The 144,179-nt window shown below is 40.1% G+C and overlaps 6 protein-coding genes across 7 annotated transcripts in view; 2 read left to right on the top strand and 4 right to left on the bottom strand.

Moving 5' to 3' along the window:
• Positions 1-361, top strand: part of LOC119898351 — a 2,273-nt gene extending 1,912 nt beyond the window's left edge. Inside the window, exon 7 of the mRNA XM_038712561.1 lies at positions 1-361. This exon is cut by the window's left edge and continues 26 nt beyond it. Within this exon, the coding sequence (XP_038568489.1) occupies positions 1-361 (361 nt within the window).
• A 2,849-nt stretch (positions 362-3,210) lies between these two features.
• On the bottom strand, positions 3,211-11,962 carry LOC119898125. Its single transcript, XM_038712289.1, has 13 exons — positions 11,770-11,962; positions 11,018-11,050; positions 10,864-10,883; positions 10,597-10,727; positions 10,317-10,449; positions 9,784-9,950; positions 9,094-9,247; positions 8,901-8,987; positions 8,508-8,678; positions 6,408-6,470; positions 6,151-6,213; positions 5,708-5,776; positions 3,211-3,478 (listed from the first exon to the last, which is right to left on the bottom strand). The coding sequence occupies exons 1-13, from the start codon at positions 11,895-11,897 to the stop codon at positions 3,297-3,299; spliced, it is 1,401 nt and encodes a 466-aa protein (XP_038568217.1). The 5' UTR covers positions 11,898-11,962; the 3' UTR covers positions 3,211-3,296.
• A 775-nt stretch (positions 11,963-12,737) lies between these two features.
• LOC119898350 (CD5 antigen-like) lies at positions 12,738-31,588 on the bottom strand (the record flags this gene model as incomplete). The annotated part of the gene is made up of 4 exons (XM_038712560.1): positions 12,738-12,879; positions 20,450-20,480; positions 30,883-31,179; positions 31,273-31,588. Coding segments are annotated over 4 exons (786 nt in total), but the record flags the coding sequence as incomplete, so codon positions are not given.
• Positions 31,589-58,316: 26,728 nt separating this feature from the next.
• On the bottom strand, positions 58,317-90,326 carry enpp2 (ectonucleotide pyrophosphatase/phosphodiesterase 2). Of its 2 annotated transcripts, none has more exons than XM_038712286.1 (25): positions 90,175-90,326; positions 89,221-89,326; positions 83,575-83,730; positions 81,913-82,038; positions 80,992-81,052; positions 80,695-80,792; positions 80,456-80,535; positions 79,089-79,208; positions 78,551-78,606; positions 74,243-74,308; positions 73,055-73,127; positions 72,785-72,893; positions 72,490-72,615; positions 71,929-71,960; positions 71,700-71,827; positions 69,067-69,142; positions 68,811-68,898; positions 68,439-68,608; positions 65,109-65,244; positions 64,511-64,650; positions 62,627-62,762; positions 62,176-62,250; positions 61,835-61,967; positions 60,983-61,136; positions 58,317-59,687 (listed from the first exon to the last, which is right to left on the bottom strand). In XM_038712286.1, the coding sequence occupies exons 1-25, from the start codon at positions 90,190-90,192 to the stop codon at positions 59,517-59,519; spliced, it is 2,634 nt and encodes an 877-aa protein (XP_038568214.1). In that variant the 5' UTR covers positions 90,193-90,326; the 3' UTR covers positions 58,317-59,516. The 2 variants fall into 2 exon arrangements, with proteins under 2 accessions (XP_038568214.1, XP_038568215.1); XM_038712287.1 differs by having other exon boundaries at positions 65,109-65,154; positions 90,175-90,325.
• Positions 90,327-93,968: 3,642 nt separating this feature from the next.
• Positions 93,969-120,434, bottom strand: taf2 (TAF2 RNA polymerase II, TATA box binding protein (TBP)-associated factor). The gene is made up of 27 exons (XM_038712284.1): positions 119,885-120,434; positions 119,623-119,677; positions 118,863-119,023; positions 117,717-117,835; positions 117,379-117,520; positions 116,165-116,396; positions 114,234-114,418; positions 113,894-114,007; positions 111,234-111,333; positions 110,409-110,494; positions 110,151-110,286; positions 109,876-110,030; positions 109,291-109,405; positions 108,227-108,336; positions 107,281-107,346; positions 106,825-106,951; positions 105,589-105,714; positions 103,234-103,374; positions 102,571-102,681; positions 102,131-102,324; positions 101,143-101,282; positions 100,711-100,780; positions 100,205-100,314; positions 96,258-96,487; positions 95,481-95,645; positions 95,148-95,250; positions 93,969-95,069 (listed from the first exon to the last, which is right to left on the bottom strand). Exons 1-27 carry the CDS (start codon positions 119,932-119,934, stop codon positions 94,771-94,773), a joined length of 3,642 nt encoding a protein of 1,213 aa, XP_038568212.1. The 5' UTR covers positions 119,935-120,434; the 3' UTR covers positions 93,969-94,770.
• A 13,110-nt stretch (positions 120,435-133,544) lies between these two features.
• The window catches only part of zgc:114181 (uncharacterized protein LOC619255 homolog), an 11,914-nt gene continuing 1,279 nt past the window's right edge, over positions 133,545-144,179 (top strand). The window contains exons 1-11 of the mRNA XM_038712283.1: positions 133,545-133,589; positions 134,163-134,273; positions 135,800-135,943; positions 136,712-136,874; positions 138,570-138,658; positions 139,275-139,472; positions 140,713-140,797; positions 142,840-143,000; positions 143,095-143,259; positions 143,360-143,501; positions 144,136-144,179. The exon at positions 144,136-144,179 is cut by the window's right edge and continues 104 nt beyond it. Coding sequence (XP_038568211.1) covers positions 134,163-134,273; positions 135,800-135,943; positions 136,712-136,874; positions 138,570-138,658; positions 139,275-139,472; positions 140,713-140,797; positions 142,840-143,000; positions 143,095-143,259; positions 143,360-143,501; positions 144,136-144,179 — 1,302 coding nt within the window. The 5' untranslated portion in view covers positions 133,545-133,589. The remainder of the gene's footprint in view (positions 133,590-134,162; positions 134,274-135,799; positions 135,944-136,711; positions 136,875-138,569; positions 138,659-139,274; positions 139,473-140,712; positions 140,798-142,839; positions 143,001-143,094; positions 143,260-143,359; positions 143,502-144,135) is intronic.

Genomic DNA, 144,179 nt, shown 5'->3' with positions numbered 1-144,179 from the left:
TCTAAAAAGGCGAGGGATTGATGCCTTACATATGAAGACTCGGGCAGCTGAGGAAAAGCGCATGCTTTATCAGGAAATGAGAACTGTAATTGAACACCTCCATCAGCAGCATGCCTTTCTGTGCTCTGCCATCAAAGACACAGATCAGCCTGGTGCAAAAGCTGCGCTCACCCAACGTCTCCATCAGCTGGAAAGAAAACGATATCAAGCCACTGTGATGTTTCACCCACATGTACCAGACATTGTTCCTGTAGACAACTCCTACTTGTGTCAGGCCCTCCCCATGTCAAGCATACAGACACTAGTATACAATGATGATGGTGATAATGAGGATGACACTGAGGATGACCATGATAACTAGGAATGTAATCACTGGTATGACAGGACAGGGCCTGTATTTACAAAGTTCACAAAGACGTGTTGTTTTAATAGGTCTGATCTATTTTAAAGCTTAGGTACTATATTTAAGCACATATTGCCACTAGTATATGAGTACAAAATTGTGTGTTTACCATATTGTGATATTACTTATTTATTGTAATGTACAAATGTGGTTATGTGTGAGAGCTTTGTTTTCTTTTTAGTGAGCTCACCAAACCAAATCCCCTTCAACTGAGTTGAAATGACAATAAAGTATGGAATCTTGAATCCTCTGAATCAACTATAAGTTTGTAAAACTAAAAGGGAACATACATGTGTATTGACTCTACAATACACCTTTCTCATAATGAGTTATAGCCATGTTTTCAACCATTGTCATAGCACCTATTCACAGCACACATAAATTAAATAAAAAGAAAAGTAGCCGTAATTTACTTAATAAATGACAGAATAGTTTTACAGTCATAATCCACCAGACAGTGTGCCACCTCCAATACAGTAGGTTCTTCTTACATAACAGTACAGTAGGTTCTTCTCTTCCTCCAATTGACTGCTTAAATTTTATTTTCACATTCTTAGTTCAGTTAATGTACATTACATTTAGTTTTTCTTGCATTTAGTTGCTATGTGGTTGCTATTGACGCTATAACTGAAACCACGCAGCTTGCATGACGTACTTCCGCCCGAAATTATTTTATTCACAGACACTTTTTAAAATAATTAATTCAACATTTGTCCACAGAAAAACCACAACTTGATAACTCAACATTACGATATGTTAATTTTAAGGTTAACACTTTTAACAATACTCCTTCGATTATGAGAAACACGGAAGTGCATTGTGTTGTGGGCGGGATTAAGGGTTATCCTGTTTCGGCTAAAATAGCTTAAATAAATCAACATATTTACATTTTCTTAGCGTAGATCATCTAGATACAGTGTAATCAATAGTTTGGCTGTACTAAATGTTTGATTTATTCAGTAGATATATCTTTTTACAACCCTAATTTGCAAACCAGAAAAACTACAACTGCAGTGCTTATTCGTATCAAGCTGCATTGTGTATCTATAGGGAATTGTAGTTTTTAAAATATTAGTGTTTTTCTTAGAATTGGAGGTTGTAAATAGTTAGTTGAGAGTACAATGAGGAGTCTAGGGGGATTGTAAACACATCTACGTAATCCGATTTTAAATTAAATTAATTTTTATATTTTTAAATAGGTTAAAATTATTTTTAACCATACTTGACATTGTTCCAAATTGTTGACTATATTCACATGATAACTAAGGACAAGGTCTCTCTATAACAGTTGGTCCCATGTCGATAGCCCCTTTTATTGCTTAATTATAAGCCTTCAAACATGCACCAAGGTGACGTTTCAAAGGTCAGTATTTCAAAACAGGGGCCATGTAGAATCTTAATACATACATAATATTACTCTCTAGGTCAAGACCTTTCTAACGATGTATTGGTTTAGCTCTACAACAAAGTTTTAATTTTCTCATTTCACGTACACAAGCCATCCCTGGTGTAGTTTTAGAGAGCACTTTGAAGGCTCAATAGGAGTAGCCTATATGAAGCTTTTTGTTTGTTTGTTTGTTTGTTTGTTTGTTTGTGACTCTGTAAACAGATTTACAACCCTACAACATGAGGAATATCTGGTATACACACACACTGCATTTATGTTTGGGACACACATGGCTTAAATACATAGGCTATCTATTTATGTTAATGCTGTTATGATGGTTAAATACCATTAATGACTAAGACCATCGTCTACATGATGGGTAGTCATCTCCTCTTAGGCTACTTGTAGACTATTATTAGGCCTATTGGTTGTCAAATACAAGAGTAGTCTACATTATACATAGGTCCTTCCACCCAATAGGTGACATTTGCTTGCTGTATCTCTTATCTTTTTTTAAACACAGAATCTAATACTACACATATTTAACTATTCAAAATGTGTATTCATTGCTCAGGCAACTTAAGTTTATAACCAAGTTTCCAAGTAGAAGATGGATGAATGTTTTCCCAGTCCATGTTAGCAAAACTCATGTGCCATTTAAAAAGCATTTTTTAAAGCATGTCATTATTTTTTTGTATTCACCTAAAGAAAGTGTTTGTTTTTTTTTAAAGAAATGTTTGGTTATGTGTTCAAATAATTGATATTTGTGACTAAAATATAATATCATAGTGACCGGCAGTGCTTTGAATTGAAATGTAGTCTATCCATGGCAGACAACTCTAAACAGAAGTGGAACTCCCTTGCATAAACTGACAATAAACTTTATTTCTCAGAATCCAAGGAGAAACAATTAATATCCTTAACACAGATAAAATTATACACTTCACATTTTATCTTAAATGTTAATCATTAAAAGAAAAGCATAACACAGTGAGTGTGAAAATACTTCTGAGGGAACTACGTCATGCGAACTAAGTGGCTTCAGTGATAACAGCATCCATAGCAACCATTATATTTAACTTGCTTAAACCCGGCCCTACTGAACCAATGACGAAACAGATTCATATATAAACAAACAAACACGTAGACTCAATTCAGTACAATAGAACTTTATTGATCCCCACATGGCCCAGTTTAAAAGGGACCACATTGATGGTGCCAACAAACGACAACAATAAATAAAAATGGGGGTGAATGAAAACAAAAAGATCAGTTTTCTTCTTACAAGTGAGGTGTAACCATTACAATAAATTTGGAGCAAGGTTCATCAAGTATATTTTAATGAAAAAGGAGAAAGGGACTTAATACATTTTAAAACGTGCATGTATGTATGTATTTATTATGTGAGTGTGTGTGTATTTGTAGGGATGGGTTGGGGGCCGTCAACACAGTAAAAACAACTCAAAGTAACAGGATACATTTTGGAATGCAGTAAATAGCATAGGTTCAGGGTGTTTGCATGGTGTTTTGACACTGGCAGTGAAGGCACATGTTCTTTTTAAAACCACATGCAGTGTGTGACCATGATTGGCACACTGTGCACTGTGACCATGAACGCCACTTCTTTCTTGCATTCTTATTTTTGTCATCAAAATGGACACGGCAGACACGGCACACATTGTCTCCATCTACCAAAGGAAAAACACAAATATTTTGGAAGTCAAGCCAGTTAGTTGAAATACTCATCACCATATTCAAAGCAACATATAAAAGGCAGCTTATTCATTTGTAACTGTTGCCAAATGCAAATGTTTGTATTGCACATAAATTCATCTCAGATATTGCTGATGCTCAATCATTAGATAAAAGCAGGTCAAGAAAGAAGAGCAATTGCTGGTGTTCTTACCTCCTTTCTCTGTGTTTGTATTTTAAAGAAATGTACTGGACAACATCCTTTCAAGATGTTTTTATACAAAAACGCTGTATGTATTCTGCACGTTCTGCCTGGAATCTACCCCTTGTAGGACTTAAAAGTGAATCTAGTTAAATGCTGTTATATCCTAAATGAAAGGATTGGAGGCTAATTTGTCACAGTTTGTTAGTCTAATGTTTTTATACCCCTTTTAAATTTTTTTGTCTATGCTTCTGTTTCCATATCTGTTCTTATTTTAGTATTGTAATCTGTTGAAACTGCCTGTTTTTATCCAGGCTGCTGCTAGTCTTGTCCAGGTCTATTATGAGGAAGAGCTCATTTGTTATATTTTGTTATTTTGTAACTTAAAGGATAATTCCAGTATTTAACACCTTGAGTCTATTTTGGTTTGTTTTAGATGAACTAGAGTGGTGGACTTAGAAATGTTGACGATGGGTCCTGTCTCGACTTTTTGACTATTTTAGAATCTCCTCTGACCGCTTTAGAGTGGCTGTCTATGGGCATGCACAAACATGTCCTTAAAACAACCCTTAACGTTCGTTTTCAAAACTGTGCAACTCACCGAGTGGTTAGTGGTGTTCGTTGATGTTCCAAAACAAGTAGCGTAGCGAAATACAGTTTCTGTCGTGTTTTATTTGCCAATTTGTAAAATCGCATGATTTCTGTTGAAGGACTCAGTGCTCGTTGATATTACTGCGCTAATATATCAAATATCGAGCAGAAGTTTATACGCGGTTGTGAGGTATCTGAAAAAATAGTTCCACTATAGCAAATAACACGGATTGAAAGCATACATTGCGCCGATATATTTGTTTTCAATCATCAATGAACAACACTAACCACTCGGTGAGTTGCACAGTTTTGAAAATGAACGTTAAGGGTTGTTTTAAGCACATGTTTGTGCATGCCCATAGAAAGCCAGTCTAATGCTGTCAGAGCATTAGATTATTCTAAAATGGTCAAAAAGTCGAGACAGGACCCATCGTCAACATTTCTAAGTCCACCACTCTAGTTCATCCAAAACAAACGACAAAATAAACTCAAGGGGCCCTATCTTGCACCCAGCGCAATTGACTTTGTACACCGACGCATGTATCATTCCTATTTTGCAGCCGCGCAAAGCGGACTTTTCCCTCCACAGACACACGTCGGTTAACTAAGAAATACACTTGCGCTCCCCGGGGCGGTTCAGCGCAAAGAGGAGGCGTGTTCCGGCGCAAACTTTCCCTCATGCTATTTTGCTGTTCTATAAAACAATTGCGCCACTGACCAGAAAAAACCTAGTCTAAAGTCAATGGCGCGTTGCGTGTTGTTCATTATGCTATTTTAAGGGCGCATGCTTGGCCATAATCAATGTAGCGTGTGCACAACGCGCATACACTTTCTCTCATCTAAGCAGCAGTTTTCATTTTTGCAAATCAAACATTATTACGATAGATAGATAGATAATTTATTATAAAAGCATACATCTAGCTTACACATTTACCCAAATAATCATACGCCTGTTTAACCGAAGTTAATTTGGGTGGGTTTCTCCATCCCCAATGTCACTTCTCTGTGTTTTACGGCCCTGACGAGAACGTCAGTCTCCTCAGCTGTGAACCGCTCCTGGCGCGCGCCAGGCAAATCCACCGTTATAATAGGAATCCGCTTTAGAACAAGTGCGCCTGCTCTTAAAGGGAATGTGAGATGACGCTCTGATTGGTTTATTGACTTTACGCCCAAACCACACCTATGAATAATGAAGCTACTTCAGACCAACCCCTTTTAGATTTGCGCCAGGCGCAAATGGCATTTATCCCGCCGGGAAAATAGCAATAGCGCCTGGATCCGCCCACAAAGTTACTTGCGCTTTGACACTTGCGTTTTAGATCGTTAAAATAGGGCCCAAGGTGTTAAATACCGGAATTATCCTTTAAGGCAATATATATGGTATAACAGTCATTTCCTGTTATATAAAAATAACCACAATGTGGAAAGATACCTTTATCTGCAGTCATCACGATGGCTACAGTAGTGGCTGTTTCTGAGGACTCTTCCATCTGCTGTGCACCTAAAGTACATAAAACAAAACAAAATAATAACTTTCTAAATACAAATTTTTAATCTTAATTACAAATTCATAATTCAATTTGTCAGCATTTATACTGTCAATAGTTAACTAGTAAATCATTGATTGAAAAAAAAAAAGACCATTATTTGCATCTGAATCTCAACAGCCAAATCAAAATGTAAAATTATCAGAATACCAATCTTATATATGCTTTTTAATGTCACCTGGATAAATATTGTATCCATAAATTGTAATTTTCAAACAAGTAAGCTTTTCTCTTTGTGTCAAATGTCAATGGATGACTTCTCAGAACAGTAACATTGTAAATGTATTATGTAACATTTGGTAAAATGTATTATGATTACAAGAAATACCATTTTCACACATGGCCTCTAAAATTTCCTCCACCGACTTCGTCTGGATGCCATCCGCTGTGTCTGTTGATTTGAAAAGATTAAACCATTACACAAAGGTGAAAATTTCATCTTTTGATTAATTGTATTATTTCAATAATGTATACAGTAGTCAAATGTGCTGTGTAATCACCACAGTTACATATCTAGTTAACTATGCTTCTTAAGTTTAATGTAATATATTTATTTAAAGATAAAATAAAAACAACTCAGCATACCTTCTGCATCCATGTGCTCTGACATCCCCTCTCCCAAGTCAGTGGGGTTGGATTGTTCTGCATCTGATTGATATTTTTAGAGAAAAAAGAAAGACAGAAAAAACCTTATGTAGCATGAGCTTAACAAATAATTGGCCTTCCTGCAATAGTCCTGGAGGAAAATAATGAATCACACAGCAGTGAATATATCAATGAAGGAATGTAATTCGGAGGAATTATATACATATAATTTAATTAGTGAATAGTTTGATGAGCATGAAAAAGATGAAAACCATTGCCAAGGGCCACAGTCACTAGTCATATTTAACTAAACATCTATAGGATATTCAGGATAATGATAAAGCTGAGAAATAGTGTCACATCCCTTATAAACTGTCAAAGACACATACAGAATCTATAACCTGAATCTGTTTCAATTCAATTTTATTTATATAGCGCCAATTCATAACAAAAGTTCTCTCACAGCACTTTACAAACAGAGTACGGTAGGTCTAGACCATACTCTTTATAATATTGTTAACAAATACCCAATCCAATTCCCACCATGAACAAGCACTACTGTATGTGACGGAGGCAAGGAAAAACTTCTTTATAAAGGGGTCATATGATGGTTCTAAAAATAACATTATTTTGTGTATTTGGTTTAATGCAAGGCATTTATGCGGTTTTAGGTTAAATAAAGCTCATCATTCAGAAAAGCGCTGTGTGCTCTGATTAGCCAGAAATCCAGTGCATTGTGATTGGCCCAAATACCTTAAGCACCTGATGGAAATATCACACTTCTTACCATATCTGGAACATCAGCTCCCAAAGCAAAGCAATATTGAGAGATTATAATGTCAGTCCTACCTTATCAATTAGAGCCGGAATATGATCCGGATGATGCAGATGACTAAGCTAATCGATCAACGTTGCCAGCGCGACTGGACCAGAATGTATCAGATTGGTAAGCATCAGTATTGCATTTGTTATAGTTGAAACGACAAAGACATAGTCTGAGCTCTCCCAGGTGCTAGAAACAGTCATCTGAAAAATGCGCAGCACACAGTCGAATATTTGGGTTGTACTGTTCTGGAACAGTGTTGTAAATAAAGCTTAGCCACTGTTTTCTAACTGTGTCCTCTTTTGGAAAGCCAAACAAAGTAGTTGGGCTTTCGCAACGAAAAACACAGCGTCTTTACGACATGCTGGCGCGGATAAAAGTTATGCCTTCTTTGCGTATACATTTGGGCGGTGTTATGGAACTCTGCCCCCACACACTGACGTAGAGATGAGGGGGTGTGAATGAAACGAAGTGTTTTAGGAAGGTGTGGCTGAGCCTTCACTTTTATAAAGAATATCTCTTTAGGGTTTGAGACTTTGATCTTTGTAACCCTGCAGATCTTATACATGCACAAACAGCTACATAACACTAGCCTGGCTAACGCCAGACCCAATTCTCGTTGAGACTTGGGTCTGGGAACCATATGCACATTTTCTCGTATTTGAGGCGTGGTTTACGGCGTGCTAAGAATGTCTATCAAATGCGCCTGTACGTAGCTCATAGCCAATCATTTCAATTATACCAGATGACGTATGTAGAGCGACAGAAATTAGACAAGGAAGAAGACGATGGGTAAGATATTTTTGTGTAAACAATAACGTTCAGCGACTATTGCCGAATAAAAACAAAATATAAACTATTGCCGAATATAAACAAACTGCTTGTGTGTGTTGCATAGATGTCGTCATCGTCTTGCTGCTCCCTCCCCGTTCTGTGATTGGTTCCCTAAATGAGGCGAATATCTGGACCATGGTATCCATGCTGGGGAAACCCAGACTAACATAACACACTAAAGAGAAAGAAAAACAAGAAATCGCATCAAATGACCCCTTTAAAAGGCAGATACGTCAGAACCATGGCTCAGGGTGGGCGGCCATCTGCCTTGAACGGTTGCGGTGAAGGGACAGAGAGAGATGCAATGCCCCAAAACTATACAAAGACTTACATGTAGGCCAGTATTATTCTTTAGTTAACTTATTTTCCCCACTTTGCATAGAGCCAAATGGTCTGCTAAAACACAAGTGGAGAAAGACACTGGTAATGGTAATGTCACTTACTTATTTCAAATGAAATCTCCTCTGCAGCTTTCAAAATTTCGACCAATTGGTTCCTTCCATAAAAGGAAGGCTTCCTGAGGGTAAGACTTGTGGGCAGTCCAGCTACATTAATGGTCATGCCCTGATTTACCAGGGACTGGTAGGGAAGCCTCCCAGTACCTCCGGCCTCCTCTGAAATACACGGGCACAAACATGCATGCACACGTTACACAATGTTACACAGTTGGACAATTGTGACTCTCCCCTCTAGTTGATAGCCAGTGTACAGGCTGCAAACAGACATTTTGGTAAGGTGTCAACCTAATGGTTGATGGGCACATTAAATAATTTATTCATTTGATAATAATGCCATGGATTCATGAAGGGATTAAAAGTATTTGAACTTATGCTTACTATATTTTTGGTTGAATAGATCTTGCACTTTTCCTACCAGAACACTGACATGTTCTCTGGTACTGGGTGTTGCGGGTGAGGAGCTGGCTACAGATGTAACAACAGACAACAATAATTTCATAAAACTGTATTATGTATATTTGCACTATTACAGGCCTGAGTCCATTTCTGTGGATTTTTATATAACCAATACCTTTGAAATGCAGTGCGAAGTTGTTCACTGTCTCCGTTGTATCAAGGAAATCAGTGGCTCCTTTGCTGCTCAGTTCAAACACCTCTAATGAGGACTTTTGGCGGTCAAATGATAGAATGGCTGTTTCCACACCCAAATCCTCAAGCTTGGACACCTTTACAATAGAAGACGACAACCACAAAAATAGTAAATAGTTGATTAAACACAAAACCTACTTTTAAAAATTCAACACACACTGAAGAAAAAACTCATAACAGGGCTTGGAAATATATGAAAACAGTGTTGTCACATGTGGCAAATAAGTGGTCAAGGACCACCCAGGGTACATTAACTATAAATTAGTTGTTTACATAGAGTCCAAATTCAATAATTTTGACTCATAGCCATTTGTGACTACTAATGCTTCAATTGACCACCTTGATGTGAATAGACTAGCCCAACCAGTAGGAATGTAGTTTGAGAGGTGTTCTTCAAAGTGAGAATATTTGATGTTGATAGCCATGTAAACAACAATCAGCTGGAATATTTATTTGGGATGAATTCATTTGAAATTATGAAAAAAATCTACAAATCAACAATCCAGTTGTCTTTCACAATGTTCTGCTCGCATCACAATTGCTGTCGATCATCCTTCCATCTAATACTAAAATAATACCACAAATGCCTAGCAAATGAAGCCATTTTCCAAACCTCTAACTTCAGCTTCTTAAGGTGCATTTTAATTCGGGCATCCCTCATCTCTGGGCTAAGGTCCTGTGTCTGCCCATGTGCCCTCAGTGCTGCTGCCTCTTGAAAGTATTTATTCTTTTCATCTTCCCCCAATGTGGCCCACCTGCCCTTAATGTCATTCATTGTGCCTGAGGAAAAAATAGATGCACAGAAAACTTAACACTTTAGATTCAGCATCTCTTTTTTAAAGTAAATTCATACAACGACAATCTGTCCAACACACTGGTTTACTTGGGTTGTGAAACCCATTTCTCTGTAACAACTCTGTAAAAACAAGATAACATGTAAAGTAGATGACCTGATGATTCTTTTCAATACACACAGCAGTCTTACGTTGATGAATGCAACTTGCGTGAGTGAAGTACTTGCCAAATACTATCTTGAAAATCTGTTTCATGACCTTTGTAAACCCCTGATGTCAACAGGGCCACTATGTACAAAAACAAACCATTTAGTATAACAATTAAAAGAAGCCGTTCAATTTTGTCTCTCACCTTTGTTTTTGAATATGTCCCTACAAAAAAGATTGTAAGGCGACAGCTCTCTGACGTGAACTTTTGCCTTTGATTGACGGGGTTCAGACAAAGGTTTTGAAATTTGTGATCTTTTGTAATTACCGATCCAGTTCTGAAAAACAAAAACAAAAATAACGATAGAGTATTACACCAATTAAACAGTATTTTAACAAAATACTTCATTTTTACAAGCAGTGCAGCAGAATGATATATTTATTTGACATGTTGTTTGTTAGTGTGGCACTAAAGTAAAACTTACTTCTATGACAGTGGTGTCCAAACCAGTAGCAGATGCAGCACTTGGAATTAATTTTGACCCAACTCGTGTCATTCCATTCGTAAAAAAGGATTTCAGGGTTTCCTTTTGATTCCCATTAATGGGAGTTCTCTCTTGTTGAATAACAACAAAGAAAGAAAAATCTAGTCAGTTATAAATCAGTAATAAAAAAAGACAGTGTTGCAGATCATACCATCGTTCTCAGACACACTTGCCTAATGCTTCTAGATTAGCAACTGCAAGGCTTACCTCTCTGGGCCATCTTCAACCTAAAACATAAACAGAAAAACTTGCACAAGACAGATTTGTGAACGGGCCCTTCTCTCTAAAAAGGCCAAAACCAAATTTTAGATTGTTCAACAAAGAGATAGAGCATGGAAGTAATAAAACAAACTTAGCCTACCACAGAAGTCCTTCAATCCACTGGAAATTGATGCTGTGGGAGACAAAAAAGTTAGGTAAAGATATATTAATGTTACACACACAGGCAGGCAGACAGATAGATAAATAGACTTTTTTTTCAAGTTCAATGTCAAGGACAGCAATAAATGTGACACACACAGACACCACAGTCTATATTTACTTCTAATAGATTCCTAATATTCGTCTTTTGCATGAATGTCATTGTAAGCTACCTCCTGTGGGATCAAATCCATCCAAGCTTTTTTCAAACCCACAAAACTTTATTTTACATTCTAGTCAAGATCCCAAGGTACCCAAACAGCCATAAAATACGTCATGGGTTTAATATTTCACTCATAAGTCAATAGGAGTAAGGTTAGGCCTATGATGGGCGTTAACGAGCATACAATATTATGCAATAAGCCTTACAGTGTGGAAAAAGTAATTTTTACAGGCTAACTTTGCGTTTAACTAGAAACTAAATTTCCCCATTAGCTTCATACGTAAAAACATACTTATTAGCAACGTTAATGCTCAAATAAAGCAAGTAAGTAACGTAATGTTGGGCTAATAACGTAACGTAATAGGGCCTAACGTTAGCCTATATAACGTTAGCCAAAATAATCGCAATACGCTTATCTCATGTCAACACTCATGTCACGCAACATTAAAACACATTTTATGTATTGTTTTCCCTTATTGACTAATTAATTTCGGTTTAAATGCTCGGTTTTATCATTTAAATGTTCTTACCTGAAAATATCAAGCGCGAAATATTGCGACGTCGCTGCGTCATTCAGTAGACCTCCGATTACCGGCGAGCTGGATTCCTCTGGTATTGGATCTGGAGTCTTCTCTTGTATTTGTCGGTGATTAACCATGTGGATGGATGATAACAGCCTTCTGAGCCTACCAGTAGGCGCAGCAGGCCCCTGCTGGCCCTTATATATGAGCTGATAACCACTGATAACGCCCATTCAATCGAGTGATAACATTCGAAGTTCCCCTGTAACAGCCTCCAGAAACCTGACCTACAGTAAACACTAGTCAGCAGCACATCACAAGTCATAAGATACAGCTGCAAATATGGTTACAGTATAATAAACTATACATGTGGTAAACCTTTATATTATGATCATCATTTCAGCAGACACAGCCATATACTCTAAACAGTATTTAGTTTAATACATAATTTGACCAATACGTTGATTACTGTAGTCCTCAAAATTGAATTTGATAGATTAAGTATGTGTATTTGTTCACTCATAATTAAATTGTATGATTTAATGCTTTGCAGTAATTTCTACAATGTTTGATTTTACTGTTCTCTAATCAGCAAATCATTGAAGGGTATTTTTCTCTCTCCTTGTTTTCAGTTAAAAGGAAGAACATAACTGTCTAATTTGAATGTTTAAAAACAAACTGTAATGTCCTTTTTGTGCTTTATAATCATACTGAGTAATCGAATACACATGTGAGCGCAGCCTGGATGAATCTACAACACTGAATTTGGAAATGATTGTTAGGACTCCATCTGTATCACTATAAGGCTAATGGCCAAGAGCTTCTTTGGTGCTGGATTGGGTGACGATGAGGGGCCCGGTTTGGAAAATGTTGTCCCCCTATCCAAAATTCCTAACGGCAGGCCTGTATGCTCTCAGTATACTACTGACTCTGTATTATATCTGCAACTTTTTTCGCAATAAACACCAACAAGTGGACTAACCAAGGCGCTGCGAATCGCGAGCTTCGGTGGGGCAGCGGCTTTCGGCAGAGCGGCGGACCTGCTTGAGCGGGGTGTCGACCAACAGAACCTCGGCCCACCTGTCTGCCCTGTTTTCCACCTGGATGGACGTGATCTGTCTGGTGAGTGTGAACAATCATACTTTCCCAATCAACCTAAGCTGCTAGAGCAAATGAAAACAACATGAACTTTGGTTTGTAGATTGTAAATCATGTAAAGGTGATATATGGGACTCTGTGTAAACCTAAGGGTATCCTGGGTGGACACTTGAACATCTGGAGTATAATATCAAAAGGAGATCAGATCTACTGACGGACTCTAACCTAGACTTCCTAACTCTGAGCGAAACCTGGCTTAATCCTAACATCGCAACCAGTATGATTGATGTTCCTGGCTATGTTTGTTATAGAAAGGACAGATCATCTGGCAGGGGAGGGGGAGTATTGTTTTATGACATATTCTTAAATGTAAGGAAATCAAACTGGACACATCTTTGGAATGTCTAGCCTTAAATATAGCGCTGTCCCCCCAGATGAATTTTAATATTGTAATCCTGTACAATCCTCCATCACATGATGTTTCATTTTATCGTGATTTGGATGAATTGTTTAAACTATTAAATTGTCATTCTGAATGTCTCTTTTTTTGGAGATTTTATATAAATTGGTTAGATAAACATGGCAAACAAAAGCTGAAAATGATAATGTCAAAACATAATTTTCAGCAGATGTTAAAAGGTCCAACTAGAATCACTCGAATGAGTAAAACCATGATTGATTTGATAATGACAAATAGACCTGAAAGAATTACAAGGACGTACAACTTAATAACGGGCCTGTCTGACCTTAATATGACATTTATTGTCAGAAAACTAACAAAGCAGCGTTTACCAGAAAAAAATCGAAAGCAACAATTTGACAACGAATTAAATAATATTGATTGGAGTGATGTTTTATAAACTACGGACGTAGATAATAGTTATGTAGTATTAGTATTAGTATTAGTATTATTAAAGTGTTAGTATTATTATGAGGAAATTATTAAGAAATATACACAAATTGTTAAGTTCACACGAAGAAGAGGATCTTTACCCTGGCTGAATAATGATATTCGCTAGTTAATGAAAAAAAAGAGATCTTGCATTGGAAAATTCACTGTCCACTAAATCAATTACGGACCTCCTAATTTTTTAGGGATTAAGAAATTGACTTGTTAGGGCAAAAACTACATACTTTACACAACTGATAACAGAATCTGAAGGAAATAGTACTACTCTTTGGAAACATCTTAACAGTCTTACTAAAATAAAGCCCAGCCAACAAAAATTAATAATGGAGCTGGAAGTAAATGGAGTGATTATGACTGACAGTACAGAAATCGCAAATGAATTTAATAATTATTTCATTCAATCAGTGGAGGAGCTTGCTCAAAATTTTGAAGCAGTAAAACTATCACAAGCAAATATAACATATTAATAAAATATGACTCTTTGCAGTCCTTTCATATTAAGGAAGTTGACCAAGAGAAAGTTGCTAAAATCATTAAATTAAATAATTCAAAGGCAAAGGATTGGTTTGGGTTGGATATTGCTGCTCTGATTAAACCAATAACACATCTGATAAACCTTTCCATTAGAGTTGGTAAATTTCCACAAACCTGGAAAACAGCGGTCATAACGCCAATTTTTAAGGCTGGTACACCAGACCAAGTAAGCAATTATAGACCAATCTCTACCCTACCAGTTCTCTCAAAGATTGGAAAAAAGCTGTTGCAGAATAACTGGTTGACAACTTTGAAAATAATTTACTTATTTATCCTAAACAATTTGGATTTAGACCGGGGTATTCAACTGAAATGGCCAACTGCTACCTCACTGAAAACATCAAGTCCTCATTAGATAAGGGTAATGTAGAACAGATCTTAAACAGGCCTTTGATACTGTGAACAATAGAGTGATTTTGAACAAACTAAGTACTTTTAACTTTTCTGAGCAAGCAACTGGCTGGTTTGCATCCTATCTCAAATCAAGAGAGCAGTGTGTAAAACTCAATGCAGAATATTCAACCCCCCGAGAATCTACAATGGGAATTCCACAAGGCTTGATTTTGGGGCCTCTGCTCTTCAGCCTATACATAAACAACTTACCCTCTTGTTGTAAAAAAGCTGGATGTCAGATGTATGCTGATGACACAGTTGTCTATGTATCAGCCAACAAGCGAAATGGAGGGAGTATCTCTATGGCAGGGGTATTCAATTAGAATTCACAGAGGTGGACGTTAGAGAAAATTTCCCAAAGCAAAGGTCTTCATAACGGCTAACTTTCGTTATCATTCAGTACCATAACGTATAGTTGTATCAACATGTGTTTTTAGTCAACAAATAATATTTCAGTCTTTTTTCACATCAAACTGGAGGGATAATAAATAATAACTACTCTAATAATAAATTCAAAATTTAAGTAAACTAAAATAAAGTGCCTAATTTTTTCAAAAAATGAAAAGAATGATGAAGTGTAGTCTTAACCAATTTTATAATAAACACTCAACAAATCATAACAAATGAACAGCTGTAATGCCTCCTCTTCTCTTTCATTCCCTCTTACAGAGCTATCACTTTCCTACTTTCTCTTGTTCAGTGAGAAACGTGAGCTGTAGTTTGTCCTGCCAGCTAGCATTGGAGATCTATGAGAGATTCTGGTGTTGAACTGCCCGTGGGAGGAATGTACATTCTTGATTAAAATCCATGTGAAATCTCTTTTCCCTTTCGTCTCCTCAATTTGACTCGACAGATTCGATTGGCTGAGCAGCGTCACATGAGACAATTGGAGCACATGCGATTGGTCTGTGAGTTTCCTGGGCCGCTAAACCAGTACAGTAAATGCTAGAAAAGCGTCTTAAAATAGATACGCTCCGTTCTGTGCAGTAAGGTAGTAAGTCTCAATAATAAATCGGCTGTAGGTCGCGGTCTGGAGAGGAGAGCGGCTGGGTCCGGATCTGGACCGCGGTCCGCCTATTAGTGACCTCTGCTCTATGGCTTAAAAACATCACTTAACTAAAGCTTATAATTAGAATAAATCACGAGGAAATAGAGGAAGTCAATGATTTTAAATTTCTAGGTGTCATTTAGGACCCCGACCTTAAATTTGATAAAGATGTTAAAAAACAATGCAAAACAAAAGACTAATTTGAACTGTTTTAGAATGATTACACAATATATACCCCTCAAGGCAGCAGTTTATGCATGCCATGCTATTCTCCTATCTTTCTTATTGTGTTACTGTATGGAGCCAGGCTTCACAGTCAACTCTTAAACCCATTATATCACTATATGAACAAGCACTGAAAATAATGGAAAAAAACAAATGAAATGGCATCATTGTATAATACTGAAAAAGTATAATTTGCTTAGTTTTGATTATTTCATTAAGTTTTGTTTTACCAAATTGACTTTTAAATCTGTGAATAATCTTGCTCCAGCTGTACTTTGTCCATATGTGACAAAAACAAACGAACATTAAAGCCTTAAACTGAAAAGATATTTGCCTGATTTTCTAAATGTTTGCATCTGCCCAGCTCTGTGACTGTGACAAGCGCCCGACACCAGAGCCGGTCTGCGTAACTGCACACAGCATCATTACTGCTGCCTTCAGCTAGAAGTCATGGCAGCACAAAGAAAAGTCTGTAATATTGAGGCACTTTGCTGCTCCGGCCTCCAGCAACTTTTTTTCTTCTTCCTCAACATTTCTACAGGCTACATTCTGTCCGCGACTGATGTGGACTGTGAGTGATTGACTGGTCTCTTAGTAAACCGCCTCTTTTTATGCTCCGAAATCGCCTGAGCCAGGAAAGCAATGCAAATAAAACTTTACATTAGGAAAGAGGGGGGGACCAAACATAGATTTTAAAATGAATGTATAATGGCTCCTACATGTATCGCAAATCCACACACGTTAATTTCAGCTCCTCTGATAAAGTGCAGCTCATGGACGCTTCAGGTGGAGCAGAGAGGACAGACACTGAGTTACAGCTCGATCATCTTATTCTCTGCTAATGTGCAGGAGAATAAATACCATTAATCCCTCTCTCTCGCGTGTAACGTTAGTTGAGTGAGTGAAGTTAAATTTTTGTTTTTTAAAAATCCTTCTGAGATCTGGGGCTTTTCAAAAGCACCCCTCCATCACTCCCTGCTGGTCCCCCCGCCCCCATCCTGAAAACCTCCAGGTCTTGAGTAAAACACCTTCATACAGTCTCTGGTAAACACTAACACTCCCCCGGTGCTCCGGGCTCCCAGTACGGGCAGAGCTAACAGGACCAGTGGTTAGACAGCTAACTGAGTTAGCAGCTAGTTAGCTGTTAACTAACTCCAGCAACAAGTAAAGTTATCTGTCCATCAGGAAACTCTGGGAATCACAGAGTTGAGGCAGACATCAGAGAGAAAACTAGAATATATTTTAGTCATATTTCTGATATTTCTCCATTAAATATGATCCAGTTTCACCAAAGTCAGTGAATAAAGTTGTTTCTGTGCAGTAATCAGTGGGGCCTAGCCCCAGAGAATGAGTCATCGACATTTAAAAAGGACAAACTCTTAAATATCACCAACAACACCTACAAAAACACATTTTTGTCATTGATGGGTCAGAAACTACCACAGTGGTGACATAGTGCAAAGCAAATCATATAAAGACATTTAAACATGAACTTTGGGAATGGATGATTTTGTTATTGTATGTTTCTCTAAAAATCCACTGAGTAGACAACACATCACTGATACTCTCTCGTCTTCATTTACCTATTTGGCATTGTAATGATGACTGTGAATTGTTTTTATCTTATTTTACCAATAAGGTGGTGTCAATCAGAGCCTCTATTACCCCCACTTCCTCTTACTCAGAGTTTCCTCACCAGCAACAAGAGAGTTTTAACCAGTTTTATCCCATCGACTTGTCTGAGCTTTTAAAAACAGTATCACAAATGAGAGTGTCCTCCAGCCCACTTGATGTAATACCTACAAAATTTTTACTGAAAGTAATAGATTCTGTTGGGCCCCATTTGATCTCTGTTTTCAACAGCTCCCTATCTACTGGTTGTGTCCCTGATTATTTTAAAACGGCTTGTCTGAACCCACTTTTAAAGAAACCTGGTTTAGATCCCTCCCTCCCACATAATTTTAGATTTTAGAAATTATTTGAAAAGTTTCAGTCTGGTTTTAGGAAGTACCACAGCACTGAGACTGCCTTGCTTAAAGTCACCAATGACCTTTTAATGTCTGCTGATGAAGGCATGTGCTCAGTCCTGGTACTCCTGGACCTTAGCGCTGCTTTTGACACCATTGATCACAACATCATGTTAGACAGACTGAGGCACTGGGTGGGGATCTCTGGTACTGCCCTAGAATGGTTTTCATCCTACCTGTCAAATAGGAAGTTTTGTGTGTCTGTAAACAACTATGTCTCCTCATTCTGTCCAGTTAAATATGGTGTGCCTCAGGGGTCGGTCTTAGGACCCATTTTGTTTTCCTTGTATCTGCTTCCCCTTGGACATATTATCCATAAACATGGCATTTCTTTTCATATTTATGCTGATGACACACAAATATACTTGCCCGTCAGATCCACAGACCCTGGAATGCTGAGTTCACTTAACAACTGCCTTTGTGAAGTTAAAAAATGGATGTCAAATAATTTCCTCCAGCTGAACTCAGACAAAACAGAAATCCTGGTCATCGGGTCCCAGCAGATGACAAATCAAATACTGCCATCTGCTGGTTCCCTAGTAAATCACATTAAGCCTGTGGCAAAGAACCTTGGTGTTTGGTTTGATAGTAATTTAAATTTCGAGCAGCACACCACAAAGCTTGTTCAATCATGTTTTTATCAACTTAGAAATATAGCAAAAATTCGATCCATGTTAACTTTTAAGGACACCGAGACCATTTTACACGCCTTCATCTCATCACGCCTGGATTATTGCAACAGCCTTTTCACCTGTTTAACCCAAAAATCTATTGATCGACTCCAGACTTTCCAGAACTCAGCTGCCAGGCTTTTAACCAGAACAAAGAAATATGACCACATTAGTCCTATTTTAGCTTCATTACACTGGCTCCCAGTATGTTTTAGAATTGACTTTAAAATTCTATTGATCACTTTTAAAGCTCTTCATGGCCTCTCGCCTTGTTATATTTCTGACCTTTTAGTCCCATACGCACCAGCACGTACCTTGAGATCCTCGGGCAGAGGTCTGTTGTCTGTTCCAGAGTCTCGACTGAAAACTAAAGGGGACAGAGCGTTTGCTGTCAGGGCCCCGAGGCTCTGGAACAGCCTGCCTGAGGAAATCAGGTCGGCTGAGTCAGTGAACTCTTTTAAGTCCCTTCTTAAAACATACTTTTATAGGAGAGCCTTTCCCGATCTTATTTGACTTTATTTTATCCCTTTTATTTTATTGTATTTTACTAATTTTATATTAATTTTTCATGCTCTTTTTGTATTATTCTTTACACTTGTTAAAGCACTTTATAACTTGTTTTTGAAAAGTGCTCTACAAATAAGGATTATTATTATTATTATTATTGTAGTAATCCAAAAGTAACTCAAAGTAATCAGATTAAATAACTTTTATTTTGTGGTACTCTGATTACGTTACTGATTACATTTCTAAAGTAACCCTCCCAACACTGCCAACAGGTCATTGGTGCCTGTTATGGAGGCAACCAACGACCCTGCTGGTGGAAACCAGTGGCTAAGAAAGCCTTCAAGCTGAAGGAGGAGTCCTTTCAGGCTGGTTGGTGGTTGGCCCCGGGGCCTCCTGAAGCAGCAGACATGTTTCATATATATATATATATCTTGGTGCGTTCAGCTCCTGATTTACTGAGGCAGCAGCTCATCAGACTCCGTCATGGCTGCCAGAGACAGTCTGCTGCCATTCTAGCTGCTGAGTGTGTGTCAACCTGGGTACATTACTGTCAGAGATGATGTCATAGATGATGTCACTGAGGAGCTTACCTGAGCAGGTGAGATCCAGGATGGAGGGAGAGGAATCTGATGATGCTACACACTCCCTCAGAGCAGATCCAGACAGAACACAGTCAGACCTGATCGACCACACAGGTCTGTCTGAGGACTCCTTTCTCTCTCCTACAGAAACAGCAGAGCCACAGTCCAGCTCTCTACAGACAACAGCTGCTATCTTCAGGGTCCAGACAGAGTAATAGTAACTCACTGGTCTCCATTCTCCCTGATGTTTCACCTCCAGTGTTCCTGCACAGCGACTGGCTCCTCCCACCAACCTGACATCATCAGGCTCTGAACAGAAACCAGAGAGTCATCAGTAAAACAATAAAGTGAGTTTCATCAGAACAGAAATGAACCAAATCAAAGCTGCAGCTCCTCTTCTACCTGAGCAGGTGAGTCCAACAGCTTTTCCAGGTGAGCAGGTGTTTCTAGCTGAGCCTGAGCTTCTACAGTCCAGGAGAGCAGACTCATGGCCTCCACACTGGAACTCTTTGGTCCACATCGGAGCCTCCACTTCTCCATAGAGCGCCCCCTGGAGGACTGAAGGAGCCCCACAGCCGAGCTCCCTACAGACCACCTCTGCATCCTGCTGGTCAAAGTCAGCTTCACACACTAAGGACCACCACTGGTTAGACTGGTTAGACTGGTTAGACTTCACCTCCAGTCTGCCTGAGCACAGACTAGTCCCGTCCAGCAGCCTGACAGAGTCTGGAGAGATAATAGAAGATGAAATAGAGATAAAGCACCAGACACAAAAGAAAAATATGTCATGAAACAACAATTCAGTGATTCAAACTGGACTCAGCACAACTCCAACATCAGTTCATCATTAACAACAGAACACATCTTTCTAACAGCACAGACTGCAGCAAGTTCACCAGCACATTTCCATAAAATATGGAGGCAACAAAAGACCCTGCTGGTTTAAACCAGTCGCTAAGAAAGCCGTCAAGCTGAAGGAGGAGTCCTTTCAGGCTGGGTGGTGTTTGGCCCCGGGGCCTCCTGAAGCAGCAGACATGGATGTTTCATATCAGAATCAGATTTATTCGCCAGGTATGTGTCCACATACGAGGAAGTTGACTTTGGATTGTACATTGCTCACAATGTGCTTACTCATACAATAATACTATAACACAATAATCAGACACAGGCTACAGTATAGAGAACACAAATATACACACTATAAACAGAAACCATATCGACACATTGAGACAATAGTGCAATGAGCAGAGTGCAAAGGATGCAGGAGTAAATTATTATTATCATTATGTACATGTCGGAGGTGGATGTGATATACAGCTACATACATGCATACATGTACACAGTGCAAAGGATGCTGGAATAACTAAATATTATGTGCAGGTGTTATTTACTTGAGGTAGGTGGATCTGGTATACAGTATCTACAATATGAAACAGTATGAACAGCTCTGAGATAGAATCAGAATCACAAGGAGCTTTATTTCCAATAAGTGTTTTACACATACCAGGAATTTGCTGTGTTAATAAGGTGCTACACGTAGACAAACATACAGTCAACATAAATAAATGTAGAAATATATAAATATGGAATGGAAGAACAACGTACATGAGCATTATTCTGGGTCTGTGCCGTGCAAAATTAACGCAACGGAAGAGAATATTGTGTACATATAAATATATAAACTGACAACATGAAAATATACAACAACAAAGATCAACAATCAACAACAAATATGTGCGACGTGCCAGCTCGCGACACGAGATGAAACCGTAAATAGAGACATATACAGGGGCGTAGGGGGCGCTGAAATGCTAGGGGGGTTTTGGGGCATGTCCCCCAGATGGGGCATGTCCCCCAGATTTTAAAGAGAAAATAAAGCACTTAAATGCTAATTTCTAATGACTTTTGAAAACAGAATGTGCTTATTAGTGTGGCTGAAAGAGGTTTGAGATGTGCAGTCAGAGAAGATAGACTGGGGAGGGGAGATTATGAAAACTCAGGTGTACAGTCAGAGACGGAGCTTTAGCGATATTGTTGTTCTACATTCATGCCAATAAAGCTGATTTGACTTGAATTGACAGAGAATAATATAACTACAACAAAACTGACTGGATACCATAAAAAGATGTAACAGCTGCTAATTAATGTAGCCACAGCTCAAATGTATTCAGTTATCTTAACGTTACACTTATGAGCTGTGATATTTCCTGTGTCTCACTTTCTGTGACTCTCCCTGCAACACGTTTGTGAACACAGAACTGTCTTCAGTGCAAACTCTGATGACGTGCCGATGGTCCATACAACTTGCCTCTCCTTGCATTCTTTTGCTTAAACTCTCTTTTTTTCCCCCTGCTAGAAGTCAGCAGCTCTTGGATTTTTAAATCACTGGGACTGTCAGATAAAGTAGGCTCTTGCCGTACTTTAAAAACTTTTATGATCTTAGTGCTACACGAGTGCGGCCTATCAATAGCACTAGCCTGTACTGCAGTAACTGGAGTTATAGCTAATGCTAATTAGCAACAAGATGCCTCCCTTCTCCACGGACGACTTCTGCAAACTTCTACAGAAAATGACTGTGCTGGAAACCAAGATCCGCAGGTTAGAAGTGAATGTGGAAGTGAATGGATTATGTGGGAATGACACCGTGAACCCAAAACAGTGGACAAGAGCATGCTAACACGTGGCTAATTAGCGCCAACAAGACTACCAAGAAGCAGGAGGCCTGTGCACTGGGTAATAAATCTGAAAGTGGGAGTCCTCCCTGGAACGCTCTTGGTGCAAAGCCTAACAGTAAATCATTTCCTTGGGAAATGGGAGGACGAGTAACAGGCAGAACCCAGCGCCCTGAGATTTGTGATGCGACTGGCTGGCCAGCATTATCATCCAGACAGAGCGCCTCTTCAACCCCTGCTCTTAGTAGGACACAGCGTGGACAGCTGCGAAAGGGAGAATTAGCAACAAACCTCCCCAACAACCGAGTGTGCAACAGCAGAACAGATTTTGACCACTATTGCAGGACCCTGGATCTCCGTCTGATGACCTGGATAACATCCCGTCCTCACACAGAAAGGTAAGGACTGAGAGTAAAACAGAAAGGTAAGGACTGAGAGTAAATCAGAAAGTAAAAGGCTGCAGGGAAAGCTAACGACTTGGCCTCAAACTCTGATTGTGGGTGACTCTGCTGTAAACGATGTAAGAAGCATGTGCAGTAAGAACACCAAAATACTCCAAGGATACGGTGTCTGACTTGGCAGAAAGAATCCTGCATATCGTGGCTGAACATCCTACTGTGAAAAACATCATACTGCACATTGGGGCCAATGATGACTTTAATAATCTGTTGAACACAGTCAGCTCTTTGAATGCTGAGGTGTTTATCAGTGGCCCTATACCGCCAACCCGAAGAGGATGGCATTGAACACGTGGCTCTCAACGGCATGTACTGTCCATTTAGTGCATTTCATTGAAAACCTTTACTTTCTGTGGGGATTCAACATGTCTACCCCCCCAATCCCCATCTCCAGACACCCTTTCACCCCTCTCCCCCCTGTTGGACTTCACTGATCACATGGAAGACCTGGTTAGAGCTGGGACCAAATTTACTCCCCGCACCTTCCCTCACTCTTCTCCCATTTTCTCCACCCTAAACCCCCTCACCGTCCACCTACACCACTGGTTCTAAGTCCTCCAGGTTTGACACATGTGTCGCAAATATAGCGCACAACCCGCCTCCCTGCTCTGCAATGGCGAAAAAGTCCAGTAAGCTCTGTCTGATATGTGCTGGGTCCAGGCTACAAGGAAAATAGCACTCATGACTCTTCCCAGGACAAGCTGGGGCCCAATGTGCTGGTAGTCTTCTCCATCCCTGTCTTGATAGGTAACAGAAAAATCATGGTGAATGTGTTAAAAAACAGGAAGCACTCAACATATCCTGCAAATTTAGTATTAATTCCTCGTCAGCCGCAGCCTGTCGAATAAAGTGGCCACATAATGTTTTTAACACACTAAAATTAGCTTTGTTAAACGTTAGGTCTTTGGCAGGAAAAACGTTTTAATCAATGATTTTATAATCACTCACAATCTTAATTTCATGTTTTTAACTGAAACTTGGTTGGACCGAGATAACAATGCAGCTGTCCTTATCGAGTCTACCCCTCCCAACTTCAGTTTCATGAGTGAAGCTAGAGTGCATAAGAGAGGAGGTGGAGTTGCCATTTTGTTTAATGACTCCCTCCAATGCAAAAAGAATATGTGGCTCTTCAGCTGAATTCCTCTTCGAGCTATTTTTCTAAATATCTACAGGCCCCCTAAATACTGTGCCACCTTTTTCAATGACTTTGGTGAACTGCAATTGTTGGTGATTTTAACATCCATGTTGACAACCCCTAGGACAGAGGGACTAAAGAACTGTTTTGTGTTCTTGATAATTATGGACTGACTCAACAAATTGACGGAGTCCACGCACAATAAGGGGCACACTTCGGACTTGGTCATCTCCAAGGGTCTGAACATTTCCAAGGTTGTGGTGACTGATGTTGCTCTCTCTGATCATTCCTGTGTTTTTTTTGAGAGCGCTATCTGTGTACACACAAATGTTAAAACAGAGGTGATCACAAAACGGCATATCACTGAAAATACTAGTGAAAAATTTATTGAGGCTTTCTCCTCAACACCCGCACTCTCACGGGTCTCAGTCATTGACCTTGTAGATAATTTCAGTTCTAAAATTACAAATGTTATTGATGCCATTGCACTAGCCAAGGTGAAGGTGGTCTCTGGTAAGAGAAGATCTCCATGGAGAAATGCCACGCTGGTTAGAACTCAAAAAAGAGAGTGTGGAAAGGCTGAACGCAGGTGGCGGAAAACAAATCTCCAGGTTCATTATGACATCTATAAAGAGAGACTTCGCATTTGTAATTTGGAGCTGAGAAATGCAAGGCGGTCCTTCTTCTCTGACGTCATCACCAAAAACACTAATAATGAACGTGCCCTGTTTGCTACTGTCGACAGGCTAACCAACCCTCCTGTGTCTGTAGCCTCTGAACTTCTATCCACCAGGGTCTGCAATGAATTTGCTTCCTTCTTCACAGACAAAATTCAAACAATTAGACAAGCAATCAGTGCCTCCATGCCAGTCACAGGATATGTCTTGTCCCTGTGTCCACTTAAAAACAATTCATATAGCATGAGACAATTTGATTCTATAAACCATAAAAACCTGGAGGACATAATACAACATCTGAAATCCTCCTCATGCTGCCTTGATATTCTGCCAACAGGTTTTTTCAAAAATGTTTCTAAATGCATGGCCTCAGATCTACTACAAATTGTCAGCATGTTTCTCCTCTCAGGTTTTTTCCCACAGGCCTTGAATACTGCAGTCATTAAGCCACTCTTAAAAAAGAGCAATCCAGACAGTTCACTAATGAGCAATTATAGGCCCATATCAAATCTCCCATTTTTAAGTAAAATCATTGAAAAGGCTGTTTTTCAACAGCTTAATGCTTTCTTGGCACTAAATAACTGTTTTGATGTCTTTCAGTCAGGTTGAGACGGCTCTTGTTAAGGTCTTCACTGACATCCATTTAAACACTGAGAGTGGCAGAATTTCAGTCTACAACATATTACTAGACAGACTTGAAAATTGGGTTGGACTAAACAGTACTAAACTGGTTTGAATCCTACTTAAAGGACAGGGACTACTTTGTGTCTATAGGTAATCACACATCTGAGCTGACAAAAATGACATGTGGAGTTCCCCAAGGCTCCATTCTGGGGCCTCTTTTGTTTAACATTTACATGCTTCCACTGGCTCAGATTATGAAAAACAACAAAATATGTTACCATAATTATGCAGATGACACACACATTTACATAACCATTTCACCAGGGGACTATGATCCCATACAGGCGCTGAGTATCTGTATTGAGCAGGTCAACGATTGGATGTGCCAGAATTTTCTTCAATTAAACAAGGATAAAACTGAAGTTATTGTTTTTGGAGCCAGGGAGGAACGATTGAAAGTCAGCGCCCGACTTCAATCTGTAATGTTAAGAACCACAAATCAAGCCAGAAATCTTGGTGTAGTCAGGGACTCAGACCTGATTTTGAGGAGCCACATTAAGACAATTACAAAGTCAGCCTACTATCACCTGAAGAATATATCAAGAATTAAAGGACTTATGTCTCAGCAGGACCTGGAAAAGCTTATCCATGCATTTATCTTCAGTTGACTCGACTACTGTAAGAGTGTCCTTACAGGGCTCCCTAAGAAATCCATCAGACAGCTGCAGCTGATTCAGAACGCTGCTGCTCGAGTCCTCACTAAGACCAAAAAGGTGGATCACATCACTCCAGTTCTGAGGTCTTTACATTGGCTTCCTGTATGTCAAATAATTGACTTAAAAATCCTGCTGTTAGTTTACAAAGCACTAAATGGTTTAGGGCCAAAATACATTTCTGATCTTCTGCTTCGTTACGAACCATCCAGACCTCTCAGGTTGCCTGGGGCAGGTCTGCTTTCTGTCCCCAGAGTCAAAACTAAACCAGGAGAAGCAGTGTTCAGTTATTATGCTCCATATATTTGGAACAAACTCCCAGATAACTGCAGGTCTGCTGAAACAGTCAGTTCTTTTAAATTAAGACTGAAGACTTTTCTTTTTACCATTGCTTTTAATTAAATATTTAAGATTATTCTTTTTATTGATAACTTACACTGCACTGTAACTTTTACTGTCCTGTTTCTTTTCCTTTGTTTTTAGCTTTTTACCATTGCTTTTAATTAAATATTTATGTTGCTTTTAAACTTTTTTATATTTCCCTGTTGCTTTCATGTTTTATGTAACGCACTTTGAATTACCTTGTTGTTGAAATGTGCTATACAAATAAACTTGCCTTGCCCTCATCTCTGCTGTCTGTCTCATGTTCACCATGGCAGAGCTAGTACTGGTGCTGCTGGCCAGCGGCAGGTAGAATACTCAAAATCTTTACTCTTCTTTAAAAAGTACAATTACTCCCAAAAAAGTAAAAGGAAAACTACTACAGTACTACTACTACGCCAGTAAAAGTACATTTCATAATATATTTCATCTGCTGTGCAACAGGTTATTTCCAGGGAAAGCAATCTGTTTTGATGGTTGATTATCTGTAATTTAGCTGTTTAATACATTAATAAATTATTTTTCTTTTTAAATCTCCATGAACTTATTGATAAAGATCACTTTAAAATATCAGCTTGCTGCCCAGCCACGATTGTTTTAATTCAATTCAAACAACTTTATTTATCCCCGTAGGGCAATTCAGTTTTAGCCTACCAGTCGTATCAAACAAGACAAGAAGACAACAATCAATCAAGCATTGAGAAACACTGCCAATGACATCATATTGGATTCGGGCACCAGAACTTTAGCAGCGAATACCCAGGTCACAATACATGGACTAAGCAGGGACCATAGTTCAAGAAGATAAATAAATAAACAGATAATAATACCAAGTAAATAATAAATAGAGAGATTTGCAATGCCTGGCACATGTCTAGTTGCCGCTGTCAGCAGTATTTAAAAGCCTGATGGCAGAAGGAATAAAATAATTTGCATATCTGTTAGTTTTCCTTTTGCCTTACGGACATGCAGGAAACCAAACCTGTTGCTTTGCAGTAGCACAGGCAGCCGGAACAATCTGATTATTTCTAAAGCATCTAGCTAATCTTTAGAACAAAGAATGATTGTGGCAGTAACATGGAGCAGCTCGTTGTTGAAGCAGGTAAAGCTACATACAGAAGAAGCTGTGCGTCATGTGTAAAGCCCACCGGTACTGTTTTATCCACCATATAGCCATAACCAGGCTGATGTCCATCAGAACAAAGTGATGATCTTTCCAACAACAGGATACTGTGAAGATATCACAACAGGGCTGGACGGTGACAAAAAAATCGGCCCTGGCATTTTTGGTCCAGGCAGCCCGCTGAAATCGGTGGGACACCAACACACCATCCTTCCATTGAAGGGCTCAGATTAGGGGAGTGAACACTTGGCCCAGGAGACGTAACATTGTACAAGACTGGGGCCATGACAACAAGACAAGAATCTATTTTAATAGGCCGACCATTTAGGAACAAAAATGTGTTGATGAAATAGTTGATGGTCCTCCCCCTGAAGATTTGGAGCATTAAACACTTAATTTCCTGCATTCTGGAGACAATTTCTATACCGGGGAAGCACAAAGTTCAGGTGGCAGGTGACAATTCAGAATATAAAAATAGAATAGAATAGAAAGCAGTAATCAGTAGCTTCTTATACTTTCTTTTTTGGACAACACAGGTTTCTTCTATATTTCCACTGCAGGCTTACTGTGCAAATAAACCGTTCTCATAGCATTTTAACATTTCTTAGTGCGAGCTGTTTTTCTGAACATTTTTAACAAATGCTTTCAAAAAGTGGTGGCTCCGTGTCCCCAGCGTCCCCAGTGTAATTGAGCCTCCCTCCATACAGGCTGAGCTGCTCCATGCTCACCGCTTCACCTGCTCTCTCTCTCCCTCGGCCCTGTCACTTTGTCACTCCCTATCACCATAGCCTGGCAGGGGCCACGGCTCTCCTTTACTGCTTCAGGTCCCTGTGCTGCTCTACGTTAAAAAAAAAAGAAACATAAAATAATTAAAAAAAATTAAACACAGCTCTTTATATTACGCATGATAATAAGCATAATGGTTATTTAATTTAGTTATATAGGCTACTTTGGAAAATCCGCTGTGACCTGAGACTCCTGACGCTGACTGACCCTGTGACATCACTCGTTACGCTGATGTCTGCCGAAAGAAGATCATATCTGGACGTGTAAAAAGACAACAGAAGAGAGGAGGCATGAAGATAAAGGTACGTAAGGACACAGGCTCCGTTTTCCTTTGCTTGTAGTTTTAGATAATCTGAACTACATTAGCCTTAGTTAGCCGCGCTGGTATCAACAATGCTAACGCTACAGCTTACTAACATGCTAACCGAGATTAGCATCACAATTCTTACAAACTGCATAAACGTATCTTAATATTATACCATAGTGCAGGATTAACTCTTAACTCTTACTCTGAAGGTATGAATGGAAAATTAAAAGTAGATTACTGGCCCACCCACCCACAGAAAATATTGGAGTAAAAGTAGTTTTAATAAAGGAAGGTGAAAAGGTGCCAATGACTTATTTTATTTATTTATTTTGCAAGTGTGCTTTACTTGTAACAAGTTAGTCCCACCCTGCTGCAGGCATCCTTGCTGCTGTCTTCGGGTAGGCTGGAAGTAACAGGAGCACAGAAGAAAAGTCTGTGATATTGAGGCACTTTGCTGCAGCTGCCTCCAGCTAACTCCTTTTTTCTCCCTTAACTTTTCAGCTCCACCTTTGCGTTGTGTCACATGTTTTGTAAATGTATCGCTGTTTTGTAAATTAATCGCTCTGTACTTGTATAGTGCCTTACTAGTCTCTTCGACCACTCAAAGCGCTTTTACACTACATCTGCATTCACCAGTCATACACACTCATACACTGAGCCTAAGTGCTCAAACGGAAACTAACATTCACACACATTCATATACTGGCGGAACAGCCACCGTTGTAATTCGGGGTTCAGTATCTTGCCCAAGGACACTTCGACACTCAACCAGAGGGAACCAGGGATTGAACCGCAGACCTTCCGATTAACGGCCAACCCACGCTACCTCCTGAGCCGTAGCCACCCAATTTTCTATGGGCCTTCATGATTTTTGTCCCTGTTTCAACCGCTTACTTATGTCTGATGTGGAGTGTGTGACTGATTGACTGATTTCCTAGGCAGGAACGGAACTGAACAAGTACTCGGGCACCGAAATAACGGGACCGATCAGACCAGAACCACCACACAGAACAAGCAGAAGCCAGAACCGCCCAGACCAACTCCACAAGACATAAACAGACAGGACCAAATCTAAATGCAAACACACATAGCAAGAAGACTGGATACAAGACAGGACAGAAACCCAAAACATAACAGACCTTAATGACAGATACAGAACTGACAAATAAACCAACTCACAGAGAAACTCAGGACAGGATTGTGACAACCTTGTACGTCAGTCAGTATTTCAAATGTTCTGGCTGATATTGTACAATCAGGGTTCCCCCTCGTTTCACAGAAGCCAGGCTGTGACAAATGAGCCCTTGAAGCGGTCATTACTACTCACTCGTTAAGCTGTATCTGACGAGAGAAGATCATATTTGTCTGGACGTGTAAAAAGAAAACAGAACAGAGGAGGCAAGAAGATAAAGGTACGTAAGGCCACAGGCTCTGTTTTCCTTTGCCTGTAGTTTTAGATAATCTGAACTAAAGGTCTGAACTAAAGGTCTTGAGCTGCGGGCTCGTGCGTGACCACGGCATCACCGACGCAGTCCCTCCTCCTGCATCTAGAGGTGTGTGACAGGCTGTGTTGTGCACTGTACATGTGCGCTGTATATGTGTGATGTATGGCATCAAGTGTGTGCCAACACGTTACACACGGCAGGCGGGAGAATTGTGTTTCTTGTAAGTGCAAAGTGTTGCGCTTTACACACAGCTTCTCTAGAAATTATGAAGAAGCTGCTGTTTCTCACTTCCCCACATTGTGTGAGCCAGCTGTGTGTTAGCCAAACGGCTAACGAGCAGCCTGAGCTTGCTGCAAAGCTGCACATCCTCTCTCCCCTTGCCCCCCTCCATGACATGGTCAGGTGGCTGGCCTGAGCCCACATGTACGTACGTCTCCCCCGCCCTCTTCCCTTGCCAGTTGAGCGGCGCGGCGATGAGACCCTGCCTCCCTCCCCTCACCAGGGGAGTGGCATAACACGGACAGGCTGCAGCTGGCCGGATGGCTTTCATGCAGTCTGGCTTTCATGCAGGGAGGACAAGCAACAGACCCCTCTGATTGTGTGTGAAGGTATCTCACAATGTGGCCCGCCCGTGCGCCATGTGCTATCAGCTCTTACGACTACATTTTGTCAGTTGTAGATCTCTTACTGTATTGATACTTGTATGCTGTTCCTCAAATTTAAGTTACTTTGGATAGAAGGGTCTGCCAAATGAGTAATTTAATGTAATGTAGATGATGTCATTGATGATGTCACTAATGGGCTTACCTGAGCAGGTGAGATCCAGGATGGAGGAAGAGGAACCTGATGTTACACACTCCCTCAGAACAGATCCAGACAGAACACAGTCAGACCAGATCGACCACACAGGTCTGTCTGAGGACTCCTTTCTCTTTCCTACAGAAACAGCAGAGCCACAGTCCAGCTCTCTACAGGCAACAGCTGCTATCTTCAGTGTCCAGACAGAGTAATAGTAACTCACTGGTCTCCATTCTCCCTGATGTTTCAGCTCCAGTGTTCCTGCACAGCGACTGGCTCCTCCCACCAACCTGACATCATCAGGCTCTGAACAGAAACCAGAGAGTCATCAGTAAAACAATAAAGTGAGTTTCATCAGAACAGAAATGAACCAAATCAAAGCTGCAGCTCCTCTTCTACCTGAGCAGGTGAGCCCAACAGCTTTTCCAGGTGAGCAGGTGTTTCTAGCTGAGCCTGAGCTTCTACAGTCCAGGAGAGCAGACTCATGGCCTCCACACTGGAACTCTTTGGTCCACATCGGAGCCTCCACTTCTCCATAGAGCGCCCCCTGGAGGACTGAAGGATCCCCACAGCCGAGCTCCCTACAGACCACCTCTGCATCCTGCTGGTCAAAGTCAGCTTCACACACTGAGGACCACCACTGGTTAGACTGGTTAGACTGGTTAGACTTCACCTCCAGTCTGCCTGAGCACAGACTAGTCCCGTCCAGCAGCCTGATAGAGTCTGGAGAGATAATAGAAGATGAATCAGAGATAAAGACACCAGACACAAAAGAAAAATATGTCATGAATTTCAATTCAGTGATTCAAACTGGACTCAGCACAACTCCAACATCAGTTCATCATTAACAACAGAACACATCTTTCTAACAGCACAGACTGCAGCAAGTTCACCAGCACATTTCCATAAAATACTCTGTCACACTTGTTCTCCACGTTTGAACACTTTCAACATGTTTCCAAACAACAGCACAACATCATCATCTGCACATTTCTCTGCTCTGTTCCTTCTGCTCAGGTACTCCACAATCTTTACTCTCCACACAAAGAAGTTCAACACTTTTCATTCTGTCTTAATGTTCCAAGAAGATCTGTAACCCAGAAGAAAAAGCTGCTTAGAAAATGCTCCAACAGCTCTGACAGGGATAGGGGCTGGACTCTCTCCTTTGAAGGAGCTGCCAGGGTGGAGGACGCCACGTGGGTGTGGAGATACTGACGAGCTCCCGGCTGAGCTCAGCTGCTCAAAGTTGTGGCCGGCAGGTCATTGGTGCCTGTTATGGAGGCAACCAAAGACCCTGCTGGTGGAAACCAGTGGCTAAGAAAGCCGTCAAGCTGAAGGAGGAGTCCTTTCAGGCTGGTTGGTGGTTGGCCCCGGGGTCTCCTGAAGCAGCAGACATGTTTCATATATATATATATCTTGGTGCGTTCAGCTCCTACTGAGGCAGCAGCTCATCAGACTCTGTCATGGCTGCCAGAGACAGTCTGCTGCCATTCTAGCTGCTGAGTGTGTGTCAACCTGGGTACATTACTGTCAGAGATGATGTCATAGATGATGTCACTGATGGGCTTACCTGAACAGGTGAGATCCAGGATGGAGGAAGAGGAAAATGATCTTGTACACTCCTTCAGAAAAGATCTAGACTGAACACAGTCAGAGCTGATCCTCCACACAGGTCTGTATGAGGACTCCTTTCTCTCTTCTACAGAAACAGCAGAGCCACAGTCCAGCTCTCTACAGACAACAGCTGCTGTCTTCAGGGTCCAGTCAGAGTAAGGGTCACTCACTGGTCTCCATTCTACCTGTTTCACCACCAGTGTTCCTGCACAGCGACTGGCTCCTCCCACCAACCTGACATTATCAGGCTCTGAACAGAAACAAGAGAGTCATCAGTAAAGAAGTGAATTCAAGAGATTAAACTAAATCTTGACTGCTGATTCTGCTTCTGTGATTCTTTCCTTCTCTTTTCTTTCTCTCTTTACCTGTTGAGGTGTGATTTTCTTCAGCCTGGAGTCCTGTTATTGGAGCACAGCCGTGGACAGAAAAAACATTCTATCAGCTCAGAAACATCTCAGTGAACTGCCTCTGAACAGAAGCCAGCAGACTGATTTATACAGAGTTAAAGGAAAAGTTCAGCATTCAGTGAAGTATGCTCGCTTAGCTTCACTTTATTCACAGTGCAACATCACAAACTGTGTCTCAATCAGCATCGCCATAGATGGAAATTATTCTACAGCAACAAGAATCAGGTCCCACCCCCTGACTCCCAGCTGAAGAAACGACGTGTTACATGATGATATATGATGCTACTGTTAGATTAAGGGTTCACACCTAAAGGTCCGAGTCCTGAATCCAACCAATGTGAGGTTGATCAGTTCTCCAGCTGGTCCAGTTTGTGTTCACAAAGGCAAAAATCAAACTCTCCAGAAACCGTAAACAGAAGCAGGTGGTGGAAACGCTGTTCGATTATTGCTCATCCAGTCGGCAGGTCAAAAAACAAACCCCTCCAAAGATTGCTGTAGATTTACAGAACTGTATAATTACCATGAATTAAATGACGGTTTCATTACAGTATTTTCATTTACAGTACTTCCATTTACAGGATACTGAGTTTCAATTAGTTCTGCTTAATTTACTTTATACAAAAACACATTTGTGCACCTTTTTTTAAACTACAATCCAATTTCAGTACAGCACTGCAAACCAGATTTCTTTTTTTATCCTTACAATATGCTTTATTATTAATTGTAGAACATTAACTTATTCAAAGTACTAAGAGATATCTGTGTTGATGTGAAGACTTATGGCAGTATAAAAAGCACAGCAGGGAGCTGCAGGACGGTACAGCGAGAACTAAACACAGATCCAAGGGAATTTGTTTTATGACCTGATGCCTACAAACAACAACCAAAGTCATTAGGATCCATCCTCTCGGGATCATCAGTGTCTAAACAAAGTCATCACATCTTTGTACTGGAGGGAGACCTGCCATCATGCCATCAGGCAATCTTGTTCCTAAACAGCTAAGTGGCTTCTGTACAGGGGCAGACTGGCCATCGGGAAGTTCAGGAAGACTCACCAACGGCCGGACCATTTCAGCTGAACGCTGTCTGACCCGGGCCAACCTAATACCTTCAATAGTGAGGGGGGGTACGAGCAGCCCCTCCCAACTTACACTGATCCTCGTTTTTGCTTAAATCTGATTGGTTAAACGACGTCGATCATAGCAGTTTACTTTCAATCAGGTTTGTGTGACAACAGAGATGGTAAATATGGCAGAAAGAAAGAAAGAGGACAGAGAAATGTGTGGTGCCAGAAAAATAAGAATTAAAAAGAACAAAATGTTGGAACAACATGCTCCAAATTCACCTTTCAGTGGTGGAACAGTGACAGGGACAGTGTGCAGGGCTGGGTAGGCAATCATGTTATGCTTAGATAGAATTAGAAAATGGATTATTGTTGCTCATATTTATTACTGATGCTCTTCTCATGCATGTGTAGCTCTACAGTAAAAACAGAGGGTCCAGCACAGGGGAAGCTGAGGCAGGGAGAGTTAAAGGTGAGGGCTGTGATTTTCCTGCACACACACTGCTCTGTTTTATAGTTTTTGATTATATTTTTACAAACATTGAGTATCTGAATGAGCATCTGTAACCATTTTAGCACTCTGACTGACTGAACACATGACATGTTGGTAGTTAGCCCCAAACTGTGACTTGCCTGACCAGGGGCCTCATGTAGAAAAGACTGCGCAGCTTTTATGCTGAAAGATAGAAGAGAGAGAGAAATCTCCACATGTATAAACCAGGCACACACCTTTCCTTTATACATCCCAATGAACTTTAAACTGAGCGCATATGCACGAGCCACATACCCCGCCTTGGCTCCTTCCATAAATGACAATGCAAATAACCAGAAACACGCCAGCGTCACCTCCCAAGGTCCAAATAACAACAGCTGCAGCAGAACAGGTGAAAAAGAGAAGTTTCACTAAGTGCAATATCGAGGTGCTGATCAGTGAAGTGAAGGAGAGGAGAAATATTTAATCTGATGGTTTGAACTCTTTGACCAGCAACAAACGCAAAACGACAAAGTGGCGTTAGTGTTACAGTAACAGTCAGTGCAGCTCAGAGAATCGTACTGGCTGAAATAAAGAAAACATGGTCTGACGTGTTTTCTGATACAGAAATCTTTGTTTGTGAGGTGGAAGTTAGAAAGCACAGATGGTTTAATGCAGCTTGTTCACAAACAAAAGAAGATTCAGAGAGTTTAACAGAATGATATTATTCTAAACAAAGACTTTAGGTAGAAAGGTAAACGTTATATATAATTGATCCCATCAGACACACACCTGTCGGCTCCCGCTGCTAACAGCTGCTGCCAGAAACAGGAACAGTGGTTATAGCTACTTGTATTTGTACCGGGATGGCACGGATCCTTCAGGTTGGTCTGTCTAATGCTGGACCCAGATCAGCACACAGATCCAAGAGCTCTAGGGACAGTGAGAGCTGTCCTGCTTTATTTCAACACATTTTTAATCTGGAAACTCCCAAACAGCGAGGATCAGTCTCTCTTCCAATGATTCATGCTGCCCGTCGCGTACAAAAAGTTCAAGATAATGCAGCATCGGCAGCGAGCGGGCGTGTGGCGAGCACTTCAGCTCACTCTAACAGGGACACTTGCTGCTGAACACAGACTGTTTCTGCTGATACCTGAAAACAGATTTATATCTGTTCACCTTCTGCTCAGAAGGAGCCTGTTCTGATGTTCTCTAACTTTCTCTGATGGAGATAAAAGTGGCAGTGGCAAACAGCTTTGGTTTAATATATGATTTGATTACATACATTAATGTTTAAGTTGAGATTTACAAGAAATATTTTATTGCTACTGTGTAAAGGAAATACTGCTGGGAAAAAGATCATTTGTTTAAAGTGTTTGCAAACCAAATATTATTGCACTTTTGTGTTTATAGCAGTGCATTTAAATTAAAAGTTTTTTTTACTTTTATACTTACTAAAATTATAAAGGCAACCGTTTTGTTTTTGCCCCCATTCATCATGAGCTGAACTCAAAGATCTAAGACTTTCTCTATATACACAAAAGGCCTATTTCTCTCAAATATTGTTCACAAATCTGTCAAAATCTGGGTTAGTGAGCACTTCCTTTGCCGAGATAATCCATCCACCTCACATGTCTGGCATAGCAAGATGCTGATCAGATTGGTGTGCCTTAGGCTGGCCACAATAAAAGGCCACGCCAAAATATGCAGTTTGTAATGTGTATTTTAATTTTGTTCAGTGTGGATACGCAATATGTTCATAAAGCACAAAAGGTCAAGTCAGTTTTTATTTCTTTCACATTATACTGTGACCATTAGATTCCTCCTTTTACCCTAAAACAAGACAAAGAGAAATAAATGCTATTCAGTGATTGGCTGATTAGAGAAATGTAAAATCAAACATTGAAGAAATGATTGCAAGGCATCATTAAATCAAATTATGAGAGAACAAACATACCTCATCTGTCAAACTGATGATTCTCCTCGCTCCGAGGTTCATCACAAACTTTAGAGCCCTTACTCATCATTGCTCCTTGTGATCGGGTTGGTCGGTCTGCATTGTTAGTCACTGACACATTCTTATTTACAAGGCTGTTCTTAGTCTACTTCGCCCAGATCTTCAAATCTACATCCAAAAGAAAGGCACAGGAAGGGATATTGTCTTTGTTCTGAGGACTTATTATTGTTGTCTGTCCCTCATGTCTGGACTGAATTGAAATGACATCATGGGGTACGCTGGTGCCGCATCAGCTGGGCGGAGCAGATTCACGCCGCAGGTTGATGTTATCAGTTCTACATGTTATCAGTTGTTTTTCACTAAATTGATGTGCGGTGTGAGAGCGTGTCAACAGACAGTGGATGTTGTTTCTATGCTCCTTCATGATGGGATAGTGTCAGACCTCAGTACACTTCTTGAGTTTCATGTTTAAATATCAAGTTTAGAATTTAAGAGCTATCAGAACAATGAATGTATAATAATCTGGTCAGAACATGTGTGTTCAGGTACGAGTCTTGAAAGAGTCGATCGTATTTCATGAGCCAGCAGATCGTTGCATATTATGGATCATAAAGTGAAGTTTAGGAGGTTTCATGTGAAGAAGCAGACAAATATAGGACGTATATGAAATATTTGAAGCTGAAGCGCAGAAATAAAATGTGACGCGTGCTGTAAATTCCTCTCCTGATGTTGAACTAAATATTGATCCTGAATCTGTGAGCACGTGACTAAATGTGCATGTGGTTGCCTGGATACACAGTCACTACAAGGCACATGACTCCCACACAACTCCACGTTTTATCTTTTTAATCAGTGATTTTATCATCAGGCTCACACTTAACATCCTGTTTTTAGCTGATCCACAGTTAGAGCAGGGCACTAGCTGATCTTATCCAGTCTACCCCCCACCTTCAGCTCCATGAGTGAGAAGAAAGGAGCGTGAGGTGCCATTTACTTTAATGTTCGTTTGAATCTGTGGTTCTTCAGCTGAATTCCTCTCCTCCAGCAGCTATATTTCTAAATATCTCCAGGCCACCTAAATACTGTGCAGCTGTTTCAGTGTTTTCACCCTAAACAGCCTTTCATATTGATTTTCTCCCAGATCCAATAAAGAGATCTGAATTGAATGAAAAACACATGCTGTTTAAAGTCCTACCTGAGCTCCACAGTAGCTGCAGCAGCAGCAGCACCAACAGGTGATCCATCTCCAGGTAGACCATTTCTCTGGCCATCCGCCTGCTCTCTGCTCTGATCATCATGTGCTGTCCTCGGTGTATATCTGTGTACAGGAAGAGGTGGAGATTTACTGGAACACAGCTCATTTAACTGTCTTAAGTTTCACAGTGTCCTCGTCTGACTGAGTCTCTGTCATAGGATCAGGGTTTTCTGTCGGCCATGTTTCCAGTTTGACCAGTGGATCAGACAGTGGTCACACTTGTAGTGGGACAGCAGTGTGGATTTGTGCATTTTATATTAAATAAATTTTGAGCTACTCCAAATTCCTCTTTTCCTCTCCCAGAGAGGAGTAGGGGGGGTTAAAGATAACTGTCAACAGACTGCTGAAGAGACTCCAACAGAATGGGGGTGGAGGTCACTTTCTGTAAGTGCTATTCCTGAGGAGTTGATCGTAAAACTGGCACCTTTTGATTCCGAAGCTGATAACGCGGTGCCTGACTGTTAAACTGACAAAAGGGACATTAACCAGCGATTAGCATTTCCCTGAACAGCCTATCAGAACTGTCCTTGGAGGGGGGCAGGAAATCATAAACACCCCTCACCCCCCACACCCCCACCCACACACACACACATGTAACCGTGGCAACTGACCTTGCTCTGTGTTTCATTACCCCATCAAAGGGATACCCCTTTACGCCTAAGTGACAAAATCCAGGACCGTCCTGAACTTTGTGTAAACAAAGACTGCAGTCTCCAAAGTACGGAAGCGTCTTGCTGCCATGGCAGAAAGAGAAAAACAGATCAGTATCATGTTATAACATGAAAAGTTTGTTGTTATAACAACATATTTTTCACGTTATAACAAGATATTTTCATGTTATAACAAGATATTTTCACGTTATTATGACATACAAACAAATCACATACTATTTATCACGTTATAATGTGAAACTTTTCACGTTATAACATGATAAGTTTATTGTTATAACACTATATTTTTTTACGTTATTACAACATAAAAACTTATCACATTATTACAAGAACAGTTCCTTGTTATATCAATATATATTTATCTTTAAACTGTTCGTTATAATGTGGGTGGAGGTGGATTTTCCATGATGAACTGACATGACAATGGCCCTCAACACGGATACTCCACTGTTGAAATTTCTACGAAGAGTCCCTCTCACGCATGGAACAAGAATATGTAAGTAACATTTGAGTGTATTTTTTAAGTAGCTCATTAAATGTAAGACCTGTATTTCCTTGCCTTTCTTCCTTGGACCTACCAATATATTATGCATAGCATGTTAGCTAACTTCCATGCTAGACAGCCAGCCGTGGGTAACACAGTCCCGCATGTTAACTTGAACGTTACCCAATATAGCTATTCATCGGCTGCGTACTGTTGAGATTTACTGCATGGCCAGAGTGAAAGTAGGCAGTAGGCAGTTGCAGTGGCATTACAGTGTGCCCCCCGCCGCCGTAGCGGTAACGTTACGTTTAGTTATGTTACCCTCCGCGGTTGGGGTTAACGTTATTACTGAGCCCCTATGGGGTCAGTTGAGAAAAAGGAGCCATGTGTAAAAACCTGCCGGTGTTGTGCCGAATTCTGCCTGCCTGCCAAGAATTTCATGCACCTCGCGGGGGATAACGGTCATTTATGCTGAGAAAAGAGGTGGATGCAAATCTCGGCGGGTAGCCTACAAAATTTGATCTGCCGAATTATGCATCCACCTGTTTAGGTCCTTCTCAGACACTTTGCTGTGCTTATTGATCAAACACCTTTATCGCCACATATATTTACTGAAGGTCAAGGAATGGTACTTCTACTAAATACATACATAAAATATATACTTCGAATAATTTATCACCATTGATGAAGCCCACAAAGAATATTACAGCGTTTAAAAGCATTTTTTCGGAGGTGCATGCAATTCTCGGCAGGCAGGCAAAACTCGGCACAACACCGGCTTCCAAATCTGTGCGCATTCACAATCCGTGCCCATGAATTTTTAAACGGTGCCCACCGGCACACTTTAGTAGCCAGAATCAGCACATTGTAGACAACGTTACACATGCGTCTTGGGTAAACAATATTTTTTATGCACACATCATGTGTAAACAATACAGTTTTCATGTGTCAGCAATATATCAATAATAAATTATGTGAGTATTTTAAATGAATCATTATGATGTCAAATATAGATATAAAACAATTTGGGCTGTGAATGTTATAGATGACTGCAGCTAGGTTCTTATTGTACAGTGACATGTTTGTGCAAGTGCAATTAATAAAACAATTTGCACTTACAAACTGCACCTCTGTTTCTCCTCTTGTGTGTGTGAGTGCATGCATGTGGGTGTGGTTGGAGGATGATCCAGGTGTTTCCAGTCTTGTCCTTGAGTTATAATAATTATGTCTATCTTGACAGATTGATGCCACAGTCATTGACATAATGGATGATGACGCTCTTGCTGGCTACATTCCAGCATATGGAGATCGAATAGCAGCAAGACGGTTCTGTTTGGAAAATAAAGGTACAAGTACAAAAGAATCCAGAAAACATTCCCTGCTTGAAAAACTAAAGAAAAAGATGGGCATTGATGGAAATGATGATAAGAACACTGACCAAGAGAAGACTTTTGTTGCTCCAAAGCGGAAAAGAAATCATGCAACAAACAACAAATGGGCCGGAAACAGACCAGAAAAGTTGAGTTGGGGTGGATTCATGAAGGTAAACAATTAAGAAAACTTTGAGGAGGGGGAACAAGGACCTTTGATGTACCCAAAGAATCAAAAAAAGCTGACATATTACAGTGCGCTAAAGATCTTTTCTTCCCAAACGGGAAAAGTAAATTTGGAAGATTTGAGATATTCAGTCATGACACATTAGACTATCAGGAGGAAGCTGTGTTTGATGAAGATATCACAGTTGGGGAACTGTACACGGAACTTAGAATGGGAGTGTTAAGATTTTACCTGTGCACCAAGAGCCTGACAGATGAGGATGGTGATACATCTGATTTAAACAATGATGAACAATTGAGAGACACACATGAAGAAGATGAACAATTTACTCAAACAGTTGTCATATTGTCACAAGATTTAAAGGATGTTGATGCAGATGCATTATCAGACACATCTGAGGTGATGTTTGGCCCCTTCCTTGGAGAACCCATGGCTAGTCAGATGGAGGACACTTTGATATATCAACCCAGCCTACAGTTTGAAGGAGATGAGCTGGTCATCACGCTTCCCCCAACAAGCACAGCACCCATTACTCCAGACACAACATCTGTTGTTGATGAGTCAAGGAGTTCTACTGCTTCATATGATGTTGTGTGTGTCACAATAAAGCTTCACAGGGTCAATCTTCTGGAGGAGATGATGAACCAGTTCAAGGATCCAGCACTCCTCAAACACCCCCTAAAATACACCTACATAGATGAAAAAGGAGCTGACGCAGATGGTGTCTCAAGGGATGTTTATGCTATATTTTGGACTGAGTATAAGGACCACACAGCTGAAGGGGAGGACCTGAGGGTTCCATCACTTTCTCCTAAATGGCAGGAAGAACAGTGGAAATCTATTGGCCGAATTCTACTCAAGGGATTTCAAGATCATGGATACTTTCTGTGTCGGCTTGCCCCTGTTTTCACAGTGGCACTTATTTTTGGTGAGAAAGAAGTCTCAGATGATATGCTGTTTGAAAGTCTTCTCCTGTACATAAGTCAGTCAGATAGGGATCTGATTACCACTGCCTTAAAAGAAGATCTTTTAGATGAGGACAGGGATGAACTACTTGATCTTTTGGACCGCTTGGATGTAACAGTACTTCCAACTCGAGACAATTTGAAAGGCATCCTTCTAAAAGTGGCACATAAGCAGTTGATCCAAAAACCAAGATATGCAGCAGAAAAAATGTCATTAATTGCTAGCCACTTCCTAAAAGAAGCATTTGTGAGCCCACAGCATGTCCTGCAAATGTATGAAGATAAAAAGCCAACAACAAGGAAGCTTTTGAAGTTGCTGGATGCATCTCCTGCAACGCAAGCAGAGAACCAGAGCTTTTGTTTTCTGCAACAGTACATCAGAGGACTGGATGATGCAGGACTGAGAAGGATGTTAAGGTTTGTCACAGGGTCAGATATTATCTGTGTCAACAAGATTGAGGTCCTGTTCACACCAGTAGATGGACTGGCACGGCGACCAGTAGCGCACACTTGTGGGCCAGCTCTGGAACTGCCATGGACATACACTTCCTACCCAGAACTACGCACTGAAATGGACAGTATACTGGTCGCTAAAAGTTCCTATAAGTTCAGCATAGCTTAGGTCAATTTCATTTTTTCAGGGCCAAGCCTATTAATGAAGAGGGCTGATGAATCCATGATATGTGATGGTTAGATCCATTCAGCACATACACACAAGGTAAAGCATAGTAACATGAAAAAGAAAAGGAGTTGCATTTGGAGTGAATATACATGTATGCCATCAAGGAACTAAAGGATTCCAATACTGAATGTTTCAATGACAAAGCAGAGGGCTTTTTAAAATAAGAAGTTGAGATGTTTTGAACAATAGTAAAATATGTAATCAACAATGCTGCGTTTGCAGTATCGTTTGAGGGTACTGTTAGACCTCATTTCTAAGTTTTAACTGTCAGAGTAATATTTGCTAAGTACGTTGGAAACAATAAAGTACCTGTCTGTGCTTGATAGCTGGACGTGCACGTAATGTTTAGAAATGTAGAAATACACACAGCTTTTTATTATCGTTTGTTCTATACAGGTATGTTCCTTTTTAAAGCCGTGTGAGTGTGCGTGCGTGCCGGTGAGTCGAGGGAGTGAGTGATGGGGTTGATTATGTACTGCTATTGCTTTTTGTTTTCTTAACTTGCTTTTGTCAATCTGTTACTGTTACCTGTTGATGAGTTCCCACAGAAAGCAGCGAGTACAAGATCTGTATCTGTGTGTGTGTGTGAGAGAGAGAGAGAGAGAGAGAGAGAATGAGTGTGTGGGTTGGTGATGGGCGATGATTTGTATTTGTACTGCTGTATTTTTTGTACTTGTTTTTTACGAGTTTTAGTTAGAGTAATTGCACTGACCTTAACAGAAACCTATGGTTTTAGACTTGAGTTTTTGGGTAGACACATCACTTTGTGACGTTGCTGTGCTGCTCTGCATGTTGTTACTACATAAATACAAAAGTAAATGCACAGTTGCACCTTTCAACCTGAATATTCACTTTAGGTCATTTTCTGGCAGATGTTTGTTTCCTCCTATGTTTTATTATTATGTATATCCTTAGGGGGTGGAGCTTGAGCCATTAAAGAATATCAAGAATCAATACCTCTTGCTTTTGTTCTCTATAAATGAAATAATTAAAAAAAGAAGTTACTTGATCTCTGAAATTGTTATTTATTCTTACATAATATTGACATTTGTGATTTGTTTATATTTTAGCAGTTCACAAAAATTGTTAATAAGTGGAGCTGTTGGTAGTTTGAATCTTGTCATTCAAATCAAAACTATAAACTTCAAATTGAATTCACATTGAAAGCACAGAGATTTGGCAAATGTTGTATCAACAGTGAAAAATGTCTCACACTGTTGATAACAAAAATAAAGGGATACAAACCCTTGAGAAATACAAGGAAGAGCCCTTAAGTTGAGAGTGTTTGGTGCTCCTTCTCCTGAAGCAGAAAGTGCAAATCATGGTATTGGTAAACATAACTGAACAAACACACTGTTGCACATTTAGAAATATCTTGGCAAACACTTCCTCCCTCTTCCGTTAACTCATTATATCGAAGTCATAAGTTGTCAAATGTTAAATTAATTGGCAACTATTTTGATAATTGATTTATAATTTTTTGATCACACATGACATTTTTAATTCACTGATTTCTGTTTATGAAATGTGAATATTTTCGGTTTCTTTACTCCTCTATGACAGTAAGCTGAATATATTTGGGTTGAAGACAAAATAAGCCATTTGAAAACATCTTGGGCTATCAATATTTTCTGACATTTTTAGTGACCAAACAACTAATCAATTATTTGAGGTAATGATTGACATATTTATCGATAATGAAAATAATCCTTAGTTGCAGCCCTCCTATTCAGAAGCTCCTCTCATGGCAGGCTAACCACTCCATATCAGCCATTCAGTCTGGGGCCATCACATCAAAACAAAAAATGTTTTTGACACTCCAGAATCACAAATTTATGAGAATCACTTTTGGATCACTATGATATTACCGTATCTTAAAGTACATTAAGGGGAGGTCTTCCAAAATGTAAGCCTATTATATGTCAAATTTGAGGCCAGCATCAGGCACTTGGACATCCTCTTCTTAGACCATTAACAAACACTAGTTTATGTTTTATCTTTGTTTCATTTGTTTGTGGGTCCAAAACAGTCTTCCCCTGATGACACCACATGAACTGCCATGTAGGACTGAATTGAATTGTTGACCTCAGGGACCTTAACCCATTTCAATAGTTTTAATGGCCAAATGTACAGGGTAGGTTAAATATTTTGTTGAAACCACACATTATTTTTACTCTGCACTGTAACATTGTGATTATTTGTTTTGGATATTTAGCTCACAAAAATGTTCAAAAGTAACCACGGGATCAGTTGACATAATGTAGCCCTGCCTTAATCCACTGGTCAGAATTCCTGTTGTAATTTATAAGTATTTCTGAATGTATGCTCTCAAGAAGAGATATAGCTCTATAGCTTCATCTGCAGTGGTGGGTGAGAGTAAGAAGTTCTCTGCCATTATAAGGCAACACAAGCTGAAAACTGTTTCATCGCAAGGATAAGGTCCTCTCTGTTGGCACTCGGGTTTACAAGCCTCCACTGCTTCCTGAGAGACCTCTTTCAGGTGATCTTGTCCTCCAAATAGACGAGGGATGGTATACATGAGAATTGGGCGTCCCCTTGGAGCTACTGCATTTCTGCTGCTGCGGATAATGTGCGTATTCCACAAATGTGCAACTTTCTGCACTTGTTCCTGTAGAAGTAAAATACCAGTGAAAACACAGATCAATGTAACACTTCCTATTTTGAGTCAATATTATACATGCAGACATATGCTCCCTGGACAAAGGGGGTGAGTGGACATTATATCAACAATGTGCTGTGAAAAGTAAGATAACTACTGCTTACATTATTAATGGTGTTAAAAGCTTGTAGCGTCCAAGAGCCATGGCTAAGGGTTATTTTGCATGTTGTGGGACAGTGGAAGTATGTTTTGTTTTTTGTAAATGCATGTCATGTGTTCAACAGTATACATGTGCACTGCTGTGACTAGTCAGTTCTACAGGCTGTCCCTTTAACTGCAGACTTAATTAAGATTCATTAAAATCATTAAGAACTCAGAAATCATGCTGATTGAAATACCTAGTTGTTGCATTAATTAACATTATGAGCTTGCATTAAGTCATGCATGAGATGCTATTCATGCTTGTACATTCCTGATAATTCATTATCTGAATGATCTCCTGCTCTTTAATGCATTAAGTCATAAATGAATCCATGAGAATTCATATGCTTCTGCAGCATTGTGTTGTCAATCAACGAAAGTCTAACCAAGGTGTCATCTGGCTTTTGTAGCACACCTAGACTGTTCTAAAGATGTTAGATAGCTTCTCCATAGTTTGCGGCTGCCTGTCTATATTTTAGTGTAAATTTGGCTTTAAAATGTTGTGTAGGCTTTATAAAAATAGTGATGAAGCAGCAGTCGGTCTGTGTCCCCCCCCCACCACACATACACACACACACACACACACACACACAGCATAAAGAAACAGCAACATAGACCTATCATACCTCGATGGTGTTCAGACAAGTGAATAATACAAGCTGCTTGTCCAAGAAGTCTCCAGAGAAACAGTCATTGATTGATCCAGTATTGGGCATGATGCATTCTCAAAAAGGCCCACCAGCTTTCAATCCTCTGATTGTGATTACTGGACCCAGAAATATAACAGTAACCGACGTGGCGATGATCCGTACTCCATCGTAAAAATCTCTGCATCTCTGCTATTGTGACATTTTCTGTTCCCAAATCTGTACGAATTCTGGCAGCTGTCCCCATCCTTCTTGAAAATCCATCAATCGCTCCATTTATACAAATACCAAATGGCTTTAGTTTGTCGTATGAGTCAACGTGCCACATACAGTGCCTTGCAAAAGTATTCGGCCCCCTTGAACTTTGACCTTTTGCCACATTTCAGGCTTCAAACATAAAGATATAAAACTGTAATTTTTTGTGAAGAATCAACAACAAGTAGGACACAATTATAAAGTGGAATGAAATTTATTGGCTATTTCAAACTTTTAACAAATAAAAAACTGAAAAATTGGGCGTGCAAAATTATTCAGCCCCCTTAAGTTAATACTTTGTAGCGCCACCTTTTGCTGCGATTACAGCTGTAAGTCGCTTGGGGTACGTCACATCAGTTTTGCACATCGAGAGACTGAAATTTTTGCCCATTCCTCCTTGCAAAACAGCTCAAGCTCAGTGAGGTTGGATGGAGAGCATTTGTGAACAGCAGTTTTCAGTTCTTTCCACAGATTCTCGATTGGATTCAGGTCTGGACTTTGACTTGGCCATTCTAACACCTGGATATGTTTATTTGTGAACCATTCCAGTGTAGATTTTGCTTTATGTTCTGGATCATTGTCTTGTTGGAAGACAAATCTCCGTCCCAGTCTCAGGTCTTTTGCAGACTCCATCAGGTTTTCTTCCAGAATGGTCCTGTATTTGGCTCCATCCATCTTCCCATCAATTTAACCATCTTCCCTGTCCCTGCTGAAGAAAAGCAGGCCCAAACCATGATGCTGCCACCACCATGTTTGACAGTGGGGATGGTGTGTTCAAGGTGATGAGCTGTGTTGCCTTTACACCAAACATAACGTTTTGCATTGTTGCCAAAAAGTTCGATTTTGGTTTCATCTGACCAGAGCACCTTCTTCCACATGTTTGGTGTGTCTCCCAGGTGGCTTGTGGCAAACTTTAAACGAGACTTTTTATGGCTATCTTTAAGAAATGGCTTTCTTCTTGCCACTCTTCCATAAAGGCCAGATTTGTGCAGTATACGACTGACTGTTGTCCTATGGACAGAGTCTCCCACCTCAGCTGTAGATCTCTGCAGTTCATCCAGAGTGATCATGGGCCTCTTGGCTGCATCTCTGATCAGTCTTCTCCTTGTATGAGCTGAAAGTTTAGAGGGACGGCCGGGTCTTCGTAGATTTGCAGTGGTCTGATACTCCTTCCATTTCAATATTATCGCTTGCACAGTGCTCCTTGGGATGTTTAAAGCTTGGGAAATCTTTTTGTATCCAAATCCGGCTTTAAACTTCTCCACAACAGTATCTCGGACCTGCCTGGTGTGTTCCTTGTTCTTCATGATGCTCTCTGCGCTATCACAGAGCAGGTGCATTTATACGGAGACTTGATTTCACACAGGTGGATTCTATTTATCATCATTAGTCATTTAGGTCAACATTGGATCATTCAGAGATCCTCACTGAACTTCTGGAGAGAGTTTGCTGCACTGAAAGTAAAAGGGCTGAATAATTCTGCACGCCCAATTTTTCAGTTTTTTATTTGTTAAAAAGGTTTGAAATATCCAATAAATTTCGTTCCACTTCATAATTGTGTCCCACTTGTTGTTGATTCTTCACATAAAATTACAGTTTTATATCTTTATGTTTAAAGCCTTAAATGTGGCAAAAGGTCGAAAAGTTCAAGGGGGCCGAATACTCGCAAGGCACTGTACAATTAGGCCCAGGGTTAACGTATAGGCGTCGCATCAGGCGATTTCTCCGTCTCTGCTCAACACCACGGGGGTCTAGAAACTTTAACAAATGCCTTACTGTCCTTTGGGTCACAACATACCCAGCTTGGATGCAGCAGAGATGGTGTAGCTTGTATCCGTGGAACCTTCCGAGCCCCTCCAGCTGATCAACAAATGATATGTAATGTTTAGTCTTGATGAAAGGGCAGCACCGTTTGATATACTGAACGTTTTATGTATGGAGCATGTAGGGCCACATATGCATTAATTCATTCATTCAAGAAGAGACATGTGGATTCTGTAAACAGCCTGCTTTTATCCTTCAGCCTGTTTGCAGCCAACTTTGTGATTTTTATGTGTTTTCCATTGGTGCCACTTCACTGGCGCACTTTGCCTTGAAGGGACGATGTAGACACTCTGTGGTGTTAAACTGGTTTAAACTGGTGTTAAACTGGTGTAGGGCAGACCCCCAACAGTCAAAGATTTGATGCTTCGATGTCAATCTCACAGTCGAAGCTTGAGCCAAGGATCACGCCATTTTGGCAATATGGAGGTGCTCAACGTCTGATTTTACATTTTCTGTTTAATACTGTAAATAAACATGTAAAAAGAATAAAACTTCCAATAAATGTTTTCAATGTCCGTGAATAAATCCAAAATTGTAACCCTAACCCTGGGTCGTCAGTGCACATGTGTAGGCGTAGGGTGTTTGTGGTGGCGGAAGAGGAACACTTGCAGAAGAGACCAAGCTCTGGCTTCACGGTGTTGTGCTGAGTTGTCCGCACCTCGCGGGATTTCCAGATAATTAATCACCGTTGATGAACACACAAAGAATATTATATCGTTTTTAAATAGCTGACTACTTGTAATAGACCCGCGATGAACTGTGAACTGCATGCAGTTGTCGGCAGCACGGCAAAAACTCTGCACAAGGCTGGTGAATGACAGGCGAGAGAGAGAAAAGGGTCTTCATAAAGCCTCAGTTTAGCTGGAAATTTACAGTGTAAGTTGAATGAATAGAGACTGCAGCTCTGCAGCTTCTCAAGATTAAAGCGGAGCTATAGTGTGTAACCAACCCCCCTCCCCCCCAAATGAACTGGTGTTAAACTGGTTTGAACTGGTCTTAAACTGGTTTAAACTCTGGTCCCTGGTAGCGCAGCATACTGGTTCTGTCCCTGTCTGACCTTCATTTTGTCCTTTAGAGACGATGTCAACACTCTGTGGTCTGTAGATTTCCTTTTTAACGGCATTTCTGTGGAACTGGTGAACTTTACTGATTACAGGCCGGCGTTACCATGCCAACCACAGCAGGCTGAGGTGTTGCTATCAGATTAAAGCGGTCAGTGTCATCTTCTTCTTCCTGCTAGATGTGTCTGAGTTCAGTGTTTCAGTGTGACGTCTCCTTGTTGACTGCAATCTGTGGAAGTGCTGCTTCTCTTTCTATGGCCCTGTCACAATATCCACACTTCCGCCCTTGTGCCCCTCAGTGCGCGTTCTCGCTAAGGGGTGCAAGACCGTAGGGTGTCCTGATCCTCTAATGTTGTTCTCCAGGGGTGATCATCAGTGCACTTAATGCACCACTTTCGTGAGTGTGCATCAGACCTCACTTTGCTATGGGCTATAACCCAGAATCCTTGTAGTGTAGTGACGTTTCGAACAGCTAACCAATGGGAGAGCAAAACGGTTTCTATGGTGCTGGTCTCCGGGAAAATAAGGAAGCCGGCAAGAGCGTAAACAAATTAAGAAGGCATTTCTTTTTAAGTATAAATCGTTTTTGATTAGAATATACCTAATTCTTCTGGTAAGAAACTGGTGGTGAGTTGTGATACATGCTAGCAGGAGTACCGTGAATACCGCAACTGCGGCCAGCGCCATGTTAATTTGGTTTTTTTTTTCAGGAAAATCTTTATTTGGTTCACAACAAGTTAACAAGGTTAGGCATTACAACAGGTAGGCCTATGTGTGAGTATCTTCCATGATTGAACATACAAAACCACCACTATATAAGGTATTACATTCAAGTAAAAATAACATCACAAACATTCTGGAAAATAATTTAAGGAATAACAAATGAAAATATAAATGTAGAGAAAAAAAAAAAGTGCAAAAAGAAAGTATTGGCATATTACTAAAGGCAGTATAAACATTACATTTCTATGGGTAGTTCCTGTAACAAAGTAATTGTAGGTAGATTTATTGTCATTTATAAATTGGATAGACTCACAATACATTCTGAATTCTATTCTAAATAATTCGAATGATGTTCAGGATCTTGAGAACTTGATCTTATGGATGTGGTACTTACCTAATAAGATAAGTAAGTCACCATTTTACAGATTTAAAAATTTTTGTTTTCATGGTGTAGTATTACATCCTTGGCTTCTAGTTTGATTAAATGATTAGTTTGAGTTACAAAGTTATCCAAAATCTTTTCCCTGAATCCCAATGTGTATCGGTATTGACATTCAGAAAATAAGTGCATAATGGTCTTGTCTTCATCTTTGCAGAATTCACATTTTTGATCAATATCTATAAATTTTGACAACATTTGGTTAGTAGGGTATATGTTAGGCGCGATTTTGTAATGCATTTCTTTCACACAAATTTAAATGGAAGTTGTCAGTTGCTAGCGCCATGTTTGCTCTCCTGATCACAGCAGAAGTGACGTAGATAGTGACGTGTGCAAAACTGTTGTCAACTTCGGGCCCTTGCGCACTTACTCCGCTAAGTGCACTTTCAACAAGTGTCCACTTCGAGGAAGACCTTAGGTAGTGTGGATATTGGGACAGGGTCTATCACTGTGACTGTGTCTCACTCACTTCTCTGACCTCATGTTTCCACATCTTTCTGTTTGACTTTAGTCATGAAGCTGCAGGAGGTGTGAAGCTCTGCTACTTTCTTTATTAATACCAGCTCAGATTTTATGGCTCTGTATGCTCCTTTTTAATATCTGCTTCTGAAGCTGTCAATCAACACGTCACTAACTCTGATCTCACTTCCTGTGTGTTGCTATGGCGATCCAAACAGCAGTGTGCTTGTTTCTCCTTCCTGGTTCAGCTTCCTGTTACTTCTTAGTTCTGATGATTTAGTGCAGTTTTCACATTCAAGGAGGAAAACTGACTCTGAGGAAATAGAGAATAGAAAAATAGAAAACGAAAGTCCTGTCTAATAAAAGATGGAAGAAAAACAATCTTCTGGACTAAATAGAAAAGAGGAGGAAATCTCTGGATCTCTGGCTGTAAGAGACGTTTCTGTTGGTGGCGGAAGGTCGCTGATTAAATCTGAGGGCTGCTGTCAGTGTTCTTACACAAAAATAGAAATACAGGTAAACATTGAACTGTTCTGTTCAGATAATACACATATATAAAAAGCAGCGTACAGAGTCTAGAAGTAAGACTGTTCCAGTGGAAACAAGAAGACAAAGTGCAGAGTGCAAATCTGCTGTAGGAAACTCTGAGTGCTGACTTTGTGTACCTGCAGTAGGTGGATATGTACAGTACATGCATGTGTACAGTATATACAGCAGCTTTCTCTCTGACACTGATGTTAAAGCTCAGTGTGGATTTAAACTCTACAGTACATATGAAATACATATAGCGTCAGATTGTTCCTGACTCGCTGTGACTGCTGTCGGGAGAAGCTGCTCCTGTGTCTGGCTGTTTGGCCCTTCAAAGGCCGGTACTGGTAACGCTACTGGAGCACGCTCGCTAACATGTCGCCAACCGCAGGCCCGCTAGCTAAGTAAATGTTCGGGCATTCCAGCCCTCATGGACAGAAGAGTTAGGTTTTGTGTTTCAGAAGGACTTGTGCTGTGTTCTTTAAGTCTTAAATGTTGACTGTTAAACGCCATTTGGAGACCAAATGTTAAAAAATTTCAAGGATGCAGCAGACAGGGGTGAACCCATCAAACATGCCATGTGCAGGTATGGGAAGCAAGCCAACACCTTCAAAGTCTTCACCACTGCCAGGAATCATGCTACCGCAGCAAGTTAGCACACGGCTAAGTGCACTGTGAAAAGAGGAAAGCCACCCAATGATGGAGAAGATATTGAGGAGGCTTCCAGCTGCAGCTCACATGTTGTGTTTGATGGCTGACCAAACAAAGAGACAATAAAATCTAGAATAAAAGACGCGTCAGCCAGAAGTGCTGAACGACCGGCTTGAGTCATTGTTCACAACACGATTTATAGAAAGAAGAAGTCCAGAAGTTTGGACCCGTGTTCCCATTCTTGATCCAACCCGACAGCTTTGATGGACATGAACTGGGGTTATCTCTGATGGACTGGCTGGATCCACAGGACGTGGACATGAAGCTGATGGATCTGCAGAGTTCAACGCTGTGGCTGCAGAGTTTGCGTGAATATAGTTAACAGTTTACGTGAATATCTGTGCCGGAGACGTTTAGCTGTCGCAGGAACAGGGCGTTGACTTTGCTAACGGTCTTTGGATCAACATGTCTCTGTGAGCCTCCCGCGCGCGTTTGACAGCTGACCGCTCTGAAGCTTGTGTTCAGCTTAAACTGAGTAAGTGCGATCCCCAGATAACGGAGCTCAGCAAAGGAGAGCAGGTCCAGGGTTCAGACTGACTGGTAGGCATCCGCTAACTTGTAGCAGGACTTTGCACACAGGGACTCTCTCCTGGTCACTTTTTACATCTTCAGTGTGGAGGTTTTCTCAGCATGGCAGCGTTCTTGTATAACGCTCACATTTCCACAATTGCAACATTTTTGAAATGAGGGAATGTAGTTGCGAGCAGTTTGCTGAAATGGGTTGTTGAATTGAAATCTTTCGAACATGCAAGAGAAAGTATAAAAAAAATGTTTAAAAAAATAGGAGAAAAAAACAACAACAGATGAGCAGCAAACACAGTACCCTTCTTTCCTGTGTTAACATACTTCTAGTAGGAAGAAGTAAAACTTATGTACTCCTACCCCTTTAATTCTTACATTCCTTCAATTAACAATTTTTATATTATTATGTTTTATATACATATATATTTATATACACTATTATAGTGTACACAATATTAAATTGACCACTGACAAGTATTTATTTATCTAAACTCGATTATGTACTTATTCGAACAGCAATAAATACAACAAAAACAAACAAACAAACAAAAACATAAACAAAGGAACACTCCTACTTTTACTACAGTGCTTCTCGATACCTTGTTACCTAATTAATAAACATTTCTTTGAAAAGGAATATGTTTGGGTATTGCTATAAATTGATAAACATAATAATTTCCTTGTCGTTCTAAATCTATTAGTCTTAAAATTTCCCCTTCCCCTTAAATCGTACCCCCCCCCCTCAGAGAACATCTTTTGTACATTACCAGGCAAAAGGCTACTTCTTGCTTTGAACATGAATACTGCAGTTTGAATTAGATCGTGTTATTCGAGCAATTTAGACTTTGAGAAATTGAATATGTGTGATCCCATTGCAATATGACTAGTGGCTGTAGTGAATGTTGATACGTGCTTCCCCAAAACTCTAAACAGTAATTCAAATAAGGTAACAATAGTGAGCAGTACAGGATGTGAAATGATTTAAGATCAAGAATGTGCTCAACTCTTTCTAGGACTGCAATACTTCTGGATAGTGTGCTTTTGATGTGTTTTATGTGAGGCTTCCAGCAAATCTTGTCATCTATGATCACTCCAAGGAATTAATCTTAATGTACCCTTTCTATGTTAACACTCTCTATCTGTATCTGTGCTTGATGATTTGACTTACCGTTTCCGAATGCCATGAATGTAGTTTTACTCAAATTTATTGATAATCTGTTAATGTCAAACCATTGTTTTATTTTTATTTTATATAAGCTGTCCCCTGAACCAAATATGATGGTATCATCTGCAAATAATACAAAATTCAATACTTCAGATACTTTACAAATATCATTGATATATAATAAAAATAACTTTGGTCCCAACACTGACCCCTGGGGGAAACCACAAGCCATGCCCAGAACTGCATGTTTCTTTTTGTCTATGGAGTTCTGTTAGTGCTAGTGACGTTGATCTGTTTTTCCTAAATCCATATTGGCTGTCAGTGAGTAGTTTAATTTTATCGATGAATTTCTCTAATCTGTTGTTAAATAATTTTTCTAAAAATTGTTGAAAATTGTGGCAGTAGAGAGACAGGCCTGTAATTTGTGAAGTGGTGTTTATTTCCAGTTTTGTATAGAGGAATGACTTTTGCCATTTTCATTTTTGTTGGAAATTGACCAGTTAGAAATGATAAATTTCAGATGTTCGTTAGTGGTTTGGCAATCCCTTCTATTACTGTTTGTATATTTTTTATATCTATTCCATCGTGATCAGTGGATGGTTTGTTTTTGCATTCTTCAACAATATCTATTATTTCTTTTTCATCGACTGCTGTCAGAAATATTGAACTGGGATTTCTTTCTATAACATTATATCTACTTTCTAATGTTTGTGAAACCGAGATTTGTTCATCTAAGTTTACAATTCAAAAATTGTATTGAAGTCATTAACCGCATCCTCCATGTTATTAATATTTTTATCATTATCAAGGAAGTAAGGGGGATAAGTAACCTGTCATTTGTCCTGTTATTTAAAATGTTCCACATACCTTTAATATTGTTTTTGTTATTATCTAATAGTTGTGTGTAATATTCTTTCTTACAAGTTCTCATAATACTAGTTAACTTATTATTATATTATTTTCGGTCTCTATAGTTCTATGTTTTATAAATTATCTATAAATCTATCTATCTTTTTACAGGCGTTTTGTAATCCCTTGGAAATCCACGGTCTATCATTTTTTTTTGTTTTCTGCTATATATTTTAATTGGGCAATTTTTATCATATAATAATTTCAATATTCTTAGGAATTCTTCACATGCTTTGTCGACATCTTTTTCATTATCAATAAACTCTCAGTCTTGTGCGAATAGATCAACTTTTAATGCCTCCATTGTTTCTTCTGTCCTGACCCTTTTGGGAATCGGTTTGTTAACATGTCTGTTTAGAGTGTAGTTGCTGTCATAAACTGTAAAAATTGGTAGGTGCTCACTGATATTGTTTATTAGTAATCCACTCACTGTATTGTTATGTATGATATTTCTGAATATATTGTCTGTTAGTGTTGCACAATGAGAAGTAATTTGGCTGGTTCTGGTCATTTTGGGATAGAGGCCAAGACTAAACACGGTGTTGATAAAATCATTTTATGGTTATTTGGGTTTAACAAATCAATATTTACGTCCCCACAGATAAACATGACTTTTTGGCTAGTTTTTGTAAATGTCTCTTCCATCCAGTCCTTAAATGTGTCAATATTAGAACCTGGTGACCTGTATATGCAACTTACAATAAGACTTTTTTTTTTCTATTCTTATTTCTATTGTGACACATTCCAATAAATTATCCACCACCATTGACATTTTTTCCACCACCTTATAATTTAAATCCTTGTCCACATAGTGTCACACCACCCCCACTTTTGTTTACTCTGTTAATAGAAGACATTTCATATCATCCTTTTTCACTTTTCATCCAAGTTTCTGTTATTACAATTATGTTTAACAGAGCAGCTACATGTTAGCTGTAAAAGCTGCCTGAGAGGAACTTAATTCTCCCCATTAAGAGTTTTATCCAGCAGCTAACGGACATGTTGAAACCTGTAGAAGGTAAAAACCTCTGTGTGTGTTTCTGCTTCACTTTCTAGTGTCCTGCTAGCACTACCTCTCTGGAGGACTTTACCTTATAGAATAAACACCTTGAGTATTGTAAATCTTACATTATTAATGTTTTAATCACAGTGGTGATTAAAAACAAAGTGGCTGTTAAAAAAGTTGAGTGGATGTTAGATTTTGTAATCCACCAGCCGCAGTGGCATCCCTGACATATAGCCACCAGAACATGTATATCTTCTGATGCCACGGTTTGTTTTTTCCCACAGCACTTAAGTCAAACGAACAGAAAAACTATTCTGCAATGTTTTGGTGTTTAAAGGCACTGCTTCTGGCCTCTCTATGTCGGTGTTTCAGTGAGGGTGGGGCTCAGCAGCGCAGAAAAACAGGCTGTCATATCGAAGACAGATCACTAGTCAGAGATTATCACTTCAACAAACTCATAAGTGCAACCACATCCGTGGATTCAAGACACAAACTCGTAGATTTTGTGGCTGTGTGGACAGAGTCAGATATTACTGTCATGCTTTGTAAACAAGGTGAAGCGTTGTCCACATAAAAGTAGTCTCCGTCAGACCCACTTATACCGTGTGTTCAGCATCATATGGAGGCTGTCAAGTGATAACCTAAGACTATAAAATATAGTGAATTATGGTTAATTATATGTTAATATAAATCCTTAATCAAAATCATAACGAAAAGATGCAGGTAAAAGTGATGCATAGACAGTATAAAGGATGAAATGGTTACATGTGTGTTTTTACAGGGTATAGATTTGTCCCGCGACCCTGAACACTGAATAAAGTGGTTGAAAATGAGTGAGTGAGATTTTTCAATTAGGACACCTGGTTAAAAACAGACAATTGTAGAAGATGAGGAATAATGAAAAGAACACAAAATATAATTGTCTTGAGTTTGTTAATTAAATTAACAAGATAATTAGAATTCAGATGATTTAGGTGTGTGTGTGTGTGTGTGTGTGTGTGTGTGTGCGAGTGCCATGACTTTTTGCTGGAAGGCTACAGTTTACACGGGACACTTTCCGGGTGTTAATCTTCCACATCTACAAAGCAGCAGCACACACTCAGCATCCTCTTCAGCATCGCCTTCCGAGTTTTGACTGTGATGAAGAATGTGGTTCCTCCATCACTGCCATTAGTGCCAGCATTGGTTTTTACATCACAACAAGTGGTAGCTGGTGGCGAGGCATCTGAGCTGGCGGTGGGCGCGCCATGGTGTAAAACTTCACTGGAGGTTACAAAGCAGCTGATTTCAACTGGTGAGTCCTGGGATGGGCACACTTTCATGTTCACACAGGATGATGCCACATAAGGGTCTGGGTCAGTGTCTCTGGGAAAGTGTCTCATTGTGATGAAGCGGTGTCCTAGAGCTTCAGTGGGGGAGATTCTTGTGACAGAATCCACACTCAGCGTCCGTTTGAGGAAGCTTAAAAATGCCCGCGTGTCCTCATACTCAGTGTCTGCCTTCGGCTTCGGGTGGTCCTTCGTCATATCTTCCATACAGGTGTACTTGTTGGAAATGGCCCTGCTTTGTTGGGTCTCCTGGCCTGTTTCAAGCTTGTATTCAGCTGGTGTATTCAGCCTCCATACCTGTTTTGTGGAGTCCTGGTTCTTGCTGAAAAATTTCTTAGAATGGACCCCAGCATCCAGCAGGTGATCACCAGGCTGACCCTGCATCTGCACAATGATTCTAACCACTTCATATTCACACCTGATAGGATACAGGTGCTGGCCAAGGTACATAAAGGCCATTACACAACCAAGAGACCACATATCTATGGCCTCGTCCACTGGGAGGCCCAGGATGACCTCTGGGGCCCTGTAACCAAGGGCCTGAATGATAGAGCCATGCTTTACAATAGAAACCGGAGAGGCCATACCAAAATCAATCAGTTTCACCCTGAAGGGCTGCAGCTGATGATGAACTAGCATTACATTGTCTGGCTTGATGTCTGCATGCACCAGGCCTATGTTCTTGAGGGCATTCAGAGCCACCAGCATCTGTTGTGAGATGACTCTGATCTCAGACAAACGCAGGGGCCTATTGCGCCTTTCTATCATCAAGTCATGGAGACTTTTGTCCAGCATTTCCAAAACCAGACACATCTGGCCTCTATGCTCAAAGGATTCGAAAAACCTCACCAAGTTACTCTTGTTCAGGTCAAGAACTCTGAGTTTTTTTAAAGCAAATGCCTCTCTTTCACCAGCCCAGGTAAAATGTTTCTTTACAATCTTGACTGCCACATTCTCCATGGTGTCTAATTTTATACAGTGGGCCACTTTCCCAAAGGTGCCCTGTCCCTTCAGATTCTGTACCAGGTAGATATCAGACAGAATGTGGTTCTCATATGCGGGGATATCCTCGTTCTCTGTGTATGATTCTAATGACAACATTTTAAAAGTCAAAATATTTCCTATTGGACCAAGTGTGTGATCACCCACCCCCTCATGTTGTGATTACCTGTGAGTAACCTGTCTTATTACGTCACGACAGGTGATGTGACAGAACGGCACGTCACATTTAGTTAGAACGTTCCAATTGCTGCGTGTGATTCTTTTCGTTTCCTTCTCACTAACAAATGAAAAAATCAAAGCAGTTTTTAAACAACAAAAAGGTCGGACTTGTAGTTTAGGTCACGCGTCATTTATAATACGCTTAGATAGTCTACATCGTCATTTCTGTTAAGCCCAAAATTGCTACTGCGAAGGCTTCTCGCACCACGTAGTCACTCCACAGCTTGAATGTGAAATGAATGATTAATGTCTTCGTATACAGCTTTTCAAAACGGGTTTATACAGAAGAACCATTAACAACTCTGCATTTCCACGTTTTTTTTAAAGCGGGGAAAGCGCTTCAACAACCAGGCTTGCAACTTGGTTACCGTGCGTAAAAACGCAGGATGTTTTCACGTTTCGTTTTTACGCACGGGTCGCATCAGTACCCGAGGCTGCAGTTTCAGGACCCCCGCAGTCCTGTGGCCACAATTCTAGGACCGTAGTTCTTTAAGGGAAATGTTTTAGGTAGAGGACTTTACAAAATAGACATCTTATCTTATACTGTGCATGTCCTGTCCTGGCAACCTTACTCTCTTATTTACCCAGTCTCGCTTTCTACCTTGTTTTAACAAACCTCTTACTATGCGTGACAGCACAGAAACCTGCCAATTAATGTTGTCAGTCTCTCTTAAGTAACTTAATATGCACCACACTTCATTTAGTAAAAACGCTTGTTTATTGTGATGCCATTTACACAAAGCATAAATAGGTCAGTTTCACAGGTGGCGAATTTTTTGGGGGGGGCATTAATAATCATCAACATTGACATCATTGTTATTGTGCACAGAACAAAAAGTCAACATCACAACACACACACAGTCAAACACAAACAAAATATGTCTTGGATTCAACACACACACACACTGTACACACTCACACAAACAACAACATTGCATTATCATTTCATTAAAAAAAAAACACTGTACATAATTAAAAGGAGTTGCAGGCACAGTGTAATGAGGAAATTCATGTCAAACAGAGTGGGTCATGCAGGAAACTGAAAAAAGGCACTCATTGCTCTTTAGCAACCCTATCTTAATACTGAAGTGGACGGATTCTGTTTTCAGCTTTGTAGTGCAATCAAAGATTCTTTTACATCTTTGAAATGTGTATTGTTTTTTTTACACACATGGAATATTGTTCGTTAGAAAAGAATGAAATGTTTTATCTTATCAAGGGTACATCTGTAATATATGTAAATTACGTTATGGAAGACCTGTGTGTAACGTTAAGGCTGCCACAAGATGAAAATTTCAATATTTGGGAATGTGTTGAAACACTATGTGTAGACAGACCCTCAGGGGGCCCCAAAAGACCCCGGTTCACTGTGTGTCACTTGGTTTTTGGTGTTTTGATGAATTTATTTGGAAAGTGCACAACTAAAATACACTGTCAACAAAATATCCCGCATTATTATTTGATCTTGTGGCGCAACATTAAAATGTAGTTTATCTTGTGCTGCCATGGTGCTCTTTCGTAAATAGCAGTAAAGCCCTGTTTAATAAAACAGAATTTAGGTTTCTTTCAGTTTTATATCACTTCATTGAATGTGAACCACAAAACAGTAACGCTGAACGTTTTTGCTTTCCTAATGCTTAACAGAGTAAAGTGGAAACTATCACGGCTAGTGGCTCTGTGGTGTTTAAATTAATGAATAATTGATCCAAATGCTCAGTGAGAAGCCCACAACATGGATGCTGCAGAGTAGCTTCATACGGCAGCCACAGCATCCAGCCAGAGCTAAAGCTGGTGTAGGTCAGTTTAATAGAGATGATCACATCTCTTCCTTGTACCACATACATCCACCACGGTTGAAAAAGATCAGTAACATTAACGTTAAATGAGCCAGCGGAGATCAGATCTCGCTCTCGTAGGTGTGCATGTAGGTCTTGAGCGAGAGGATTTCAGCGTAGCTCCGGGTGGTTCTGCGATACAGGTCCAAGCCCGTCAGGATCTCCACATCTCTTACTCGAGCTGTGTGCATCTTCATCAGGTCCTCCACCCAGCGAGACTCCTCCTCTGAACTCTGCAGGGAAGCAGTGAGGAGCACAGAAGTGTTAGCATGGGTCTGAAATTCCTCCATCACACAAGAAGCCAGAACAGATTTAGCTTTGAAGGAGTAGTTCAACATAGTTTACATTTTCATGAGAGTGAGATGAGAAGATCGATTCCACCCTCACGTCTGTGTGTTAAGTGCGGAGCTGGAGTCAGAACGTAGTTGAACATACCAAGCACACCAATATATATCCATGCCAATACCTCCAAAGCTAATTAACATAGCTGTATCTTGTCTGTTTAATCTGCACACAAACAGAGCTATAAAACCAACTGTTTGTATTTTTGTGTTTTAAGGGTAGTTAAATGCTGGAGCTACTTCTTGGCAAACAACCAAGCACAGTGACTAATTGACTGACATCACAGCGAGGTTGCCAGGTTTGGCACCATTAAATCGGCCCGGTTATTGTGGCCCAGGTGGCCCACCACAATTAGTCGGACACCATCCTTGCTGTCCTCTTAAATATGTGTACCAACTGTAATATTTCCCCCAAACCACTATAAAGCAGAGTAGTAAGTGGATAAGTTATACCAGTGCAAGTGGATCGGGGCACTCATTCGCACTTCTTTACTGACTTACTGGTGATCAGAGGTTGCCATGGAGTACACAACTCATACTTAAGTAAAAGTAATTGTCATAGAAAAATTATTATTACACTGAACAAAATTATAAACGCAACACTTTTGTTTTCGCCCCCATTGCCTCCCATGCTGACTGATCAGCATCTTGATATGTCACACCTGTGAGGTGGATGGATTATCCGACAAAGGAGAAGTGCTCACTAACAGATTTTGACAGATTTGTGAACAATGTTTGAGAGAAACAGGCCTTTTGTGTACATAGAGAAAGATCTTTCACCATTAGGCCACCTAGTTGGCCATGGGACAGTTAGCTGAAGTTGCGACTGCATTAGAGAACTCCAGCTACAGATAACAATGTGAAATAGCTTATGCATTACATTTGTTCATTTAGCTGACGCTTTTACCCAAAGCGACTTACAATTGCTATATATGTCAGAGGTTGCACGCCTCTGGAGCAGGAAGACATCGAACCCAGGTCTCTCACACCAAAGGCATGTATCTTATCTACTGTGCTTTCGCTTGCAATCACCTGTATTTTCAGATTGTTTGTAATCATGTTATGTTCAGGTTGACTTTTCAAGTAGTCAAGAGGCCATACACTGTGTGTTGATCGGGTCTCTATTGGACTGAGCTGAGAGTGTTATTAAAATGTGATGACGCATCGGGAGATGTGCTCTTCCTTACACTGCAGGTCTCGTCGTTGCTGGGTCTGTGTGGCAGGATAAAGGCAGCGCTGCTGAGCGGGCCGCTACACAAGTCTGCAGCCTGTGTGAAGTCTAAGCAGCTGGTCAGGACCACAAAGTAGTGTGTGGGGATGGGTATCGTTCCGCCTACATACCTGCAATTAAGGCCAAACAGAAGAATCAAGGTCAACTTTTTTTATTTGTAACAAATGGACAAACCTTTTCCCTTCCTTTTGTTACTTCTAGTTCTTCTGTAAAGCATTATCTTTATAAACAATGCTCAAAATCTGTAATTAAACTTCATGTGGAAAAGTTATATGGTGATATGTCAATTATTTTCTAATGCTCTGTAGGTGGTTATTCCTCTATGACAAAAACAATAATTGTAATTCACAGGTGTGCTAGCCAGGACTGATAATAAGACATGCAACATTTGACACTAGACTTTATCTTGACAGTTTTAAATGATTTGTCCATCCATCATCAACCACTTATCCTGCGTACAGGGTCACTGCGGGCAATCCCAGCTGACATCGGGCGAAAGGCGGGGTACACCCTGGACAGGTCACCAATCCATCACAGGGCCACACATAGACAAACAACCAGTCACTCTCACCCCTAAGGACATTTTAGGGTCACCAATCAACCTAGGCTTCATGTCTTTGGACGGTGGGAGGAAGGTGGAGCACTTGGAGAGAACCCACGCAGAATGTGCAGACTCCACACAGAAAGGTTTGAACCCGCAACCTCCTTGCTGTGAGGCGACAGCGCTACCCACTGGACCACCATGCTGCCCTTTAAATGATTTTTGTCCTTTTTGTGTGAATAGAAGTGGTAAAATGAATGTTCTTACTGTTTTAGCTTCTCAGCGCTGTCCCTGACACCATCATAGTCGTAGTCAAATATTGGTCCAATGAGCACGTTCACCCCATTTCTCTCAGTGGCATATTTCTTCACCAGCGTTCTCTGGAAGTAACCCCAAATTCCTGCGAGAGAAAGGGGGAAGAGAGTGGGAATACAGAGACAGAGAGGGACGTGACAATGAAACAGTGAAGATGGGTTGGGAGGTGATGAAAGATACAGATAAGCAGTGAACAGATCAGTGAATCTATCACCACTGACTGTCGCATCATACAAGGTTTCACTCCAGTCATCTAGCCCTTGAAGAAAGTTCTACTTTACTGATTGACTCACTCTTGAATGCAGGATACATGGGAACGGTGTTGGTGATGAGGACAGCGTCATACTTTTTGTCTGTGGTTGATAACTCTGTCAATAAGACAAAAAAAAAAGAAACAGGATTACAAACCATTTCTGGAGCACTAATATTCTCAAGACCTGCAAGTAAAATGTTATTAAAGATAGGCATCATGGGAAAATATGAAAATACTGACACTCCCAGCATGAGCACTGATAATAATATGAGACAACAAATCAAAGACTTGTGCTGATTATTTCTTCAGTCAGTTAACACCAGTTTTATTTCTCTCAATGCACTGATTGATCATGTAGTCTCAAAGTGCAACAACACAATGAAGACAAAAGCCCATCATAACAAAAAGTCAAAATTGTGAATGCAAATGAATAAGCTGCAAATTATGTTTATTAGTTTGTTAGAGTGTTTAAGCTGTGGTTGTAAACGTACGTGGTGGGTACAGGAAGGCGTAGGTGATCTGTTTGTCTGCTCTGTAGTTGGTACAGGACTGACTGTAGGCTGGAGGAACTCTGGTATCAGGTCTCACACAGTTGGACAGAGCTTCAGGCAGTGGAGACACTTCTACCTGGAGGACCACACACACACACACACACACACACAGAGGAAATTCAGTTGTTCAGTAGCTGTTTATCTTACCAGACCAGAGCAACTGTATGGTAGGCGAGAAAGACGGTATAGAAGAAGATCAACTCTTTTGCCAGCAGAGGGCGCTTTAAGCACAGAAAGGGCAAAATCAATAAAACACAACTTCATCTGTCAGAAGTCGTTGTTGGGTGAGATTGTTTTAGATATTTCATGCAACGAGTATACACACACAACAAATATATCTGGATTTAAAAAAACAGTAAAGTATTTGTTATTTAATTTATAGTCATGTGACCTAACTTGATATCTGGGAACATTCCCCCCAAAACTGTGTCAACCCAGACATTCATTCTAGTGAATTTATGGGTTTAATTTTGTGGTTGAAATGCAAGAGCATAGGTTCTGTTTCAACACTGGAGGGGACACCTATTAAGTGGGGGGTTTGGTGCTCCTACCCCTGAAAATGATGGGCATTAAACATTATTTTAATATTATTCCCTTCCTGCATTCTGGTGAAAATTGGTGTTCCAATATCTGCCTTTTCTGCATCAGTTTATGGTGGAAATATCTTTTCTGCTCCTGTATCTCATATCTGTTCTCTGACATGTGGAGAAAAATCTCTTATTAATATAATATTAACTATAATACTAACGTCATCATTTATTGAGAATTCTTAATATTTTTACTACCTGCCCTATAACGTGCAGTAGGCTGCGTGATTGCTCTGCTGATACAGTAGGATCCCTTTCAGACCGTCTGACAGAACTGGATGAGACAAGGAGGTGGTAACAGAAACTAACTGAAAACACTTCTGATCATTTAGGGGTCTCACCACAAATACAAACAAATGTTAACTTCAGCACCTCCGGTAAAGTGCAGCTCATAGTCCCAAACAGAACAAGTTTGCACCTCAGTTTTTAACTTTTTTATATTGCAAAACTACCATTTATGTTGCCACCCTGCCATAAACTGGCTGCGATTCACAACACAAGATGCGTCCACTTGATTACTATAAGGGCATACGCTGGTGTCACATCAGCTGGGTGGAGTTGCTTCGCGCCCATCGCTGTTCTGTCCATATGTGCTGCCTATCGATATGTGTCGATAATGTACTACAGTTCTGTGCACGAGCGTTGGTCATGGAGGACGGAGGGAAGGTGAGAAACAACCTGATCTCATGCGTTTGCAGCTTCTAGGATAGGGGCACTTCTTAAAACTCCAAACACATAGTTTAAACACACTCCAAAAACAAGGGACTTTCATTAACCTGAATAATGTTACCTTTAATAGTTTGGTATCTGCCACAAAGACTTGTCGATTACAACTTGAGACCACTTGGCCAAAAGCTGTTAGATGGTTCGGGTATGTCAGTTAAACATATTTGTATTAAATGAAACCAAATAATGCGTGTCGTCACTGTAGTAGTTTATATAACCTCCCAGTCATTTTTTACTTGCAGACTAATTTGTCTTTGGAACAACTTTTTAAAATCTTGCAGCCGTAAAGAAAGAAATACAACGATCAAAAGGTAAAACGAGTTCTTGAGGCTGTCTCTGGCTCATCTGTCTGTTTGGTATTGTTGTTTGAGACTGAAACTTCACAGCGCCATCAGGCATGCCGAGCTCTGAATGAGGTACCTTTGCCGGCTGTTTGATGACAGTTTAAGGTGCACAGTAAATATTCACAACAACGTCCAAATTAGGTCAAAGAGCACAGAATGAACAGTACCTGTCTGCTGACCGTGTATGACGTCCAGAGAGGCATAGAGAGAGCCTCGCTGTAGCCGCTGATGTAATCACTGTGGTGGAGGATGGAGTATTTGGTGCGGAAGAGAACAGCAGGTCGACCGTACGGCAGGTTCCTGCTGTCTGAGAGAGGAAGAGCACAGAGGGACACAGCAGAGGAGATGCAGAAATGTAACAGGACACGTTTACACTGAAGCGGATGTACAGCAACAATCCATGACATTATTGTATGCACAGGCTCATGATGCAGTTTTAATGAGGACATGGTGGATGATTTACTTGTTTTACCTGTGCAACAAGTTAAGTTTACATACTAAATGACCCTTAAACCATAGACATTTTATGTGTACATTCATTATACATAGAGTGAGTTTACTAGATAATGGACAGCTAGATTTAAAATGGCTGCATGACTCCAAATGTTGATTTTATCATTTACAAAAGCACTGTGAGCAAGTGGATTCATGGGGTGTTACAGTAATTTAACTTTAATTATGGCTTTCCCTTATCCCCCAAGGCTGACATACTGTATACAAGACATATTATTTATGACATTTTCAGTAGCATCATGAAAGACTGACCATCAATAGCTTGCCTCAGTCGCTGGTTTAGCTCCTCCACTTTGTTCTGTAAGAGACAGAGCCAGAGTGACTCCAGGTTATAGCCTCGTACAAGGGTCACTTTCAAACCTCTCTGGCCCCTACTTTTTACACGCAACTGCAAAAAGATCGGAGATTGAAACAATCTCTTGCCAGAGATCTACATGGAAATCACAAACACAGCATATATATATAGATAAAGGGACACGCTGCAGAGAAGGGCTGGGTCTAACTCACTTCCAATCCAAGCAATTCGGGAAGTGGATTTCAAAAGTGCTCTGACAATATCTAGATTGAGATGGCTGTGAAATGTGATCGGTAAACCTCGACGGAAAGAGAGATTGCCTTTTTGTTAGCAGAGAGAACTGCAGATTTTGTTGAAATGAATTGACTGACTTGAAGGTGAATTGACTCCAGCTCTGCAGCAGAAAGCAAAGAGGCAACAGGGTTATTTCAGCTTTCAAAAGGGACTGAACAGAAGACACAACAAAGCAATCAGGTATTTAGATACATTTTTACAAGTCAAACAGGCTCCTTCACACACTCCCAGACAGACAGGCACAAGTGATCTCTGCAGATGATTCTTTTTACAGCTCTGCTGCATAAAAAGACAAGTTTAACTGCCCTGCAAAAACAAAACAGAACATTTCAAATAAATGTAACATCTGTATTTGAATCCCCTGAAGACACTGTTGCAAAAGGTTATCTCACAGCTGGCCTTCCCAAACTCAGAGGAGCTACTAGTGAGATACACTCTCACTCGCTACATGGAAGGGAACACCAGCTAATCCCTGTATTTACAGCATTTGAAAACATCAGTTTAAACCACTGAATGCAGAACAAAGGGACGCTGCTAGTAGGGAAATCAGGGATTTCCATTTCAAATTGATTTGTGCATGTCTTCTACCTATTGGCTGGAGATGACTCCTCTTTTTGCGTCATGACTGAGGGGTTTAAAATAAAAGAGTACTAAACGTGAGTAAAGCCACTACATTTTCTAATGAAAAATAAATACAGAAAAAATATCTGTCATTTTGTGGTGAGAGGATCTGCACTGACGCCTCACAAGTGTCATCAAGATACGTTGGGATGGTATCCCTTCACAACTGCATTAGAGATCCAGTCCAGACAATCTCACCTCAAAGTGGAAATAGCTTAATCACTCGTCCCGAGGTACAGCAGGCACAATCCCAGCAAAGTTTGACAAAGCTTGACTACATGAGAAGCATTTGAATTTGTTTCCTTTTTCATTTGACCTGATTTTTCACTTTTCAGCCTACTCCTCAGGGGAGTTCAGGATCAGCTCCAGCAAAAACTCAGCTGTAAACTCTGGCCTTCAGGATCGTTTGTTCCTGAATACCTGGCGTGTACACAATTTCTACTTCTTAGATACTTAAAAAATGATTCAACAAATATAACTAAAGACTCACATGAGCTATAGAGGAAATGAAATGATCCTCATTTACCTCTCTCATCTCATTTCAGTCCAAAGATCGACTCCTTTCTGAGTCAGGCTTTGCACTGAATAGAGAGATGATGTTCTTGTTAAAGTGGGTAGTTTCTTTTAGCTCCCTCATATCTATAATGTGACTCTATCATGGTCCCTGTTAAATAAACAATAAAGTAAAAGACACGCAGAAGTACGATGTTACTGATACTACAAGAACACAGGCAGACTGAGCAGTGCTTCTTTTCAGGAGATGTGAAGTAGTCTCATGGTGAAACACAGTCAAGTGGACGTGAATTGGTTGGCCTCTGGTCAGCAACACAGTCAGGTTAGTCATACTTTGTTGAACTTTGGAAGGGTCCAGTTTGGCCTGGGGAAATCAATTAAGTGCCATATAATTCTTACTTGACTGTGATTACCGAAGAGGGAGCTGTAACATAAGATCAGGACATACAGGAAACTGTTTGAGAACATGCTGACAGGCAGTTTTCCCAACACTTAAGGCAACAGCATTTTATCATTTTATATACGCTGGACGCTAATTAGTGAAAGCTGGGAGCGTTATCATTTTATGCCAGCAACAAAATCTTTCTCACAGAAAAACTGCCTTGTTGCATAGACTCAAAACGTTTTCCGTGCATCATTATCATCATATTCAAGTGATACATTATCATTCCGGGAGATTGGCTTATTCATCGACTTACATCAAAGTGATACGATAGAAACCAAAAGTATCCATGTATCAGCATTAGCCCCCAGCGCTCCACGCCAACAAGTTATACTACATCACTACACTTTTAGTTTTTAATTAGTTTAATCACATTTATTATATATAAATATGATAACATTTTCCTCTGCCATATATATATATAAATAGTTTTTTTAACATTGAACTGCCCTGGTGTGTGAATGTGTCATCTGTTATGTATGACATTTTTCACACCGTCGTCACTAAGAGGACTGACTTTTTACTTCTTGAGTCTGTCCTTCATTATATGTCCTGTAGCTTTATATAGTTAAATCAATGAAATCTTATCAACTTCACAAAGTGAACGTTGTCAAGTGTGCTGTAATATTTACTGAGCACTCATGGCCCAGGAGGGAAAGCACTCTCTGGCAGTTTGAAATAGTGCAGGACTGTGAGCGCCTCAAGAGGACTACATTGCAGTCAGTGACAAGCTACATACCTTGAAAACTCATGTCTGTACTAACGTGTTCATCATCTTAATGTTTTGGTGACCCCCAACTGTTTCTCTAGAATTAACATCAGGAATAAATAGATAGCTTTTCTCCTTATGTTACGGTTCTCCAGTGGGCATCATCTTTTTATTATTCTTACCATGTCATATATTGAGGTTTCAGACTTAACTAGGATGATTCTAGTTTATGTTAAGTCTATCAGTTGTGATAACGTTTTACCCACCAAGGCATTTGCTAAGATCTAGGTTCACAAAGACAAAACGTTGATCTGTGAAGTGTGATGGATTAACATCAAGTCAACAGTAGGGAGGTGGCAGGAAATGAGTGGCCACAGGAATGACATGCAACAAAGGTCCCTGGCAGGACTTGAACCGTGACATTGAGGTTTACGGATGCCACTATAACTCTTAGGCCGTTCTTGTTTTCTCAGGCTTGTTTTAAACCTGTCTGATCTAATTCACTTAATCTACCTGCTATCACCCAACCTCATTTACATGTGTTAGCGTGGAGTGGCCACGGCAAGTGGTGAATCCCAGGATGCTTTTGGTATCACTCTTGTTATCACTAATCTAAGTGAGCTGACAGACAAGCATAAAAACTAGTTTTCCTTTCAGCAGTCTACAGGAGGCTGGGCCCAGGTCTGCCACTGAGTCATCATGGCTGACCTTGTCTTCGCAGCTGCAGCCCAGGTCATCTGCTCCTGCAGGAACAAGACCAGAGATCGCAGGCCTGGAAACCTCCTCTGGCATGGTGGGTCTGTAGGGGGGGCTTCTCAGAAGGTGGTTCAGACTACCATGGGTTCCATTATTGGGAGCTGATTTTAGACCCAGAAGATCTGAGCGTGAGAGAAGTTTCATGTCAGCTAAAAGAATAAGTGGAAATAGTCACACATAAAAGCCCGCTTATGTTGTGACGAATCAACTCATGTATCCAGTACAAACGCATTTTAGCCGGTCCAAGATGACTAGAATCACACACATGCACTTACACCCTGTTACACACCCAAGCACACAAGGAGGACATGAAATATGCCTTACCACACATGACATTATAAAGCTCAATGTTTTCAAAGGCTGGAACTTTAGTCTTGAATTTAAACGAAGGTCCATACCCCAAGAAAATAGTCTGCAAATGAAATGTCAGCATGTCAATTGATTTGTCACAATAAATAACAGTATATCACTATATAGTATGACAATTAAAGCATTATGCTTTAAGAATGGGCATCCTACAGACCCCCAAATATTGTGTATAATATCACTGTATAATCTGTGATTGTACACTTGACAGTACCTGCATGCTGTTGATCTTATTGTCATATCCGTGGTCACCAAAGAAGCCACAGTGCCTCTTCCCTTCAGGAGCTTTCCTATAATGAATAGCATGACTCATAGATAAGTATTTGGTTACTTCTACTTGACCTAAGCATTAAAGTATCTCCACATTGGTAAGAAGTCATAATTCAAAATCAAAAACCTGCATCAGTTGAATATATAGTTCCATTATGTGACTTTTATAGGTATCTTCTGATAATGATTCAACCTAAGTAGATAAATCCTTCATTAAGCGTTTACATTTTTTTACATCGAAATAGGCCTTTTGTGTACATAGAGAAAGTCTTAGATCTTTGAGTTCAGCTCATGATGAATGGGGGCAAAAACATAAGTGTTGCATTTTTAATTTTGTTCAGTGTGGAACTACGGCTCTAACTGGTACCTAAAAATCTGTAGAAATGTTTCTTAAATTTAGGAAGAAAATGTGTCCATGAAATGTGTGTCAGTGCTGGAAATCATGACAAGTAGCGTATGAGGAAAAGAGGAGGAAGAAGGAGAAACAGTACAGAACAATATGTTGTTTTTGACGTGATTTTTGGGTGGATGCCATAAATGACAAATAGCACCTACTAATTATTCCATCAACTTCATGTGTCAAATATCCTGATGCAGTGTGCCAGGAGGTCCACACAGGTTTTAAGGCGTTAAACTGTGGTTTTAAATACAGTTGACCTGTTGTCAGTACTCACTTACTTTAGACCTCAGCCCAGGACAACCACACCTTCACACAACTTAAGCCACAGTCCTCTAATTGAAAAACAGCCACTTTTTATTAAGTGTCCTGTAAAACACTACTTCCAGTTATTCACCTCAGTATGTGAGTGTGTGTGTGTAGGTGTGTGAGTGTATGGTTGTGCATGTCCAGGGGGCTGAAGCCACAAGCATGTCAAAAATGTAGATGACTACCTGATGGGGAAATGATACAAACTCACTGTTTCATTTGGTGTGAACAGTTAGTTGGTTTGGGATTTACATTGACTAATGTGTGTGTACCTGCATGTGTGTTTGACAGTGTGTGTTTGTCAGTGTGTGAGTGTGTGAGAGAGAGAGTGTAAATGCTCTGACACTCTGCTCACATCTCCGGTGCCAGCGATTAGCCCGTCTGTCTATCTGAGCTGCACAGAGCCATCAAAGATCTCTTTCATTTGGCAGCCCTGCATGTGTGTGTGTACTGGTTCACCAACCAAAGCAGCATGACAGCAGGGGGTTACTGACATGAACATGCACACAGACGCACACATGTAGCATCGTTAGCTGAGGTGATTTGTTTTCACGTTCAGTCCTGATGACTTCATGGTTTACTTTGTCACTGAATCACTGCAGTGAGACTTCTCACTGCTCCACACGGGCTCTACATCAAATGGCTGTCAGAGTTCATTTTCAGCAGCTGCACTTTTGAAAAAGATGTGGGTTTTTTTACACGGGTTTGGCTCGGGACAGCACATCTTAAACTTTTTAGCACTACATGTGTTAATGATGCGTTGAGCAGCCCATGTCGATGTGAAATGTGTTGCTAAGTAAAGCAAGATGTTCAGTAAAAAGCTTCGTTGATGTGTGGGCTGAAAATGCCACATCTACACAGACTGTACAGAACATTAGAGCAGAAAATTAAAACTAAGTGAGTTAGATCTTCTTCCCTCTCGTCTGGCTGTCTGGTTTGGATCTAACCCATTTCTCTTGTATTGTTGTTATATTGTTATTTTAAGGACATGTTAGGCTATTTAGAACTGCCTTCTGAGGGGTACAGGGACAGTTTTATGAAAACAATTCAGTTTTCTACCTGTATGTCTACAGGTGTGTCCAAATATACAGCAAAATGTATTCCGTATGATGTGATGCAGGATGGTTTACATGTTCCAGCTATATAAGAAAAATTTCGATGGATGTACTGTTTCTTAGTACTGTCAAAAAAGCATGCATTCCTGTAGTTTTATTCTTATTTCCGTTTGGGACGAATTTGAATCATGCTACATTCACATTCTAGCCGTTCGTGTTTGCACTGTAACCATACATGTAACCTACCATTCAAAAATTATAGAACACCCCCATTTTTCTAGTTTCTATTAAAATATAAGTAGTTCAAGTCCAGTGAAAATCCTGAAATGGTACAAAATTAAGCAGCAAACTGCCAAAGTTAAAAACAATGTTTAGGCCAAAACTGGACAATTTTATAAATTAAGTTTTGTTCATTATTTCATTGTAGGATCAATCAATGACCAACTGGTTTATCTTCTTTTAATAAGAAGATATATATATATATATTATTCAAATAAAGCTTTTGAGGGTGTATTAACAGGCAGTTCCAAGGTGTTTACAGATTGAGACGCCTGTAGAAATTTGTTTTTGTATGAACTTTCAAGGCTTCTTTTACTTCCACTGCTGCAGAATAACTTGAAGTTGTTAACTCATTACTTGATCCCTAAAAATGATATATATGTCTGAAATGATTACTTTTATTTCTCAGTTTTGCTGACCTAAACTTTGTCGTTGCCTTCTTTGGTTATTCTGCTCCACTGGAAGCAAATGTACACATAAGATGTGTAAGTCATATACTGTATATATGTATTTGCTGTTGTAGTGGTGGTACTATACCTGGCAACGTGCCACTTCCTTTCCACCAGCAGGTGAATGTCTTCAATGCGTCGGTTGTTGGCATAGTGCAGTCTCTTAGGCAGGTGCTGCTTCAAGTACGGCTTAAAGTGCTGGTCCGCCTTCTTACACTGGAACAAAGAAACATTGGTATTTTAATTCACACAGTTCATACTTAGGTTATTTAGTTCTATACAAAAGTTCTCCTGTTTTTCATGAAAGCCATACTTACTGTTAGATTTGCAACAACAGCCTTGGGGTCATCTGAAAAAAAGAACAATTGTCAGAGGCATTTAAAACTGTGACGTACAACAAAGTAAAGTGCAACATACTGTTTTGTACATTTTAACAGTTTGCTCTCAGAAAAAAATGAACTTGATGAACTGTTGTAGTAAGAGAACAAGTGAATGTAGACACAGAACAAAATGTCTATAGTACAAGAACAAGATAAAAGAAGGTTAAGTTGTACCACTGCTTTGGTCAGACACGACACACTTGCAACAATTCTTCCAGTGGTAGCCACTGTAGGTACTGTGCATGCTGACCATGATCAGATCAGAGGCTTTTTGTTCTTGCCTACAAATGATTGTGTCATGCTTGATGATGAAGGTCAAACAGAGCCAAAAGCACTGGATATAGCTCTGCAAGTCTGAATGAATAAGAGGACAGAAATCCTAAATAATGCTACAACACCTAGAAACCAAAGAGAAAAAAAAGAAAGGGAGATAGAGAAAAGATCTCAGCAAAGATTCAGCATTATGATCTTTTCTCTTGATCTCTTACTCTCTCTCACATTTAGGGTTGTTGGGGTATCTTGAGCGTATTCTGCCTAGAGACCCAGGGACGAGGATAATGTCATCAACGCTGGTTATGTAGTTACTGAGGAACTCGGTGCGATCACAGTGGGCCTCCTCCATACCTGAGAGCACACAGGAGAGAGTGTGAGGCTGGTGAAACCTATGAAACCATTCAGCAACACCTCTGTATCTGCTGCCAGTGTACCGTTTTAGCAAGTTGCTAACTACTACTAACTTGAATATGTTAAATTTGATACCACAGTGTGTGTTTGTGTCTGTGTGTGTCCGTACCATGGTCTCCCACCAGGATGATGTTGACGCAGCGGTGCAGTTTCATCTGTTTAAGTCCATCCATCAGTTGGCCAACAATTCTGTCAATCATCTTCAGAGGGTTGTTCAACTGGAACACACAAACGGAGTCAAAATCTACTGAGTGTTGTTTTGATGGTACACAATACACCCAGAGAGAAGCTATATGAGAGTGTATGTACATCTTTGTGTCTGATTTGTTGGCTTTTCATGCATACCCACACATCCCTGATGCAGAAACACAGTACTCACTTCTATGCTCATGGGCCCCATTTTATGTCCATACGTGTCGGGTTGCTCAGAGTGCATGGCGTAAACGTAGGGCCTGAAACAAGATACAAGACACACTGGAGATGTGTGTTGTGGTAGTTGCAGTGATAGGAACAATCACTAATAATAATTTATCTTTATAGCACTTTCATAGAACGGTTTGTTTCAATCTTTTTGTCTTGTGACCCCCTACAAAAAAAACCCAGTATTTCCCCTTTATAGTTCTCACATTGTTTTTTTTTTATGTATCAGAACTTAGTTTTTCTCCTTTGCTCGCCCATTATTCATCTCACGACCCCCTTAGATTTATCTTGTGGCCATTTGGAGGGGGGGATCACGGGACTAAACTAGGAACTCCCTAATATGTTAAAACTAGCTCCACCTTAACCTGATACAACAATAAAATTTAATTTACACTTTGATGTCTCAGTATTACCATCTGCTAAAATTTCTAAATCTAGTACAAGCAATTGTAGAAGTGACAACAGTACTAGCAGCCATGACAGAGGTAGTAGTTACCTACTACCTACAATTAATTGTAGTCATGTTAGTAGTAGTAGTAGTAGAGTAGCAATTGTAGTTGTATTAGTAATAGTAGCAGTATTAATAGCACCACCTTGTGTTTCTCGTGGAGTATCAAAACATTCACAGAGCTATGGGCTTTTCTGACAAGATGCAGTAAACGGTTATTCAACAACTTTTTAAAATTGTAGGCCTAATACACCATATGGAATATGTTATCATCAAGTACATTTACCAGTTTAATATTTCCATACTTTATAACATGGTTGTATTTTTTCAACAATTGTACAAAACAAGCAAGGAGATCTAACTTCTGGCTGCCATTTTTGTCTGGATTAGGAAACAAAGTCACTACTTGGGACCATTTTTTTTTTTTTCAGAGGGAGGAGGAGTTTTGGCAGCCACACAAACACTTCAAATAATAATTAAAATTTGGTTTCAAGATTTTAAATTCAATTGCAAAAGAACTTTTGGCTGAGGAAGCTGTCAAATGCAAGCCTACTGGGAATAGATGCACTAAATATGTAGTTGGAATACTCCAAACAATGAACAGCATACTGTGAAACTAATATTTTCATTTAACAAAAACAAGAAGATGAAAGAAAAATGTGAAGCAGACAAAAAAGGAAAATGGAAAAATGGATTTACCTCTCCCCTTCAGGGAGGTGGAGCCACTGCAGCATGGTCAGTATCCGCCTCTCCAATGGGATAGCACTGAATCAGAAACACACACACAATGAAGGGCAACAATGGCTACCTTTTTTTTTTTCCTCCTTCAGCCACTACAAAGGTAGCAATTACTCTTCCTAGGGTTGCTGGTCACATGTAAACACTACATTAAAACAAACAAACAAAAAAAAACAATAAATCAGCGACAACAAAACTATTAATGGTGACAATTTGAATAAAACCATAACTGCAACATTTCCATAAAATTATAAACGCAACACTTTTGTTTTTGCCCCCATTCATCATGAGCTGAACTCAAAGATCTAAGACTTTCTCTATGGACACAAAAGGCCTATTTCTCTCAAATATTGTTCACAGATCTGTCAAAATCTGTGTTAGTGAGCAGTTCTCCTTTGCCGAGATAATCCATCCACCTCACAGGTGTGGCATATCAAGATGCTGATCAGACAGCATGGGTATTGCACAGGTGTGCCTTAGGCTGGCCACAATAAAAGACCACTCAGAAATGTGCAGTTCCATCACACAGCACAATGCCACAGATGTCGCAAGTTTTGAGGGAGTGTGCAATTGGCATGCTGACTGCAGGAATGTCCACCAGAGCTGTTGCCTATGAATTGAATGTTCATTTCTCTACCATAAGCCGTCTCCAAAGAGAATTGTGCCAAATTTCAGAGAATTTGGCGGTACATCCAACCGGACTCACAACCGCAGACCATGTGTAACTACACCAGCCCAGGACCTCCACATCCAGCATCTTCACCTCCAAGATCGTCTGAGACCAGCCACCTGGACAGCTGTTGCAACAGTTGGTTTGTATAACCAAAGAATTTCTGCACAAACTGTCAGGAACCGTCTCAGGGAAGCTCATCTGCATGCTCGTCGTCCTCATCGGGGTCTCAACCTGACTGCAACTTCGCACAGCCATTGAAGAGGAGTGAACCAACGCTCCACAGGCCACAATCAACAACCTGATCAACTCTATGCAAATGAGGTGTCTTGCACTGCGTGAGGCAAATGGTGGTCACACCAGATACTGAGTGGTTTCCGGATCCCCCCAATACAGTGAAACTACACATTTTCGAGAGGCCTTTTATTGTGGCCACCTGTGCAAGAGAAATAGGCCTTTTATGTACATAGAGAAAGTTTTAGATCTTTGAGTTTAGCTCATGATAAATGGGGGCAAAAACAAAAGTGTTGCGTTTATAAATTTGTTCAGTATATGTGAAGATTCTATTGGATATTGGCTCTGCTTACCTACATTAACCTAATGTCAGATTGTGTGTCATTCAAGCCACATGCACTTTTTTCTAATTTCTAATAGAGCCAGTCAGTCCGTCAGTAATGAAACAAAATAAAGATAACACAACCTTGGCTTGCCTCACAAATGGATCACACTGCATCATTATCAAGGCAGCTGTGTCAGCCAGCCAACCAAGTAGGCAGAGGAGAGACAGAGTGTGACCTAGAGTCCCTGGCTGTCACTATTGGCTTTCTTTAGCTTAGTAATTGACCCTAACATAACCTGTGTCATAGTACCACACAGACACAGAGTTACAGTAACAGATTCTGGCACCCTGCTGCCTTCTTGAAGCATTAACGCATTAAACTCCAAACTGTTCTTTTAACTCTCAGAACCTCATGAAGTTGAGGATTATATAGCTTATAGTGAACAAAATGAAAGGCCTCTCACTTTTTAAAGTGTCTGAAAGTCAAAGGCTGTCTGTATGCTGCCTGTGTAGTGATGAGGCCACCAACCAAGCTGCTGGCTGTCAGTCCACAGCTGTCAACCATCAAGCCCAGGACCGAGGCCCTGAATGGGGCTTAATGTATGAGGCTGCGGGGGGCAGCATGAAGGAACAAGGAGGTTTGGTTGCACTGTGTTAACAATTGACAGCAGGTTTCTCTCCATGTTTTCTCCTCCTCTGTAGTTTTGTCTATGTTCACACTTTCAACTAAATTTTCTTTCCTCCCGCTGTCTGTTTTATATACTCTCCTTTCTTTCTTCTTTTCTCGTCTTTCCCTTGTTCTCTGCTTGTGGTTGGAGGTGTGAGGGGGAGACCTCCCAGAAAGCTCAACCCAACACAGACCTTCAACCAGTCAGCCAGTCATTTAGCAACAACCCCTGGTCCCTATTACCATGCCAATCCCAAAGTGGTCCTACAACACTAAACTGTGTCATGTGTTGTATAAAAAGACTTTCTCAGCCACACATAAATGTCAGCACAGACTTTTGCCCTGTCATGTGCACACTCCTGTCTAGCTCTCCTCATCTTCACTTTCTTTCTCACACACCTCTGTCAGTGCCAAGTGCAAAAAAAGCACAGTTAACCACACTCAAGGCCCCCGTGGTTCAATAGAGTGGGACGTCTGTGACCCCGGTTCACAGAGGAATCCTGCCTAGTATAAACAGGCCCATTTGCACAAATTGCTGTAAAAACAGCCCAACGCCATCCCTCTGCTGAGAACTGCCTCCCACTCCATCAAAGGCTTCTCAGTGCTGATAAATATGGGCTCCTTTCTGTTCGACAGGCTATAGGTTTAGTGCAGCGACACGAACGGGCATGTTCTGATGACTTCCACCACCAAATAATTGACAGAATAATCAGTTATAGAACAATGCATCCGCAGTGGTCTTTAAGGCACATTAACATGTTAACATGTTTAATGAAGCTCTGGAGAGTTTACCGTTTTTGTTTGTTTGGGCAGATGACAACAATGTGATGTGGGCTCAGGTGGCACTTCCTCAAGTCTCTGTAATGTGACCAGGTTCCAAGTAATCTGCAGTGCAGCTTTTTTTTGGTGAGGACATAGTCCAAACCACCAACAGCCGAATAACACAAGCTTTCAGAGGTATGAGGACATTGATTACTGATTTCTTTTTGTAAATGAGTCATGGTTTTAAAGCTTCCAATATCCATACAGGTCCCAGTGCTAATTTTTGGTAATTTGTTAAAATGTTCTTAACTGGTACCAGAGTAGATACATTATAACAAAAAGTGCATTTAGCTTATAAAACAAGCTACATCTGACTCCCTGTGAGTTTTATTTACAATCTTTGATTGACTAATCGTGCTAACATGAGCAAATACAAAAATACCAAAGGCAACTATTCCAGAACAGCTCAACCAAAGAAAACTACGTTTGGAAGTACTGTACTATAACTGCATACCTCATTTAATTGTGCCATTCTTCATTTTATATGTGTGACGGACCACCGTCATTACGGTTGAGTATGCGCTGTGACTGCCATACCAACGAGCGTGGCTCTTTGCAGAGATGGGGACTCAAGTTTGAGACTCAGACTGAAGTCGCACACACAGTGACTTCTGACTCGAACTTGAGACTCGTCCTCAAAAGACTTCAGACTCGACTCAGACTCGAGGGACTCGTGAACAATTTTTATTTTTAGGAAACGTCTGATGAGCGTGCTGTTATTATTCCCCTCCCTCTGTTACCTATAACCTGCCTATGTAACACGTAGTATCAGCTGCACGTGAGAGAGGACAACAAACACTGGCAGCTGCTGCGCCATTCATCATAAACTTTGGCTTTAAAACTTCATAAAAACATGGCCCAAACAAAGAAGCACTGAATGCAGAATAGGTTAGTAACCTGAGGGTAGTAAACATCTAACCATCTAACGTTAGCTTGTTTCTTGCTTTAGCTATGACCCACGAGAGGTTTACTCCGACTGTCATTCGTTATGAAAAGATGAATGAGCGTTTGTTTACTTGCCAAACTTGTGGCAGTCGATTAATGTAATCAGTTACGTCCCGCTGGCTGCCAGATGAGAGACTTGAGACTTCACTTGGACTCTAGCTCAGAGACTTGTGAGCATCTTTCGCATTGCGGTCAAGTTGCAAATAAAAAAAAGTTGGAAATAGTGATTTTTCACCTTTGTTGCTGTTTAATCAGGCTATGGGGAACATTTATGCAAGTCTGAAATATCCAAGGAAGGTTAAACTCAAGGGCAACTGGACTTGGTTGAAGATACCAGGTGGACTATGACCTGGGTGACTGAGAACCTTCACATATATATAAGTGTGTTATATTGTGGTTTATCAAAATGAGAGTTTAGGGTGTCCATCATACTTGTACATATCTCTGCTGTTTAATGAACAAAGTATTCTCTGGGTTCTGCCCTGAACTTCTGCCGCCTATTTGAAATTTTCAATAGAAATAAATTGGACATCGTCATATATCATATGTTATTGTCAAATATTCATTTGTATGCAGCCAAAGCGTTAATAAGGGACAAAGACTTACACAGGCCAGAAGAAGGTGGCAGCCTTCACTCCCTGTTTCAGCGCTGTGATCCAGATCTAGGAGACAAACACAGCAGTCTCATTATTTTATCAGTCTGACATAGTTTAGTAGGATACTACTGGAGCGTTACCATGGATACAAACAATAACATGAGTGTGAGAAAATCAAGGTCATGTTGCTTCAGTCTTGTAAGAACTAAAGGTGATCCCAACCCAGCTTTCATTAATCACATATCGACATCTGTTGTTAATCAATGGATAATAATGCCTGTCAGACTTGGTTTGTTAGATCTGAGTGCTGCAATTCCCACTGCAGTTGACTTCAAAAGAAAAGTCTTTCCTGCTTGCGTTGGCCTCTGATCTCTGACCTGCCTTTGAACTTACATTCAAAGCCATACACTGAAGTTATCCATCGTCAGAGCAAATAGAAAAACAGAAGAACATTCTTGTCTGCGCATACAGTCATAGTGGTGATGAACTACAGACGGTCAAAAGAAAGACTACAACAGAGAGAGGAGAAGAGAAGCGACCGTACTTACTGGCTGTCCTCCCCACCAGCGATGACTGAGTTTCTCTCTGCTTCTCAGGGTGAAGGTGGCATCAAACACCGGGTCATACATGGAGTTGCCAATGATTCCATGAGACTCTGGGTAGAGACCCTGAGAGAGATTCAAACTGCGATTATGCCTCGGAGAATAATATTTGTCATTTAATATCTGTGCTTGATTGGTCTTCTTTTCTCTGTATTCCTTAGAAAAATATTTATATTGAATAAAGCTGATGATACACGCAGCAACTTTTAGAGCAATGTTGCCGTCAATGGTAATGATAAAAGATAACTACCGTAATCCCCTTCCCCCGCCAATCCGCCACCCGCCCCGCACTGCCGCGATCCGTTCAAGACATGCCCAGCAACATTGCTCAAAAAGTTGCCCCGTGTATCATCAGCTTAAGAGTGTGTGCTTTACATGCATACTGTGATTGCCCAGCTTCAGTGCTACAGTAATGGTAGCTTTTAATAGGACATTTCTAGTGGCAGACTTTGCATTAAAATTTACTCAAATACTCTTTGATTGTTGTAATTGTACCTTACTTGTCTATTCATTTTATTATGTCAGTGCTGGACTATGGCGATGTATGGCATCCTTTCAAAACTTGAAACTGTTGGATACTGTTTACCACTGAGGTTCTTTTTAAATGACATGGAGGCTGTACACACTGGCTGTAGATGTTATGAATGATTACTCGGACGATCCTTGTTGTTTATCACTTGTGGTAAATATATATGATATTTTATGTAACTCACTACTTATTCCCATCATAAATTGTTATATGTTTTAATCACTGCAACTTTGTTGATTGTGCTGCTGCCTGTCTTGGCCAGGACGCTCTTGGAAAAAAGATTTTTAATCTCAGTGAGTTTTCTTTCTGGTTAAATAAAGGTAAAATAAAATAAAAAATTATTCTTATTAACATTTTTACATTTTGGATTGGAAATGTACTTTCTGCCTCACTGCATTTAATTGACAGCTATAGCTATTTAATGTAAATATTAGCATGTTGTGCTTGCTGATGTATGTAACTTACCAGAATATTTAATTTCAAGGGAACCCTAATGGATTTTAGGCAAATACTACGTTCACTTCATATTGTAAAGACCCTAACTATGAGCAGCGAGGTGACAAAAACTGGTCAGACTCCTTGCTGTAGTTTCAGGTTAAAGTATATTAAAGTAACACTGAAATGCCAACATTACAGCAAAACACCTGTTAATATTAGCCCACTCACATAAGCGTGCTAACCTATTCAGTTACAGCTATACTTGCTATATTTGAGCTAATGTTAGCAGACATTCCTGACGACAACTGACAAGCTGATTGTTGTTGTCAACATCAGTGCTCCTTACCGTAGCCAGTGAGTAGAGGTTGGGGAAAGTTTTGGAAGGGTAAACAGGCCTCATGTATGGAGCATGGGTTCCACATGTTCCTGAAAAGGAAAGCAGGGCAAAGGAAACTCCTCAATTTGCACAGAGACGTCCACAAAGTATCAAATCAGTTGTCTGGTGATGCTCCATAAACAGTCTCCCACTTTGCAGAGGAAAGGACGCAGAGATCGTACAGCTAAACCAAATCTTCCAGGTCTTACTCAGTTTCTCGATGTTGGGTATGACAGTGTTTCCTCTCTTCACGTAAGAAGCTCTAAATCCATCAACTGACAGCATGATGAGCGGAGGGCGAACAAACCTGCGCACACCCACACAAGAGAGGAAAATGCTGTTTTATGAACTCAAACTTGATCAGTCTAGTATACTCCTCGTGTGGCACGTAACAAAGCTTAAAAAGAGAAAACAAATTGGGCGTTGCTGAAATTTAAGGCTTTTGATTAAAATCACTTGATAGATTGATCACTTTATTCTATTTCACTGCTTGGATGTAAACGTACCCAGCAGGACATTCAGCCGTCTTGATCTCCTCACAATCATCTTGAAGCCATGAAGAGTCTCCTGAAGGACATGAGGGAGGGAGAGAGAGAGATTCAATGTATAAACAAGATAAACTAGTGAATGGCTGGTTTGGAACAGCGAGAACAACCAAGTCCTGGTTTCCAAATGAATAGCTAGTACTGTATTTTTGGATTATAGAAAGAAAACAAAGATCGGAGTGGGTGAGAAGCTGACTGTGTTGGCTGTCAGCTGAGCCAGCAGGAGCACACAAGAGATAATCAAGTGCTTTTTACATTTACTATTTTACAAATAATCAAATGTTTAGTGGCCGACTAGAGGCTGTTGTTAGATTTGGACATTGTATGGATTTATTTTAAATACAAGGAGGCATCACAAACGCACACTGAAATGATCTTTCCTGTAATCCATCTTATCTTTTGCCTGTCTGTGTTTTTTGTAATGCACACGCATATTTGTAGGAAGCCGTTTAGAGACCTTGTCTGTCTGCGTATAAATAGCAGATGAATCGTCGATCTCCAGGAGAAGCAGGTGAAACCAGATTTCTCTAATCCCCCACCTGATTCCAGAGACCAGGTTTCGTGATTACATGAACATCATCTTTCCAGAGATTAATTTAGTTACTTAAATGCATGTAAACTCACGGATTGTAAAGAAACATGGGTTGTTAACTGCAGCTTACAAGCCAAGGACAGCGTTTAGTTCAAATTTACTAGCTTATTTGTGTTCGCTATCGAGCAATCTTTAGTTAGTGGAGCACTTTTTCTTGATGGACTTTTGTTTCCAAGCGTGCTCGACTCTGCGAGGAGCAGAATAAGACACACGGGAATGTCCAGAAAATCTACTGATTACAAGCATCTCCAATGCATATCACGGCATACAGGACATTTCAAGTTGCAAACCTTTACACAGTGTCTTGTAGTTGGTACAACAGTCTCCTCTGGCCAGACAGTCATCAGAGCAGTGGCATGCGTGTTGTTCATTTCGAGTCTCCCCACAACGATCTTTACTGCACTCATAACCTCCTTCTGTATACGGGAAAAAGATGTTCGCATAAGAACCAGCAGTGGAAAAAACTGTAGACGTCAACGCCTTTATATATACACAATTAATCTGAAAAATTAGTGCTGAAACCACAAGAGCTGAGGAATGAAAGCTGATCTATTAGTGGAACAATGTTTTGGCTGCATACTTTAAGCTGAGCACTCAGCAGTTTGGGACAAACACTGACACCATTGCACATAGTCTGGTCAAATTCTCAGGATGAGAACACCTCATGAGAGTTGTAGCGTAGTGTAGGATTTGACACTGTCAGGGTCAAGACCTGAGTATAACCATAAAAACAAGTATATCATCATTTTCAGACGCAGGGAGGGTTACAGTGGCGAGGCAGTGGTAAGCCAAATACCACCAGGCTGAAGGAGAGAACATAAAATCAGACCACCGACACTGGAAGAAGCAGGGGGGAAATGTTGACAGACCAACAGAGAGACAGCAATACATGAACAGGGTGAAATAGCAACAAACAAGTCCAGCGAGCATTACAAGTAAAAAAAAAAAAGGTTCAGGCCCACATCAAGGGCCTGCAGAACGAGTCCATGGCTCATTTCCAGCTCATACAAGTAAATTGTACAGCTGGATAATCAGGCTATAAAATTATACCCAGACAGTTGATAAGTTGATTACAAGGCTTAGAAAAAATGTTTTTCAAATGAGAATCAAGCTCACATGTTTAATAAATGTCTGTAGGTTTGAACTGACTGGAACAAACATTTCTTCACTGAACACTATTAAGCACTGTGAGTGATTTTCTAGACAAAACAGAGCAGAAATACAAATTAAGATCCAAATGAATCAGTCTCGCTGAATGACAACATGCTACAAAGTACCAACACAGACACATGTCTTTGGTGTGAGAGACCCGGGTTCGAATCCACTGCGACACACCAATGTGTCCCTGAGCCAGAAACTAGAAAACGGAACATATCCATGAAGTGTTTATCTGCCTCCTCTTCAGCATTTACAGATTTGTTTTAATGGTCATTTATGTTTTACTTGTAACTTATATGTAGACAACAAATTTCTGAAAATGGAGAATAATATTGTAAACAAAGAGCATCCTATCCTTTCTCTGTCTCACACACACAAACACAGCAGAGTCACAGCAACACGTGAGAGTCGCATTACGCCGCTGATTTTCTCTGGACCACCTGATGGATATTAAATGCTGAAAGTCAAAGGATTTCCTCCAGCTTAATGACAAAAAAATTGAGACAGTTTTATTTGGCCTCAGTCCCTTTCCTCTGATATCACACACGCTGCCAAGAATCTGGGAGTCATTGTTGCTTTTCAAATCCCAGCAAAATGTCCATTCTTATTTTTCTTTAAACTGTGCAAATGAGTTTTAAATCAGTATACTTTTTCATTGGCTCAAAATAACAGAACTCATAGTAACACCAATGCAATGTTTGTTTCATCAGCTAAAAAGACTGAGGCCATAAAAACGCTACACAAAAAGGAAAAAACAAGTCAGATGACCAGCAGCAGGGAGGTTGACTGAGTACCTGTCCTAAGGCAGAGCTGATCGAAGTCCGAGCAGCAGCCGTTGTAGGTCTTACACAGGTTGTCACAGCGACAGTTCGGTGGCTCCAACTCAACCAGCTCAAAACACCTGTTCCTGCAGGAGCCGGAGGTCGGCGCGTACTGAGACGCGGGGCGAGCTGGGGACCAAAGAGACAGAGATTCAGACGGTGTGTAGGAAACTCCACTTTTATGTGGGATGAAGCAGCTCTCCACAGCTTTGCACTTCGGTGACCCCAAACACCGCCGAAACACATCTGAAAACTGCACCTGAAGTGATATTTAGCAGTATGCTGTTTTGTGACACAAACACCACAAGATGCAACAGTGGTAAATCTAACTTTGATTTTCACTTCACATCCACTGTGTCCATATCAAACATGAGCTTTCATTTGTAAAAAGTGGAAGTTCATGTTCATCCGTCCCCTCTTCTGTCAGACACTGTGTTGATTAAAGAGCAGAGGAGTAAAACATGAAGACTCTTAAAGACAAAAATGCATTTGCTAAGTTTTTTAGCTGTGTTCCTGCATTACCTATTCTACTGTCTCTCGTCATCTATCCAATATGTTTAAAAATATTTCATGTATTTAAATATTAACATCCCTTGTTTTTCTGTTCTTGTACGATATATTTGATAACTCATTATGAACTCAGCAGTATCTTAGGGCTGAGGCAATAAAACAATAAGAATAATTATTGCGATATAATTTTACTCAATAACAATATAACAAAAGTTCAACACAAGTTTAATTAATTCATTTAACACGTTAAAAAAATAGCAGTTAATCTTTCTAAATAGCACTTAAAATATTTATTTAGTTGAGGAAGAGTAACTGAAAAAGATGTTACTTAATTTTATTCATGCATATTTATTGAAAAAAGATCGTTTTGAATGTTCTACCTCAGATTTGTGAAGTGATCCACTGTTTGGCATCAAGTGTTTCTCACGTTCTGACCATAAATATCAATTTCAAACCACAATTAACCATCTGGTTTCTTCAACTTTCACTCAAGCATTAAACTTAAAATGAGTAAAATGAATGATTTTCTTTAATTTATCGTGATAATTATCGATATAAAATGATGTGAAATTCTTCATCATGATAATATTGTTCACTGCAGTGTATAAAGGAATACCTCTAGTCACTAATTTGTAATTTGAGACAAGCAGCTAATGCCTAATGACCATAATTATCGTACATTATTAAACTCATTGTAGGATGTACGATCAATACTTCTAAATCATAAATCTTAAAGTTTTCCAGCTCAGCTTTTTATGACTCTATTTGCCTATCTGATAGTTTCATTGTATCTTTTGTAAATTATTGGTTAGATGTTTGTGGAAAAATAAAAATTCTCTGTCTAATGTTTCTTTTTAATTTCCCTTCGACATGGATATCTTGATACGTAGGAATGGGATTAGATGGTAATGACGTCACACATTTCCTGTCTGAGGACATGTGGTTGGTTGAAAAATATCTCATAAAATTTAAGGGAGCCGTGATTCCGTGTGCGGCTGCTCCTTGCAAAAACGCATTTGGCTTCGTAAGCATGGTAGCTAGTGGAGAAATATCATGTGTCATACATACATGTTTAGATATCAGCTGGCAAATATGTTCCCTCTCAAAATGTTTACCTGCCCACATATTCTGTTTTACTCGTGTCGATAATGTTATTGTGAATGCTTGACGCACATTGTTATTTCTTTAAATGGCAAACCCTGATTTTGTGGTGCCCAAATACTCCCCTGGTGATGAACTCAACATCTTTCACACGTCGGTCCAAAAGGACATTTTGGCATCTAGCCAGTGGGTGAAATAACAAAATTAGAGAAGCTTCTGTATATTGTACAAAAAACAATGAATGGCTGCACTGTTTGCGTGTCGTTAAAGGAAATTAAAAGTATCAACCTGTACTGACCTGCAGTCATAAGGACCACAAAATTTTTTTTTTGGTTGTATTTCATAATAACTACTAACTGTGACAAGAGGTCTGTAGGCCATGTGCCAAACTCAGCACTTGCTAAACCTTAAAGGCCTCCTCAGTTGTGTGAAGCTGTGGTAATTCTCTCTCACTCTGGGGACTCTCAGGTTCCCTACAACACAATAACACTCTTGTCCACTAAGGACCCAAAGGACAGTGGCCCGGTTTGGATCCTATCCCACCGAGTGAGAACCCCTTGGCTTAACTGAAGACATCCTGGAGAGCTGACAGAGAGAAGGAGTGAACTTATTGCTACATTTCCAACAGCATGCTCCTTGTCCACTAACTCATGAAAAAACAACCTTGCTCAGGGAGAAAACCAAAGGATGCCAACACAAGTTTTTCAGCACGTGTTTGTGTGTTCCTGTGTGGAAATACTGTATGTGCGCGTGTGTGTTTTTGCAAGTACATGTGCATATGTACTCTACTAGGAGGAACCGAGGTGTTGCACTTTAAATGATTTCTGCTGCCCACCTAGCTGGCACAGCAGTGTTGACTAAGAGCTCTGTTGATCACATTTATTCTTGTAAACAGGATTTTTTGTAGAATAATGACTTCTTTTTTTTTGGTGTTAAACTATTGTAAAATCAACTTTCACGCTCACTAGGTCTTTTTCACAGCAGACATTTGACTTGTAGGAAAAGCACAGGTGTTACTAACTACATTAATGACAGCTTCTGTTCAAACAGTGTCTCAGTAGTAAGCTGTGACAGTGAGCCAGCATGCACAACACCAGCACCTTGAATCTGAAGCAGATGAATGAAATTCAGCCATTGTTAATTCAATTTTTTTTTACACCTGTGCTTTGTTGTGACATGTCAGAATGGATTCTGTAAAAACGGCCAATGTTCTGAGCTAAGAAAAGCCCATCCCACTAAAGTCACCCACCTTGTTAAGAACCAGAGTTAGTGCAAGATTTCTTCCTCACCTTGATTTGTGTGCTAATTTTCTTCTGCATTTAGAGCTGCCACTGTAGGCCGATTTATTTTTATAAGGTTTATCTATCTAGTCTAGAGTAAATCCTGTTTTTTTGTTGACCTTTTTTCCCATATTAAATTCGATAAGACTTCCGGTGAGGTTGTATTTTTAAGATTCTTCATTCTACAAATTTCTTAAGCTGAGAGAGCATTAGGGTGAGAGAGATGGTGATCCAGGACTGTGATCAGTACTAGGCCTGTCCATGTTCAGAGATGGAGGAGATGTGAATATACTGTGTTTTTGAAAAATGAGTGAGTAAAGAAATAGCTTTTTTATTTTTATAAATAACATGTAAATGTAATGTTGTTTATCTCGTAAATATTGTATTCTGCAAGAACAATTTTGAAAAATAGGGTTGCAGTCTTGTTTCAATGTGATTTTTGAGTCTCATGAGTAATTAATGGGTTGTAAAGAAACTGTGAACAACTTCCGACACCACTGTGAAGAAGGCAAGATAGCTGAAAACCTTTGGAGAATAAAGCAGTGAAAAAGAGTTGTGCCACGTGCTTTCATGTTCTTGCAAATCCACACTCATGTTTTTGTAATCTTCATTATGCATAAATGTAGCAGAATATAAAGCAACCAAATTCCAGAAAGGATGTCACTATGACAATGTACGGCACAGTTAAGCAAACCTCGACATTCTTTTGCCGACAGTGTTTGAGAATCTGGAGGAGAAAATGAGCTCTTAATATTGACTCAAGGCAGAGCAACACAAACACACTCTCTCTGCTCCAAAAACAACAACAACAAACAAACAAAAAAAAAACTCGGGCTGACCAATCCCAACCTCGCAGCGTCACAGTGATCCGTTGTAACCTTCCACCACCACCACATACTCTGCCTCATTTCGTATGCACTGGCAGACACTTCATATAGAAAATAACCCAGTAAAAAAATTCCTCTGGAGCTGCAGCGTGCAGAGTGCAAAGTTGCTTCTCATCTTATTGCAAGCTGTTAATGTGTAGAGGAGTGATCCTACAGCTGGAGGTGGACATGTGTCACTATGGTTGATTGTGGGGTGACTGATTGCTCTCAAAACTCACAAAAGGTTCAAGATTTACTCTGCTCTAAAAGGAAATCTCCACAGTAGATTTCTGCGTGTGTCTTGGACCTGGAGCGTAGCTTTAGGCATGTCCTACCTACACTTGGCCAAGATACATTAATGCAGGTCCAAAATACACTTCACGTGGCCTGTGCTCAGACACTTTGGCAACTAAAATAAAGTGTGTCACTTTTTCTCAGGTTTGCTTTACTGAACACACTTGTTCACTTGTAGTTGTGTGTCGAACACAGTTCTGAGGAGCTTTCACATAAACTTAATGCACCTTGCCACTGTTCTCATTCATCTGACAGCAGAAAAACTCCACAATACTTGTAGTGTGGTGATATAAGGCTGCAGTTATTATTATTATTGACTGCTGTAATGGGAATTCATAGGGGAATGGGAAACATATTGCATGTAACCCTGGACTCAGGGAGACTCATCTGTGATGTGGCACTGAATCTGTGTAAACGTAACAGTCAAAATATCCCTGTTCTCTGTGTTATCCAGACTTCAGGGACAATGTGTCTCTGTGGGATGATATGATTGACCCGCAATTCCCACCACACTGCTATTTCAGTTAATCTTACACATAAGATGTGTGAAAAAGGTCCATCACAATTTCTCAGGGGCCAGTGTGACATCCTCATATTGCTTGTTTTGACCAACCAGTCGAAAAGCCAAAGATGTTCAATTCAAAAAGCGGCAAAACTTCACATTTGAGAAAGCCACAGCGTGTTTGGCACTTCTGCTTCATAAATGACTTAAAAGATTGATTATCAAAATGATTGTTGACAGTTTCATGTTGCGATGACTGAAAAAATGTTATACAGAAAACTAGAATACAGTTAAATTGCTGTCATGCTGAGACACCACATTTTCTCTACAACTCTAAAGCTGCAACAATTAGGTAACTAATCAATTAAACAGAAAAATAATTGGCAACTATCTACTATCTTTGGTCAAACAAAGCAATATGAAGACATCATCTTTAACTCTGGGAATCCGGGATGGGCTGTCGTCACTATTTGTAGATATTTCACGGACCAAATGATTAACTGATGAATCAAGAAAACAAACTGCAGAATTATAAATATAGAAAATATTCCTTTGTTGCATTTCTGCAGCAAAATTCTGCTTATTTTTCAGACTTCTCTCTAATTTTTGTGCTGGATGGTTACACCTCGTCTCTAGAAATGACTACATTGTTCCAGTCTGTGAAGGGAAAATCACTGTTCAGTATACCTCAGCTCAGGTACGTGCATACTGTGACGAGGAGTAGCAAGCACACGTTTCTTCGTGTTAAAGTGACAAAATGAGAAAATGCATTCCCAGGTAATCTTCTAGCACTTGACACAGTAAAATTTTGTTTTTATTTTACAGACAATCCAGGTTCACAGCTTACTCTTGACACTCTTGTAGGAAACGATTCTCTTGCTGATACTGTCGATAAGGAGGTCAGAGGTCAGGGTCGGTTACAGAATAGTCACTGTGAAGGTGGTGTTGGGGAAGATTCAGTGTCTTTTTCAAGGCCACCTCAGTTGTGTGAATGTTTGCCAGCTCAGAGGTCAAGCAGTTCAAAGATGTTCTCTGTGTTTCCCAGTAACAAGAACTGCGTACTCACAATCTGTCCTGGCTGAAGTCCCGTCCTCTCCAGAGCGTTTGGGCCGGTCGTAGACAAATCCTGAACACACACCAGTACCGCACAGGACTGACAAGATCCAAACAAGCTGAGACAACAACACATCTGATATTAGAAACGCAAACTGCTATAGGTTTATCAAAAGGTCATGAGGTTTATTTTCCATTAGAGCGTCAACACAGGGGGCAGAGAAACAACAGACACTGATTAAACAATATACTTTTTCCATTCCATTTATTAATTTAGCTGGTGCTTTTATCCAAAGCACAATAATTATGAGGCCCTAATTATTCTCATTCAAAGCCTGTCAGGTCTGCCTGGCTATTTCTAGGTAATGTTACAGATATTTTTCTTTTTTAGTTTGTTTTACCTTTGGTGTGATTGTTGCAAAATCCTTTTTTTTAAAAAAGTTTTCTATAATAACGAAACTAAAAGGTCACGTGAGATTGAGTCTTCTTTTGTGCATTGGCTGCTCCAAAAATAAGTTTGTGAAGCATTAAAAACATACATTTGGACACTTGAACAAAACACTAATTCAAAGAGCTGCTCCTTGACTGGGAACTGGTCTAACTCAAGTCCTGCTGATTGCATTTTGTCGATGACTGGTGCGGCGCTTAGTTCAAAGTGAATAGGGACCACCCGCATCCGCATAACAATCACCTTTGATACCTTGACGAATTGCTCGACACTTGGAAATGACACACGAATCTCCGATTGTTCTGCAAATGTTTGGCAGCAGAAAGGGAAGAGGGAAGAGTGGGGTGGTCGGAAAAAAAGCTAAGAACATCAGGGAAATGTCCTTTCAGCCACAGTGAATAACGCACCGAACTACAAAATACACGGTTAAATGCGTAATTACGCACGGATTTACGCACAGCGATATCTATATTCTAAAGTGACCTGCAGCTAAAACTTGTACTTGTACTCTTACCGTACCGGTTTCTGCAGCAACATGTTCCTCTGTCGGGCTGCGCGTAGTCCTGTGCTGTAGGTCGGAGAGGGCGTGATGCTGACTCCCGAAGACGAAGGACCACCGGAGAGGAGGACGGTTGGAGAGAACAGAAGAGAGAAGGGAAGAGAAGGGAACTGAAAGGAGCGGACCGGATTCTTATTGGTGTTTGTTGGAGGAGGGCCCTTACCTTGGCAAGGACTGAGTTGATTGAGAGAACAAGGAATAAAGATGGGAGGAGGAATGATGTATACAGTTCACGTCAGGAGCAGAACACCACCAGCTCTACATAACAGCCAGTTTCCCATTTTTAATATGAAGGGTTGTAACATCCACACTCAATTATCTTTACACCAACCTGGGGAGGCGGCGAGGGGCTCTACACCTAAAATAAAATAAATACTGAAATGTATTTACCCCAGTAAATGTAATGTTCAAAACACATATATACATACATATATTTTACTTTATCTGCCAGGAACACTTTTTTGTAATACTTTATTAACAGCAATATCATTTCACTGCAGCTGGTAGGCCTTGGCTACTATATGAATATGAATTAAGACAATTATTATTATGGTAAATAAAGATAGAACAACAATAAACCAAACATATGAAAGGTTGTTTATTTTTCTTCAGATGAGGGTTTCTTTGCTGCTGTCACTGAGACCTTATGTCCTCAGTTCTGACCCTTAACTGTGTATTCATGAAGGGATTTCTTCAAGGGGTGATAGCAAAGGAGCTATTGAGCCATTATTTCTCCCTTCATGACTTCACATTCACGTCATTGGCGACAGGAAGCAAAATCTGTCACACTTGGTGGGGAACCTTTTGTTTACACATTAACACTAAATCTAAATACATAAGCCTATAGATAAAATATTGTAGAAGACACTTGACGTTGAGGTGAAAGGACTTTTAGTGTTTTCAGGTCAAAATGTGAACTCTTCTGTGTTTCTATTCTTAGGCTTCTACACAATGGGTATAATAAAACCATTTTTATCATCAACTATTGTTTAGATGAGTTTCACATGTGAGCAACCTCTTTGTCTGCATACAAATTCGGTCCTTTCTCTTTTTTTAAGATAAAGTGGGCGGGAATTTTTGTCAGGAAGACAAACTACCCAGACTCCACCTGATGTAATGCTCAGGGCAGTCAGAAGCACTGCAAAGGTATTTCAGATTAACAATGAAACCCTGGTAAGATATCCCAGTAAAGTTAGTCCATCAGAGGTTGCTGAAGATTGATTTGCCCATCACTGCCAGTAGAGTGTTTCAAAAACCATGACATTCAGCTTTCCGTGAGGAGCAGGACAGTCAGCGGGCAGAATCCATCATCACTGCCTCAGACATTTATTTTGGTCTCTCTCCTGTTGAAATCCGCAAACTTACAAACATCTATGCAGTGTAATACAATGTTGTCCCTGTCCACACAAACGAGGCAGAGAAGACGAAAGAAGGGGCAAACTGTTTCTCTGGCTTTCTAAAGAGACACCCATCTAGCTCAATCACGACCCCGGAGGCCACCAGCCTTATACATGCCAATGCCTTCAATAAGCACAGCGCGGACCAGTCCTTCAAGAATTTCAAGGAGGTGATAGCAAGAACACCAGTTTGAGCCACGGTCCATTTGTATCTACAAACCAAACAAAGTGAGAGCCAGAAGAGGCTACAAGCAGGTGGGGTCTCTGACATCTGAGAAGGGAGCCCTGGTCACCCTCTCCTCTGCTGTCTCTGCCACCCCAGGTCATGACCAATTTTCTAAGTCCCGCCCCCACAGGAAGTGCAGGAGGGGCATATCCTAGTAAAGACCATGCCTCCAGCTCCTAGTCAACCACTTTTCCCACCTGTCAACTGATGGGCCGAACTATGGCGAAGAGAATGTGGTTGTAAATTACCCTGTCCTCTATGAACATGTTAAACAGGCAGCAAATGATGTCTTGACTCATGAAAGCTACTGTGGCCTGGCCAAGAGCCTCATATGCTTTTCTAAATAATTTGGGACTCATGTATGATGCACTAGCAGAACTATCGGAACTGTCTCTTCAGCTCTAAAAACAAAGCTGCACAATCATAATGGCACATAAGGCTATTTGTCTAGAGGTAACAGAGGTGTTGTTCAGTTTGCTCCAGGCTTGTGATGCGTTCCGTGACTTTTTCCTCTCCCACTGATCTGCCAGAATACCCGCCTCCTGATTTACAAATGAAGCACTGCAGACACCATCTCCACATTTAAGAGCAGCTTAAGACATTCCTATTTGATAATTCTTATAGCTCTGACTCAAGTGAGTCCTGAACCATCCCTTAGTTATGCTGCTATACGACTAGACTGCCGGGAGATTTCCCATGATGCACTGAGCTCTCCTCTCACCATCTGTATGCATTCTTATCCCATAATACACGTTATAAACTCAACTTCTTCCCTCTCCCATAGACTTGTGCTTTCTCGTACTTCTCTTCTCCCACTTTCTGCAGGTTTTTCTGGCTCCTGAGCTGTGGAGTCTGGATCTGGGGTAGACGGCCGCCTGCTGCTCCCATGTTCCTCCTGCTACATTACCATTATTCCTATCATTATTGGGGGTGGGAATCATCAGAGGCCCCATGATACGATATTATCACGATACTTATGTCACAATATGATATTATTGCAATTTAAAAAATATCGCGATGTATTGCAATTTATTACCTTTTTTCTAACTTCAAATTGTCCCCAAAGGAAAACTCTTTTTCTAGTGGACTGAAAAAGCAACAGATTTTATTATTATTATTATTATTATAGTACCAAAAAGTAAAATTCTCATGAACAATTTATATAATAAAAGATCAACACTTGGTGTCTGTGTATCGCTACAATATTGCCACAGAAAATATTGCGATACTATCGACCCCCCCCCAATCATTATCTGACTTAATATTATTACCACTACCATTCCTTTAAATTGGTTGAAGCAGTTGGCCGCCCACGCTGAGTCTAGGTTCTGCTTTTCCTTGCCTCTGTCGCCAAGTGCTTTCTCATGGTGGGAATTGTTTGTTATCTGTAAATAATACTACAAACAGTACAGTCTAGACCTTCACTATGAAAAGTGCAATTGGATAACTCATGGCAACTGTCAGAAACCCAATCACAATTATCTTTGCAGTTAATGTCAAGGTAACCAATTTAGGTTATTCGGGTTTGCCGCTGTCACGGCTATAGCTATGGCCTCTGCTGTGACGATGGCTTTTGTTGTTGTTATATATGGCGGTGTTGTGGTTAAACTACTGTATTCCTAAACTCCCTGAAGGCCCATGTTCCTGAGTTACTTCTACCGTTTCCTTCAACAATTTTTCATCATGACTTTGTTTGTATCTACTGTAAATTTATGAAACCAATATTATCTCATATTTTTCAATACATTATTATGACCTTTTAATTTTAACACTTAACAGTTTGTAATCCCAACAAGGGGACTCAAAGGTTTCCAGGATAATTCACAAGTATTAAATGGAAATATATGCTGACAGGGACTATTCAAACAATGTCAAGAACCTTTACATGAATATTAAGACTTTGTCTTTTATTGTCTTATTTAAGTATAACAAGATGAATTTAGGACGCTGATTAAATAAGAAAACTGTTTTGAATCACAATCTTGAAACCCATATGGTTATCTAAAAAGGCAGTATTGAATTCTGCATGTTCTTTTCATTGTTTAAAACCACCAAATTAAACCCAAGGAACAGTGCCAGTCCACCCAGCCATAAATGTCTTTGTGGACCTGGATTCAATCAAGTTAAAACATTCATGAATACAAAAGCATCTTTAATCAATGATGACAGTTTGGAAACAAAATGTATTAAAAACACACTAGTATTACTCACGTTTCAATTGTACAGCACAGTGAAATTGCTCCTTTTAATTTCCATCTTTGAGCAAACAGGGAAATGTCATTTGCAGGATGTTAAAGACACCGGAGGCTCGGTCCAGACAGAATGATCAATCCACACCATGATCAATCATGTTTCCCCTCAGAAGCCACTCGCTGGATGTTGGAATTGCGCTATTGGGATGAGGCACACCACAGTGGTGTCTATGTAGGGGGGAAACGTGTGTGAGGTTGGCTAAGACTGTATTTGCCTGTTTGTGGAGAGAGGTGTATGTGGTTGCATGCCTCAGACAGCTTGGAAGCAGTGTTAAATGTCCACAAACTCCTACAGGCTGTGTGTGTGTGTGTGATGTGAAGACACACGGTCGCCACTGGAGGGTTTACCTTAATGACACTGCAATCTCAGTTCAGAATTCAATGTTTCCTTTCTCAAGCCCACGTGCACTGCTGTTTCTGCTGAGGAACTCAGTGCTGCCATTTATCTGAGGATGACAACACTCAACAGCATCCTTTTCTTTCACATGTTGTCCAAATGCGTCTTTGCGTAAGATAATACTACTGAGTAATCAATATTTAGATCAACTAAACATGTTTTGCTTTCCAATTTGTGTCTTCATACTCTCAGTGATGCAAGCCTGCTACTGCAAGATGTGCTGTTTCCAGTTAACCCTGTCTGAAACAACAGCGGCTGGAAAACCAAGCTCCCCTCCAGATGTTTTAGTCAGACAAAGACGGCGAGTGCAGGGACCTGCCGCTGGCCGGGCTGTTGCTGTAGGCGTGGGAGTTGTCCCTCTCTCTGTCCTTCTCCTTGTCCTTGCTTTCGTGTTTGTGCTTATGCTTATGCTTGTGCTTGTGCTTCTTCTTCTTCTTCTTGTGCTCGTGGTGGTGGTGGTGATGGTGGTGGCCATGGTCAGCGCTGTGTTTAGAGGCAAGAGAGGTGTTCTCTTTGGAAAAAGACGGCACTGGCGTGGCGGGCATGGAGAGCATGGACTGTTCGACCGACGGTGGCTCTTTACCTAGAAAGAGGACATATGGGTATTCAGGTTTCTTTTTCGGACCGGTGTAAGACATATTGAACATGTGTGTTTGCTTACCTGGTGTAGAGGGTCTCTCTAAGAGATTGAGATGATGGTGAATGAAGGCCTGACTATCATGAACAGTCTCCATATCGATATCTTCCTCTTCCATTGTGTTGAACTACAACAAACCAGAAGTACACATTAATACCAATAAAGCATCATTATTTCTTATGTCTTTGTAGACAGCACAGACGTTATTGTAAGACAACAGTGCAGATGTCCATAAATAATGAGCCTAAAGTTTCAAAACAGAGAACAAAAGACAAAACAGCAGCAAGCAATGCACCGCAGGAGGTTAGGAACAAAACAGTGAGGTCAAAAGGTCATGATGACAGATGAGTCCGTTACCCTGATCTTGTAGCGCCCTGCTCTTCCATCATCGTCCTGCTGCTGCAGTATCTGTCCTGGCTCTGGAGGAGAGCCCAGCGGGGTCTCGGCCTTCCTCTTAAGGCCCTGAGGGGGCTGGCCCACCCCACACACCCCTAATGAAATGGGATCTGGCTCTTCATCCACCTGGAAGACACAAAGAAACCTGAATGTGTAGTAGTGTGGCTTACTTATTTTTCTTTAAAATAATCTAAAGTTAATAATATTAGGCTTCTGAAACACATTCAAAGGGTGTATATGAAATCAGTGAGGGCCTTTATATTTGAGCTGACAACGAAATGCTTAACATGCTCCCATTTAAGAATTTTACTGTAAATGTTTTTGAGATTGGCAGCAGCTTCCATGGTTTTGTCAGTACTGTCATTTTAGTCTGCACTGCAGTTAGCCTGCTGTCAGAGAGATGTTTTTATAGCAAAAACTGCCAGATTTGTGCTCTTTACAGTGATTCTGGGTACAACGGTGATGCAATGGGAATGAGGTATAGCCAGATACTGTTGGCAGCACTGTAGTTCCCATAATTGCTCAGAAACAACCAAAGATAACACAGTTTTTATGCAGCAGTTGCTATCTGTTTGCCATCTGAATATTTGTATGAAACATTACTAAATCAAAGACATTAAACAGAAGAAAATAAAGACCACCTAGCAGATCGTTGATTACATCACCATTAGTATAGAAACCAATGAGACTCGAGTGGTTGCGTGACGTGATGTCTTTAACTAATGTGACACCACTTACAGCTGTGTAGCTCATGCCGACACCATGGATGCCTATGCTGGCAGGCGTGTCCATAACGGCGCCGACCCCCAGCTCAGGCTTGATGGTGGGGTTGAGGACAGCTTTCTTCTCCTTCAAGTTGAGCACAAGGCCCAGTTCTGGCAGAGGCAAGCAGGAGGGCCTAGTCAAACCAAACAACGTGTAGTAGAGGTTCACGGCATCACAGCGCAGCCGCCAGTCATGGGAGGTACCTGAGAAAGGGATGTGCAAGGTGGAAGGGAGGTATGGGAGGGACACGGGAGGCCAATGGGATAGGGGGAAAAGGCAAAGCTGGTTAGACTTAAATGTGGTAGAAAACATGTAGTAGAGGATCGTCGTGTCACTTTGTAGCTGACCAGTTATCTAATAGCTAGAGAAAAGGAAGGAGAGATGGAAAGCGTCACCTCACAAGATAACAAAACCGCCATCCGTAATGAGTTGGAAAAAGAGGAGGCAGAGAGAGATGGAGAGAGAAAGGAGGAGGGATAAAGTAAAACCTAGCCATTAATTTTGAGCCGCATGTTCTTCAACCGCACATTTTATTTGACATTCACTCAGAGACAACGTGAGCGCAACTAAATACAAGATAATCAGCTCTAATGACACGAGAGCCAAATGCATCAATATATGAGTCATTCGAGTAGCAGTGTGTTGAAAGCTGGAATGAATTCAACACCAAATATTGCTGAAGCTGACAATCCAAAGGCCAGGCGCCTGACATGGAGGGTGGACTGTGGCTTTAGAAGAAGGTTGAAATAAATGACTCTAACAGCAGCAGAACGTACACTGCGTTTGTGTTCTTACAGCGCTGACCTTCAGCCAGTGAAACATCATCCTGCGCGAGCGTGTGTGTGTTTAACACTTGGGCGGCTGTGGGTTATCGGGGGAGAGAAATAAAACAACCAACACATTTTCATAACATAGTATTTAAGATCACCACACTATGTATTTAAACTGGCAGCACAGTCAGGCTGTCCAGCAGCCACCCACACCGACTGACCGACAAACAAAAGTTCACTGGAAATAACGATCATCAATATTTTTGTTCATTGCTTGTAAGTCAATAAATTAAATAACACGTTGCAACGAGAGCCCGATGGTCTTAAGGAATATGGGACTGTGAACATATACTTGGATTTGGGTTTTGAGTTAGTGTGTATTTGGATTGGCAGGCTGAACCGTTATGGCCTGGCTAGCCAGCTGAAAGACACATAGGACCCCCTGGAAGAGAGAAATAATGAAACCTGAGGACACAATAGAAGGCAGAAGCATGTGCGTATATGGTGGAGGCACGGCACCAAGAAGTAGACCTGAACCCTTTTCAGTTCATGACTGCACGAAACGAGCAGATAATAATGAAGAAAAAAATAATAAAGCAAGCAAAATATTTCATGTGAAACCCACCATCACCCAGTGACCTTACAGCAGTCATGTGGAACTGTCTCTCATACAGATGGTGGCTAGTTCTTATTGTGCGTGTTGTTAGAGATCACACCAATGACAATGAACAAGAAGGACAGTAGAGCCAACAGCAAGCCCCCACAAATGGCTCCAACATGGCATCTCTCAAACACACTAAAAAAAACACCCTGCAAGCTGCTGAAATGCTGCAGTAAGTACATTTTTCCAGGGAGCCACGTGTCTGAGAGAACTACTGTTTTATGACCAAGCTAAGATATTATGGTAAATGGACTGTCCTTTATATTCTTCCAACCACTCAAATAACAACATCGCATTCACTCCACTTTACACACCGCTGGTGGAATCTGCCATGCGTGAGACAGAAACTTACACACACACACAGCCATCGGGAGCAATTTGGGGTTCAGTATCTTGCACAAGGACTCTACGACAGACTGAGGAACCGGTGATCAAACCGCCGATCTTCGGCTATCTTCAGTTATACAACGTAAATTTACATTCAAAAGCAAAATGATGTAAGTTTACCTTTAACTGTAGCGGTAAAAATATGCCCTGAAACATTCATTTGATTAAACAATTCATCTATCGACAGACATCCGTTGTCCACAAGAAAATCAATTAATCATAGTCATTTATCAAAGACAAATGCTCTGGTTCCAGCCCCCTCAAATGTGCTGACTTTCGGTTTGATCTCATTGTAAATGTAATATCTTTGTGTTTTGGACCATCTGTTGCACAAAACAAGCTATTTACAGAGGTCACCTTGGGTTTAGAAACATATGATGGGCATCTTTCAGTATTTTCTGAAGAAATAAACCACACATCCACATGGACAACACATGTTGCAGAACATTCAATGGAAATAAATGTGCAGCCACGTATATGGAAGTAAGCAAGTGGAACTGGAGGTAAGACAAGACCGCTCAACAATTTCACTAAGAAATGAAGTAACACAAGTTACACAAGTAACAAGAAAAAGGGCAGAGACGCAGTGAAATGTGCAGATAAATTATACGTCACTACACGATGAACTGCTTGTTGTTATCCTTCGATTAGAACAGAGAAAAGCCAAGGTCTGGAAACCAGCTGATTGAGACACACACGTGTTACATCAGCCATCACCCTTTCACTGTGAGTCCTTTAAAGTTAAATCTAAACCCCTTGGTATTGATTGTAGAGGATTGCAGAGAACATTCAAACTGCGTCAGAGAATTGTGCAAAAGCTGACAGAAGGTTTAGCGTTCTGACAGAAGTGTGTCCAGTCAAACACATGCGGAAAGGGGAGCTAATCTATCTCCACCATTGTCCATCTGAAAGTAAGAACGCAGTCTGTTATCGTTTCATTTCATCAACGAGATGAAAACTCATGTCAGATGGAAAAATATTTCAATTGATGGATTTAAGGGACAGGGCACCGTGCCTGAACATATCCTTAGTGTAAGATGCGCTCCTTCTTACAGTTATCCAAGGAAGGTTAAAATCAAGGGCAACTGCACTTGGTTGAAGATATTTGAAGTTTCCCTTGATTTTGACCTAATCTTCACAGACACTGGGAACAGCAACCATTCAAACTGAAGGGGGATGTAAAAAATTGAGGTCCCTGAAAACTGTAAAAATGTTTAACAAGTTGAAATTGTTTCTACAAACACATTCAGGTCACTGCAGTGTCATTTCTAGCTCAAAAGGGATTTACGTGACCTTTGTGCCAGATGAAACCAAATCACGATGCCGGCTCAACACTGTCTATCGGCCCAACCCTAACTTCCATACATTTTAAACTCCCCTTGCTCTGTAATGTCCTTCTCCTGCTCCATGCCTGCGTTTCATTAGTCGCTCTAAATGCCTGATGACTTCCTCTCGCCGCTTGTCCTCAGGGGAATTCCCACCGCCCTCATGAGTGTTGTTGATGAGGTCGACCCTTTGAGGGCTGAGGGAGTGAGTCAACAACGATGGTGTATATCACCTACTATGCATTTAGTGCAAGAAAATACATCCATGGTTAGGTGGCAGTACATGAAACTCCTGTTGCCTAGTTAGAAAATAGTTGAAATCTCATTGATGGTTTGATATTTTCCTGAAAGATGTCATGAGTATTGTGCAGCTTGTGTGATTTCTTTATTCCCAACATGATCTGTAAACACATGGAAAACTTGTTGTTTCACGAGTGTCACAATGTCACGTGAGAATCTAGCCCTGAGTTGCTACATGGCGTGCTCAGAGCAAATAGCAGAGACACTAAGGGATAAGTCCCACCGTGGAAACGGTGTGGGCAAGTCTCTACCTGTGGACACATTTCTGCTGTTGCAGGGTGTATCCCATCATACTGCCCAACACTAGTGTCTTTTTAATGCAACAGTGTGCCCAGGCTGCCGAGCATAACTTATCTTCATCATTGCACAGCTTTGTTCACCACATTTCCAAAAAAATCTCAACTGCATTTGATTTACAATATTTTATAAAGAGTGTGGGTATGGGTGTGTGTTTCTGTGTGCGTGTGTCCGTCTCACCTGAGTTCATAAGCTTCCAGAGCTGGTCGACCAGAGCTTCATTACACAGAGCTGAGTCTGTCGTCTTGGTGAAAGGTGGATTCTTACAGAGCAAACCCAGGATCTTATGTCTGATTGGACAAGAAACACAGACGAGCAAACAAACAAAGAAGATGAAAATCCATTCTGACATTCTCTTACTCTAACACTCAACCTTTTGAAGATTTTTAATTACACATATCTTGTGTATTTCTTTTTTTTAAATGTTAGAAACATCCTGCTGAGAGTAGGGCAAAATTCCCTGAAAAAAGTCCAGACGTAAACATCAACAGTCATCAGACCAATACTAATCTTTTTTCTAAAACTCTGGCTGCATTGCTGTTTCATGTAATAGTGCAATGTATGACAGAACTGACAACATATTTGGGGAAACAAGATGTAATGATATATAAAAAAAAGTGAGAAAGACAATGCACAATGGGTGCTTATGTGTCCTTGATGCAAATATGTGTTAGGTGTTAGCTGACCTGACATAGTGAGCCGGGTCATTCTGGACCATGTTGAGCAGCCACTGCAGCTCTGCAGAACATCTTTCAACTGAGGAGATCAATTAAAGAAATGAGAGAATAGAAGGACATGTCAAAAATGAAATACATCCTAAAGACATGCAGAGAAAAACAACAACTGGGTTTCTTTCTACAAACATCCAAACATTATGTGTTAATTACACACTTATTGGCATCTTTTTTTTCAGTACAACTTGGAACAGTAAGTGTATGATATACAGTACATCAAGAATGCACAGACAGACAGGTATATCCTCCTTAACTGGGTCCCACAAACATACATCATGGACAGTTACTGCTAATCTCCAGGGACCCGAGAGCTCGATAAGTGAGCTTCACAGGTATGCTAATAACAACAACAACTAGAACATAACATTGTGATAAATGTCCTACCTCTAGTATAGTCCACCAGAGCCTCCAGCGCAGCGATGCGGACGTCAACGAAGTGTCCATACTCAGCGTAGGACTTGAAGAGTGATGCATCACTGGGAATATGACCGTTCTTCTGAAGCTGACGGATTGCTTTTAGACAACTGGAGAGAGGGAGGAGGGTAACAGAGGAGAATGAGGGATATGCCAGTTATATTACAGATATGAAGGTAAAAATACGAAGGCAATAAAAAGTTTATAACTTTCCCAGGACACAGTTTGCTTTGCTTTTCTTTTTGGATACCTTACATATGAATAATACATTCATTAAATATTATGACTCCATCTTTCTTTCCCACAAACGTTATCTGTTACCTCCTTAAGCTGACAGTGGCAGACGGATGAGTTGTGTGTAAACAAAAACTGAGTCAGAAAAATGAAAGCTATGCTACCTTTAGGTGCCTGTCAAAATATATGAGAATTACAAGCTGAGCTGACAAATAATATAAACAAGGGTATAAATACACCAAAGAATAAATTATTTCTTGAATCCCCAAGCAATGTGTATAGGCAGAGGGCATATTGAGGGTGCAATGAGGATATGGAATATCCTCATTGCACCTTCACACATTACTGCATGTAGCACTGTATTATCTACGTTAAATAGACAACAAATCTTCATTTTAATTTCTGGACATTTTAACTTGAGACCAAGACTAATAAGGCTTTCTCGCACAGTTTGATGTCTAACAAAACAGGTATTGTATCCTGTAAAAATGTGTTTCCTCATCTTGATGTCTAATTATTGAGGCAGAATCCATGGCTGGTTGTGGTTGGATGTAAGATCACTATGGTCTCATTATGTGATAGAGTCTAGCAACAGGAAGCAGTATGCCAGCATTTTAAATTATTTTGTTGTAAAACTGAGACGAAGAGCTGCCAAGAGAAACACATGCTGAAGAAGAACATCTGTAAAACATATAAAGACATATAAACACATTCGGCTCCTAACCTGACAGTGATGGTGTTTCTGAAGCTCGGCAGCAGTTTCTCCATGTTGAGGAAACGTGTGATCTCCTCCAAGATGAGACGGACGTCTGCATTTAAATTGTCTACTGTCCGCACCTCGTTGTTGATGCTGATGGCCGGGGTCAGGGAGTTGGTCAGTGCCTCGATCAGATCTGCGCGGTAGTAGTTATCTGAAAACTGAAGACAGACAGGAGGCGGGTGGCGCCAAGGAAAAGAAAGATGGATTAAATGTTTGTTGATGTTCATCATTGGGGCCAAATAATTCTTTGTTTTAGGTTTTTAATATGCCAAAAGATGACTTCTATCCATTAATTGTTCGTGGCGCCATGCAATTACTTGAAAAGGAAAAATCCTGTTTATTTTCTGGATCTATAAAAGTTACTTTGTTGGAGCAATTGTGTGTGTGTGAATGTGCGTCTTTACTTTGTTTTTCCTGTTGTCATTATACTTGATGAGGTCAAGGATGAAGTTGAGGACATCTTTGGGACAGAGGTTCTGGACATCTCTGAGTAACGCCATGGCAACAGGCATCGTCTGACATGGAACACAAACCAGTAATGATGACAGGATTAAGATGGACACACAATTTGATAGCTTAACTAAAGCAAAGCCCAAACTCCAGGAACAACATACCATTAAATATTTGTTTTGGTAACATCAACAAGCATTAACATTTCTGATATGGATCCTTAAATTTGGTTGTTTAGGAATGTTGGCCCAGAATATGTTCTGAGCAGGACATTTTACAGCTGAAAATAAACTTGTCATGGCTCTCTGCTGGATAAAATATGTAATTGCAATACTGTTTACAAATCTGAAAACATGTCTGTGGTATTTCTGTACTCAAGCTTCTTGTTACTTCTCAGGCGACATGTAAGTCAACACTGATTTTTGCGTGATAAGCTAAAATCATCTCAGTTGGCAATGCTGATTTATTTGTTGAGCTCTACTTGTAAGGCTAACACAACAGCCTTTAACAAGAGTTCAAGTTTGTTGCCAGTAACTTGACGGTCAATGAAGCTGTCAGTGATTACGGTACTGAGAGCTAGTGTGTTCCTGCCAGTGAATTTTGTTTGTTTGATGTACCTTCTGTAGAAAGTAACTCTGGAAGTTGATGAAGTTATTGGTTTTCACGATGTTGGGGCAGCTCTTGCAGCAGAACATTCGGGTAAACAGGGACTTCATGGCTGGCGGGCCCTGCCACGTGCTCACCATAGCATTGGCTATCTGCAAGGTTTACACGTACACATTAGAAGACAGTAACACATTTATGCTTTAGTCAGTTCCTTTTGTTTAGTTCTGTTGTCATCACAGTAAAATAACAGCAAATGTAAATACAGAGGATTTCTGCAAAGCATGTGGAGTAAAAATTACGCAGAAGTATGAGCTGCACAGTCACAAGCTATGGTAGTTACCTGAAAATTACTGCACGATACAAAAATGACAAGTCAAGAATGTTGAAACAATGTGCTTTCTGTGGTGAGAACTGAACTTCAAAGCAAAAGGCAAATGTACACATGAGCAGCACATCAGGTTTCCACTGGTATGAAGACCAGTGGCTCCAGTGGTGTTTGGGTTATTAACAGGATATTGGGGGATTTATGTTAATGTGGTAATATGGGGCTACGGGTCACTGACACAGGATGTTGTCATTTGGTAAGGTAAATGAAGGGGGGCCTGCACACCGGAATGTTTTTGTATGTGTGTGTGCACGCATTCACGAACACGTCTGTATTTTTTGCCTGTCAGAGTTTTTCACATGTGCACCCCCCCCCCCTGTATTTCACTTTGTGGTTAACGTGGGTATGTAAGTCTGAGTGCATGTGTTTATGTGCGTGTCAGAGTGCGTATATGTCTCTGTGTATGAGTCTGTAATGTCATTCTGTGTGTGTGTAGAATATACCGAGGCCATTACGATGGAGTCTGTTGGGGGTTCTGTTGCCAAACACAGCAACTTAATGAAAAAAGTGAAGTGCTGCCATTTCAACCACCACTCCGTTTATCATGTTGTGAAAATATTGATTCAGGTGGAACCTGAACGTCGGAAATCCAGTGGGGTTAAAGTTTGAATAGACCAAATCTAGAATTTCCTGCAGCCACAGAATAGGATTATTCAGGCAACTGAGTTTAAGCACAGCCAGGGTTAAACTGGTGGGTGGCCATGCTGGCCTTCCTTTTCCTCCTCTTCCCTCATTTTATTTCATCTACTAATCCATCCACATTACTCTCCTGTCACTCCATCTGCAAAGCTACAGCTCCTCCGTCCTTCCTCGTCGTCCACTATACTTTAATGTTCAGTATGTTACTTTCTAGATTTTTCTTTGATTTCCAGACCAAATTAAACCAGTGAAGATGAAAACCAAATTCAACATGCCTAGATTGTTTTCCCACTGCAGTGCACCACTCCACAGACCAACTAAACCACATTCTGACACCTTTGTTGAGTCTAAGCAAAGAAGCAAAACAACACCAGGCCTTATTCATTTGGAACCACAGTGTCAATCTTTGAGGTCATTTGTTTTAGTGGAGATTAGGCTCATTTATACTTCGGCTAAAAAGTGTGACATGTAAAATCAACAAAGGACAAGTGTTTTGTTTATACTTGAGTGTCAGACGACCATGACGACGTGTTGCATGATTATTTTGAAGGCCTGGAGGAGAAGGTGGTTGCACCTTTTGACAATCTGATCTGTCAGCACCATTGTACATCAATCACGGCAGAACTCATGTTAGTCACGATGTTTTGGAACAACTTCATCCTCCATATTCCAGCCAGTTAGTTTTTGCTCGGTTCCCAATAAAAAGTGAAACGTGTCAGTTGGGTGAGCTGTCACCGGGCCCTGCATGAGGTATCAGGCTGTACGTTCATATATGTGCTGAGCCCACTGACAGGTGACACCAATCTCTAGCCCTGACGTCTGACATGTACTTTTAAATACTACCCTCACTAGTTTTTTTTTAATTATGTCTCTTGGCCTGCCTAACCACAGAACATGCTGTCAAGCTGTGTGTGAGTGTGAGAGTACAGGCCATCTACAGGGCCATCAGGTGGGCGCCCTCTCAATAACTTTGTTTTGTTGAGTTGGGCTCAACAGAACCACCCACAAACCCAACACAGCAGTCAAATCCAAAGTTGTGCCATATGTATAATGGAAAAATCCAGTGTGTAACACTCGTCTCTGTCACCCAAAATGTACCTGCATGATGTTAGAACTCATCTTTGCATCTTGTGGAACTCACTTTTTTAGTATGAATTAGGACTTGAGGGGCTGAGGTGAGGTTACTCAAATTAAGCACGTATCCATGATATAGACTACAGAGTTCATAACAAACGTGATTCTTTGTTTTGTCAAAAATCACTGTTCTAAACCATCACGCTCCAGTGTTGCTGATATACTAACACACACACACACACACACACACACACACACACACACATACCTTGGCCAAGCAGAAGCAGGCCTGCATGCGGACTTTGTAGAAACACTGTTCCTGCTCTAGGATGTCTGTCAGAGCCAGTCTTGAGGCAGGAGTTGGGAACTTTTCCAATGCTGAGATGGCCTCCTCCTAGCAGAGACATAAGGTCAGTGGTGGAATTTAACAAAGAACATTTACTTAAGTACAATCTTGAGGTACTTGTACTTTACTTGCGACTTTTATACTTACTACTCCACTAAATTTATTTGGCAGCTATATTTACTAGTTACTTTTTAGATAAAGATATTTTTTTAAAAAGAAGAAAAAAAAAACAGTGATCAGTATGTAAACTTTGAAGCTGTGCTGTAGATTAAACTACCAAAAATTATATAAAGCATTTAAAATTAGCTCCAGGTCAACCAGCTTTGTCATTAAAGTTCTGTTTACATGTTACTGTATCACTAATAATGGTCCAGTATTATAATAATACAACACTGGCAGGGCCTTTTCTGACAAACAAATACTTTTGATACATTGAGTACATTTTGTTGATAATACTTTTGTACTTGAGAATGCAGTACATTTACTTGTAATTGGTTGGTATCCCTAACTTTACTTAAATAAGTGATTTGAATACTTCTTCCACCTCTGAATAAGCTACATGTTCATCTGATGAACCTCAAACTGGAAGCTGGGGATAGGCTTAAATAACACCGTATCCAGTGCACAATCCACTTATTCAATCTAAATCCCTTTAAGTCCCTTATCAAATCTTATTAGGTTTACCTTTCTACACTTGTAAATATCTAAAAACTAAAACAATACCAACTTAAAGATGTCTTATCAGCACTTTTCGCTGAGACAGAAACACTACAGTTGATAGCTGCAGCCTAATTAATGATCACATCTAAAAACTGAAAATGAGATGACTTTAACCAGCTTCAGTGATAGTCAGCTAAAAGTTAGAAGCTCCTACCAATATGTTTTCAAATGCTCCTGGCTAATAAAAAGATTGAGGGATTTGTTAACATTGGAACACAACAAATCTGGGTATTTTGCAGACTGGGAACTGGTATCTGAAAATGACCTGCTATCGAATCGAAATCTATCCCTATTGGAGTGAGAGTGTGGCGATTCCAAAAAATTGAACAAAAATGAAGAGTAATATGGTTCTCGTGGACGTATAAGAAAACAAGTTAGTTTACAAATGTTCAAAAACAAAGGCCAGTGTGGACAACTGCCCTCTTGTCAATAGCCCACCTGTGCAACTACATCCCTCTCATAGCGCAGCTGATACTGCCACATGAAGTCAGCCTGCTCAAACTCCACCTTCCTCAGAATGGACATGTCTGGGTCAATCCGGATCCAGAGGAGAGGAGAGTCAGCACTGTAGACGTAACAGAAGACAATCACATTAGGGAAGGAAAAGTAAAGTAGCTGTGGAAGCTGGGTCCCAGAGATCTAACAGTCTAACAACATTTTATCTTAACAAGCTGTGCAATCATAAAGATGGGGATGTGAAGGATGAGAAGGTCAAAGCCGACTGTCCGTTTCAGCAAGAATAGTCAAGTTGTTTTACAAAGTATATTACTTACAAGTAATGCAGCTTTAACACCAGGAAAAACAACATTCACATAACTTATTATGTATTAATATAATGGCTGGACAATAACTAAATTCCTAATTAATATGTCAAATAGTGACAGCCTGTCTTACTCCATGGCTGATAAATCCATGTCAACTTCCTCTCCATTCATCAGAGGGATCTTCTTCTTCTTGTTCCTGGGAAAAGAACCGACCAGAAGAGTCAGTGATTAGTTAACTGAAAGGTAGGAGGACTAACATAACGCACATTGTTCTTGTTGACATTTCTGATGCACTAGAACGGTCAAGATGGAACATAGACTCGATGAACTCGATGATCAGGAGGGCCTACAGAGCCTCCAAGACAATGTCAGTCAGTGTTGAGTTTGACATTAACTCAATGATTATGGCAGTGAAATACTCGAGTGTATGGATGAAAACTACTTCCATGATATAACAATACAGTCAACAACAGTCAGTCAGAGGAGGCAACTGAATCACTGTTCCAGTAAAGACAATCAGTGAGAGCCAAACAAGGCAATGAGACAAAAAATGCTGTAGTAAGCATTTGCAGGATTCTGTTGCTGGCCTACTAAAGAAAAAACAAAAAAGTAAATAAATAATAAGTAAAATAAAACAATCATGTTTTTTAAAAAGAAAGAAAGAAAATAAAACTATACTATATATATATGAAAAAACATACACATTACTTAATTTGATTTAGCTGACGCTTTTATCCAAAGCGACTTACAACTACATGTCAGAGGTCGCACTCCTCTGGAGCAACTAGGGGTTAAGTGTCTTACTCAGGGACACATTGGAGGATGGGTCACAGTGGGAATTGAACCCAGGTCTCTCACACCAAAGGCATGTGTCTTATCCACTGCCCCATCACCACCCAATATATATTGTATCAATGTAAGCCTTTGAGAGTAATAATATATCTCTCTGTATTAACATAGGAATAATATAATATGTTATACAATTAATAATATAGTGAAATAGTAAGTGAGCTAAATAAAGTACTGACGAACCACGAGAGAATGACTGAGGGAAGGAGTTCTGCTATAGCACGTACCGTCTGCTCTTGGAATGACAGGGGATGTCATGTTTGAGGCTGTTCTCCTCTATCTGCAGCGTGTGGTTGAAGGATCCATCCAGCTCCTGCACTGTCACCTTGATGGGACCCTGCATGGAAAGAGACATAAGATTATTTAAAAGCCAAAGTAATATTTAAAACATGTAACAATAAGTGTAGCCTCTAACAGACATGGAATCCTTAACATTCATTTATCTGTTTAAGTCACAGCCTTTTCGTTTTAAAAAGGATCTCTGTTGTCGGGAAAAAGTATTAATAGGAAGAACAGCAATGTTTGTGCCACATGGGGTATCCAGCAGAGAGGAATAAAAATGTTTTTTTCCTTTTGCTCTGCACTGTTAAAAAATCCTTGTTGAATACACATTCTGAAACACTTGTTTGAAATTTAACCAGGCAGAGCCCAAATTACTAAAAACTCATACAGGTGTTTCTACCTCAAGGAACTCCTCACCCCACAGACCTCCACACGTGCCCTCCGATCTGCCTCAGCATATCTCCTGAAACCTCCCAGGACAAAGCCCCGTACAATGGGAGATCGGGCTTTCTGCTCCGCTGCTCCCAGTCTGTGGAATACTCAACCTGACTACCTGAGAACACCACAGACTGTGGATGTTTTTAAACGTGGCCTTCAAACCCACCTTTTTAGGAGAGCTCTTGATTGAATTCTTGCCTTTTTCCTTTGCCTTATTGTTTCTGTTTTTATTTGTCATGCTCTCTATGTATTCTTATTTTCAGCACTTACCTGTTTTATCTTGTAGCACTTTGGGATTTGCTTAAATATAAAGTGCATTACAAATTAAATTTATTATTATTATTATTACAAACTTAAAATGGTTACTGATATTCAATGAACTAATCTATTCATTGACTAATCCTGTAAGAAATCTTTGACATGCAGACCATGTTTGTGGCCAGCAGTATAGCTTGATTTTAATTTGAAATTCTTCTTTGAACCTATGCATTTCTGTAAAAAAATAAATAAATAAAACTTCTCCCAACACACCTTCATCTGCTCATTCCACATGCTGCATCTCAATGCTCACCACATATTTCTGCGTTCCAGATGATGTGTAGTCCTGACGGATCTCCAGCTCTAGCACGTTCCTCTTCCTGTTGAAAGCAAAACTGCCAAAGAATTTCACCACAGCACTCTGGTCTCTGAGTATGAAAAGTTAAGACTAAAAACATATGTAGATAACCAAGAAGAGTAGGGGGGAGAGAGAAGGTTTCAGTGATAGGTGCTGGCCAGTTAATAATAATATTGTAATGATGCTTTATGATGCTGAAGTTAGTTTCTGCTCAGTTCAAGAACAAATTGTGAACGAGAGAACATTCTCGATTCAGATTTACATTATACACACAATTGGTTAGGGCTGTTTTTTAGTAATCTGGGCTCTGCCTCATTAAATTTCATACAGGTGTTTCCATTTCTTATGACATAAGCTGAGGCAGTTCCCAAGTCAGTAGAATTGAGCTGCAAGGCGGCAGGAAACCCTGCCAAGAGCTTTATTTTGAAAATGACTTCATGTCTGACATGCATTAGCTTTTAACCTCTATTGCTCCTAACGGCATAATATCATAGAGTGCAACCACTTCATTAATAACCACAAAGAGAGATAAAAGGATACACCCATTGTTTGATGAGGGGGCCTATATCTTTGCCAGAGACATTGGAGATGGATTTGAGGAAGGCGTGAGTAGACAGAAGCATCTGACTCCACATTTGACTCTGGTACTTCTGGGATGAGGCTGTACTGGCCAGGCTTAGAAGCTTGTTGAAAACCTACAGAGGACAGCAGAAAACAAATAATTCAAATGAAGACTAATCCCGGTTCTGTTGTGAACTCAACTCTAACCAAATTTCACAACTACTGCAGCAGAAGACAAGAAAATGCTGATTAACCTGCAGCATGAACTCCATGCTGATCCTGTTTTCTATCAGCCTCATCACCAGGTGGGCCTTACACTGGAACATCTTGTAGTACTCCCAGGACAGAGTGTGGGGGTGCTTGATGGAGAAGTGAAGGTGGGGTGTTGGACTGAAGAAGATAAACATGTGGTCGGTGTGTCAAACAATTATGATCCAGACAATGACAAATGTTAAAACTTAACTAGTGTAACTGATAGGCATAGGGATTCAAACTGAAATCGAATGTATTACTTGTCCTTCTCTTTGCCTCCACTGAAGGTAGGGTGCAACAGAACCCCTCCCATCTTTAGCTCATACTCCACAATCTTGTCCAACTCCTGGAAACAACAGAAAAACACACACACACAGACAAACATTTCAATAATTTCTATTATTACTTTTAATTAATCTGCAGACTATTGTTCAACTGATTAAATGAAGGGCTGCAACTAATGTCGATTATTTCCCCAAGTAGTCATTGTGTCTATAAAATTTCAGTCAACAGCCAAAGGTGCCTGCTATAATTTCACAAAGCCTAAGATGGTGTATTCAAATTTCTTGCTTCAATCAACAAGTCCAAAACAAAAAAATGTTCCGTTTACAATCAGATATAACAAAGAAAAGAATCAAAAATGACTTAAAGATTAAATAATTATGAAAATAGGTGCCAATTAATTTTCTAGCACTCAAATAATAAATGAAGTGACTTATTGCTGCAGCTCTAATGAAATATATATATATTCAATTTACAACGAAACAAGCGGTAAATCTTTTCATTTGAGAAGCTGGACGCACACAATGTCTGGCAATCTTTTTCTATTGTTGCCTGAAAAATTGACTGAATGAAAACAAATTGTCATTGATTAACAACATTTCAGCCAAAACATTTTCTGTCAGTCAACTGATGGATTAACCAACTAATCGTTCCAGCTCTAATCATTTGTAGGAAAACCTAGTGCCACCAATTCTGAGACCACTCCAATCACTGTGGACTAGCTCAGTTACCCCGTAGCATTTTCTAGTATAGGCTGCTATTACCACCTCCTTGCAGAAACTTCTAAGTGTTAAGACTGTTACCTCTTTGATCCAGTGCCGGTACTCATTGACTCCAAAGGTCTTCTTTAAGTAGAGGCCATAGATGTAGCCTGAGATTCCCTTCAACACCCACTCATCAGCCCTTTAGAAGTAACAACATATCATGTCATTGCAGCCAAAGTCTACAAAAAACAAACCAGTACAAAATATTGATGATTTTATCAGAGGTGAGTTCATTCCCTTCATAGTTTATAGTATACACGTCCAACCTTTTCAGAAATCTTTCATGATGAGATTTAGCAAATAATACTAAGTGAATTAAGCTCTGCAATCATTCACACTTTTCAGAGCCTCTTTTTAGCATGTGATTTATGGCAACCAAGAGGTGTGTAGTAATACAGCAATCAGGCCAGAATAAATCACTCTGATCACATTGTTCGCCTCTTTCTCCTTTAGTGTGGTGTGCAGTTAAAGGCAGCTATGAAATCCCTTTTAGTTTGACCTTTTCAATCCCCGTTGCCAACACCGTTTTGTGCTCTTTGAAGGTGGAAATCCGTTTTAAAGCACTTAAGGCCACACTTGTGTTCTGTTTTACCCTTGCTGTATTTCTAGGAAGAAACTTGGCATGGCAAACCCCCCTCTCATAAATCAGCCTAGCATCAGCCTGGATTTATTAGCTTGTAAAAACAGAGACACAATGCGCTGATTCAACTTTGGTGGTTTCACCACTTGATACTGAACTGAATCCAGTCTGGCTTATGTAGTTAAAATTATTTCATGTGCCATAAGCGAAATTATGAAAACAAGCATTTTCCTACAAAGATTCGATCCAGTCTTTGCCTCAATACTCTATGGATGATATTATAATTTATAATTAAGACCTGTGGAACTTTGAATTTACTTTCTTTCATGATCTCAACCTCACAGATGTAATAACATTTTCTTGTACAGTAGCCCCCAAGTTCAGGCTTGGAAAATTGCAAAATACATTAAAACCCAGATAACTAGACAGCAGAGCCTTCAGATGTTATAGGTCCCGTCTATCTTCATGTCAACAGACATTCATTAAGAAGAAAACCTGGATCACCTTCTATTAAACACCACAGGGAACAGGGAAAACAGTAATCCAAGGTCTTGTTTTACTAAAGCTCAAAAACAACTTCACTATTCTTCTAAAGTTTTATAGATTTAGGAAAAAGCGGTTTCTCTTTTTCTTCTGCCTTCTCTATTATTTGTCTGACGGGCTACTGAGCAGCGCCTGTTTTCAGTTACAGGCCCCAGTTAACACCCACTCTGATTAATTGCTAACAGGCAGTGCCATGCGTCGCTAAAATCAAAGAGATCTGACTTTCCGGATGGTTCCTCGTCTTTTCTTACGCAACACCAGCCAGCTCAACAACATCAGCAAAGCAAGGTCTGATGTGTTTAGAGGTCAGTGAGGAGATGAGAGGAGGCAAAGAGGACACGCAAGCATTTCTCTCCGCAGGTATAACAGCAATAGAGAGTGTTAAAGTCCTGGTGATGGGCCTCTTAACACAAGCAAGCCCCTCTGGATTATTCCCTCAGTCTCTCACAAACTCCGACCACACTGGCCAAGTTGCCAAGCAGTGACACAATGATCCATCACGTTGGCGAATACAGGCCAGCGCTGGCTCGACTTCTGACTCGTAGTACCGACAAAACAACTTAGTTCTGTTGTAAATCTCTCATCACCGACCTTATATGAAAGGGTCTGAGGGCTAAATGTTACCACACTTCTCAAAAAGACCAGAATGCAATGGAGAGAATTGCTGGGCTCTATCGAAAGTGGTTTGTACGTTACACGCTTCCAAACAATGATGACACTACTTTTCCATTACGTACAAATCTGGCCTCTAAGGGTTAATCAAAGTTACTCAAAGTCACAATATACTTTAAATAAACTACTTCATACAAAGTGCTGTATGATCACATGTAAAGGAAAAGGTATGTATACCTGTTTTAAATGACCACACACAAAGGCAGCCTTCTGTCAGAGAGAGGCGTAAGATACGTTAAATTGTACAAATGGGGAAAAGAGCACGCACAGTTTCTCCTTGAAGGCATTCGTGATGTTGCACTTGGTTTTATATGTGGAAAGTGACAGAAAGTAATTGTGTGAAGAATGAAAAAAAGAGAGCTTGACATAGACGTTCAAACGCTGCATACGTTTAACAGCTCCAAACACCTGGCCGTCACTGTGTAAAGTGGGTATGATAGTCCGTCTGTTTCAGAAGGTTAAAGGGCGTTTTAGATGCACACTTTGTTCAGCGCATCCTGAGGCCTTTAGACCAGGGCTAGTCTCACAGCTAGTTTGTGCACGCATTATAAAGAAGAAAACCCTTTGCAGATATCTGTAGAATTTAGATTTTAATAAAGCAATTATTTCAATAAGCACCAATCACATTGGCAAATAATTTTTCAAGCAGGAGGTTGTTGGACTGTTGTTCACCACTGCAATGTTTTATTGATGTAACAAGTTCTATACTTCGGTTTTGTTTTATTATTATTATTATTTTAAAGTTTCTTTCCTGGCAGACGCAGAATAATGTTTCGATACACACGCTCTCTCTGACTGACAGTGAGAATAGCCAATTAGAAGAGAGCCTTTAAAAGAGCTCCAAAGGACATATCTGCCAGTGAGGCTGTCTCATACTTGACAGCCTCACTGTGTTGAGTCTCACCATGACATCCTGGAGATGAAACAGCCAAAGAACTGCTGAGCCAAGGCCTGGGCCAGACAGCGGCGTGTCATCGGGGTCTGGTCTATGATCATAGCACTGTGCAGCAGGTTGGTACTGAAAAACAGAGCCAACAACTCAAGTTGAAACAGAATGAGATGAATACAGTGAATAAAAAATAACATGCCTAAATTCTGCAAACATGAAAAGTTAGTGTAAATTATCTTCAAAGGAAATACTGTAAGTTCTCTAAAGCTGGGAATGTCTTGCACACACAATAAACGTATTTGCACCAATGCTATCCCTACCTGAAAAGACAGGGAGTCAGACACACACTCTATACCTGAAGATGCTCATGGAAGCATAGGTGGACACTTCTACATAGGCCTCGTCCACAAACACAGTCTTGAAACACGCGTAAGGGTATCGGCATGTCAGGATCTCCTCATAGAACTCAAAAATCTCATGTAGGTAACTCATGGAGTGTTTCAGCAGTGGCAGCAGCTGTGGCAGGCAGAAATGGGTCACCTGGGAGGGCACAGGACAAAGCACATTGTTATGGGTATTCATTCAGTATTCATTCATCCGCGGCTCCTCCAGGCTGCATGTCAAAGTGTCCTTGGGCAAGATACTGAACCCCGAATTGCCCATAGCTGCTGTTCCACCAGTGTATGAATGTGTGTGAATGTTAGTTTCTGTTTGAGCACTTAGGCTCAGTGAATGAATGTGAGTGAATGGTGAATGCAGATGAAGTGTGAAAGCACTTTAAGTGGTCGAAAATACTAGAAAGGCGCTAAACAAATACGGAGCACTTGCATTCTGAATATTTCAAAATGTCAAGTAAAAATTTAAAATTGTCCATAGAAAAAGGCTCTTACACTGTTTAAAAATATCTCTCTTATAATACTAATGTCTATTCTGTTCTGTCTGATTTGTCCCTTTGTAAGTCTTTACTGCATTTACTACCATTACCTGTACATTACATAGGCGGGATGTTGTACACCACCTCATACCACACTAAACTCATAAAACAAAGTGCTTGCCAGAGTTATTACAGTTATCTGACTACTAATATTTGGGCTGTTTTGTCCTTTTGAGGGGCTCTGCGTACCGAACAAAACCTGAACTTCAATACTGCCACCTTGTGTTTAGGAACATCTAGTGGTCATTAGTAGTAAATACAAGATGGACAAATTACTGCTACATTACAACAGAAATTACTTTGTGTAAAACAATAACTTATTTGCTAAATCTCATAATGTTTTTTAATGGTTCAAAAACATTGTTGAGTTTAATATTTTTCATATGGCTGTAGTTTATAGTGCGGTTAAGCAATTACTCCTGTAAATATTATTATAGCTGAGACTTTCTCCTCTACCTACACGTTTCTGACTGTTATATCAGCAGGTTGGCATCAAATATCTGGTCTCTTTGTGGAAGTTGCTAAATTGTCAGACGTCTTTCAAGGCTGCTAGTCACTTATGAAACTCACTTTGCCTGCATTGGTGGTGTTTCAGTCACACTTTATGGTTGCAACTAATAAACTACTACTAAATAATTCTATTCTGAATTTGTCTGACAAGAATGGGGTGAATTGTCCATCAATATTTCGCAGAACCAAAAAGTCTTCAAATGTTGTTTTTGCCTGCCTGAAATAGTGATTTAAGAAATATAAAAGATCCTCACATTTGAGAAGCTGGAACCAGAGAATGTGTGGCATTCTTGCTTAACTAATAACTTGCATTTATTTTCACATAAAATCACACTTGATCAATAGCATGTGGGTAGCTAGCAGAGCAATATCATAATTGGAGGTGTGTGTTTGGATATCAGTCAGCAAAAACTTTGTTTACATTTCCAAAGAATGTGTTTGAGGTGAATTTGTTTAGATCTTCACTGTCATCCTCTTTCTAATCTAAGACGGCAGGTGAGTGAGGTGCATGTAGAGGCCAACATTTCTACAGCTCTATATATATATATATATATATATATATATATATATAAAATCCAGTCAAATTTCAAGGATCTGATTTAAATCTCTATATATTATAACTAAACCTCATCTACATATTCTGTTCCACTTGCAAATACTTCACATTACAAAAGACACAAAAACTCAGGAATAAGTTTAAAACCCATAATTAAACAGAAAGTCTAAGTGGTGTTAAAATCAGGCGTTTTAGATGGGAATCATGATGTTATACCTTGTTGCTGGTCAAAATATAATTAATATCAAAAACCTCCCAAACTACATGCATCATCATTTAAACCCACCTCATGCATGTAGGGATCTACGAGGATTTCAAAGGGCCCCACAGCCAGGGAGATGTTGGGGGCCGCAGTGGGGATGGGCAGGATATAATGGAAAGTCTTCTTCCTCATATCATGGGTGTAGATGGTCTCCACCAGATCGCCACAGGACACCGCCACCATGGAAGCATCCACAGTGAACTCCAGCTTCCACGTGCAGAGCTCCGAGTAGGAATCTACACAGGGGAACCAGAATCTGGGGGAGGAGACAATCTGATGAGTTGGCTTTAATGATATACTGTGATACCCAGCTGTAAATAGCAGCATAAGAAATGTCCTGAGAGGAGAGGAGAGAAAATACTGAGCTAACAAAGGTTTGAAAATTAAGAAAATCTTTGTTTGCATTTACCCTTTAATTAGCACCCATCTCATTTTGGCAGTAATGAGCCAAATTCAAACAGATGAACAATTTTTCATTGTTTGAGCCTTGTGTAGGAGTGTTACAGTGTTGAACTTGCAGACTACTATAAAGGCAGTGCAACAATGATTGTGTTTTCAGCTGTACAGCCCGCTGTACTTTGTGTCTAGAGAGGTCATTCTTTTTGACAATTTGAGACACAACTGTGACAATGACCAAAACGGTGAGTCTAATCTATCAATGCATATATTATATGCTCATATTCACGTAACTTTTCAGAGTAGTAGCACTACAACACAGAATGACAAGTTAAGAAGGTAGCTAGAGATAACACAAGTAGTCCACTCAGTGAAATACATCATGAATGTGAACAGCACATTCAGTTTAAAACACCAGATATGTCTTTACTTCTATCATATCAAAAGAAATCAAAGATACATAACAGGCAGATTCATCTGGACAGAAAATAGTCACTTGTTTTTACTCCGTCTCTTCCTGGGGGCAGAAATTGGTATTATATATAAATATTATTTAAAAACAGAATTTGATTTGGGCAAATAGTGGCTGAATTAATGCCAGCGGGCTGCGTCTGTTGCAGCTCTACTATGTATCAATCGACCAATATGTTAAATGTCACAAGAAAAATCTCGCAAAGTGTAGCTTTAATGGCATGCCAGGAAATGGACAAAGACACGTGGCAGTACACAACATGGTTTAATTTCCAGCTTTATGTATTCTAACTGGCATTGTGGAACTGAAAAACATTTTGTTACTTGACTGGTTAACTAGTGTTAATCAGGGTTAGTCGTCGTTTCAAGACCTGGACGAGTTCTGGTATCCAAAGGAAAACACATGAGCTCCTCTCTCCGCCATGCTGCCTTCCACATCAGGAACAACAAAGTGGAGACCTCCTTTTGGCTGGTCCAAGGAAAATTCAATGTACACCTTTAAAACTTTCAAATCTGTTGACACAAAACACAGAAACATTGATGTATCAGTCATGACTTCAATAAGAGTAGAAAACGCATCACTTCTGGGGTAATCCACCTCATGTGATGACATCGATTCAAACTATCAGTCTAAAACCACACTAAATCCTCTGCAATATAAATAGTAAACAATGAAATTATCTTGTGTGCCTTTCTATCACTGTCTTACCATCTCCCTGTTTCCAGAGTTCAGAGGGAACTTTGATGACCAGCTCCCCATGTCCTGCATCAGGGTCCACAGCACTCACTGCTGCTGTGTAGGCACTGGAGAAATAGTTGAGGTTCCTCCTGTATACACACACACATACAACATTTACACAAAATGATCATACTGCCTCCTAAAGTAGACAGTCAATTAAATTGATAATAATATTCCCAGCCCTAGTGAAATGTAGACATGAAATGACAGCTACAGGAGTCTAAATTTGAGGAGATACATGAAAAAAAACTTTTTTCTAATTATCCTTTTCTACTTACTAAATACTAGATATGTGTTTCTTACCCTGCACCCCATCATCATAACCAAATATATTTGCAATTTTCTCAGAGCTAATCTAGTAAGCAGGATATCTATAACATTTATTGAGCAGATATCAGTCATGTAGAGTCACAAACTCAATAAAAGTAGATCTTTCAACACAACTGTGATTTGGTAACTTTTCTGGGAATCGTTTATAGATAAAATAACCAGATGGTATGCTGTTTTTTGTTTTTTTTCCTCGGTAATCCAGACTATTAAATACTCAACAAATCAAGACAGTTCATCACACTGATGCAAAAATCCTGTGAAACAAAAACTGTCTTAAGGAAGTCAATTTCATTGATTTGCAACATTGCCAAAATGTCCTAATTCAACCAGAGCTATTAAAGGGAGAGAAACCTCGGTAGAAACAGAAAATAGAAATAGAATAATCTCTAACGGTTTATAAATTTATTGTGTCTCACAGTATATTTCATCACCCAAACCTAATATTGTGAATTTCCAAAGCTGTTGGGAGATTTGGATGGAAAAAACCCTGACTAATCAAAAGACATTATTAACAGTTATTCAAGCATTATTTTGGCTCAAAGTCTTGTTTTGGGTTTGATGCCTTGAAGCTGATGACACAGGCATTTAAATGATTTATTGGTGCTTTAAATGATCAAAAAACTCAAGAGTTAATTGTCTTATTTAATTACTTTTAGCTGATGTATTCATCATTGATTTTTGTTTGTAGACTAACAATTAAAAGCCTACAGAACAAATTACAAGTTACATAACTCCAGATTACAATAAAATGTTTCCCAGACGAGGACAGCGCACTGATATACTCACTGCTTGGACTCATGATGGCAGACCTCCAGCGTGGGGTCATTGTAAATGAACGGGGCTTCGAGTTCATTGACTCGGACCCTGTAGATGCGGCACTGTTTACTGTTAAGCTTGATTCTGTTCAGGTTGACCACTGTAGGGAAGATGGTCAGTTCAACATAGCCCTAAGGGATGCAAAAGAGACAAAGAAGCTGGTGAAAACGGACCAAAATTGTAATTTGAAGCTGAAGTGATTTTCATTGTCTGGATTAAAACCACACGAGCAGCTGCTTACAGGGGTTTGTTCACACAAGTGTCTCGACTGGCTTTATCACAGTTGCAAACTCTTTTCACATCTTTGTGACTTAACGTAAATCTGCAGGGTTGTAACACAGTAACAGGCCTCTGACGTCTGACACAATGAATCATTTGACTAATAATAGTGTTATATGATTTTAATACACTAAGTATTATTTAATGCAATTAGTAATTCTCCTTGATTCAGAGAGTATAACGTGAAAATAGGTGGACAAAAAAAGAGGTAACACTTTTATCAAGGAGCTATCTCTTAATGTCAACTGTGTGACAAGGTGTGCAGTAACTGCATACTTGCTGGGCACCCAGGAGACTAATTATCACTTTGTGGAATCAGATGGGGATCCAAATAACAAATATGATGGTTTGGTATTAGCTGCTTTTGTTTGTCAAACCACAGCAGAATGACACAAAAATAAACTGAAGAACTATTTGTGATTTTTTGTTGTGCTGGAGCTGCTGTACTCACAATGACTGACTTCCTCTGGAAGTTGATGTTGTTGATGCACACCACCTGGTGGGTCGTAAACGCAATGACAGAATAACAATGTCAATATGTGATGTGAATCTAAGCTATGAACTAGTTAGAAATTCCCTCTCATTCAATAAACAGAGACATGTTTTACACTTCTTACTACTTTAAAGCTCACTTTGTTTACTCTCGCACACGACAGTAAACCATTTCATTCATTTCAAGTAAACAAGAACACAATAATACAAAAAATACTTATAATTTAAAGGGGCGCGGACTCTCGAATCCTTTATCCTTTTTCCTGTTCATCCTCGTTTCTTGCTTGTGTTTCTTGACTGAAGTTTCAACATGCCCACGTTACTACTTCGTGAGGTTTCCTTCTCAACGGTCGTGTTTAGCTAACGTTACTTTGCTAAGGTTAGTTCCAGATGCGGCAAGCTCATGCATTTGCCGGACTGCAAGAAGTACAAAAAAAAAAAAAGTACAGCGACACGAACAACAACGTGGTGGAGTCAAAAAGCAGCAACCAGCACTGTAATGTTAACTTTACTCTCCTGCAGTGAGAGCTTTATCTGCGACTGTAGCCCCCGCACACTGCTCTACAGTGTTGTTGTTGCAGCCACACTGGACTTTTCCTTAAATACAAGTCAACCATGACTTGCAGTCGATATTATATACAACTGAACAGGTCCATGTAATGTTTGCTGCAGTCGTAGCGCATCAAAACGTCCGAATATACCCTCTCTATCCCGCTGCTCTTTCTATTATGACCGCGGCTCTAGTGTGTTCCGCCATTTTGTTAGTAACCTTTGAACTCCCGCGTAAAAATTACAACAAATATATTTTTTTATATCAAGAGGAAATCAACATAATGTATATCCCACATATTACAGGTAGCATATAATCGTTTATAAAACAAATATAAATTAATCTACGATTTATATCTAAAAAAAAAAAAATTCAGTACACATCTTTGCTGCGTCAGATCGGGACGTAGCATCGTCACACATGGGGGCGTGGCCACCATGTCGACACATGCGCGAAATCTGCGGGAGCGCGCACAACAGAAGCCAAGGCTCTGGCAGACTCGCGGAATTTGCAGGCGCGTTCCCGCGAAGTCTAGGGGCTGTCCAAACCTTTTTATATACAGTATATGGTCCAAACCTGAATCCAGTCTACATCGGGCCTCACGCGGACTTTTCAGTTAAAAAGATCGTATTATGGATGTGTAAAACAATAACTTAATGAAAAAGTTACTTAAATCACAGGCCAGAAAAAGACAAAAAGGCTTTAGATTTCGAGACACCTCAACTGAGGTTGCTCAACCATGTTTTTTTCACAACTAATATGTCTAGTTGTTGAAATGGATTGTTGTATATAAATATTTTACTGCAAAATTAGTTTATTTGGTTGATATTTCGATCCTCCCCAAAACCAAAAATAAAATTTAAGGCTTCTGCAAAAGGAACAGCATCCGGCTCATCACATATATCTCTAGAAATAATTTACATTTACATGGTTTTTCCAATGCAACTTACAATTGCTATATATGTCAGCGATGGAGTGTATCAATATATGTGACTGCATGAATTGAAAAAATCAAAGATAAACCATAAATTAATAATAAATTATATACAGTATAGATATACACTGGGGATTTTTTTATATAACCTAGCATTGTTTTATATTCAAATCAGTTATATAAAGATGATATTTAGACTACTAATCATCACTCCTACTTTGATTTACTTATTTTCTTAATGGGATATATTAAATAAAGTGATATCCTTAGTGCTAGCCTAAGTAGGATACAATTAACATAAAGGTCACAATTTCTATTTTGGGGAGAATTATTTAATGTCAGACTGCTAAAGTGTGTCTGCTTTACTGACACACTCACAAAAAAAGGAAGAACCCTTCTAGAGAAGCAAAAGGTAAGACCTGCTTTTATTAAGTATTAAACCAGAGAGAAAGGAAAATGTTCCGATGCCTTGGAGGTTAAACCCACATTTGCACCTCTGGTCATTGTGTCCTGTGCCTTTCTACACAATGTGTGTCTGAATAATGAGGACATGCTGGAGTCAGATGAAGATGCTGAATTGGACATCCTTAACCCCCAACTTCTCTGTGAGCACCAAGAACGAAACAGGACTGAACACAGCCTCAGAGACTAACAGGGAGTCCAGTACTGAGATGATTTACACAGAGCTTCTTGATGGATAGCTTTGCTTTTTGCAAAACCGCTAACTGTAACCTGTCTTACTTAGCTTAGCTTACTTAGCCCCAGGGTGCCAAGAGCCAAACCTCGCTTCTGTTTTCCCAGTGGTCAAACTGGCCTCTGTCGGTCTGGGGGATGTGTTCGGTCCAGGTCCAGCCGCTGTGTCCACTCACTGAAAGCTGGAAACAGTCTGTGTGGACTGGTTAAGGGGTGGGTGAATGTAAACATAATCAATATCTGTTACACGCCCCTCCCTAGCTTTGGGTTTTTTGGGTCCATGTATATACAACATAGACTGTATATAAAAAAACTAATATGTAGGCAAATATCACTGTGTTTACTGTTTCATGGAATCTTTATGCTTAAAGTAATCCCTAGTATGAGTAATCCCCATTTTTACAAAATGTACCTGTAATCTGATTACGTCTTTTTTTTGTACTGTAATGGAAATACAGTTACTCTTTTTGGTATCCTGATTACGTAACAGTGTTACCATGTGTAGTAGTATACCGGCAATAATTGGTTCATTACAGTACTTTAATGAATTGTATTCTCTGTTTTTATATATGTTTGTAATGAAGACTAGAGAACACCCATCTTCCTCATAAGCATAGAAATGTACACACATACACATGAAGGGACTATAGAAAGTCTTTTTCACGTTCTGTTTTGTACTTTTACCTTTGGGTGACATATTTTAAATTAAGTAATTGTGAACAGATGCAGCTCTCTAAGCCCTTTAAGGCTATCGCTATTGAGTTAGAGGAGAACGCCTCATAGGGTCCCACCAAGCACAAACCCACCCGCACAGAGCCATATAATGAGCACCCCAGTCCCCCGCAGTCCGTGGCATGAATGCAGGAAATCACGTTACTCTTTTACTCATGGATTTGTTTTTCTGGTGCCAAAATGTTTCTCTGTGTTGGGGAATTCTTAAAAAAACAAAACGCCACTTAATTTCGGGTTAAAATGCATTGCAACGCACGTTACTGAGATTGTAACGAGTATAAAATTACCGATTTTTTTAGTAATGCGTTATTGCATTACAGGACAGTCCCCAGTTTTGTTGGCCTATCCCCGTCTGAAGCTGTCCTTGGAAATGGCCCCGTTTTTAATTGTGTGTTTATCATGGACTGTATAAGGTGTTAACGGACCTGAAATCAGATTTTACGTGGCCAGAAAGCTGGTCAGCAGGGCATAACAGGTGTTGTGCTGAAAAGTGACCGTCAGCTGACAACTGTCCCGTCCACGGGAGCGTGCGCAGCATGTTGAAGCTGTATATCGCCCAGTCTCTCTACGTCTACAGCTGCTTTTATCTGTATCAAACAGACATAACGTGCAAAGAAACATCACTTTATGTCCATGGTAACAGCAAAGGTATGTCTTTGTGATACGTTAACGTTTCTTTAACGGAATAATCACAATTGCGGCCAAATAAGTGTTGATGACATTTATGTGATTATAGGCAACCCAGATAGCAGCTGACTCTGGGCCGGATCCGTTTTACAGATCTGGCCCAGAACTTATGAAGGATCTGGGCCAGATCTGGGCCGCATGATTTTTGCTATCTGGGAATAGCCTAACAGAAGCCTGTTGTTGCCGATGGATTATATGTTTGGTAGTCCTACGTCAAATATCCTTGTTTATATTTGGAAAACGAAATGTAGCCTATAATTAACATGATTTACTGCTGAGTTACTGTATAAAATAAAGACATGATCTCTTTTGCAATTATCCTTATGACTCTACATTATTTTAGTTGCTGTGTACCGACCAATCCAGTACTTTTTACCTGTTGAAATACCTTTAAATGGCCAATACAGCCCATAACATGCAATATTTCACTTTCCAGAAAGTGATTGCAGCCTCTGCTTACTGACTGAAAGGTAGTTTCTGCCTCAAAATGACTTGATTTCATTCAGAAGAGATATTTGACAGATTTTTAAAACCAAAATTGTCCCCCTTTTTTATTTCACATATAATAACATTATATTTTTTAATGACATACTGACCACCAAACCAAAAATGTCATTCATTTCAGATATCTGGTCACCTTAAGTTACAACGACTAAGACGGTGGAGAAGATGTGTACCTAAGTATCGGTAAAACCACAATAAATCTTTGAATGCTACGAAGTAAACAGCGGTAGATCTGTGCTAAAGTACATTAGCGGGCTGCTCCTGCCTTGCATCAAACTATTACAAAAGAAAACGCTCCACATTTGCTTTGTTGTTTCTTGCAGTCTACATCAACACTTATACATCATATACCAACGAAGAGTGACAAAGCGTAGTTATTTGACGCTAAAGGGTACCTTTATATGAGACATTTCCGGAAGCAACTTACGCAAGGGTTGGCCCTCGGCCTCCCATGCCGCGCCACCGGTCCTCGCGCGCACGCCAACACCAATGCCACGTTCAGCGTGCGACTGGGTGGTTCATTATGGCTCTGGGCAGATGAGTTGTGCTTGGTGGTACCGTATGGGCCAGTGAGGCGTTGACTCATCCTGCTTCGCCTCTAACCCAATAGCGATAGCCTTAGAGGGCGAAGCCTATACGAAATAGAACAGCAGTGACGTACTGTAACCCGGATTCTATGAGTATTAGGCGCAGCCCTCTAAGTTGAAGGCCTTACTGGACCTTGGTTCTCAGTGCTGAAGAAAAGGCATTTGGGAGCCGAAGGCTGGGTCTCACCGTTGTATATATACAAGGTGCGGGCGTAGGAGAGGCCCGCGCTGTGGGTGGGCATAGACTAAAATTCTCAGTGCCGCGCAGGCTGGAAGGGGCAAATCCAATAGCGATAGCCTTAGAGTCTGCTCGTTTTCCATTCATATGTTTTTGTTGAGCGCTACTCCCCAAAAAAAACATTGTCACACACATATTAACTGTCAGAGCAATGACATCATCATGACATCTTGAGCAAAAAAGGCCTATTCAGGTGTGTCTTCCACCGTCATGACATAGCTCTGATTAGCAGCGAGACTGTTGGCACTACTCCAATTGTCTACACGTGCAACCTCCTCAGTATTATTTACAGCTTAAATAGGGATGCCAATTACCACCTCATCAATATTTACCAAGCCTTCTCCTTTTGGCTGCTCTTCTTCGCCCTTGGTGAAAAAGAAAATGTTAGGCACAACGGAAACATAAAAAACATGACATTATTGCAGAGTAAATGGCTGTTATCACAAAAGCGGTTTGTGTGTTTGTTTGATTAATCATTCTTTCACTAGTATATATGTACAGTATGCAGTTCATCCACATTCAAATTATTATTGCTATTTAAATAATATGTGACTGCTCTCAATGTCTGTCATTATAGAATCATTCTGTGTTCTTCTCATTGGAGACACAGTTTTTCCTTTACATTTTAGAAAAGAGTATGATAAGGTCGTTGCATTAAATGCACTGAAATGTGAAAGTTGGCAAAAGAGGGTAATGTTGTTTTATTGGTAAAATATTCATTGGGCTTTTTCAGTGGAACACTACCTTAACAGTGACACAGAGCAAGCTGTGTCCTAATCAATTATTTAGTAATGTAATGTATAGTAATAGATGGTCAATACTAATATGTTGCTTGACTCTTTGTAAGGTACTGAGATGGGTACCCTGCAGTCAATGCTGAAGTGATGACTCTCAAAGTGTTCACTGCACAGACGAGAAGCTTTGTTAGGAGTCCAGTTCTTTCTTTTCATGTTGAGCATCCATTGGTCCACCATGTCAAGATGGTCGGGATCACCTAAAGGAAAACTTTACACAGACAAATAGATATGTAAATTAATATAAGTCTCAGTTTACCTACTTTATAGACTGCTTGTGATTAAATGTCCAATGTTTCCAATACTTTATCTATTTGTTACAGGTTCCTGTGGTTTCCAATATACAGAGTAGTCACATTCTGCCGTATGCCTATTTACCATTCATAGACTTAACCACCAAACAAAATACACTTAACTCCACCTTCATTAATTTTGCACGGTCAAAAAACTGTTTGCACCCATCCCCTGGTCAGCAACACCTGTGCCCCGTTGCACCCAAGCGGCAACCTGCGGTTCTACTTCATACAGGCTTCGCCCTCTAAGGCTATCGCGAAAAGCTTGTCGTAGTGTCGGCCTCTCTTATGTCCTCACCTTGTGTATATACAACGGTGAGACCTGGCCATCGGCTCCCATTTTTCTTCAGCACTGAAGTTGTCTAAAGGGCAGAAGATTACCATCATGTCTATGAGCAGAACGGCTAGAGCGGTGTCTAAGAGCTGCTATGCTGACGGGAAACGTAAGTTGTTTCCCTCTTGCTCATCTTATCTGTCATCGGTGTGAACATGAGTGGGACGTCACTGTTCCACTTCATATTTTGGCTTCCATGTGGCTCGCCTATCCTTCCAGCTGCAGCCTCGAGAGACGCTGCCAGGGAACCCTGGCCCCATTCTCCTAACTCGGAACGGTCCTCCGGCATCTGGGGCTAACGTTGAGCTAACAGTAAGCTAACGTGAGGCAAGTAGGAGCCTGACATGAAGATAACATGAGGTCTGCCTGTGGATCAGCCGACCCAGGGTGACCCCATGTGTCCACATTAGCTGTGGCTAACAACGCCTAGAAACCAGATTGCTTGCTGCTGGTCCGACCCTCGTCGCTCGGAGCAACGACTTGTATGCTATGGGTTGGGACTGTGTGTGATAATGTTGAAGCTCTTGTGTGCAGGCTGTTTTTGGAAGAAACACTCTGTGCCATTTCTCAGTCGACTCAGCCACACCAAGCACATGCTTCCCACACTATTTGAGCCGGCTGCCGTTAGCCACACTGCGTTAGCCATTATCGTTAGCTGGTCAGCTAACCCACAGCTCGAGCTCACAGCAATAGTATGCAAAAAAAATAGAGCCGATTTATCGTTTTGCAGATATTGTCAGCCGATATAAGGTACTTGCAGATATATCTGCATTGGAGTTTATAACAGCCGATATGATTATTAAAAAATAGAAACTGAGAGTCGGATCTTTCCCTCAGGTAATGAGTTGCATAGTTTGCCCACCAGAGGACGCACTGCAGCTCCTCTGTTAACAATTACATGACTTAAATATTAATAAAAATATCCTTCATCACTTTTCCTATTGGGAGAGTTTTTCCCTGCCCTCTCTCAGCGTGTGTAATGTCACAGTAACCTAGTGTTGGAGGCTACCCTGCTGACAGATGCGATTGTAGATTTAGTTTGCCTGTTCTGGCGATCGGTCCTCTCATTTCTCTCTAATTTATTACTTCTAAATATTAATTAATTATAACATCGCCAACACCAGATAACACTGCCTGTTGCTAAATTAGCCACAAAGCTAATGCAGTGTTTATCAGTGGAGGAACATTAATGAGCGATGTCTCTAGTTACACGTGTCAGAAATGATTAAACGTGAGCTGAAAAAGTATCTAACACACAGTTGCAGGTTCTCCTTGTAGACAGTTTTGTAGTATTAGATTAATTCAAGGGCACCGTTTCCTCTGCGTCACTGTATCATAGAGCCAAAAGCCAGAATCGTTTCTGCAGCATTGGAGAGAATTAGCAGAGTGCAGGTGATAAACTAGATGTAGAAATTAGTAATCCGCTGGGATTATATGTAAGGTAATAATTACTGCATGACAAAATTTATATATAATTATTTGCCAATGTAGGAGAAAAAAATTATAAGTATCAGTAGATACTCAATCAGGGCCCCCGCTTTTGTAAAGAATATCTGGAGCCAATTCCAGCTGTCCCTCTGTTTTTTTGCACCCAGTGCTCAGGAAGTTTATGTCATGTCCTATATGGGGAGAGTAAAATGGAAATAATTACAACCAGTGTTACCCCAACCCAGTCCTTAGTAATGTATGAAATACATAGTTATACATTTGTGTAAATCTAAAAGCTTAAAAAAGGGCATCATTTCAGTAGTAAAGTAACATAAGGGAGATGCTAATAAAATAAATGAACTTGCAGTGGCGTATAATTCACAGAATAAGTGCTGTGGAGAAAAGTGTATCTTGACATGAGAGGTAAATATTTGTAAATCGGACTTCTTTGTCTTTTGTTGCATGACTCATAATCAAACTTCCTGTGATCGATCAGATGTGACTGTAGGCAGGTTGTCCACATACCTGTCCTCTGTGGATTTGTACCTGAACCAGCTCAGGTGTTGGTGGGGGCACTCCAGGAAGAACACCAAGAGTCTGTGGATCATCTGGCCTTTTGTTCTCTCGAGTCCTCCCGAGGATTTTTGCCTAAACGTTTCCCCCATATTTGGGGCTGTAGCTGAGGGATGTAGCTGTAACCTTTACCATGTGGACATGATAAGGTTTACACTTTTTTCTGTATATCATTTTTGGTCTGAAAGACAACAAGTGTAACACAAGTTGACAGTTGCTACATACTGGTGTGTTTTTTCTATTCAATGAGATAGGCACTCCATCTCTGTCTTTGTGTAATTTTATAACCCTGTTTTCCTACCAAAACTCCTTCATCCACACTGTACGTATCCTGTACGGCAAAGAACAACATTAAGTCCCTTCCTTAGATTCCATACTTCAGGAGTGGCTGGCTGTTCCACTACCAGAAATTATGCGCAACTGTGAATGAGGAGACAACACTTGGTCTAGTTAAGTCTGTGCACATGATCTTTTATCAATAATGCTAAACCAGACATGCTGAACTAGTATCAAGACATGATTACTCAGGGCCCCAATGGGGAAAGGAAGGTTCATTGAAAATATCCTGGTATGAAAAGTCTGTTTTTGTTTGCAATGTTTTATTTCTCTATTCGTGTAGTTTGGCTGATAAAAATCGGTTGAGAGGGATGAAAATTAACACCCAAATGCGGGTGGATTTTCTGTTTGGCGGCTAGGTTTGGAAGGCTACCTGACACATTGGTGGGTAAATATATTCAGCATTTATTTTGTATTTGACGGTAATTAGCTGAAGACCAGCGTGCTTGTTGGTTTTGTGTTGCACTTAAATAGGTCACTGATGTACCAAGGTATCTAAAATCGTGTAACACACGGATTAGAGGCGTTCATTGGTTGTTGTTTATGTTCTTTTCATGTTACTTGTGTTTGACTGGCTTAGATTTGTAAGGGGTTGGCGTTAGGGGGGACAGGCGACAGGAGTCGGGAGGGGAGAGTGAGAGTGTAGCCTTTCAATCGGAGATCACGTGGAAAGAATATCCGCATATATGTCGCTTATTCATACTAAACAAAAGTAGTAAAACCCTCAGACACTCTGACACTCACTTCTCTTGGATACAACTGTAATTTAGCTAGGTAGGTAGATTTATTTGCTCCATAGCAGACAATAAACATTAAAATGGAAGCAATTGTAAAAATGGAATACAGGAATAAAGTACAATCAATGGAGCAGTGCTGAGGATGAGTTTGAGTTTAAGTCTGATAACTTGGGCGGAAAAGCTGCTTTGCAGTCTGGTGGTGCAGCAGCAGAAACTTCTATATCTCTTCCCAGAAGGCAGCAGGGTGAACAGGCTGTGGCTGGGTGGGTACTGTCCTTTAGTATCCTTTGGGCTCTGCGTAGACACCTCACCGATATCACTGATGCTCGGGAGATGGGTACCAATGATCTTCAGAGCAGTTTTAATCACCCGCTGACTTAGATGAATTGTATTTCTTCAGTTGTAATGGTATTTTTCAATGAGACAATGACTCCAGTAAATAATTTAGTTTAGTTTAATGATAATTTCAAACAAGTGAAAATACAAATACATTAAATACATGTGTACCCGAGCTGGTCCCGGGAGCAGACTCATCAAGCTCTGCATTACATCGAACCTCCACCTTCATCTCCACACACATTCAAGATTAAAACAACAGTGTATACAACTCTACAACACATCTAAGGATATAAGAATACCTCTAAAGAAACAAAACTGAAATGTAGTATCAGAAATAATACATCATTTTCATATTAGCAAAAAGTGGATATGCATGAGACAAGGGAGAGTTAACATCAACAGGTTATTGTGCTGTGTCACATGCTGACCTTCGCAGTCTGCAAATGCACATTGTATTCATGTGTCTAGTAATACATTTTATCAGGACTGTGCGAGGGTGTTATCAGCTTCGTAAGGCCTGAGTGCCAATGCTAGCAACATTAAAGTATTAATGTATTAAAAGTTTCCACTGTTCTCCCATCCTCTAATAACACAGTAACAACGAACTATGTGCAGTTCTCCCATGCTTCCATGTATTTACACATAAACAAGAAGACGTGGGGTGGATTAAATGGTATTTATTCTACTGTTTTGAAGTTATTTTTTCTGTTGCTCTCCTCCTCCTTCTTTTCGTCCTCCTGTGAGTGATGACCACAGCATGCTGCCTTGTCTTCAGTGCTTTAGGCCATAAAAGAAAAAAGAACAACACAAATAGTTGTTACTGGTTAACTAAAGTCAACTTTAAAATGACTCCACTACCACACATAAAACGGGGTTCAATAGAATAATCACATTTAACAAAAGCCTACATTTTGGCTAAATAACTGTTCATTTTCGCTCAGTCTGAGTTTCAGAGTTTCAGAGCAGAGCTGCGTGACAACGCTGCCACAAATCTCCGCAAAGTGGCTGTTGTAAACTCAGCTCTGAAAAAATAGTCAGCAGTAGGAGTGCAAATGTAATGTAATGTAATAAAGTTTTGATCTTTTGAACCTCAATTTTTATATCTTAGTTTTCAATCTTGCAAAACTTTTTTTTGTAAGATTTTGTGTTTTCAAACACTTAGTTTCAATCTTTCAGAACTTTATTTTCAGTTTTGAATCATGGCAGGATATTAATCCCATAGAAGTCTCCCTCTTCATACAAAAATGCGGAGGCCGCAGCATGAGAGCAATAAGGCTGAGTGAGACAACTGCACCTCAAAGTTCAGTGAATTTTCAATAAACACCTTAAACCTTATTCTAATAAACATGTTAATCATTATCCTAATCAAACTAGGTATAACATATTCACACATCATGGCTACATAAATAAATATTCAACAGTAGGCACAAAGATAAAATATCAGCATCATAAATTAAACCTTATGAAGTTTTTATCATTTTGCTTTCAGGCCTACATCCCTTTGAACCACTAACTTACACTGTGAACTTGGACATCAATGACATGTACTGAAATTATACAAATAGCAATGTAAAGGCTATCATTTATTTGAATGCAGACTTTTTTGTCTTCTTGTTTCAGCTAATGAAACATGACTCTAGGTAAGTCTTGTTCAGTTGTCTTTTAATATGCAGTATAGTAAACATTTTGTCATTGTAGGGCTATGACAACTAAGATGATATTTATTCTAGGGTTGTCATATCTTGGGAGTCAATAAACATGAAGAAAATAATGTTTTTGTAAGCATGATACCTAATTTAACCATAGTAAAGTAATTGTAGCATACAGAGTGTTGAGAAAATAAACTGTGCAGACTTAAGCACAAATCACTGATTATTATTACTCATAGGTGTTTTTTACACACGCATATTTTCCCCACCACATTTTGAAATGGTTGAGTTTGTCCCCATCACTTTTTGAAAGCGTTAAAAATGTGCTGAAAAATAGATTGCACAAAGTTGTTAACTAAGAAATACCAATTTCAGAAAGGTTTATTTACACACTAAGAAAACATGCAATGATATTTAAATTCATAAGAAACAAATGTGCATTGTCCAATAAAAGTAATTTAAGCTAAAATAAATCAAGCCGCTAATTACTGCATTATATTCTGTTATATTTTTATTTTTATAAATTGTCCCCTGCCAGCTGAATTTTTTGTGGAGAGGAAGGGGGCCCACAGAGACTGCTTGTAAATGGGGCCCAGAATTTTGCGCTACGGCCCTGGCAATACATACTGCACACAGATTGGTGGGACATAGTCAGCATCTGAAAAGTTAGTCTACCAAATCAAATCTACAGAAAAAAAATCACTTCCATGCTTTACAACAGATATGCAATCAAAGATCAGTAAACACGATGATGTGGTGGTGATGATGTGATCCACTTACACACTAGAGCTAGACAAAATCCCTGAGTGAACAAAGGTTTCACCTTTGCTTTCCTCAAAATAATTTAGCTTTGAAACAGTAATGGCCCTGTTCACACCTGACAATAACATGTGTCTTTGGTGATTCAGTCACAAGTATGTCAGTTCACACCTGACAGCGCATCTCCTCCTGTCTTGAGTGACCACTTGTGATCGTATCTCATTTCCCTTCTCTATATAAAATCAACACGCACATCATTTTCTTTTTCCAAAGGCCAAATTGTGCATTGAGTCCATGTAAATTGTCAGACAGACTTGTAAGCCCAACACCTTTGTTCATCCTTTATCACACCAAGCCTGTTGTTGCCTCTTGTCTCCATTGTGCAGTCAATGAAACGCATCTGAATCAGAACAGATTTGGACCTGAATAATGTTTCTTCCACATAATATATGCTATTATATACTGTATAATCAAGTAAGATATTGGATAAGCATACACCAATCAGCTATAACTTAATGACCACTGACGGGTGAGGTGAATAACACTGATTAACTCAATACCATGGCACCTGTCAGCGGGTGAGATATATTAGGTAGAGAGTTAACATTTTGTCGTCAAAGTTTATGCTGTTTCTGATAGAACACATAGTGGATACACAGTGGAGTCCATGCCTCGTTGGGGCAGGCCTGCTTTGGCTGCAAAAGGGAGACCTACATTATGACCAGCAGGTGGTCAAAATGTTATGGCTGATAGTTGTGCATGTTGGTAATGTTGACATGATGATACAAAAAGTTAGAGGATAGAATGCCTGAAATTACAATCAAATATTGTATAAACTCAAACACAGCCTTTAGGTTCTCCATAGAATTGAGGGGAAGTGCAGAGTCAGGTGATTAATTCTCTGTTCTTTCGCATTTCACATAGTCATTTGATACATTATTAAAATAAAGGCCTGTTTATCAATCTGCAACTTATTGTAAATTTCACGTGATCATCATCAATGTTACTGTTTTACCCTGAGTGATTCAAGTCTTTAAGGAAAATGAGAAATCCCCAGCTCCATGAAAGTGGAATACTGCATGCATGCACACACAAACTCAAACACATGCTCAAAGGTATAAAGTTCCCATTGCCAGCTAAAGGCTTAGGTTTTTTGACCCCCTCTAATTTTAATGTGAGTGTGTCAAATCCCCAGGCTCTTGTCCTGTTTCACACTGTGGCACACAGAAAGACACAGGAAGTTTTTACCAAGGACAATTAAGCCAATGAATATGAAGAGGTGAAGGGATTAAATATGTTCAGACAAACCTGTCTTAGAGTTATAATCTAATATAGTTGCATGTCAACTAGGAATGCTAACAAGTAGCTCAACGTTAAGCGCCGCACAATGGGACACCTACCTAATATGGAATAAGAAAAGCCGCTCTACTCTTGTCTAAGTGGGGGTTTGCTTGGAGATTCCAAAACACAAACAACAGGACTTTGCTCACTTCACCGTGCTGCTTTTGTTCCTACTGAACCCCAGTGTGCATTCCTGGAGCGGGATCAATAGATAGAGTGTAATTTTTGTGGCTGTCAGCAAGAAATTTTTAATTTGTCAGCTGTCTTGGCACTGTGTCAGGAAATGTTTGACTGTGTGACCCCGGCGCCCTGCAGGCGTGTGATATGAAGGGCGGGTATATAAATGTCCAGGCAACAACACGGGCCCACAGTCCGTCTGCCTGAGGAGACTGTCACAAACACCTCCAGCAGAGAAAAGGTAAGACTAAAGGCCATCTACTGAGTGTAGTCTTAGAAAATATTCACAGGGCAGTTGATGTGCTTTACTGTAAGTTGATGCGTGTTTCTGGGTATTACAGGATTTTAAAGATGTGAGGAAGGGTTGATATTCTGTTATTACACATAAAGTACAGATGGTGGGCTTTGAAGGTTAATTATTTTTAGACTGAATATCCTTAAATTTGATTGTAGAAACAAAAATAAAGGAATTTTGTATTTTTCCACTATGTTCCTCTTAAATCACTTCATACATTTTTTCAAATAAAAATGAGATCATCATCAATCAAATGAGAGGAAATGCTGCTTGTCTTTGTCATATGTCATTGTAAACTGAATATCTTGGTGAAACAAAAAAGAAATTTCAAGACCTAAGCGAAATTGCAATGGTTATTTTTTTCACAGGAGAAATTTACTGGCAATATACTTAACCAAAAATTGTAACTACTGTCACTGTACTTCTGTCTAGTCAGATTTACTTAAACAGAATGAAGTGATGACCTTTTTATACAGCCATCTGCAGTAGTAATGACTACATTTCTGACTCTCCCAACAGATGACTTCCCAAGTTCTCCCGTCCATCCTGCTGGTCATTTCTACTGTCCATGCTTTCCAGTATACAGAGCTGGCGCAGTACATTGACAGCCATCAAGAAGAATATGTGGAGGTACAACATATTGTACTTATCCCTTTAGCAATACGTTTAAGAGCCCCAGCACTTAGAGTCCAAGCACCAGAAATGCTTAAATCTAGTTGTTTTTATCCAGACTAGTGCAATGCCCGATAAAAACGTGCCTGTTCGGAGTGGACTGATTGCTCGGCCTCCAGACTTTCTGCTTGTAGCTTCTGCAATATTATCAATCTGCAGAACCCCCGCAGTTCCAGACATACGCCTCCAGTTTCTTTCCCTTTTTAAACTTCATTAACTACACAGTAAGTTTTAGACGGTTTATTGAGGTGGTACCAAAACACTACATTTCAATTCTAATAATCATTATTGTTATTTCTGCTTCTTTGTTAAATTACATTTCATTGACTGAGTGTAAGACGCACTGCACACACGGAAAGCATGTACAATTGCTTTTTGTATTGATAATGTTAAAATACACAATCAAACATTTTGATGATAGACTAACGTTATCAGCATTTTCGGTAGATGTTGAAAGAAATGCCTTGCCATTGAAATCTAACTCTAAGAAGTTTTTCATTCAGATGTAACAGTGAAGTAATTAAATCTTACCCGCTATATCATTACTATTGACAGCCTAGCCTATAGTTCATGAATTCATGCTGAAGCTAGCCAGCTACCCCGAGATGTAGCTGCTTTCCAGGGTGTTACAAAGGATAGGTTAATGTTTCATTCACTGAAAGTGAAGCTTAATAACATTAAGTTAACCAAAATTAAAATAACTTTTTTGTCATTTTTATTTTAAAGGAAAAGCTTTTTTGCTATTGCCCCTACAAAGTAAAAGAATAAATACAAAGACAAAGAAAGGTGAATGGACCCAGATAATCTTTACAACATTTCATAAATACGATTGATAAATATGGTTGCTTGAACACAAAATAATGATCAAGAAGAAGATTTTCTCATGTGGTGTGACTATTCGAGTTAATTAAAGAAGCTTCTCCAAATGCACTAACAAAATAAATTCATGTAACCATTTTTTGGAAACCAGTGCTTTCCAGTCTGTAATTCTCCTACAAAGTTGACAAAACCCCTTAAAAGGTTGTGGTGCTGAGACCAAGTTGGTGGAAAATACATACAAAATGGAAATGCTGTTTAAATCCTCAGCAGTCTTCCACAGAATGCATTAGACCATGATTTGATGATTTGTAATAATTTGCCATCGGGGACAATCACAATTCTTAAATTCTTCATGCAAGAGTCATCAGTGTTAGTGTAAATGCTTCATACTGTATGTCCACTTCTTAGCAACTCAAAGCCCCCCCTTAGCCAAAAGGTGGCAGTATAACAAGCAACATATTATAAAAAGCAAATACTGTACAGCCTTGCTTCTTATTTTTTCCCTTACTATAGACTCCTTGATTTAAAATGTTGAAAAGCACATTTTGGACATTGGACACCAGTAGTGTGCAGCAGTAGTACTGTAATATAATTTACAAGATGGCAGAAGGATTAAATTAAATTTAATGATGATGTATGTGTGTGTGTGTGTGTGTGTGTTTTAGACTCTGCGGGACTGGGTTGCAATCGAAAGTGACTCCAGCAATGTCTTGAAGAGACCAGACCTTCACCGCATGATGGAGATGACTGCTCAGAAGCTGAGGCAGATGGGAGGGACTGTAGAGCTGGTGGACATCGGAGAACAAGAAGTCAGTGACAGAGCCGTGTCTCTCGCGACAAACCGGCCTCTCCCTACCTTTCATAAATGCTGCAGTACTAGAGACAGTAGGGCTTTGTGTACAATCATTACCCAAATTGCTTAGTAAATATTCTGTATTTCCAACAGAGCAGTTTGCTCGTCTGGGACGGGGACAGTGGCAAACGAGCTGCTACCTTCAAAAAGGCAGCGGAGCGGTCAGGACTAAATCTACCTTCTCATTACTGACTGAGACACATCAAAGCTGCTTCCCAAACTCATTAAATATATATTGTGTTTGAGGTCAGAGTAGAGGTCAACAATCTCAGCTTCTTACCAGTAATTAGGACCAACATAGCTTGAAACTGCATTATATTGTCTTAGTGAATGGTATAAACAATAGCTGCGGACCCTTTGACATCAAACTATGCTGAAAGTGTTTATTTGAAAAAACATAGCAGCAACATTTCTCAGTACCTCTGCCTTCCTGTACGATCATCGCTGTTATAATGTTACGCACTTTGTGGATCATTGAAATTCCTTTGATATTTGAGAGATATACACACAGATTGAGATTGTGCAGCTATTTCTGTACTGCTCTGGTGGGAGCCTTTAATGTTGCAACATGTAAAAGCAAAAAGCACTGACTGCACGTAATTGTTCCAGAAGTTGAGAAACCAGAAAATCAAAATAATTGAGGGATGGTAAAAAAAAAATAAATAAACTAGATGTAACACTGCAGCAGTTCCTGTTGATATTAACTCTCCTTGATTGTCTGCAGCTTCCTGGTGGGCAGACTATAGCGTTGCCTAAAGTGGTGACAGGGAAGTTTGGCTCCGACCCAAACAAACACACAGTGTGTGTCTACGGTCATGTGGACGTCCAGCCAGCGAAGCTAGAGGACGGCTGGGCGACGGATCCCTACAACCTGACTGACATCAATGGTAACCGCCTTTAAGCTTTTGTGTCGCCATTACCAGTTCATGCTGTGCAGCCAAACATTGTTCAAACCAACATAACTTCATTTTAAATTCTAGTGGTTTCCAAAGTGTCCAAAGATACCAAACAGGTTAGGCTGAAACTGGGTGAAATGTGTATAAAATATATATGTGGTACTGAGAAAATGAAATGATTTTTCCAATCTTAAAACTATTGCCTACTACATAGTGGCCTTGCCTTTCGCGATGTTTGTGGTGATGAGGGATCGCATGTCCAAAATAAATATGTTTGCATGTATGAGAGACCAGTCAGATCAGTCTCTCATCCCAAAACTTTGAATAACAAGATTTCTCCTTTTGCTCTTTAATGCTGCAGCTTTGTGTATCAGAATCTTTGCGGACAACAAATGTACATGAAATAAGGCACATATAGATGTGTGTCCAATGATTATCACCAAAAATGATGCCTCATGTATCACTATAATTCACTGATCAATAATGAGAAATACCTCTTCTTTTTATTTTATTGCAAATAAGAATTACAGTATTTTATTTCTTATTTTATCAAATAATTGCCCTTTATGTTGTTGCTCAGCTTGTTTGACAGTCAATTTCAATAAGAAACTCAACAGAATAAGAGTCATTTCAAAATTGGCCATATTTGTGTAACTTATTTTCATCTGTGTTGGCACTGACATTATTTTTTAAAATGATTATTGTTAATCAAAAATACATTAAAATGCATAGATTTATACTTCAGTCTTCAAGATATTCTCAGGGGGCATGTCTCTAAAACCCCCACAGCGGGACAAGGACCTCATTATTTCTAAAAACCTGACTATGGCCCTGATTACTGCTGTGTTATTTCAGTCACAATAATCTGATCTGATGAGAAGTGATTAGCACAAATTAGGCTTTCATTGATGTTTGAAACCCATAAGGATATTTTGTATTAATGTTCAAAATGTCTAATTTGTTCCATGTTTCAGTATAAAAGTCTATGAAGCAGTGACATTTAACACTTTAAATGAAGAATGAATTCACAGAAATGTTATATTACATGAGTAACTAAATTGCTTTACATGACAATTTTCACGTAGCAAAAAATCTGTTGGGATTAGATGAGATTAGACTGCAAAAAAAACCCCAACAAGGTTACTACCTTTTACTGGAGCTTGTAACTCCATCAGCGGTTTCCTTAGTTGTCAAGGAGATGGCTGAGATGATGTCATTTACATTTAGTCATTTAGCTGATGCTTTTATCCAAAGCGATTTGCAATTGCTATAAATATCAGAGGTCACACGCCTCAGGAGCAACGAGTGTCTTGCTCAGGGACACATCGGTGGAGGTGTTACAGTGGGGGATTGAACCCGGGTCTAACACACCAAAGGCATGTGTCTTATCCACTGCCCCATCACCACCCCACATGTCATCATGTGACCCATGGATGGAATTTAAGTAATTTGATAACAAGTGGTTGCATTAGATTAGATTAGATTTCACTTTAATACCAGATTTCTCTGAAATGTGTCTTTCATCTTTATAAACAAGCCGCTGCTGTGCAATCAATTTCAGTGCTTGGTTTCACATTCAGGACTTTACCTACACAGGTACACGTCTTTTTATTTAATCTCAAGTGTAGAATAACCCTCTGGCCTACTGAGAACTGGTATATTATACAATGAATCTTGTGCCTGTAGGTAACCTTTATGGAAGAGGAGCATCAGACAACAAGGCCCCAGTTTTAGCCTGGATCCATGCTGTGGAGGCTTACCAGGCCCTCAATATGGTGAGAGAAAGTTCACAATGCCACCGTTTTATTGGATAGTTTTTCATGCCACAGATGAATAAAATCAAATTTGTGAGAGATCGGGAGCTGCAGAGGCACTGTGACCTCAAGTGAGACCAAAGGACAGATTAGAGCACTTATTTGCTAATCATCTTTGTCTTGAAAACACTCGAATTATAAAAGGGTAAACAGAGAGACTCCTCAGGCAAGATAGACCTTAAAGATAACTCCCATTTCTTTGAGCAGACTGTTTTAGTCGGGTAAAATACTCGACGCATTTAGCTGGAACAAGCTGCATACCCTCGGGCTGGTGAGAGAGAAGAGCTGAGCTTCAGCCAAACTAACGTGCAAAGTCACTGCTGTTTTTGCAAAGTCACAGCAGCAGTCTGTTGCTGCCACTTTGTCTTGTGAAAAAATACACAGCTGAATATGCACATCAAAAGGCCTCAGCCAGATGCTGGGTGCATTAAGGGGAAAGGAATCTTGTGGTGTGTTGACAAGACTAGTTTCACGCGCAGCTCATGATTTTAGAGTCTGCAAAAATTGTTGTAACACCAGTACAATTTCAAAAACTTGTGTTTGTCATCTACACTTTTTCTTCCTTTCTGTCCACCAGGAGCTGCCTGTGAACGTGAAGTTTGTCATTGAGGGCATGGAGGAGACGGGCTCTAACGGCCTGGACGCCATGATCCTGGCCCAACGGGACACCTTCTTCTCCGACGTGGATTACATAATCATCTCAGACTGTGGCTGGCTCAGCCGACGGCCCGCCCTCACCTACGGCACCAGAGGCAACTGCTACTTCTATGCTGAGGTTTAGAATGCGAGAACACTGAACACACAAATTGGTTTCAAATAAGTTGTGCCTTTATTCTTCACTCTCTCAAACACACACACGTTTATTTCTCTATCCCAGTGGAGGCATCTCATATTGTTCCTCGTTTGGATGTAACAGCACTTACCTTGAAAGAAAACTTCTTTTATTACCAGCACTCAGCAACTCTGTTCCAGTTCTAATCCTCCTGGCTTCCCCATGCTGCAGAAACAATACCTCTAACAGTCGCATATATTGCAGTCTAGAGGGATACATAGAAGATTATTCTGGCTGTCCTGCTCTTCTGAATCTTGTCTGAGAATATGAGCGTAACATAATTTTAATACTGGCTGAATTCATATAAAATACACAGCTTGTTGATATATTCGGTGGTGTCTACAATCTCACTTTTACAGAGTAATCAGATTTGGCCCTAGGGCCTTTTGGACTCTGTTCTTATTCCTCTTTCCTTACTTTCCCCCCTCCCATTTCCATCATATTATTTTAAAACACTACTGCCTTTGCATTATGACTTCCTTTCTGGAAATATCGCTTCCATAACCTCATTCCCCATCGGTTAGTGCCCAGTTCACACTACAGAATTTTAAGCACGATTTGTCAGGCTGTGATAAACCATCGCTCGCCAACCGTTATGTATGAACTACTCAATGACGCACCTGGCTCGCTAACGCATTGTCTATATCTGGCCTGCTAAATATCTGGAAGAGTCGGCTGATTCCACATCCAGCCAATGAGAGCAGGCTGCTGGCAGAGCAGGCAGATACTTTTTCACTGCGAAACACTTTTTACTCCCCTCCAGCTCTCTGTAGCACAGACAATCCCTGCTACCTGCGTGTGATAATCCATCCTTTCACCCAGATTGGCTTTATCATTTTAATCTTTATGTTAATAATCAACAGCAGATTAGTTTTGATGTTTCGGCCCATTTCCCGTGTCACTTTTCCTGTGTGTTTCTTTACAAAACGTGGTTTGGAGACCAGCCGTCAGCTAGTGTAGTGTGTGACCCGCTGTCACGTAGTGTGAACGCCACAACGACTTCAAGACTCCCGTCACAAGACAGCAAGTCATGGAGTCTGAACAACACAGCGATCTGCCGGCGCTGAAAGCCTTGTAGTTAAAATCCTCACCAGGATGTAAAAACATAAAACACACACACACACTAAACCCGTGTCACTCTAGGGTGTTTTCATGGTGAAGGTTTCCTCCGGTGTGTTTGCAGGTTGAAGGACCTAAACAGGACTTACATTCTGGTGTTTATGGAGGCACTGTGATCGAACCAATGACTGACCTTATTGGCATCCTTGGTGAGTGTCTCTCCTTGTACACATGCATTCATTCACTCAGTCACTCACAGGAACATAAGACACTGAACCAAGATCAGCAATATGCCCAAAACGTTTATTACATTTTTATTCAACCTTTATTTAAACGGGAAATCCCGTGACTTGCAGCATCTCTTTAAGACGTGAGACCTGACCAGAATGGCAGGTAAACCTGATTGAAGGATACGGGTAGCATTATTTTATATTTTTCTAATTGTCAATAAATAAAATGATAAGCAAAACACTGACAATTGTATTAATCCACCTCTCAATACTTTCTGACCTCCCTACTCTGTTTGATGGTTAGGTTTAGCTCAAAGCTCATTGGTTCTTACTGAAGACATCCACCTTAAAAACAGGTCACCAATAGGTTCAGTTTTAAAAAAGGCGCACTCATTTCATGAAAATCACAATTTTAGTTTTAGTTTTTCTCCAGTGTTCCTCAAACAGGAGGAAATATTAGTTTGAGACTGTTTTCAATGGTGGATTTATACATATTTGGTGTTCTAGTGGTACTTCAGGCAGCAGGGCAGTGTATGTGGGATTGACTCAAATTAGACCACAGTGTGTGTGTTCATGGTAAATAAGGAACATGTCACCGAGTGCAACAGAGTGGCTCCCTGATGTGTTTTCAATAATTTTAGGACACAATGGAGCTCTATGGCACAGAAGAAGAAGAGATATAAGGCTTTAGGTTACATCCACACTACTACGTTTTTTACGTCTTACGGATTTTTAAAACTACACCAGCTTTTTAGGTGTGTATCAGAAATAATCTCGAAAACGACTGAAAAAGCACATGTAGTGACCAGGTACACTGGGCATGCGCGTTTTGATGTAACCATGAAGCAGATTGTCTACTCCGCAGTTGCAGAAGAGTTTTAAAATGAAAACAGGTCAGCTGCGTTTTCAAACATCTCCATTTTAGGTCTTGGGATTCACTGTTTTACTGTGGACAGGAGGTGCAAATGAAGGAGCAGGTCTGCGTTTTAAAACGAAAACGTGATAGTGTGGATGTAGCCTTAGATACACACACAATACTTGTTAGCGGAATATATTCATTGTTGATTTTGGTCTTTTCATAGAATTTGTTGGCGAGGCAGAATATCACCAGACGTATCCTTTGATACAAGAACAGACACAGTGGGTTTACAACAATCATAAGAAACATATAATTGAATAGGCTCTAAAAGACATGAAGTAAAGTACAGTACATCCTCAAAACAGTTTCATCAACCTCTTGAAGATTGTTTTAATGTGGTGTTTGAATGTCTGATGTATTGGCAGCCAATCTAACAAAGTATTATTGAAGCGATCATAATATTCTTGGATGGTGTCTAATGTCCTTCATGGAGTTAAACTCAGCACATGCCTGAAGTATAATTTGCCATCGACCCCAGACAACAAAAAGCAGCCTCATACTGGAATAGTGATTATCCCCTGATTATCACCATGTGACAGTGTGTTTAGGAATATGCACCATTGTTCCTATACACAACAAGGCCCGAAGAATAGGGGGTATACGACCTCTCTTTTGATTTCAGTGTTATTTCAGAAATATAATAAAAACCCTGTACATTTAATGAAATTACCACAAACCAATCCCACTATTCTTTATTTGCCTCACCTCTGTACTGTTTTGAGCACTTCATGTCTGAGACATATTGCACGATTCCTTTATTGATTAATTATTGAGTAATAACAAATTATTATATTTGATTATTAGGATTAAAAACGAGCTTTGCTGAATTTCTTTACTTTTATAACAACATAACTTAACAAACTAATCTGAAGGTGAATGACTAATTAGACTGAGAGGTCCCAGTGTATATAATAAATAAAATGCGGTGGATGTGTACTTTAGGAGAGATGTGTAGTATAGTAAGACTGATGTATCTTTAATCAAGGCACTGGATCCCTCCCAGGTCCTGCATCTCTGATATATCTGGCCCCATCCTCTGAGCTCAGTACAGAGTCCATTTAAGACCACATAAAATTTGTTCTTTTTCAATTTCTTGCCTCAGACACACTTATCAGCCCCAGTGGTAAGATCCTGATTCCTGGGATTAGGGAGGCTGTGGCTCCTCTCTCTGATGAGGAATGGAAAATGTACCAGGACATCCAATTTGACATCGACAACTACAAGACCAAAATCGGTGTCAACCAGCTCATGTACAGCAACAAAGTGAGAGTATAGTCTTGAAAATGGTCACAATAATCTACTTCAAGGCAATGTGGACACAACAAGATCAGTGATTGTCATTGTATGTTTCCTGTAGGTTGACTTGTTAGCCCACATGTGGCGCTACCCCACTGTCTCCGTCCATGGCATTGAGGGGGCCTTCTCTGACCCCGGCACAAAGACAGTCATCCCTGCTAAGGTTACAGCTAAGTTCTCCATTAGACAAGTTCCAAACATGGACCCTGCTATGGTCAAGAAACAGGTAAAACAAGATGTGAATGCTCTGCTTTCGAAAATTGCTGCATTATGCGCATTATGTGCCCAACTGCCTGTGTTCTTATTGTGTTATTTCGATCCTTTAGGTAACAGACTACCTTCACTCTGTGTTTGCCAAGAGGAAGAGTCCTAACAAGCTGAAAGTCACCATGGTGATCGGGGCCAAGCCTTGGCTGGCTGACACTCAACATCCTCTGTATGAGGCTGGGAAGGCTGCTGTCAAGAGAGGTACCGCATCACTGCATCAAAGTACTTTACACTGAGAGTAAAGCTGAAGCAAACTGCATCACACTGTAAAAATATAAAAGTGTAGTAATACAAATTCCAGTAATATGTCATATTGTGTCTCTTCTTGTGGGCAAATGTAAATTCATACTTTTCACATTAATCGAAAAATTACATATAACTCTACAGGTTTGACGTCTGTCCCTTCTCAAATTCTGCACTGGCATCAAGCTTAAACATGGCTATTTTTTCATAGGCAGTGAGAAAGTTTTAAGCACACAAGATCTCTTATGATGTCTACTACTAATTGCCTAACTTTAACCCTAACCATAACCTAGTTATAACCTGATCCCTAAACTTTAAACTTGTGGGGCACTTCATTTTGGGCCCCACTAAGCTCCCCACAGGTATAGTAAATCCTGGTTTTTCAGCCCTTCAAAAAAAAGGGCTGACCCCAAAAACACACACACACACACACACACTTACTTACATAGGAGTGCTTTAGGAAATCCTGCTTAAGTGATTTTAAGTGATATTTAATCCCACACGTTGTTGTTGTTTTATTCTCTGGTAGGATACCTGAAAGAAAGAGTTCATGTCGGATAAACTTTGATATAACATGTCCTACCTTCTCCAGTTTTTGACATGGATCCTGATCTGATCCGTGAGGGCGGGACCATC

This window comes from Micropterus salmoides, unplaced genomic scaffold, assembly GCF_014851395.1.
Source record: "Micropterus salmoides isolate LMB-PRFRI ecotype aquatic unplaced genomic scaffold, ASM1485139v1 Ms_hic_scaffold_11, whole genome shotgun sequence".
Lineage (NCBI taxonomy): Eukaryota > Metazoa > Chordata > Actinopteri > Centrarchiformes > Centrarchidae > Micropterus > Micropterus salmoides.
Note: the sequence above shows the minus strand (reverse complement) of the source record. Positions and strands in the feature narration are given on the sequence as shown.

Bases quoted from the DNA above. Each gene is read 5' to 3' on its own strand.
- taf2 (XM_038712284.1), bottom strand. From the start codon at position 119,934: ATGAACAGGAAAAAGGATAAAGGATTCGAGAGTCCGCGCCCCTTTAAA. The intron at 109,406-109,875 runs GTATCCTTTTAT...TTTCATACTCAG, and splicing joins CCCCTCATCAAACAATGGGT to AGACCAGAGTGCTGTGGTGA. The intron at 102,325-102,570 runs GTAAAGACGCAC...GTCTGTCTTCAG, and splicing joins ATGACAACAGGAAAAACAAA to TTTTCAGATAACTACTACCG.
- LOC119898125 (XM_038712289.1), bottom strand. From the start codon at position 11,897: ATGGTTAATCACCGACAAATACAAGAGAAGACTCCAGATCCAATACCA. The intron at 10,450-10,596 runs GTAAGTTTTACT...TTTGTTTTTCAG, and splicing joins TGGACACCACTGTCATAGAA to AACTGGATCGGTAATTACAA. The intron at 9,951-10,316 runs GTGAGAGACAAA...TTTTTTCCTCAG, and splicing joins GGACATATTCAAAAACAAAG to GCACAATGAATGACATTAAG.
- enpp2 (XM_038712286.1), bottom strand. The intron at 72,894-73,054 runs GTGAGTACTGTG...TGTGTGTTCCAG, and splicing joins TGGGGCCCATGAGCATAGAA to TTGAACAACCCTCTGAAGAT. The intron at 64,651-65,108 runs GTCAGTCTTTCA...TTCCTCTCTCAG, and splicing joins ACTGAGGCAAGCTATTGATG to ACAGCAGGAACCTGCCGTAC.